General features: G+C 43.1%; 3 protein-coding genes across 4 annotated transcripts; all 3 read left to right on the forward strand.

Annotated features, from left to right (window-relative positions):
• Positions 1-13,314: 13,314 nt before the first annotated feature.
• On the forward strand, positions 13,315-47,056 carry LOC136387006 (olfactory receptor 1M1-like). Its single transcript, XM_066358085.1, is given in 4 exon segments — positions 13,315-13,358; positions 30,339-30,398; positions 41,927-42,044; positions 45,670-47,056. A coding segment is annotated over 1 exon segment (936 nt). The 5' UTR covers positions 13,315-13,358; positions 30,339-30,398; positions 41,927-42,044; positions 45,670-45,676; the 3' UTR covers positions 46,613-47,056.
• Positions 47,057-52,418: 5,362 nt separating this feature from the next.
• Positions 52,419-76,677, forward strand: NFILZ (NFIL3 like basic leucine zipper). Of its 2 annotated transcripts, XM_066358086.1 has the most exons (4): positions 52,425-52,555; positions 74,336-74,430; positions 75,128-75,224; positions 75,537-76,677. In XM_066358086.1, the coding sequence occupies exon 4, from the start codon at positions 75,552-75,554 to the stop codon at positions 76,419-76,421; it is 870 nt and encodes a 289-aa protein (XP_066214183.1). In that variant the 5' UTR covers positions 52,425-52,555; positions 74,336-74,430; positions 75,128-75,224; positions 75,537-75,551; the 3' UTR covers positions 76,422-76,677. The 2 variants fall into 2 exon arrangements, with proteins under 2 accessions (XP_066214184.1, XP_066214183.1); XM_066358087.1 differs by lacking the exon at positions 74,336-74,430 and having other exon boundaries at positions 52,419-52,555.
• A 35,884-nt stretch (positions 76,678-112,561) lies between these two features.
• Positions 112,562-113,695, forward strand: ACTL9 (actin like 9). The gene has a single exon (XM_066358083.1). The coding sequence runs from the start codon at positions 112,562-112,564 to the stop codon at positions 113,693-113,695; it is 1,134 nt and encodes a 377-aa protein (XP_066214180.1).
• Positions 113,696-144,179: the final 30,484 nt, after the last annotated feature.

The following is a 144,179-nucleotide window of genomic DNA, read 5'->3' on the forward strand; positions in this document are numbered from 1 at the left end:
TGCCTGCATTCCTTGGCTTTTGTTCTCTTCCTTCATCTTCAAAACACATTACTGCACCATCTCCCATTGTTACATCGCCATTCTATTAGTCCCCTATCTTCCTGTTATATAGATCACCCTTTTTTTTTTAATTTACAGGAGGGGAGATAGTGCGATAGACTCCCACATACACCCCCACCAGGATCTACCGGGCAACCCTTGTCTGGGGCCAATGTTCGAATCAGCCTGGTGCTGATGCTTAAAGCAATTGAGCCACTGACTGTGGCAAGGGTAAGAGGAAGAGAAGGAAGAGAGAAAATGGGAGAGAAGAAGACGGTTGCTTTTCTGTGTGCCCTGACCAGGGAATGAACCCATGATGTCCATATGCCGGTCCAATGCTCTATGCACTGAGCCAACTAGCCAGGGCTCATGTAGACTCTTATGTTTACACTGGCCCCACATAAAAAACACAAAATTTTTGTTGCATCCACAAAAAACACTTGTTCTTACCTAATTTGAGTGTGCTGATCTCAAAGCTGACATTAGTTTTTCTCTGTAAGCTACCGTTTTTTTGCAATTCAATATTTTATGCTTTCATCTTATTGTCAAATTTTCAACATTTAGTTTAACATAATGAAGTATAATGTCTTCTTGGGTATAATTTTTGTGAAAATGTAATTTATATAATGCAGTAAATATACTAATACACTAAAAGATATAATTGCGTCAGAATTTGTCTACAATTTCAAAATAGAACATATTCAAACACTTTTTTTTTTTTTGTATTTATTCTGAAGCTGGGAACAGGGAGAGACAGACAGACCCTCGCATGCGCCCGACCGGGATCCACCTGGCACGCCCACCAGGGGCGACGCTCTGCCTACCAGGGGGCGATGCTCTGCCCCTCCGGGACATTGCTCTGCCCCTACCAGAGCCACTCCAGTGCCTGAGGCAGAGGCCAAGGAGCCATCCCCAGCGCCTGGGCCATCCTTGCTCCAATGGAGCCTCGCTGCTGGAGGGGAAGAGAAAGACAGAGAGGAAGGAGAGGGGGAAGGGTGGAGAAGCGAATAGGTGCTTCTCCTGTGTGTCCTGGCCGGGAATTGAACCTGGGACCTCTGCACGCCAGGCCGACGCTCTACCACTTAGTCAACCGGCCAGGGCCTCAAACACTTATTTTAATCATAAAATTTTCACAAAACTTATTTAAGTTCTATTCAGCAAAAATTTGCATTTGTAGCTCTTGCGTTTGTGTACTTGTTGAGGACAATCTCGTTTGATGCTCCAGCAGTAGTCTGCTCATCACTGAACAGCTCCAAGATTTTCGGGAAACTTCTCAAGGTGACTGTTCAGAAAGTGAATCTTAACGCTCATGTTTCATCCAGTGTCGCGGAAAGCCAACAGCATCCTTTGAACCAGAAGTTCATAGTTTTTTGCTTTTTTGTTGCCAAGGAAGTTCTTTGTAACTGCCACAAAGGACTGCCATGCTGCTTTCTCCTCCTTATTCATCTTCCAGGCAAATTCTTCGTCAGGAAAAATTTCTCCGGTAACATATATGTTTTTCTTTTAACAGCATTATTAAGATATAATCCATATACCATCCAAAGACAGTTTAAATTGTTTGGTAGTTTTTAGTGCATTCTCTGAGATGGGCAACTATAGCCATATCTAATATCAGAACATTTCCTTTATCCCCAAATGAGACCATGCACCCATTAGCAGTCAGTCTCCATTCTCTTCCCTTGGTCTCTGGCAGCCACTGCCACTGTCCTGCTTTCTGTGTCTATAGATTTGCCTATGCGGGACATTTTATATCAATGGGTTCCTATAATGTGTGGCATTCTGTGACTGGTCTCTTTCACTTAGCACAATGTTTTCGGGTTAGAGCTGTGTGTAGCAGTTTGGATGTTGGCTTTTATCTGTTATTGCCATGTGTTTTTCTTACTGCTGTCTGGGGCACTAGCATGTCACCATGTTGTTGGCTTTCTTAAGACCTCTTGTTAATTTATTCAGGGCTAAGGTTTTCAGTAGCTCTTGCAATCAACAGACCCCCTTTCACCTTTGATTCAGATATTTTATGCACTAGGAGACACGTTTTCTGCAGCTGATATTCTGAATGTTCACACTTAATGTTAACGTACAGTTCTTTAAAGTACCTCCTAGTGGGTTTGAAAGCCAAAAAACCAGTTACTGGCATATGTACACTCTTTGGTGAATAAAAATTTATTTAACAAACAATGAAGATTTTCATTTTTTTAAAGCTTTGCAATGCTTTCCCATTTATCCTTTGTGCTTGGTCATTAGTATCACTGTACAACTCCCCTAACTTGTCTGTCTTTTTCTTTGTCATGTAGATTCTTCACCATATTCTTCAGTAGATGAACCTTAATTAAACTTTTGCAATGACCCTACTTTTGGTACTCTTGGTCATGATGTTACTTGTTTTTCTCACTGTTACCTATTGGTGTATATTTAGTTCTTTCTGATATTTTCTTTTTTTTTTTCATTTTTCTGAAGCTGGAAACGGGGAGAGACAGTCAGACAGACTCCCGCATGCGCCCGACCGGGATCCACCTGGCACGCCCACCAGGGGCTACGCTCTGCCCACCAGGGGGCGATAATCTGCCCATCCTGGGCGTCGCCATGTTGCGACCAGAGCCACTCCAGCGCCTCAGGCAGAGGCCACAAAGCCATCCCCAGCGCCCGGGCCATCTTTGCTCCAATGGAGCCTTGGCTGCGGGAGGGGAAGAGAGAGACAGAGAGGAAAGCGCGACGGAGGGGTGGAGAAGCAAATGGGCGCTTCTCCTGTGTGCCCTGGCCGGGAATCGAACCCGGGTCCTCCGCACGCTAGGCCGACGCTCTACCACTGAGCCAACCGGCCAGGGCCCTGATATTTTCATAGTGTAATTAAAACATAAGTTAGAAAGTGGCAAAGAACAGCAGAGGTGCAGAGGCACTTATGACGGACGGGCAAGGCCACCAATACACACCTGCCATCTCACTTCAGGTCAAGTTGGGTTTTACCATAAGTGAAGTGATTTTGGTGTAAACTTAACAGGACAATTGTTCAGTTTTTAAACTTATTTCAGTTTTTTAAGCAATATGGAAGTATAACTGAAAAAATTGTATTATATATTTAAAATGTATAATGTCACAATTTGATATTTTTGAAATTACCCCAATGTCGTCTTTGAAAAAAATGTCCGTTCAGGTCCTTTGCCCATTTTAAAAATCAGGTTGTGTTTTGCTATTGAGTTGTATGAGTTCTTAATATATTTTGGATGTTAAACTCATATTGGATATATGAATGCAAATATTTTTTTCTGATTTTGTAGTTTGTCTTTCCATGTTGTTGATTGCTTCCTTTGCTATGTAGAAGTTGTTTCAGTTCTTTAAAACCTTTCTGATTTCAGAGTTAAGAATTAGGGATTATGTACTGTATTGCCTGCCTTCAGTGCTCCTTATTTGTGTTCCCATCGCACAAACATTACATATGTCTTTAGCATGGCTCCTGGCACATTGACTGAAAGCTATATGTTCACATGTCTCTTGTCTGTTTATATAATAGAGTTTTAGGAACCATGGCTTAATCATTTTCCCAGTGTCTACTAATTAGAAGACTCTCAGTAAATGCATTTTTGACTAATGAATAAATACATAGTGCAGATGATTTAGCTGTCTAGAAGAGAAGGACTAGAGTGGGCTATAGCAGTTGAAAGAAAACTGAGTATTAGGATCAGATTATATGTTTAGACCAAGTTTCTTCTGCATTACTGACATTTCGGGCCAGGCAGTTCTTCAGTCCTGTACATGGCAGCATGTTTAGCAGCCTCCTTGGCCTCTGCTCACTGGATGGCCGTAGCATCCTTTCCTCATCGCCTGTGTGAATCCAAACTATCTCCATACATTGTCAAGTGTTCTTGGGGGAGAAAAATCACCAGTTTCTTAGAACAGAGAACCAGGCACATTTGGGTTGAAATATTCTGTCTTTTATGAGCTAGGCAAGTGAATCTATAAGAGCCAATAGTATTTAATTTATAACGTGAGGATAAAAATTTTGTGTTTCCTAAGATGATTGAAAAGATTACACTGAGAACATGAGAGCTCAATAAGACAGCTTTGACAATATCAGTAGTGCCTGGACACACACAGCACTCAGGTGTAGGGTGAGTGGGTCAGGGTCTATGGTTATATCTACTTTTCTCAGTGTCTGTGATGTCTCTGCCTCTCTGTCTGCCTCTCTCTGTGTCTCTCTCTATCTATCTGTAAGTCACTTTTTGCATCTATGTCTCTATCTCTGTCAGTGTGTGTCTCTGTATCTGTCTTGCCTTTCTCAATCTCTATCCCCTCTCTCTGTCTCTATCTCATTCTTTCTCTTTATCTCTTTAGCTGTGTCTCTATCTCTGTGTCTCTCTCTCTTTCTATCTCTCCCTTTTCTTTTCTTTTGTTATAAATGAGAGGAAAGGAGATAGTGAGAGACTCCTGCATATACCCCAACTGGAATCCACCCAGCAACCCCCATCTGGGGCTGATGCTCAAATCAACCAAGCTGGTTTTAGCACCTGAGGCTGACAAGCCATCTTCAGTTCCCTGGGGCAAAGCTTGAACCAATTGAGCCACTGTCTGTGGGAGAGAAAGAGGGAGAGATGGGAGAGAGAGAGGGGAAGAGAAGTAGATGATTACTTCTCATGTGTGCCCTGATCAGGGATCAAGCCTGGGACATCCATATGCTGGGCTGATGCTCTGTCCAATGAACCACCAGCCAGGAAGGGTATTTTTAGCTCTGCGTATCTGTGTCTCTGTTTTCTGAGTCTCTCTGTCACGAGGGTGTGAGAGAGTATACTAATATGACAGAGACAGCAAGCGGTGTACTCTGAAGTTGGCAGAGCCGATCACAGAGCTTTGCCTGCCTACAGGTATAGGAGGAACAGAAGTTGCTGTCAAGCTGGCAGACTCCAGCAGAAATGTCTACACTTGTTCTGATAAGACTTTGGGAAAGAATTAGGGTTCTGGAGATAAAGATAATAATATTACAGTAGGTTTTATAGTCAGAAGAGATCGGGATTATGGGTATGAATCAGGATGTGGTTGCAGCGATTTGGACATGAGGTAATGAAGGTTGGAATGAGAATGGGATAGTTGGAATGGTCAACCCAAGAAATATTTGAAGGAAGTAATGGCAGAACTTGCTAACTGGCCAGGTTGGCCATGCGAGAGATTTGAAGATGTTGTGGGCTTTTGAATCAGAGAAATCAGAATTAATGATTGATTCTGCCAAACACCAGTTGTGGGGTGTGGGGAAAACAACTCAATGGTGCTGAGTCGTGGTTTGTCTCTAAAGTGGGGATGATAATGCCATCTCGAGGGACTGTTGTGATAGTCTGAGACATTGTGTGAAGTTTAGCAGGAGATAATAGGCACTCAATAAATGTAGCTACAACTTATAGGGATCAGAGAAGGAAGGGGACTGGAACTGAGTTGACTTGGAGCATGAAGGAACAGCACAGGTGCTTCAGAACCAATCTGATTCTATGTGGAGCAGCTTAATTTAAATGTGGTTGTAAGGATAAGTAAATTTTCTAAACAAGTGTGGCTTCCAGCAGTATTTCCAGCCAACCTTACATTTTATAGCACCACTGGGCATCCATGCGCCCCAAGGCAAGTCATTTATAGGTTTTATGAGCCTAGATAGATTTGGAACACTTCGGTTTCCACTTGAATACAAAATCCACTCCCTTCAAGAAGTGCCATGAAATATGACTGAAGAAATCTCTAATACTGTTTGTCCTATGGTGTGGATGTGGAACATGACAAATGAGAGTAATAGCTGGTAAGCAATATTAGATGATTATGAGATTATGACAAGGAAATTCATTGTTGGGAACTTTCCTCTACAGAACAGTTAGTGCGATCAATCCATTCTCTTATTCAGAAAGGTACTTTTTGAGAAATTATCCTTTCCGCCTCCACTTTGCCTTTTCATAGTACTGTGGTTTGATTTAGCACCTCTCTCTCTCTCTTGACTTCTGCTTTAGCACAAAATGCCATTCACTTTTCCAATGCCCTGTCACTCACTTGATGAGCCTTACTTCAGAATGCTGGGGCTGGTTGTAGTTTTTATTAGGCATTGTGATAAATTTTGTATTTGTGTATTTCTTGCTTATGTGAGTTTGTCTATGAAAGGGGCGTGACTTTGACAGTGGCTTTTGGCTGTGGGCCTTGAATAGTAGTTACACACAGCTTTAAAGTCTGTTCCATCTGTCTCTGAACTCCCCCTACACATTTATTTGCAGGGCTGTGTGTCAGGGATTGGGAGAAATGGGATGTGGTGAGTGGCTCTGGTTTCTGCCTACCCCGACGTTCCTTCCTTCTGATCAGTTGTTCCCTGCTTTTCTGTCGAAGGCCCAGTGCCAATTCACTGTTGTTCTGGTTGTACTATCAATCAGTTTCTCCTTTTTATTGAAGTTATTGGGGTGACACTGGTTAACAAAATTATACAGGTTTCAGGCACACAATTCTACAACACATCTCTGTACACTATATTGTGTGAATCAATCTTGATTACCCTGGGAAGGACATGCCATTCATTTTGGTCATAATACTCCGTTTTCCAGTCACACCAGTCATAGGGATCAGTGTGTACACTGACATTTTTGTTCACCCATTCAACAGTGTTTTTTGAGTGCCTACTATGTATTAGGTGCTGATATTTCTTGTGGATAGACAGTAAGCTAAATAGTGCTATGAACTTCCCTCTCAGGACTGCTTTTGCTGTGTCCCATAAATTTTGAGTTGTTGTATGTTTGTTTTCATTTGTTTCAAGAAAATTTTGGTTTCTTTTTTTATCTCATTGTTTATTTAATAACATGCTATTTAGTTTCCAAGTATTTGAGTGTTTTCCAGTGTTTCTATTGTAGTTGATTTCTAGTTTCATGCCATTGTGGTCAGAGAAGATGTTTGATACGATTTCAGTCTTTTAAAATTTATTGAGACTCATTTTATGTCCTAACATGTGGTCTATCCTAGAGAATGTACCGTGAGCACTTGAAAAGAATGTATATTCTGTTGCTTTAGGGTGAAAGGTTCTGAAGGTATCTATTAAATCCAGTTGATCTAGTTTGTCCTTTAAGTCTGCTATTTCTTTGTTAATTTTCTTTCTTGAGGATCTATCCAGTGATGTTTTTGGGGTATTAAAATCTCCTACTATTATAGTATTGCTGTTGATCTCGCCCTTTATGTCTATCAAAATCTTCGTTATATATTTAGGTGCTCCTATATCAGGTTCATAGATATTTATAATAGTTATATCTTCCTGTTATATTTCTGACATACTCTTTGTTTTAAAGTCTATTTTGTCAGATATAAGTATTGCTACCCCAATATTTTTTCTTTTTCATTTGTATGAAATATTTTTTTTCATCTTTTACTTTCAGTCTATGTGTATCTTTTGTTTTGAGGTGGGTCTTTTGTAGGCAGCATATGTTTGAGTCCTGTTTTCTTATCCAGGCAGTTACCCTATGTCTTTTGATTGAAGCATTTAATCCATTTACATTTAAGGTTATTATTGATATGTATTTGTTTATTGGCATTTTATTCTTTAAATCTACATTCCCTTTTACTTGATTCCCCTCCCCCTTTGTTCAGTTTACAGCAGGCCCATTCACATTTCTTGTAACATTTGTTTGGTTGTAATGAATTCTTTGAGTTGTTTTTTTTTGTTTTGGTTTGGGTTTTTTTTGTCTGGGAAGCTTTATATTTCTCCTTCAAATTTAAATGTTAGCCTTGCTGGCTAAAGAAGTCTTGGTTGTAGGCTCTTGTTTTGCATTACATTGAATATTTTTTGCCATTCCCTTTTGGCCTCTAATGTTTCTGTTGAGAAGTCAGATGTCATCCTTATGGGGGTTCCTCTGTAGGAACTTATTAGGAAACTAAGTGAATTGATGAGGATATCTGCACATCTTAAAAATGAATCTTATGAACAAAATAAAATTGTTAACAGCAATCAGAAATGAGAAGATGTGATTGTAACAATGTACACACATGTATATAGAAAGGTTTTGTATATAAAAAGTTGCATTCCATAGTCGTATTATGGATACATTTTATTCTTTTTATAATTTGTTTTTTCTATGGCTGTTATATTGTATTTTCAATAATAAAAAATCTGGACTTTGAGAAAGTTTGTAAAGTGGGGTAATATTTATATTTCCCAGCGCGGTGGTGAGGAAGTGGCCTGTGCCCATCTGACAACCCAGACCTCCTTGCAGTGGGTGATTTCTCCTTCCTGAAAGGTAGGAGCCATCAGCACACTTTTCCAGACTTCTGCCCTTCTATCCACTCCAAGGCCAGAGAGCCCTGGGACTTCTGGGTTCCCTGCGGTGCGGGGGCTCCCTTCAGGAGGGAACTTTCCAGAGCAGGTAGGGAAGGGTATATTCCACCTGCACCTGAGATCCCTGGGTAAGGAGCAAGCTACGGGAACAACCGCCCCTGGGCACCTCCGGTTTGGGGTCAGTTTAGCCACCTTTGAGCTTCGGTACAGACCCGGACTCTAGGCTGTCCTTCCCAAATTCAGTATCCGTCTTGTGCCCCTCGCTGGGGCTCCAGTGGCAGGAAAAGTTGGATTTACAGGGCGCCTCCTGCGGAAACCTGGAGACATCCAGTGCTCCTGGGTACTGGAATGTGACTTAGCAGAGGGGGCACATGAGTGCCCTTTCAGGTCTCATAGGACGCTCCAGACTCCGGACATGTGCCAAGTGTTGGGACAGAGTCCTCTCCAGCACCCACAGGCACCCATCTGGGATCGGGCCGCCGGTCCTTTTCTTTGCTAATGCTATCTTGGGGGGGGGGGGGCGGTCACATGCGGACCACAGCGCAAGCTTCCTCCCGGCCCATAAGCCAGGATCGACCCAGGGATGCCACTGGGTTTCCTGGGCTCTGTCCACAACCCGAGGTGAGGCGCGGGAGCCCTGCCCTTGTGGGCTGGAGTAGGGACGGGATGGACGCTGGATCCCCAGGGGCGAGTCTCCCCTTCGGGGCTGGTCCGTGTGGGACAGCAGTACTGTCAGGGGTCGGAGAGGCCGCTGTGTGCCCCGTGCCACGGCCTTGGGGGTGTCCACTGCCAGTTGTGGGCTGGTGGCACGAGGGGCGGGGTTGGCTGGCGGCTCTGGACCCCCAGCACATCAGTCCGTGGACGGCTTGCATGCCGCGCACCTCTGACTGGGCAAAACGACTCGTAGGCTGGTTCGGGGAAGCCAGGCTGTGGGGCGCTCAGGGCGCGCGGGGCGCGAGGGGCGCCGGCTGACGGGAGGAGCGTGGATGGGAGTTGGGGGGGGGGGTGCCTGCACCCGTGCCATACTGGAATGAGTCGGAGCGCGGAGCGCTGCTGCCTCCCAGAGCGCGGGTGGAGGGGTTCACAGAGAGCTGCCGGCCGTCACGCTCCACCAAGCCCAGCAGGAAGGAGGGCGCGAGCGAGCCAGCTCGGGCGCTGTGAGCGGAAAAAGTGCCTGTGCTGGGGAATGAAAAGAAAGGAAGAAAGAAAATGAGCGCCAGACGGAAAAAAGTGAGCGATCGAGGAGCTTGCGCGCGAAAACTCCCTACAGGTAAAAAAGAACGGGGTTGCCGGCTGAGCCTTCCCACGGGGCGCCCTTGAATTGTAGCTCAACTTTGCCAATGAAACCGCTGGGAGCCAAAGGGCAGGGGGCGGGCGGGGGGGGGGGGTTGGGGGGGACGGGCGCCCATGCGAGGCCTCGCTGGCCCGCTGGGCTGCAGGAGCGCGCCTGGGCATCTCCCAGCGGCTGTGGATAGCCCCTTGAGGGCAGCCTCATGCGTGGCAGTCCCAGGGGCATGAAAGGAAAGTGTCCCGGTGGTGGCACCAGGAGGCGCTCAAGTTCCCTGCGTGCTGGGCCTGCAAGGCGACCCTCCCCACGCTCCCGCCCCCGTAAGGACTCTTGGATTGAACATAACCACAAGGTAATTAATGTTTTACAAACATCACTTTCACATAATTGTTTTGTTGTTTTTAAATGCAAAAAATTACTATCTGATAAAAACACCCTCTTGTTTTGTTTTAAGATTGAATCATGGCTTCCTCAAGTAGGCATAAATGTAAGAACAGTCCTGACACCTTCTGTTATATATGTGGCTGTTACACACTTCAATGTCAAAGGCATAATATTTCATCATTTGTGACACATGCATATATTGCCTATTTTCAAGTTCCCCTTGGCAATCAAGACAAGAATTGGGCTCCTCATATTGTGTGTCATAATTGTGAGGAAATGCTTCATGACTGGACAAAAGAAAAACTCAAAGGAATGCCTTTTGTTATTCCCATGATTTGGTGTGAACCTAAGGACCACAACAGTGACTGTTATTTCTGTCTGATCCATACAAAGGGCATTGGCAAGAAAAAATGGCATATGATCACATAGCCTAATATTTATTCAGCAATACGACCTATCCCACGCTCTGAGACACTCCAGTTTTCAATAGTTTGATTTCTTCTAAGGACGGAGAAAGTGAACATAGTGATCAAGTGTATTTTGATAAGATGCGTGAGGAAATGGTTGTAGAATCTGAAGGGTCTTCTTCTGATGCCAAGCAGTCAACCCCTTAGCAGTTTAGCCAACCCGAATTGAATGACTTAGTAAGAGATTTGGGCCTATCAAAGAAAGCAGCTGAGTTATTAGCCTCCAGGCTTCAAGAAAAGAATGCACTTCACCAGTCAGCTAAAGTATCCCATTTCAGGAAGTGTGAACAAATTTTTGTTGACTTTTTTCCGAAGACAAACACTTTGTTTACTGTCATGATATCAGTAGTCTTCTCAGCCAGCTAGCTGTTACCACTTACAGTCCAACAGAATGGCGGCTATTTTTTGACAGCTCTAAACGGAGTCTGAAATGTGTTCTCCTACACAACGGTAATGTTTATGCAGCGGTTCCAATTGGTGATTCAACTCATCTGCGAGAAGATTATAATGACATAAAAATTGTCCTCGACTTACTGAAGTATGAGGAGCATAACTGGATCATTTGTGTGGATCTCAAAATGGTAAATTTCCTGCTAGGACAACAGAGAGGTTTCACAAAGTATCCTTGCTTTCTGTGTTTGTGGGACAGCCGAGCTTGGGAGAAACACTGGACACAGAAGGAGTGGCTGAAACGTGAAGCTCTGAAAGTAGGGATGCAAAATATTGTGAATGAACCTATAGTTAATCGAGACAGGATCATCCCCTCCCCCCCCTCACTTCACATCAAACTTGGCTTAATGAGCAGTTTGTCCAGGCTTTGAATAGAGTAAGTGGATGCTTTCAACATATTATTTCTGCTTTTCCTGCCTTATCTTTCGAGAAGATAAAAGCAGGTGTATTCAATGGACCTCAAATTCCAACCCTTATACGTGATGAAAAATTTGCCAGGAAGATGAATAAGGAGGAGAAAGCAGCATGGCAGTCTTTTGTGGCAGTTACAAAAAAAATTCCTTGGCAACAAAAAAGCAGAAAACTATGAACTTCTGGTTCAAAGGATGCTGTTGGCTTTCCGCGACATTGGATGTAACATGAGCGTTAAGATTCACTTCCTGAACAGTCACCTTGAGAAGTTTCCCAAAAATCTTGGAGCTGTTAGTGATGAGCAGACTACTGCTGGAGCATCAAACAAGATTGTCCTCAGCAAGTACACAAATGGAAGAGCTACAAACGCAAATTTTTGCCTGAATAGAATTTAAATAAGTTTTGTGCAAATTTTATGATTAAAATAAGTGTTTTAATATGTTCTATTTTGAAATTGTAGACAAATTCTGATGCAATCATATATTTTATGTATTTGTGTATTTACTGCATGATATAAATTATTATATTTTCACAAAGATGATGCCCAAGAAGACATTCTACTTCATTATGTTAAACGAAATGTTGAAAATTTGACAACAAGATGAAAACCTAAAATCTTGAATTGCAAAAAACTGTAGCTTACAGAGAAAAACTAATGTCAGATTTGAGATCAGCACACTCAAATTAGGTAAGAACAAGTGTTTTTGTGGATGCAACAAAAATTTGGTTCCCCAGTGTTTATTATCAGGATAATCATGATGATTGAATGAGAATATGAGACCTTGTTTTTAGAAATTACCTTCTCCACCACAGATAAATATACACCCGCCATACCAGTGTATGAAATAAAAACATGCTTACTCTTCTGTGTTTAACTGCCAGCCACATTTTTACATGCAAATCGGTAAAAAGACTTTACATAACATTTCAAATTTTAAACTAACAAGAGTCATAATTATCTCCACTAATAAGTAATTCTCTTGCCTGACTAGATGGTGGCACAGTGGATAGAAAGTCAGACTGGGATGCTGAGGACCTAGTTCAAAACCCCAAGGGCACCTGCTTGAGCACAGGCTCACCCAGCTTGAGCACGGGGTTGCTGGCTTGGGAATGGAACAATAGACAGGACCCCATGGTTGCTGGCTTGAGCCCAAAGGTTGCTGGCTTGAGCCCAGGGTTGCTGGCTTGAGCAAAGGGTCACTGGCTTGGCTGGAGCCCCACCCCCTGGTCAAGGCACATAGGAGAAAGCAACCAATGAACAACTAAGGTGCCTCAACTATGGTTCTTATCCCTCTCCTTCCTGTTTGTCTTTACCTTTCTCTCTGTCCCTCTCTCTCTCACTAAAAAAAAGGTAATTTCTTCTAAATTTCTTTTTCTTTTCCTTTTTTCTCTTCCAAGGTAGCTCACTAAGGTCTGTTGCTTTCTTCATTACCCTCTCTTTATGGTAGACATGGAAATAATCCCTTAATACTGAGCAGTTTGATTCTCTATCTTATTTTTTGACACTTCTGTCTCTGTGTATAATAAACAGATCATTTTAGAAAAAGAAACCTTGAAAATCAATCATGGAACTTCAGATCATTGTTCTTCTATGTCTGGTAAACCCCATCAAAGTCTAGGTGAGGTAGCCTTGGCCACTTTCTCTTGAGGGACTCCTTGATTTACATATCATGATCAACTCAAGGATGTCCCTATCAAAGTAGGAGGTTAGCAGAATAAGTGATGAGCCAGTATTGGTACAAAAGTACAATCAAACAGGTCAAGATGATGGACCATTAGGCAGGCTCTTCACAGGTGACCTATTCCATTCATCTTTTACATGGACTTGCCTCACAGCTGCCCCTACATGGGCTGGGAAACAAAGACCTGTCCCTACTTGTAAAACATAAAGTAGGGGACTTCAGATTACCTGGGTACCAACACTAAGGAAAGACATTCTCTTCTTCCTTAGATGTAAAAGAGAAAAACAGATGCTCTGTTCTCAGGAAGTACAGAAGGATGGTGACTCCCTGGACTCCTGTGCAGAAATGAAGGTCTCTGGGATGAGGCTCAGGTGGGCTGCATACTGATCTGGGCATGGCTGTTGAGTGGGATGGTCACAGGCAGTCTATTTGTACTATCTGTGTCCTTGGCAGTTCAGTATCCAAAGCTCTTCATTCATCAAGCTCTTTTACTCTCAAGAGATCACAGGGCAGCACAGATCCTTGAGGAGCAAGACTCAGAGATGAAGAACTTTGCTTTGGTTGCTTCTCTCCCCTAGGAGGTCAATGCACGCCGTCTTCCTCCCTCTGCCTTTTTTGGCTCACATCCATCTCAAATCTCTTGTACACCTCAGCCTGTCTTTTTGTTTTTGTATGCCTATCTTTTTAAAAGGGATATTCAAAGCCAACACTGTCCTAACAATAATATCAGAAAAACTGATACTATACTTAAGCTCATAAATTTAGGGTTCTTTATATTGTAGATGTATATTACCTGTACAAATACATGTAATATTATAGTGAATATGTCCTGAAAGTGCAGATACTATGGGCTAATTCTTTGTTTAGCTCATTAAATGTTGATTCTGTTTCTGCATATTGTATTTAGCATTTCATAATGTACTCTGTGTACTCAAATGTAACAGGTATTTCATTCTCTTTTTAGAATTTCAATAGCAAATCTCTCAGTTTAATGTCAATGGTTTGAATATACTTTTTACATTATGGACCATGGTTTGAAATTCTAGTTATTAATACTGTTATTAATAATAGTTATTTATACTATTGCTTTCTAAATTGAGAAACTCTAATTTTATGGTAAGAGTTCTCATGTGTATATTGGGAACTGTCATAAAACTTCATTGGGTTGATGCAATGATGGGTAGTGAGTAGGCTGAAAGCAGCGAGCACTGTGCTCAGCATATGGGATCCTAATGACATTTTCCTCTGAGAATCTTGGTTATATATAAGGAAAGAAAGAAAATATCAATGACATTAATATCTTTTGGCATTTCTATAAAGCAATTAAAATGAATTGAATAATAACATAAACTGAAAATATGAATCAAAGCAATGAAAATCTACAACAAAGAAATTTGATATCAAGTCTGAAGCATGAAAAATACTAAAATATTTTATTTTTTAATTTATTAATTTTTAGAGAGAGAGGAAGAGAGACAGAGAATGAAAGAGAGAGAGAGACATCAACTTTTGTTCCACTTATTCATGCCATCTGGTCGAATCTTGTATATGCCCTGACTGGAGATCAAACCCACAACCTAGGCATATCAAGGCGAAGCTCTAACCATCTGAGCTACACGGCCAGGGCCTAAAAATATTTTTAAACCTACACAGATATGTTTAATTTCTTTTTAAGTTATTTAAGTATAACAAAAAGTATAGAGAATAATATGAAAGACTGAGTACCTACTACTCAATGTTATCAAATTCACACACTTTACCACCCTTTCTTTAGATATCTGTATTGAAAGTATAATAGGTATTTTACCTGAAGGAACCACTACATTAACTTGAGATACATTATACTTCCTGTACTTTTTCTTATATTTGGTTTTATTTTTTCATAGAAAATGCATGTATTTTTTTTTTTAATTCAAAAAGTTGTAACCAGGTCTTGGCTGGGTAGCTCAGAGCATTGTTCCCACGCACCAGTGTTGCGTGTTCAGTCCCTGGTCAGGGCACACACAAAAATCAACCAATAAATGCATGAATACATAGAACAATGAATCGATATATTTCTCTTTTTTTTCCCCCATACCTCTAAAATTGATAAATAAATAATTTAAAAGAATATTTGTGAAAAAAGCTATAACTAAGTAGAGTACACGCCTTTTTATAATTGGCTATGGTACTTAATATATATGGTTTTATTAAATGTGATACATTCAGTTTTACTTGATATATTTCAATTACCATAGAATGTTTCACTATCTTGTTACATCAAAATTCATATATTCATTTCCTAGTTGAGAGATATTCTGATGTATACTTTAACTAAACACTATAGGTAACTGTTATATACTATGTATATACATATATATACACATATACAATATGAAACCATACCTGGGGATCATCACATTGGCCTTGCTCCTGTGAAAGAAACAGAGAATACTAAAAGGGCGCCACTTCCATGTATATTATTTTGCTCCTTTATTTTAAAAAAGACATGAATATAGCACAATGACAACATTTGTTAATTCTGGAAAGCAGTAAGTAGTTGTATTTTTAAATTATTATTACAATATCAATGCTGTTCCTATAATTTAAGATATTCAGTAGTTTTATAAGGAGGAGCAAGTGGACAAAGGAGTGAGGCTACTCTATCTCTCTGAGCCAACACTTCCTCTTCCAGAGTCCTCTCCACCAAGCAACAGAAATAACAATAAGCTCTTCTGTAAGAAGAGGTATAGGCGGAAAGAGGAGGATAAAACCTCTCTCCCAACACCACCACAAGGATGCAAGTTGATGTCAGAGAATTTTATATCAGTCATCATGTTTGAGAAGTGGAAAATTTAGGCTCAAGAACAAAATGGTTACTGCCATTACACAGAGTGAAAGACTAGCATAATGAGTGTTCTGTGTCATTGTAATGATACAAAAAGAACATGTTATGATGATGACAGACAGGCAAGAGTCACACATGGGACTTGGTGTTGATCATCTTAGGCATGGATTCTCTTCACAGAAGTGCAGGGAAGAAACTGTAGTAAACACTCGCCCTCATGCCCCAAGCCTTGTCTAAGCGACTTTAGGTTACGGGCTGGCATTATTGTGAGATGGCACTTGAAGTTCTGTCTCTGAGAAGGTCAGAGGCACTGAGTAAGGTCCTGGGTTTCTGGAGAAGAGGGATCTTCTCTGGGAAGAAGCTCGGGTGTTACTTTGTGACGGGGCAGGACTATTGAGTGAGGTGGTCACAGAGAGACTATTTGCTGTCTCTGTATCCCAGGGGGAATAATATTTAAAGTTCCTCATTAGACAAACACTTTTACTGTTATTCGCATCCCAGGAGACTGTACATTCCAAAAGACCAAAACTATAAAAGAAAGAAATTCAGAATGGCTGATGCTCTAACCAGAGAGGCCAGGTGTTCCCATCCAGGCTTCTCCATCTGTTTCTTTCACATTTATTTCCTATACATTGTACACATGGATATACCTTCTTTCTCCAATTGAATTTCAATCTTCAGTTTTTTAGGTATAAATCATGGCATCTCTATCTAATTAATGATATCAAGAAACCAGATTCTAATTTCAGGTGTGAAAACATAGTTTATATATGTGGGTATAAAAATGTATTTATAAGTGTAGAAAACTGCTTTTAAAATGGAATCATTCAAAGATGTTTCTCTCTCTGAGTCAAGAATTGTTCCCTGAACCTGATCTTCTCTTTGTATATTTTATACAGCATATTATAATTTATAATCATAAACAATTATGACCATAATCAATATAGGCAGACTTCAGAATTTTATAAACACCTTTTCCAATTTCATCACAATAGTTTCTGTGTATAGTACTAGATTAGTCCACTGCAAGGCAGACATGTAGACAGAGACCAGCATGTAGGGGTTTACTGGGGAGTTCTTGGATTAGTCCCCATGGAAGAAAAGGGACTAATGTAGGACTGGGCAGAGAGAAAGTGAATATAATGGAGTTCCAATGTCAAACTCCCCTAACTCTGCAGAAAGTTCTACAGTGGGAATGTTGCTTCAGAATTGCTGTAAATTGGGGCGAGAAGTCCAGGTCTTACCACTTGCACAGATCAATCATTATTTGCAACTCTGGCAAGAAAGAGTGACCTTAGGTGCACTGGTTCTCTTCTGAGAGGTTGACCCAAAAGGGGACTGGCCTGAGAGGTCTCTGCCAAAAGCACACCTGGAAGCTGGGGCAACAGCTGATTCTCCGTGCAGAGGCCGAAGGTTGTCCCATCACAGAGGCCCACATTTATCTCTCATATATCACCTGTCTCCCTTCTGAGGAACACACCCTCTCTGAGCACTGGCTTTTCTCTTTCTGTGCAGTTTAATCATCAGCACTTACTTAGTACAGGGCCTGGCAACAGTGTGTTCTCAATATGTGCTAAATGAATGAATAAATGCATTAGAATCTTGAATATAATTTGACACATTTATGGAGTAAAGACCTAAACATATGATTATTTTCATGAAGTTAAGTAAAAAGTATTGGAATACAGTGCAACATCCTTCCATGATGATAAAAATAGTGATGTGAGAATAAAGGAATATTTCAGAAAGAATTTACAGTAAATTAAATATTTAATGGTCAAGATACTCAAAATATTCTTTTTGAAATCCGAAACAAATATAACTGATGCTGACTAACACTGTTTTCATACAAACAACATACATTGCTCACAAAAATTAAGGGATGTTTTATCACTTTGTATTTATTTTGAAATGTTCCCTAATTTTTTCGAGCAGTATAGTTCAAATTTGAGTCATTAAGAAGAAATAAATGATTTGACCTTGGGTGATGGGCACACAGCACAACCAACTGTTCAAATGATATAGATTTTTTACCTAAAACCTATGAATGTTTTTGCATCAATGTCACTCCATTAAATTTAATTTTCTAAGTAAAATTATAAATAAACATACAACATAACAAAAATATTAACAACTAGGTAAATAATGCCAAAAAACTATACATAATTTATTAGAAAGAACAAGAGAATGTTTACATTGTTAAAATAAAAAAGGTGAGGTTGCTAAAATCAAAATACTATACAGATATTAATTGCATGACTTTACAAAGCAAAACATATTTAAAAAGGGTAATTTCTAAAAGCCACTATTAATGAAATGATAAATAAATACCTGGAAAGGGGTCTAAGAAAAGATATGAAAACATTTTTGGAAAAATCAGTAAAATTTTACTAAAGGACACAAAAGAAGACCTTAAAAATGGAAAGAACATTTTAATTTTGGATAAATATACACAATATCATAGAGATCTTTATTTTCCCCCAATAGTTTTTTAGATTTAAGACCAATCCTGGAATTTTACTGTCCTTCTCTCTGTCTGTATGTGAGAAGCAGATTTTGAAATTTGTATAAAAGAGCAATGGAGGATGATTATTCACCTTGATGACAAATAACAAAATGAAATATTGGCCTTACCAAATACAAGATAATATGAGCCTGACCAGGTGGTGGCGCAGTGGATAGAGTGTTGGACTGGGTTGCAGAGGACCCAAGTTTAAAACCCTGAGATTGCCAGCTTGAGCACAGGCTCATCTGGTCTGAGCACAGCTCACCAGCTTGAACCCAAGGTTGCTGGCTTAAGCAGGGGTCACTCACTCTGCTGTAACCCCTGATCAAGGTACATATGAGAAAGCAATCAATAAACAACTAACGTGCCACAACAAAGAGTTGATGCTTCTCACCTGTCTGTCCCTATCTGTCCCTCTCTCTGTTTCTGTCACACACAAAAAGAAAAAAAAAAGATAATATGAAGCTATAGTAATTAAAATGTTTGGTTCTGGGACATAAAAAAAGTAGTAACAAAAAAAACTTCTATATGAAATTTTTATTGAAGACAAAGGAAGCATTGGATTTTTTTAATGGTAATGTACCATGTGATCCATCAATCCTACTACTGTGTATATATCTAAAATAATTAAAATTAGGTTCTAATAGAGGCCCAGGCTGGTTGGCTCAGTGGCAGAGTGTCAGCCTGGCATGCAGAAGTCCTGAGTTCTATTCCTGGCCAAGGCACACAGGAGAAGAGCCCATCTGCTTCTCCACCCTTACCCCTCTCCTTTCTCTCTCTCTCTCTTCCCCTCCCGCAGCCAAGGCTCCATTGAAGCAAAGTTGGCCTGGACACTGAGGGTGGCTCAATGGCCTCCACCTCAAGCACTAGAATGGCTCCTTTTGTAATGGAGCAACTCCCCATATGGGCAGAGCATCACCCCCTAGTGGGCTTGCCAGGTGGATCCCGGTTGGGCGCATTTGGAAGTCTGTCTCTCTGCCTCCCCACTTCTCACTTCAGAAAAATACAAAAAAAAATGGGTTCTAACAGAGATCACCCATGTTCATCACAGCATTAGTCACAATAGCCAAGTTAGCTAGGTTATAGAATCAACTGAACTGTCTATGGCCATTAACACATGAATGGATAAAGATTTGAGATACACACACACACACACACACACACACACAATTTAATATTATTCAGCTAGTAGAAAGAAGAAAATCATGTTTGCAACAACTTGGTTGAAACTTAAAGGCATTCTGCTAACGTAAGTCCAACTGTATAAGATCATTTATGAATGAAATCTAAAAAAGCCACTTATAAACAGAGTAGAGTGATGGTTACCAGGGTATGGAAGGTGGGAGAAATGGGGAGATGTTAATCAAAGGGTATAAACTTCCAGTTATAAGATTAATTTCTGAGGATATAATGTACACTAAAATCTTGCCTCAGGCTCTACTTCTAGAGACCCTAAGAGAAGAAATTGAGTTTAGAGAATTAACATTGTATAAAAAAATTATAGAGCTGGAAAACAAGTAATGTTGGGTTCAATCCCAAGTTAAAATAAACTTGATCATTATGTTTTCTAGTCATTTTAGAATACTCTGGTAATAGAAGAACCAAGCATTGTGGCTCAACAAGGATTTGTATCACTTTCACGCATTCTAGAAACCCTAGCCTAAAGTAAATGGCACAGGATCAGAAAAAAAGATATCCGACCAATGAGTCAGTAACTAACTGCAGAAGTAAAGTACACTCCAAAAATAGTTCCATAGAACAAGGAGACAACCAAGAGGTGAGACCTACAAGTGGAAAAGGCTTTAAGCTTTTCTCCTCTTTTTGGCATTCTCAAAACAGAGGAGAGAATTTGAGTGTAAGAGAAAATGATTCCACACAGAGGAATACCAAGCAAATAGGATTATAACAAGATATATAAGGATGTTATTGATGAGGGTATTAGAACACACAAGCTTAATGACCTGAGCAAGCTCACAGAAGAAGTGAAATATTTCTAGATCATTGCAAAAGGACAGCACAACACCTTCAAACTGTGGAGCAGTGCAATTGCAGTGCAAAGGAACAATGAGAGTAGAATGAGTTGAATACAGAGATGGACATGCATGATAACTGTGTATCTCAAGGGGTGACAAATGGCTACGTAGTGGTCATAAGCCATTGCTGCATGAAGAGAATTCTCAAATCCACCCCAAATCATGACAAAGCCAATCTGGGTGAGGCAGCCTATAAAAGTGATGCTCTGATTCTGTGCTTGGATGTTCACCAGCATCTTTGAGATGATGATGTGCTTATACAGATGTCAGTAAATGACAGGTTGAAAAGAAAAAAGTACATGGGGGTGTGCAGGTGGGAGTCAGAGCTGACGACCAGAATGATGAGCAGGTTCCCAGAATGGTGACCGGTTAGATGGACAGGAATAGGTAGAAGAGGAGGGGCTGCAGCTCTGGATCATCTGTCAATCCCAGCAGCAGGAATTCTGAAACATCTGTTTGGTTTCTAAGTTCCTTGTTGTTGATGAATCTGATGGCAAAGATGGGGTGAAAAAATAAAATGAATGGTCCCCAGGCATGTAGCAGTTGCATCAAATGGAAATTTGATAGGCATGTCAATTTCTGGTACCACTTTAGACTTACTGCAATTATCTCTGGGAGTGATGGCCAGCAACCTATATTTTATCAAGCTTTCCAGATGAACCTCACATTTGTAGAGTCTGAGAACCAGCGTTTAAACTAAAAGAGAAAAAACTTTGTTTATATGGTGAACCCAAGAGAATATTCAGATCTTTCCTTCTGATAATTTCTCATGCCATCATCATCTCTCACTCTTTTTCTTTTCTTCCCTCTGTTTATTGGCCCAAATATTTATGGATCACTAATTCTGCTTTTAATCTGTGTCAAATGCTGAGACTGAAACAAGCAAACAAACAAACAAACAAGACATGGCATTTTCTTTTTGAACTATTTCTTTGTCTTCAAACAAACAGAAAGATGCGAATGAAGTTATTCAATCCCTTGTTAGAGTATGGTCCCAAATTTTTTTTTTTTTTTTTTTCTTTTTAGCTGGAAACAGGGAGAGACAGTCAGACAGACTCCCACATGCGCCCGACCGGGATCCACCCGGCACGCCCACCATGGGGCAACGCTCTGCCCACCAGGGGGTGATGGTCTGCCCCTCCGGGGCGTCGCCATGTTGCGACCAGAGCCACTCTAGGGCCTGAGGCAGAGGCCACAGAGCCATCCCCAGCGCCCGGGCCATCTTTGCTCCAATGGAGCCTTGGCTGCGGGAGGGGAAGAGAGAGACAGAGAGGAAAGCGTGGCAGAGGGGTGGAGAAGCCAATGGGCGCTTCTCCTGTGTGCCCTGGCCGGAATCGAACCCGGGTCCTCCGCACGCTAGGCCGACGCTCTACCGCTGAGCCAACCGGCCAGGGCTATGGTCCCAAATTTTGACATGCTCAGAATCATCTGAAGGGTTTATCAACTTACTGATGAGGCAGATGAGCTTGTCACCCATTTACCCATAAGAACTCTTAGGAAAAGTGAAATTGCATCATGAACATAAAGTCGATAGAGGGTGGAAAAGACCAGGGTCAGTACATGTTACCTGACCCTGAGCTGATCAACCATTGTTAATGCTGCTGGATAATAGAGAATTGGCATTCCTAAACCATCACTCAGATTTTATAATATCCCTTAAAATATTCATGGTGATGTAAAGTATAACATAGAAAATATAGTTAATAGTATTGTAATAACTATGTATGGTGCCAGGTGGGAACTTGAAAACCAAGGGGGAATCAGTTTGTAAAGTATTTGATTGTCTAAACACTTGTACTGGACACTGAAACTAATATAAAATAACATTGAATGTAAACTGTAATTGAAAAGTAAAACAATTAAAAAATATATTCATTTTGAACAATGTCCCATATCTTTTTCCTTCCCTACAAGATTTTTCACCTCAAGGTAAGGTTGTTACCCTAGAAACAGTGTATAGCAGATTATAGCATCTATCTAAGTATGCACTTTCCAATAGATTTAAAACTGTTCCCCATAAAGTTGGAACTCATAAACTCTTTAATGCAGTGGTTCTCAAAGTGTGCACCAGGGCACACTGGTGCGCCCTAGAAGATTTCCCGGTGTGCCCTATGGTATTCCAGGGAAATATGTGCCTGTTGGGGACCAAAAAACCAACAGGGTTTTTGGAGTTTAGATTTGTGGGGGACAGAGGTGTGTGGAATTGGCTGTAAGCTGACAGTCTGCCCAAACCCCCACCTCACTTGCCTGGTTATGTTGCTAAAAGCTGTTAAGGTGTGGTGCTGGATTGTTTACACTACCCCTCATGTTCCCCGGAAAGACTGGAGGCAAGTTTCTTCTATCCTTTGGTGTAAAGTTAAGATGATATGTATGGTGGGGGATTTGGATTGATGATTAAACATAAGGAATTGTCTCTTGAAGCCTTTTGAATTTCTATAAAAGAAGAATATATGGCAATATCTTAAAAAGCTTTAAACATTTTACTACAATTTTCAACACCCTATTTATGTGAATTAGGGTTTTCTACTCTCAATACAATTAAGAGTAAAAAGAGAAGAATTCTTCAATGTATTGACGAGGAAATGAGAGTTTGCCTTTCAAATATATGCCCAAACATTGAAGAAATCGCTAGGGCCCTGGCCAGTTGGCTCAGCGGTAGAGCGTCGGCCTGGCATGTGGGGGACCCGGGTTCGATTCCCAGCCAGGGCACATAGGAGAAGCGCCCATTTGCTTCTCCACCCCCTCCCCCTCTTTCCTCTCTGTCTCTCTCTTCCCCTCCAGCAGCCAAGGCTCCATTGGAGCAAAGATGGCCCGGGCGCTGGGGATGGCTCCTTGGCCTCTGCCCCAGGCGCTAGAGTGGCTCTGGTCGCTGCAGAGCAACGCCCCGGAGGGGCAGAGCATCACCCCCTGGTGGGCAGAGCATCGCCCCTGGTGGGCGTGCCGGGTGGATCCCGGTCGGGCGCATGCGGGAGTCTGTCTGACTGTCTCTCCCCGTTTCCAGCTTCAGAAAAATACAAAAAAATACAAAAAAAAAAAAATTGCTAGGACACATCAGGCTCATGTTTCTCATAAACACAAGAATAAAAAAACTTAACACATTCATGCCGGGACCTGCCGAATTTACTAAATCATACAAAAGTGTATTTATATCTATCTATCTATATATATATATGTGTATATATATATATAAAGATAACTTTTTTATCATTTAAAAAAATTTTAACTCCTTTTTATTCTAAAAAGCATAACTCAAAAAATGTAACAAAAATTTTTTAATGTCAGAATAAATTCAATTTTGTTGTATTTATTTTGTTTAATTACCATAAAAGCATGCTTGGACTTTATTTTTTCTTTAATATTTGACTTAATTATTATAACATATTTCTCAGAAATTTGTATATAGTGCGCCTACAATTATTTGTAAGATTTTAAATGCGCCCCGACTTCAAAAAGTTTGAGAACCACTGCCCTAATATAAATGCTACTCATCTGCATTAGTGATTAATTCTAAGAAAGAATGGGCAAACATCAATGACTTTTTATTTTTTCCCCCATTCTCTTTTATTATTAATTTTAATGGGGTGACATTGATAAATCAGGATACATATGTTCAGAGAAAACATCTTCAGGTCATCAATGACTTTTTAAATCTCATTCTACAGGAATTTTTTTTTTTTTAATATTAATTTTTTTATTTTATTTTATTTTTTTATTTATTCATTTTAGAAAGAGAGAGAGAGAGAAGGGGAGGAGCCGGAAGCATCAACTCCCATATGTGCCTTGACCAGGCAAGCCCAGGGTTTCGAACCGGCGACCTCAGCATTTCCAGGTCGACTCTTTATCCACTGCGCCACCACAGGTCAGGCCTCATTCTACAGGAATTTCTTCCCCTAAGGTGATAGGTGCCTTGTTATTTAAAAAATAAACAAACAAAAAAAACCCAGCTAAATAATGTGAAAGAATATGCTCCCCACCAGAAAAAGACAAGAAAATAACTACAACTTTTTTGTCCTTGGGAGACAGATGATTGCAACATTGGACAATCTTAGAAGATAATTAGGCATCCCAACACTGTGTTCTTATAAAAGCAATCATTCTCATTGCCTGGGGAGAGAGAAGTGGTCATGACAGCCTTTTCATCACTTGGTGTATCATGTAAGCTCAAACAATGACTTCAACCCAGACCAGCACTTGCTTTTTGTGAAGGGGGGAAATTGCTCCTATATGAAAAGCCTGGCATTCTCATTTTTTATAATGGAAACTATCATAAAATCTTATGGAAATGTTGTAATGATGAAAAAATAAAGGAAAAGCATCATTGTACAGCACTCAGCACATGATGCCCTCTTGTGAACATTTCCTATTGTGTTATTGTTTCTTTGTCCCAAAAAACATCACCTTGCACATTTCCCTTCTCACAAGGAAGCAATGGGGTCAGCAAGTTGAGGTAAAACCATAGAAAGAGAGAATGTTCCTAGCATGATAACTGCACATTTCAGGGGAAAGATTATGAATTGAAACTCCAGCTGGGAACAGTTATCACATAGAAAAGGAATAAAAGCATCATCTGTTATATCAGTATTCATTTGAAATGGACATATGATGTAGCAATTTAAAATGAATTAAATAATAAAATGGAATATATATACAAATATTGAAAACTCATAAGAAGTATTTTTGAAAGACAAAATGTGCATCATTAGAAAATTTTTAATCTGTTTGGCACCCTCACAAGTAATAATCCATGATATTCAAGCAAAAAAAAAAAAGATAACCATGAAGGACTAGGGACCCACCAGTTAACAGCATGAAATTCACACACTTTATTGTTTTCATGCCAGGTGTTTTTATTGCAACACATAATACAAGTATATATGAAGTCTCACATCATGTATTTACACAATCTTGATTCTTTCCCTTTCCCAGGGAAACCACTATACTAACTTTATATACATTATTCTCCTGCAATTTTTACTATAATCAGTATTACTGCTCCATAAACCATTGCATTATTTTGCATTTTGAAAGCTTTATATAAACAGAACCGTGCAATACATGTCATTTACACTTGGCTTTCCTAGGTAATTTATCTTTTCTTTATTGTCAGTATACTTATCCTGCTTCATTCATTTTAATTATGAGGGAGTATTCCAGTATATAGTTTCATGTTTTATTTCTTCATTCCATAAAAGATAAGCTGTCTGGTTAATATCTTTTATCTTATACATGCTTATGAAGACATATGCAATATAAAGGAACGAGGGAGAGATATTAGCTCTAGGAGAGGGAGAGTGAAAACTGCTAGGGATACCAAAGGGGTGCCTCTGTATGAGTATTATTTTGTTTCTTTCTTTAAAAGACTTGAAGTTTCACTTAGTGTAATAATATTCAGATCCATTCATGCTGCCATAAAATGTAAAATTTCCTTTTACAGCTGAGTGGTATTCCAGCGCAAATGTCCCACAACTTTTTTATCCTCTCATCTGATACTGGATACTTGGGCTGTTTCCACATCATCGCTATTGTACATAACAATGCAATGAAAATAATAAGCCAGTCAGAGAAAGACAAATGACACATGATCTCACTTACATGTGAAATATGATGAACAAAATAAACTGATAAACAAAATAGGAACAGAGACATGGATGCATGGAACAGATTGACAGCTGTCGGGGGGCGGTATTGGGAGGCTGGATGATAGAAGGTGAAGGGATTAAGCAAAAACATACATATATATAACACACAGACACAGACAACAGTGTGATGTTTGCCAGAGGGAAAGGGGGTGGGGTAGATGGAGGTGGCCAAAAGGAGAATAAATGGGATGGAAAGAGACTTTGCTTTGAGTGATAGGTGCACAATGAAGTGTGTAGGTTATATTTTGTTGAGTTGCATACCTGAAACCTGTATGGTTTTGTGAACCAATGTCACCCCAATAAACTCAATAAAAAAAGATCTGGAGTTGTACGAGCCAAATATCAACAAATTTGTTAATTCTGAGTTAAAGGGTGATCATGTTATAGCAGGAATTAGCCACAAACAAAGATAATAAACACCCAGACAACTTGATGGGGGAAGAAGGATTTATTAGTAGCTGGCAGAGCACATGAGATTAGTAGCACCAAAAACACGAGCTCCCCGAAGTAAATTTTTTTTCACCTTATATACCTTTAGAGCTTTAGTTTTTGCATGGCAAGTGCCTGATTTCTTTGTCTTCTTTGTCTGCAGACCTACGTGACTTTTGTGTTTCCAGGAGGGGAGGGGGTAAGAGAGGAGGCCTGGACTGTTGGTCCTTGACTATTCACATAACCCATTCTTCTTGCTGGTGCTACAAGTTTATTTCAGGGAACTGATAACAAGGACCACAGCTCTGGTTTGTTACTTTTCAAACTTTTTCAGTCAGCCCTTCCTCTCCCAGTCCGTAACGCTAAGGTCACTGGCTTGAGCGTAAGATCACAGACATTGCAGTCCTCTCCTGCATTATCCTGATTTCTCCTCTCTCAATATGTTTTTTTTAAATCTATTACACTATGTCTACTGTTCATACATAAATTACTTGGTAATTTTATAAAGAGAAGCAGGTGTATTAGGAAGACAGCCGGATGAGTCTTTCTGTTTCTACTTTCTCCTCTGTGTTTTCACCGCCAAGCTACAGAGATACTATAAACACTCTCTTCTACGTGATGTATCATAAACAAGGAATGGAAATAAGAGGAAAACTATTTTTAAAACCCTTCCCACAACCACCACATGAATTCAGGTCAATATCAGAAAGCTTTGTAACAGCATCACATTTGAGAAGGTGCAGATTCCTGCTCAGGAGGATATGCATTTTTCCATTTTGTAGAGAACAGCAGATAGAGAACTGACTGAGTATTGGTACAAATGCACATGGGGACTTGAAAACAAGAAGATGAGCTGGAATCCCATGGCATACTTAGCTATGACCTTTTCATGCATATCCCCTCCTAAATGCTTATCCCAGATGAAACTGTATTAAAATACCTGTCCTCACTTCCAAAGCATTCACTGAGGGACTTTAATTACCTGGCTGGCATCACTGTGGAATGATACTTGACATAACACTTGGATATTAAGACAGAAGCTTCATCCACAGGAAGGGCAAAGAGACCAAGTGTGGCAATGAGTGCCTAGTCAGTCATGATCATGTCTGGGAGGAGGCTCAGGTGTACTGCTTTCCATCTAGACAAGGACTTTTGAATGAAGTTGTCACAGGCTGACTCTCTGTAGTCTCTGCATCCATAAGGATCAATATCAAAAGCTCCTCATTAGGCCCTGGCCGGTTTGCTCAGTGGTAGAGCGTCGGCCTGGCGTGCAGAAGTCCCGGGTTCGATTCCCCGCCAGGGCACACAGGAGAAGCGCCCATCTGCTTCTCCACCCCTCCCCCTCTCCTTCCTCTCTGTCTCTCTCTTCCCCTCCCGCAGTGAAGCTCCATTAGAGCAAGGATGGCCCAGGCGCTGGGGATGACTCCTTGGCCTCTGCCCCAGGCACTAGAGTGGCTCTGGTCGCGACAGATCGACGCCCCGGAGGGGCAGAGCATCCCCCCTGGTGGGCAGAGCGTCGCCCCCTGGTGGGCATGCCGGGTGGATCCCGGTCGGGCGCATGCGGAGTCTGTCTGACTGTCTATCCCCGTTTCCAGCTTTGGAAAAATACAAAAAAAAAAAAAAAAGCTCCTCATTAGACAAGTATTTTTAGTCTCATTCTGGTCCCTGGGCATTGCAAATCCTTTAAGACCAAGACTACAGAACAAAGAAATTAAGGATGGTTAATCCCTAACCCTATTAGGCCAGGTTTTCATCATCCAGCTCTCCCCACCCATTCACGCTCACCTTTGTCTCACATACCTTCTGACATGTACACACACTCCTTTGCTAATAATTTCTACACCTTTTTTAAAAGTTAAAAGCAAAGGCATCTCTTTCAACTGATGATATCAGGAAGCTTGATTCCAAATTGAAGTATGAAATTCTAGTCTGTGTATTGGGCATAAATAATATATTTATAAATATAAATATTGTAAAACAAATATTTAGGGGTATTTTATCTTTAGAGTCATTGAACATTTCCTGTGCCTTAATTTCTTTGTATATATCTCACACAATAGAACCTGGTCTAGTTCTGATGACTTGTTGATTGTGGTCCATATAGAGTTCCTACTTCTTTTCAGACTTTCATAACTACTTTCTCCAACTTGCACAGATATATTCTATACATATTCTGCTTCACTTTTGGGGTCTTTTGATTGAATTGTGGTTCTTTACTTTAAGTTTTATTATGATAAAATACAATGTCCCTGAATGGCAGTAGTGTCCATAATTCAGAAAAAGACAAGTTTTGTGTAATCTCACCTACATGTGGAATCTAAAAAAGTCAAACTCGTAAACATAGACAGTGGAATGGTGGTGACCAGGGGCTGAGCAATGGGGGAATTGGAGAGGTTTGGCCCAATTTCCAAATGTTCAGTTCTAAGAGAAATAACTTCTGGGGATCTAATTTCTTTATATAATACTTTGCATTTTGGTTATTTGGAAGTTGTACTGTGTCCTTGAAAGTTTCTTACCTGTATCAAATTATCACACTGTATGGCTTAAATTTACACACTGTTATAGGTCATTATATCTCATGTAAGGTGAAAAATAAAAAGAATACTAACACCCTCTAGAATCTGCAACACTTTATCCCAATAATGTCCTGCTTCTCCCCCAAGATGAATCCAATTGTCTTGATTTTTCAACTCAACATTTCCTGGAATTTCTCTGTACTTTGTACACCTTGCTTAAGATGAAAAGAAAATACAGCTTAAGGTTGCAGGGTTTTGACCATTTAAAAATTGAATTAAAAAGTATGTGTTCTCTGTGGTCTTCTTTTATGCAGCAAAATGTTTGCAAATTAAAAAATTTAAAAAGCAGAGGAAAATCTGACCACAGAAAAGAAGATGGTGTGATCATGAAAGCAGAGATTAGTATGATGTACGTCAAATATTGAGCAAGGACCACAAGCCAGAAACACAGGTGGGCCAGTAGCTGCTGAAAAAGACAAAGGCAGAGATTCTCTCCTGGGGAGTCAAGGAGGAGCCAGCCTTGCCAATGCCTTGCCCAGGGAAACTGAGTTCAGATTCCTGATCCACAGCTGTAAGGGATACACTTGTGTTGTTTAAGAAAAGAAAAAAAAAAAAGATGAGGTTATAGTAGACTAAAATGTGCCCTGAATCCAAGTGACTGGCGTTCTGTTATTATTATTATTGTTGTTGTTATTATTATTAGAAAGAGGGGGGACAGATAGGAACAGACAAAAGGGATAGAGATGAGAAGCACCAACTCATAGTTGAGGCACCTTAGCTGTTCATTTATTGCTTTCTTATATGTGCCTTGATCAGGGGCTCTAACCAAGCCTGTGACCTCTTGCTCAAGCCAGCAACCTTGGGCTTCAAGTCAGAAACCATAGGGTCATGTCTATGATCCCATGCTCAAGCCAGTGACCTCGGGGTTTTGAACCTGGGTCCTCAGGATCCCAGGTCAATGCTCTGTCCACTGTGCCACCACCTGGTTAGGCAAGTGACTGGTATTTTAATCCAAGCTCTTGTTTTATGTCTGCGCAGAACAATAAAATTGAGTTAATATGGATGAGCAGTCTAGATCATATGCAAGAACATTTCATTAGAAGTTTATTTGCCCAGTTGTGTTTCATGTTATGCTGAGAGAAAAATTCAAAACTTTATTTCTTGAGTCAGTTGTTTGGTGGCTTATTGATTTATAGATTATTTTTGTTGTTTTAAATTGTGGTAAAATACAAAAACTATACAACCTAGCATTTCAGCCATTTCTGAGTGTACAGTTCAGTGGCATTAAGTACATTCACGTGGTGTGCTTACACTACCATCCATACATAAAATTTCTCATCGCACAAAACTAAAGTCTGTACCTGTTAAAAAAAATAACTCCATATTCCTTCTTGCCCCCAGACTCTGGAAACCTCATTTTAATTTTTATGACTGTGAATTTCACTACTCTAGGAACTTCACGTAAGTAGAATCAAACATTATGTGTCTGTCTTATTTCACTTGCCATATGTCTTCAAAGTTCATTTGTGTTGTAACATTTATCAAAATTTCCTTTCTTTTTAAGGCTGAAAAATGTCCCAATGTATGTATATACCTTTATCTACCTAGCTGTCTATCAACTACCTATCTACTTTCTATCTGTTTATTTGCTTGCTGCTTGGTCAATTAGTTTATTGCTGTCTTTGTCTGAAAACTCCATAGAAAGTTATGGTTTAGTTTATTAGCTCTCAACCGATCATTCCGGAGCTCTGAGGAATCATGCCTTCTTCTAAGCTACCCATTGTCTCTTCTGGGCAAGAGACATATTGGGACAGTTCCCCTTCTTCTGTTTAAATTTTTTTCATAGACTGGGTTCTCTCATATAGGAGCCTGAGCTTTCTCAAACCTCTCCTCCATCATGTCTGGAGTTACATTGTACTGAGAGAATTGTTTTTTGTAAGCATCTTCAGCTTTTTCTATTAGGTAACACATATTACCTGCAATGTTTCGACCTAGGATGTGTTTCCAGTGTTCTTTTGCATTGAATTCCTTGCTTTCTGAATCATAACCGGGGATCGTTTGGTACTGTGGGATTGAGACAAGTCTCCATCTGCAGCTCTTCAAACTTGTTTGATATAAACTACATTTTCCTTTGTTTAAGCATTTATTTTTAAACACTAACAAGCTTTTTGGATATCAATTAAAAGTCAGGCTTTTGTTAAGTCTATTACATTTTAGTAATTTTTGAAGACAATCTAAGTTAAGCAAGAGCAGTGTGCCACTGTTTTTCTCTTATTGGGGGAGTGGCAAGGGGATTCTATAAACATATTCTTTTTTTAAATTCACACTTTCTTTAATAATACTTTGCATTTTGGTTATTTTCAGGAGGATTGAACAAAATATTCAGAGTGAGTAATATTCAGAGTGAATGAGTTAAGTATAAGATTTGGAGTTTTTAGCCATGAAAACAGGAAAAAATATATAACATTTTAATTTGACTGTGGAAAATAATGTTTCATGTTTCTAATTTGTATATGTTTCCATATTTGTGATTTGATACTTTAAAAATCTCTTAAAATTTACTGTTGTCATTCAAAAAATTGCTTATTGATAGGTATGTAGTTATTGCCATTTTATTATTCATATTTATGTTCTTTTATTCTTTCTTCTTTTTAAAAAAGTCCCTTAAACATTTTATGTAATAGTGATTTGGAGGTAATGAACTCCTTTAACATTTTCTTGTCTGGGAAGCTCTTTATATATCCTTCCATTTTAAATTATAGCCTTGTTGGGTAGAGTAGTCTTGGGTGTAGGTCCTTGTCATCATCACTTTGAAAATAATGTGCCAATTGCTTCTGTTCTGCAAAGTTTCTTTTAAGAAATCAGCTGAAAATCTTATGGGAACTTCCTTGTAGGTAACTTTCTCTTGTTGTATTTAAGATTTTCTGTTTGTCTTTAATATTTGGCATTTTAATTTTGATGTATCTTGGTGTGGGCCTCTTTGAGTTTATCCTGTTTGGGACCTGTGCGTTTCTCCAACTTGTATGTCTATTTTCTTTACCAACCTCAGGGAAGTTTTCAGTCATTATTTCTTGAAATAGTGACTTTCTCAATTCCTTGCTTTCTCTCCTCTCCTTCTGGTAATCCTATGATGTAAACGTTATTATGCTTTATGTTATCTGAAAGAGCTTTTAAGTTATTTTCATTTTTTTTCCTTTTGCTATTCTGATTGGATGTTTTCTGGTACCCTGTCTTTCAAATCACGGATTTAATCCTCTGCTTCCTCTAACCTGCTGTTAACTCCTGGTGAGTTCTCATTTCAATTATTATATTCTTATTTCTAACTGTTTTTTATGGTTTCCATTTCATTTTATATGCTTACTAGCTCTTTGTTGAAGTTCTGATTAAGTTCCTTAAGCATTCTTATAACTATTATTTTAAACTAGTAGTTTGTTCTCCTCCATTTCATTTAGTTATTTTTCTGGATATTTCCCCTGTTCTTTCATTTGAGACATGTTTCTTTGTCTCATTATTTTGGTTGTCGCTCTGTGTTTTTTCTATGTGTTAGGTAGATCTGCCTCACCTCCCAGTCTTGGAAAGATAGCCTTATGTAGAAGGTGTCCTGTAGAGCCCAGTGGTGCAGTATCCCTGGTCACCTGAGCCGGGTGCTCTAGTATGTCCCTTGTGTGTGTGTGTTGTGTGTAACTTCCTGTTATACTAGAGCTTTACTTGCTCTCAGCTGGTGGGAAAGATACTCAGACTAACTGGCTATGAGGATTGTCTACTACCACAGAATATGAACATATAAACTGATGTGTGGGCGCTGACCCCACAAAGTAGGATTCATCTCAGTGGGCTCTGGTGACTGCCAAGATCACCCTTTGTGTGTGCTGCTTTTGGAGCTAATTGAGTGGTTCTCTGTGTTGTCTGAAGTCACTCATCCAGGTGTGTTGGTTCTGGGGCCTCTTGGAAAGGGCTCCAGTGCAGGCCAAGGTCAACTCCTGCCTATGATCAGTCTCATGCCACCTGGTAGGTGCTACAAAGCAATCTGTATTTAGTAGTTGCCTGCACTGGCCTTAGAGGCTGTAGGAGAGGCCACTCTGCAAACCAAGGTTGGCTTCCACCAGTACTGTGCCTGGGGCAGCTCACCTGAAGGCAAAGAGCACCCTAGGCCTGCCACCCCTGCCTATAGGCTCAGTCAGGCAGTACATTGATTGGGTGAGGAAGGGCCTCCGGGAGTCACCAGGGTGAGGCAAATACGTAGTGTTCACCAGGTTAATGTAGGTGCAGATTTGGCATCAGTGCTGAGCCTGGCCACTCAGTGAAAGGCACAGCAGGGCACACCAAGGCCAGCAGCCTGAGTGGGGCCTGTGGACTTTTGAGAGATTTAATTTATTGTTTTTGTTATTATTGTTTTGTTTTCCTTTTTATTGAATTTACCGGGGTGACACTGGCTAACAAAATTATACAGATTTCAGGTACACAATTTGACAACACATCATCTTACATTGGATTGTGTGTTCACACCCCGTTAAGTTTCCTTGGTTCTTAATTTCCAATTATGTTGTGATAAAATACAATGGTGGTAATATGCAGTTTTGTTCATAACAGTAGATTTAATTATATTTCCTTCATAACTTAATGCTGTAGATAAGGCTTTATGTTAATAGTCAATTAAATGTTTTTCTTTAAGCATTTAGTATTTTCATGTGTTCAGCAATCTATTTCATATTTTAATTTTTTTAACAGGATGACATTGATCAATAAGAGTACATAGGTTTCAGGTGAACATTTCTATAGCATTTGAACAGTCGATTATGTTGTATACCCATCACCCAAAGTCAAATCATTTTCTGTCACTTTATATTTGTCCCTCTTTGTACCCTTCCCCCAGCCCCTCCCCTATCCCTATCAGCCACATCCCCACCCTCCTGGTAACCACTTGACTCTTATCTATGTCCATGAGTCTCAATTTTGTATCCCATCTATGTGTGAAATTATACACTTTTTAGGTTTTTCTGATTTACTTATTTCACTCAGTATAATGTTCTCAAGGTCCATCCATGTCTTAAATGTCACTATGTTATCATTTCTTATGGCTGAGTAGTATTCCATTGTATATATGTATCACATATTCTTTATCTAATCCTCTAAGGAGGGACACTTTTTTTGTTTACATGTATTGGCCACTATACATAATGCAACAGTGAACATGGGGGTGCAAAAATATACAATGGGATAAAGATTATCTATTCAACAAGTGGTGTTGGGAATATTGGATAGATACATGCAAAAAAGTGAAGCTAGACCACCTTCTTACACCATACACAAGAATAAACTCAAAATGGATCAAAGACTTAAAAATTAGACTTGAAACTATAAAATCCCTAAAATAAAGTATAGGCAATAAAATCTTGGACATTTCTCATAGCAATATTTTTTCTGATATATCTCTTTGGGAAAGAGAAACAAAAGAAAAAATAAATAAATGGTACTACATCAAACTAAAAAAATTTTGCACAGCAAAGAAAACCACCAACAAAATAAAAATACAACCCACTGAATGGGAGAACATATTCACCAATGATATATCTGGTAAGGGGTTGATATATAAAAAAAGAACTTATAAAATTCAACACTAGAAACAAAAAAACAAAGACAATTCAATTAAGAAATGAAGAAAGGACCTGAATAGACTCTTTTCCAAAAGAGGACATCAAATGACCAATAGACATATGAAAAGATGCTCAATATCACTAATCATTAGAGAAAGGTAGATTAAAACCACAGTGAGATATCACCTCACACCTGTCAAAATGGCTGTCATCAATAAATCAACAAGCAACCAAGTATTGGCAAGGATGTGCTCTGCTAGTGGGAATGCAGATTAGTGCATCCACTATGGAAAACAATATGGCATTACGTCAAAAAATTAAAAATGAAGCTGTCGTTAACCCAGTCATTCCACTTCTTGGAATGCATCCAAAGAAACTTGAAACACTAATTTAAAAGAATATATGCACCATAATGTTCACTACAGCATTATTTACAATAGTTGATATCTAAAAGCAGCCCAAGTGCCCTTCAATAGATGAGTGGAGAAATAAAATCTGTGGTACATTTATAGAAAAAAATACTATTCAGCCATAAAAAGAAGGAAATCTTACCTTTTGCAATAATGTGGATGGACCTGGAGATTACAATGCTAAGTGAAATAAGCCAGTCAGAGAAAGACAAGTACCATGTGATTTTATTCCTATGTGGAATCTAATGAAGAAAATGAACTAACAAGCAAAATAGAGACAGACTCATAGAGAGAGAGCAGGCTGACAGCTGTTGCTGGAGGATCTGGGTGAGGGGAGTGGAAGGACTGAGCAAAAGAGGAAAAAAGAGCGGGGCTGGGGGCTCGTGGACACGGACAACAGCGTGGTGATTGTGGGGGGCAAGGAGGTGGAAGTGGGTATACGGGGTACACATAGTGATGGGCGAGACTTGACTTAGAGGGGTGAACACACAATATGGTGTACAGAAGATGTGTTGCAGAACTGTGCACCTGAAACCTATACAGTTTTGTTGATCAGTGTCACCCAATAAATTAAGGAAAATATTGGCTGATGAACCAAAATGGGAAAAGAGATTCATACAGCTGGTTTATATGAATGCAGAAAAGGAAATCACTACTAATGTTTTTAAGCGGTGGTACACTTATACAATATAATACCACTCAGTCCTAAAAAAGAAGGAAATCTTATCTTTTGTTGTAGCACTCCAGCCCGCTGGGAACTACCAGTGTCACATGGAAGAAACCTACTCAAGACACAAACTTATGTCAGGAGGAAGAGGGGGAGGCCTGCCAAGGGAAGCAAAAAAACCTTCTGAATTTCCGTCTCCCTTAGTTTTCATTGATCAGAAGCAGAACAGAGGTAACAGGATTACAAGGGAGGAAAGGCGATAAGGGGAAAGAGTGACTAATGGCCATTTTGCTGACATAGAGAAAGAGCTAATTTGGTTCTGACCTTCTCCATAGCCAGGCCCACCCCTGGGCTCCAGGCCAGTTACCATAAACCCAAATTCCAGGCCACCATAGAAATCCCTGGTGGACACAGGACCCAAGACCACACCTGCAGACCCAGGTCCCAGGCACACCACACCAGACTCAGGCCATACAACTTCATAGAGGCCTACTCCAGTGAACCCGGGCTCCATGCTGCTCTCATGTATCCAAACACCAGACCTGCCCACCTGCTGACCCCCAGGCACCAACCTACCTGCCTGAGAACCTAAGCAGCAAGCACATGAAAAAAGTATCAGTTTTGTTGCTCAAAATGGTAAAACATTGGCAATTTCATAAGAGCAACCAAGTACTATGTTCTCTACTTTTGTCTGTGGTTGAGTATTTTCATAACTTAATGTTTTCAAAGACTGGGACTTAATGTATCAACCAGTTCCCAGGTGTTTACTGAGTTGACATGTGACCGGATAATCTGGCAGTGACCTCACAAAACTGAATTCCTAAAAATGCAAAGGCAGAGACTCCACTGCCGCCCCCTAGGACCAGACAAACCAGTCCTCAGGGGGCAGATCTGGCTGCACACCCATTCAGCCAGCCTCTCTTCTAGTGTGTGCCCAACAGGTCAGTTCTCCCTACTCCATTAGGACTGGAAGTCATGATGCTTCACAGAAGTTGCCCACTTGAGGTTCAGTGGATTGGAAGCAGCCCTGCTACTTGGTGTGATATCACAGGGTGTATGTAGAGCAGGGGTCGGGAACCTTTTTGGCTGAGAGAGCCATGAACGCCACATATTTTAAAATGTAATTCTGTGAGAGCCATACAATGACTCGTATACATTACGCATTATCCAATAAAAATTTGGTGTTGTCCCGGAGGACAGCTGTGATTGGCTCTAGCCACCCGCAACCATGAACATGAGTGGTAGGAAATGAATGGATGAATTAGCTCTTAACATCAATTATTGAGAAACAATTAATGTTTTATATTTTTAATGTTATTTTTTTTTATTAAAGATTTGTCTGTGAGCCAGATGCAGCCATCAAAAGAGCCACATCTGGCTCTCGAGCCATAGGTTCCTGACCCCTGATGTAGAGCATTGTTTCTTGGTTCTTAAGATGATGAGCAACACTGTTTCGAAGAATGGCAACTTTCTCTATGAGAAGCTCTGGATCTTGAGAACACAGAGTTTAGGAGACTAGGAAAGTTTGTCCCTGAGAAAAGGGTGCAGAGCAAGTTGGGAAAAACACAGCTTGCCCAAGTTGCTTCTTGAAGATGCAAATAGTCACCATAGACTTCTAACTGCCATGTCTCTGCTCCCATTGGAAACTGAACTATTCGAGGAATAGAAGTGAAATTGGACAATTTGACTAACAAGAAGCTTTGGGAACTGACTTCAATTAGCCCCAAAATTGTAAATATTCCCTCAGTTTCTACAAAACCTCCATCCCAACTTCTCTTCTTTGAGCCAGGAGAATATCTACCTGTGCCTGAATGAGGCATACTTCTGTCTCCAAGATTAACTTTTTCATCCTAGTCCTTTCCTGGAAGCAGAGTGAGCACCATATATATGTTCATCATCAGGGAAGGAACTGAGCCTGCCTCAGTGATAACATCAGGAAGAGAAAAGATAGCCCAGTAAATCATTTGAAAGAGAGAGAAAGACAAAGAGACAAATGGAAGAAGAGGGGAGAGGGAGAAGAAGGTAGACACACACACACACACACACACACACACACACACACTGGCTGGACAAATGTTGACAAAATGGGTAGATGACAGTCCTCTGTTTACTCAGAGAACTGGGAGATTCTGCTTGGCTCCATTCAGTGCCCAGTTCCCAGGCCATAACCCAATAACCACACTTATCTCTCCAGCTCAACCTAGTCCAGCTGTGATGCCAGCAGGCCTTTTCCAAATCCCGTGACTTGACTTGTAAGCCAGTTCTAGGTCTCTGGAGCTGCTTTCCTCAGTCCACTCGAGTGCCTTGAAGAAGAGCCATGTTCCCACCAAACTTGAGGTTTAGACTATTCCTAACATGAGGTCTCTAAAGCTCTTGGACTGCCTCATCTTCCCAGGCTGAGAGATTCTGGGAACAGTCCAGGGATTCATCTGAGTTGAGCCTCACCAAAAAGGTAAGGGAACACAAGGCTCCCATTTGCAGATACATAAATCTCCCCAAGGGCAGTTGGAGGATGAGGTGTAAGAGTGAGTGGTAGTTCAGAAGTTCAGGGCAGGAGGCTGTTTGAAATGAGCTCACTGGGTCACTTAGTAATTTGATCAATAAGATATTCATGGGCTCCTTTTGAGTTAAGAAATCTAAGTCTTTTAGCCAAAAGATGAAAATATGAGAATGCTGTCAGTGTCAGCCAGAGGCAGAACCTCTAGTCTGATGTTAGGACACAGAATAAGAAACCATCTTGACACAAAGTCTCTGTAGAGGTAAAATTCAGAGCAGGACAAATAAGAGGGCCAAGGACCTTGAGGAGGAGAGAAGGCAGGGAGCAGCGTGGCTGGGTCTCAGGCAAACATGCATTTGGGACCAAGCTCACCATTTAACAGCTGTGGGAGCTACGCATCCGTTCTCCTCTTTGAGCCTCAGTCCCCTCATCTATAAAAAGAAAATCATAACCCCTCTCTCATAGTTTGTTAGGATGCTATGTCGTATATATAAAGAGCCTACTACAGTGTTTGGCACATATTAAGAATTTAGTAAGTAACATGAAATATGAAGAAGCACGGAGACAGAGAATGAGAGGAAAGGATGGGTTGTGAGGTGGGTTGGCATATTGCTCCCCAAATGCTGGTATGAAAACGAATCTCAGGAGGGTAGTAGTAAATAAAGCAAGAAGTGAGGATTTGCACAGGCGTCTGTACCTTTAAGAAATCAGTCACCTCTTTGACTTTAAGGACTAATTTTGGTGAGGGAGGACTTTCACTTGTGAGTGGGGCACTCTGGAGCATGCTGTGACCCCGGCTGTAGTGGCACAGAGCTCCAAGTGTGGGGGCTTGAGAGGGCAGTGGGCCCAGGGAAAGATAATATCTTTTCAGGTCAGTCATCTGGGATCCACAGCATTGAAAACTGCGCAGTCATTGGTCAGCACTTTGGGGGGTCCCCAGTGGCTACAAGGGCTGCTGAGGTAATTAGTGGAGCCCCCAGGTCCACCAGCCGGGGACCAGGGCAGCAGCAGTGGTAGCCAAGCCGGTGTTGTACACACATTAGGCTGTGGGAACAGCTTCAGGTGCCTGTTCAGTGGCAGGGGCTAGCTGCATAGTCACGTCTAGTGGTTGGGGTCAGGGCAGGCAGCAAAGACTGAGGCCAACAGAGACTAACTGGCCACTAGGGGGGCCTGGCCATTGGCGTGCTTTCCTGTGGCTGTATACTCTCTCTCCACCAGCATGTCACTGGAGGCCAGTGACAGTTAGAGGTGCTCAGCTGGAGGGGTTTGATCTGAGCATGTGCATGACTTCGTGGGTCTGTCAGAAAGATCTAGGCTGGTGTCTGCACTCACACAGCTTGGGAGGCCTTACCTTGCTGCCAGTGAGTTTCCCTGGGCTCTTGCTGGAGTGGAGAGGGACTCAGGCAGCTGGCTTCCATGAATGGGCGTACTTCTGGGTCAAAGCTGGTGAGATCTGCGTGTGATCCTGGCAGCTCTGCTGACCACTGGTTTCTTCTTCACGGATGAAACCGGCCAGCTTTGTCTGCAGAGCAAACCACTGGGAACCGTGCTCACTTCTGCTGCGTGGCCACTATATGGCTCTCTTCCTTGCCTTTAGCTGTCTCTATACATTTTAGCCTTGTTGTTCTGGGTGGGATTAAAGCAAACTGGGTCCTTCAGAAAGTGTCCTGAGAAGCCAGATTCACGGGTCAATCCCCCCATTCTTTCTTTCCTGACCAGAGGAACTCTTTCCAGCTGGGAAGTTTCCTTTCACTGGTGAACTGTGCTGGCTCGGGGGTGGGGTAGAGGGGTGTCACGTAATTCTCAGGCTCTCGTTTCACTGTGTTGCTAAAATTTCTGAAGTGGACTCTAGAGGTCTCCCAGAGCTGATTTTGTTTGTGCATAGGTGTCTGATTGTTCATCTTTACGGGGTGAAGTAGAGGTCGGGATCTCCTGCATTGCCATTTTGGCCTCGTGTACTTCTTAGCTGATTTTAATCAACCTTGGGTGGTTTTAAAATGTCCTTTAGCTGTAATAAACCACAACCATGAGTCTAAAAGTTTTCTAGAAAATTATTGAACTTCAGGTGTTTGGGGACCCCCAAAATTTGTCGTCGGTGTTGGAACTGGGGATGCTCTTGTAGACAGTGTCCTTTCTAGTTTTGTAGCGTGGCAGTTCTCCATAGTTGGCCTCAGGAGTGGCTCTCACTAGAACGACCGCAAGTCACCGAAGGATGTGTCTGGGGAAGTGGAAGAATGAGCAAGTGCAGTGGGTGAACCTCTGATTCCTGCTTGGCCTCAGGGTCACCCATGGTATGGAGCTGCAGATTTCACTGGACGTAAAAATTGTCAATCGACTTTAAAATTTTTTTGTTTCAAATAGTGCAGATTGGCATGAGGTAAAGGAAGCAAACAAAAAGCAAGCTTAGTTTTAATGCAACCACTTAGTTATTGTGTTCTGAAACAGCTAAAATGTAGTTGAAGGACAGTATTGGAGCAGATCCTGACACCGGCCCAAGTTTGGATTTGGGCCAGAGAGAAATCTGGACAAACGTGTAAAGAAATAATAAATGGAGAGAAGGAAGAATAGTTATTTGACAGTAGAAACACCTAAGTAGATTAGGCAGTAAAGGAAGGCCAATATTACACAGGTGCCTCAAGAGAGGTTCTGAGCGAAGGATGGTATTGTCTGTTAGCTGAATTATAGCTGATGGCTGAAGGAGTGAAACCATACGCTGCTGAGAATACCCAGCTTTGGAGACCTGACCAGGTCCAATGAAAGCCTTCATTTCTGAGTGACATTTCTCTGGGTGACATTTTGGTCATATGGTATGATAGTGGACTGGTCTAATTGTTAATGACTGCATGGGACTCTGGTAATGTTTATAGTGTCTTTTACGCCTTTTTCAGTTTACATCTACTAACATACTTCAGGGTAGTATAACATTGGTAAGACTATAATACTGAAATCAATAGTCTCATATATTGGGAAATGGAGTTAGAGTGTGAAATACTAATGGAAAATGATGGGCCTTAGAGGAGTTGAATTTAGCTAACCACTGTTGCTCTCTATGCTAAATAATTCTGTTCAAGTTTATCATAATGTATAAGTAAAAGTAGACCAAGGGGAAAATATGAACATAGATATAAATGCATCATTGCTTAGATTTGGTGTTTCTTTGAATCTATCCCTACCCCCACTGGTAGCACCATATAATCACTTTATTATGAGAATCTTAGCCAAGAACAAAGAAGGAGAGAGAGGCTTGCATGGGTATTAATTATCTATACTTTAAAAGATTTAGGAGGTAATCTCTTAGCCCTTGCAATATCACGCCGGATAAGAAAGTTTTGATTCGCCTGAGAGTCTTGGGGCACAGTGGGTGTTATTTTGTTGTGGGTCATTGTCATACCAAATAGTCTTAGGGAGGAAATGGCCACAACAGGTATTAATAATGTGATTTCAGGTTGGGAGTTTGGATCACATGCTATCAGTCGACCTTCAGAGGACTAAAACTTGGAGACTGATATGAGTGATGTGGGCAATGGATCATGCCTATGTGATGGTGCCTCACTAAAAACTGTGAGCACTGAGGTTCAGGATAGCTTCCCTGATTGGCAATTTTCTATGTTTATGAAAAGTAATACTGTCTATGACTTCAGGGAGAGAGGACAATAAAGTCTCCATGTTTGGTATCTTTTTGGGCTCTGTCCTGTGTGCTTCTTATATTGGATGATTTCAATCTGTTCCTTTAGTTGTAATAAACTTTAACCACAAGTATAACAGCTTTAACTGTGAGTATAACAGCTGTTTGTGTCTTTCTAGTGAATTATCAAATCAAGAATCATTACTGGATCTTCCTAAACATGCAGTTGGTGTCACAGTGGACTGTGTTCCTTCTACCTTTGTAGTGTGCTAGCTCTTACACCCCGATTCATAGCAGTCACTGAATTCCCTGGCGTAAGTATTCTCATAACGATCAGCGTTAAGTTATCAACATTTTACCAAAATTTATGAAAGTTTAAGTCTCTGCTTTTATGAGTCAATGTGAGCCAACTTCAACACACTTTTCCTGTTCTTAGTGGCGTGATCAAAATCTCTTTATTTAGAGTGTACCCATAATGCCAACTTAGAAGTTATATATTCTAGGCAAAATACAAAAAGGAAAATCTGAGAAGGAAACAGAAAAAACGGCAATTTTTTTCCTGCCTCAACCAAATGCAAAGTCTTCAATAAGTAATGATCAGTGGTGGTTTCAAATAATTAATCAACTGGTTCTCTGTCATAATGACTGTATTAAGTATAAAAAAAGATATACCAAAATGTAGTTTACTATTTCATGCATTTAACACTTAAATGAGAACAATAATAGAGGTATACAAAACTGGATCGTGTTATAAGAAAGAGTTTTAAAAGATTAATGAAAAAATATTAAATAATACCTGACAAAAACAATAAAACTTATTTAAGATATTTATATTTTCATATTGCTTCTTGATTGACATCCTCACTTGCATTTTTTTTTTTTATCTATGGATGGAATGAACATTACTATGGGTGGTTAGAATGCGCTGTTATGCCTGACGGGGTGGTGGCACAGCAGATAGAGCATTGGACTGGGATGCGGAAGATCCAGGTTCAAGACCTCGAGGTCGCCAGCCTGAGCGAGGGCTCATCTGGTTTGAGCAAAAACTCACCAGCTTGAGCCCAAGGTCGCTGGCTTGAGCAAGGGGTCACTCGGTCTGCTAAAGGGCTGTGGTCAAGGCACGTATGAGAAAGCAATCAATGAACAATTAAGGTGTTGCAGTGCACAATGAAAAACTAATGAATGATGCTTCTCATCTCTCTGTTCCTGTCTGCCTGTCCCTGTCTATCCCTCTGACTCTTTCTCTGTGAAAAAAAAAATTAAAAAAAAAAAAAAAAAAGAATGTGCTGTTATGCAGATGAATGTTAAAAACGAGTAAAGAATGTAAATTTATGATTTCCACATTGGGTGGCTGCCCAGCAGCCCACCTTAGAGAGAACCCTAATTACAAGTGCCATTTGAACAACTGGTTCACTGAACTCAACAAAGAATTAGGTATTTGTTCTGCCAAACTGGTGCAAGCAGTTGAATCCCACCACTGGTAATGACATTTTCTTTTTTTTGTACTAATGTTTAGTATGGACAGACACTGTGCTATGTAATTTTGTAGTCAATATTTTATTTTATTTACCTTGTGATGTTGGATTGTCTATGTTTTATAATATTTTAAAGAGGTCTTCTGAGGGAAAAGACTTAATTGCAGTAACAGTGGAATTTTGAACTCATCTCTAACTAGAACGCTACATTCTTGTGGAGAGACTGTTGGGTATATATGATTGAATAATAAAAAGCCATGTCTGGGCCCTGGCCGGTTGGCTCAGCGGTAGAGCGTCGGCCTGGAATGCGAGGGACCCGGGTTCGATTCCCAGCCAGGGCACATAGGAGAAGTGTCCATTTGCTTCTCCACCCCCCCCCTCCTTCCTCTCTGTCTCTCTCTTCCCCTCCCACAGCCAAGGCTCCATTGGAGCAAAGATGGACCGGGTGCTGGGGATGGCTCCTTGGCCTCTGCCCCAGGCACTAGAGTGGCTCTGTTCGCGGCAGAGCATTGCCCCCTGTTGGGCAGAGCATCGCCCCTGGTGGGCGTGCCAGGTGGATCCCGGTCGGGCGCATGCGGGAGTCTGTCTGACTGTCTCTCCCTGTTTCCAGCTTCAGAAAAATATTGGGTTGGGGAGTAAGTTCGTAGCGTTTTTACCGAAGACTTTTATTTAAACAAAAAACAATAATTATATCAATAAGTTAATCAATTATATATTCGCCGTTGCTGTTTACAACCTCTTCCCACCTCTCGACCAATTTGTTGATGCCGTTCCACCAAAAATCGCCTGATCTGGTGTCAAAGAAGTTGTTGAGCCAGTTTTTAAGGACCTCTTTGTTATCGAAGGTAACGCCCTTCATATGGTTTGACAGGGAGCGGAAAAGATGGTAATCGGTCGGTGCAAGAATAAAGGTCCAGAGAATAAATACGGCGGATGCTGAAGGACCTCCCATTCGAGCTCTTGGAGTGCGGCTTTGATGACTTGTGCAACATGGGGCCTGGCATTGTCGTGAAGGAGTATGGTTTGACCATGTCGATCAGGTCTTTTCAGTCAAATAGCCTCATTCACGCGGTGTAGCTGGGCAATGTAAAGCTCCTTGTTGACCATGGCATTCTTTTCAAGCATTTCCCAGTTCTTCATCGAATTCAGAAGGCCTTCCGCTGCGGCACGTGTCATCGACGTCAAAGTCGCCATTTTTGAACTTTGCAAACCATTTCCGTGCTGTAGACTCGCCTATGACACCTTCTCCATACACGTCACAAATGTCCCTGGCTGCTTCGGCAGCTTTTTGACCTCGATGAAAAGCAAAGAAGAGCAGATGTCGAAAATGTTGATTTTTGCCTCCTGGGTATTCTATTTCTAAGCCTATTTCTAATAACTCAAAAATACAATTAACATAGTTTTGTAGAGCAGAAAGAGTTTTATCAAATGAATACTTACCCTTTGCCAAACAGCAAAGAAATCGTTGTAAAATAAAATATAAAAACGCTACGAACTTATTCTCCAACCCAATACAAAAAAAAAAAAAAAAGCCATGTCTATGTTTTATTTAAAAAGAATCCCCATGTATAAGACACACCATTTTTTTTTTTTGAATAATATGGGGTCTAAAAACTGGGTGCGTCTTACACAGTGGTTGTAGATTATTTTTTACTTGCATTCCCTGCTTTTTCGCGCTTATTTTTGCTCTCATTGTTGAAGACAGTGATTTGTCATCAGACACAGATGAGGACAAGCTAATGGATGGGAGTTTTGACAGTGATGAGGAGTTGTATGAATTTTATGATGAATAAAACTTGAGTTCAATAACATTATATAATAGATTTTTTTTTTCAAATTTTGGGCCCCAAAATTTAGGTGCATCTTATACATGGGGAAATACAGTATATATTCTATGTTCAATATTGCAGTAGTTACACATAATCATTTGTTATATATGCTCAACATAGATGGTCCAAAATATTCAGTATTTCTATTCTGCAAATTCATATAAGATTCTAATATTCTCTACTCTGATTACCTTTTTAATATTCTCTGTTACTGTTGCCTAGTATTTTAATCCACGTTGGTTAGCCACATTTTACAGTTTTATTTTTTACAGTGTTTTGTTCAAAAAATGTCCTGTATATGTATATCAGTTTCTTAGTTAACCATTGCTTCTTGCACAACGCTTACTCTGAATTCTATTTATTTTACTTAAAGCACATCCTTTAGTAGTTCTTTCATCAAAGGTTAGTGCATGATCTACTCTCTCCATCTTTATCTGAAATGGACATATGTAGTCAAGGTCCCTTGAACTGAATCTTGAAATCCGTATTGCTACACTTTATCAGTGGGTCAAGGTGAAAAACAGATACAAGCTAGTGTTGTAATTAGCTCAGGCAAAAAAATTGGATGCAAACTCACCTAAACTTTTTTAAGTCTTCATAGTATTCACATAACTTCTCCATTTCAATACTTCCAGAGGGATCATGCCCATGGAACCGAAGACTAAAACCAGTGAATTCATCCTCCTGGGACTTTCAGAAGATCCAGAGACGGAGACTGTCCTCTTTGCCCTATTTCTCTGCAGGTACATGGTCAGGGTAATGGGGAACCTGCTCATCATCCTGGCCATCAGGACAGACTCCCACCTCCACACTCCTATGTACTTCTTCTTAGCCAACTTGTCTTTGGTTGATTTTGGCCTGGCCACCAACACTGTCCCCAAGATGGTGAACATTTATACCAAAAGCAAATCCATCTCCTATCCCTGCTGCCTGACCCAAATGTACTTTTTCCATTGTTTTGGCATCGTTGACAGTGTCTTAATTGCTGTGATGGCTTATGACAGGTGTGTGGCTATATGTCACCCCTTACACTTTACCACTATCATGAGCCCACGTCTTTGTGCCCTGGTGGCTGGTAGTCTATGGGTGTTTTCCTACTTTATCTCCCTCACACATATCCTCCTAATGGCACGCCTGGCGTTCTGTGATGACAAGATTCCTCACTACTTCTGTGACCTCACTCCCCTTCTCAGACTTGCTTGCACTGACATCTCTGTGACCAAGATTTTTGTGCTCATTGTGGCTGGGATTGTGATCGCCACACCATTTATCTGCATCCTGGCCTCCTATGTTCACATCATTGTGGCCATCATGTAGGTCTCCTCTGTAGGTGACAGGAAGAAAGCCTTTTCCACCCGCAGCTCCCACCTTTCTGTGTTTTCCCTCTTTTATAGGACCACGATTGGGGTCTATTTGTGTCCTTTGTCTGTCCGCACAGCTGTGAAGGAGAAAGCTTCTGCTGTGATGTACACTGCAGTCACCCCCGTGCTGAACCCCTTCATCTACAGCCTGAGAAACAGGCACCTAAACGGGGCCCTGAGGAAGCTCATCGGTAGAAAAATCACCTCATCTTCCTAAAGCCCAGAGCTGCTGGAAGTTTCCAAGGAGTAACATGCAAACATCTGGGTTCTTGGGCAACAATCTGGAATTTTTGCTTGGAAGAGTAACAACTTTGAATTGCAGAAGTTTAAAAGGAAACATCAAGGTGACCCTGTCACTCTTTTCTCAATTACTGGAACCACAAAGACTCCTTTTATGGTGTGTTATGCCATATTCCCAAATGAATATGACTAGTTCTATCAGATTGGATTTACCATGCTTCAGAATCCATTTAGTACTCAGAAAATACTCATTGAGTACTTATTATGAGCTTTATGTAGGTGCTGGTCATGGTGTGGTGAGCAGGAGAGACATAATACCTGTAGTTTGAAAGATCCCTAATTGGTTGTGGAAGAAGACACTAGACATGGAATTATAATAGAATGGAATATACTATACATGAGGGGAAGGAATATAGCGGAACACTTGTAAGAATCTAGAGGGGCCCTGGCCGGTTGGCTCAGCGGTAGAGCGTCGGCCTAGTGTGCGGAGGACCCGGGTTCGATTCCCGGCCAGGGCACACAGGAGAAGCACCCATTTGCTACTCCACCCCTCCGCTGCGCCTTCCTCTCTGTCTCTCTCTTCCCCTCCCGCAACCAAGGCTCCACTGGAGCAAAGATGGCCCGGGTGCTGGGGATGGCTCTGTGGCCTCTGCCCCAGGCACTAGAGTGGCTCTGGTCGCAACATGGCTACGCCCAGGATGGGCAGAGCCTCGCCCCATGGTGGGCGTGCCGGGTGGATCCCGGTCGGGTGCATGCGGGAGTCTGTCTGACTGTCTCTCCCTGTTTCCAGCTTCAGAAAAATGCAAAAAAAAAAAAAAAAAAAAAAAAAAAAAAGAATCTAGAGGGTATGTTCTTATCCTAAAGAATAAGATGGTGCTGTTGAGGCAGATACGAGGACTAAAGCGTGTCTCAGACAAAGAAACGTATGTGAAATGTGAGAGAGGGAGAGAAAGAGAGAGGGAGGGAGGAATAAGGATGCATCTGTGAAGTGGAAACTCCATTTGTGGTGAATGACAGGACATACTAGGTCAAGAGGAATTTAGGATCAACCCAGGGGTTTGGACTTTCTTGTGAGAACCAGGCAGTTAATTTGACTTCCAGAGTCCAAAGTCAAGGAGGAAGTGAATGAGATGCATGCTCCCTTTACCTTCATCCCTAATCCCATCCTCTATGGGGTGGGGGTGAGAAAGAATGTGCCAGGGAAAAGGTGCAGAAGGCATTTAAATAGTAACACTACTTATGATAAAATTGAGAGCTATTCATTATGAGTTGGTCACACTCCATCCTGTTAATCTAAGTGTCCTTTGACAGATGATTGAAATACTAATCAGTCATAAAAGATGATGAAATGTAGCCATTATGACATGGATGGATCTTGAGAATATCATGCTAAGTGAAATAAGTCAAACAGAAAGAAATAAGAACCTTATGATTTCAATCATATGGGACATAAAACAGAAAGCAACAGACAAACAAGCAAAACAAATAAACTCATAGACACAACAGTATGATCACCAGAGGGAAGGCAGAGATGGATTAAGGTCAGTTGAGGCCCCTGATGCAGAAGAAAATATTGGGCCCCTTAAAAAAAGAGAGAGAGACAGGGAAAATAAAAATACATGTTAACCATATTTTTAAATAAATAAAAAAATTATGTACTATTAATGTTAAAATTGCACATAGGAAACCAAATTTGGTGTCATTAGAAAAAAGTGTAAAGTTAGGGCTTTGCAGGACCCTTCAGAAGTCGGGGACCCAGGGCAAGCGCACAGTGTGCCCACCGTTAAATCCGCTTCTGGGGGCAGGGCATGTGGGAAGGATGAACAGGATAATAGGAGTCAAATATAAGCTGACAGAAGAGACCAGACTTTGGATAATAAGCACCCAGTGCAATATACACATGCTGTGTTATAAAATTGTACACCTGAAACTTATATAATGTTATTAACCAATGTTACCCCAATAAATATAATTTTCAAGCCCCAGAAGTCATTATCTCATAGTGTCTGTAGGTCAGAAAAAGTGGGAGTGGCTGAGCTGGGTGACCGGCTCAGGGTCTTCCATAACATTGCAAGTGAGATGTCAGTAGGGACTCTGATCATCCCAAGTCTTGACAAGGACTAGGGGACCTGTTTCCAACCTCACTCTGAGCAGATTCCAGCACTCTGCTGATCAAAGCAGCTCCTGGTTATGAGTATCTTCATGGAAGTGGGGTCAGTGGGGAGAGAAACATAGAGGGAGGGAGAGAGAGAGAGAGAGAGAAGCAGGAAGGAAAGGAAAAAGATCAAGGGAGAGGAAAAAGAAATGAGGAAAAATAAGGAAGAAAGTACAAACAAAAGAATTCACAATCTTTATAATCAAATATCAAATGACTTATCATTTTTGTTGTATTTCATTCATTGGAAGCAAGTCACATGTCCAGGATACATTTAAGGAGACAGAAATACACAGGAGTAGATACTAGTTGGAGGGAATCATTGGGATTTTAGAGGCCATCTGACACACCACCATCCTCTTACAGGTGGATGGACCCATGTTGTCACCTGAGGCTCAGAGCTGCACATCGATGCTGGTCTGAACACGCTCAATTCATTCAGTTCCGAATTGAGACATGCGGGGGCAGCAGAAACATGTAGTTAGGACATCTGGGGACCTCAGATGGTTTGAAGTTTGCAGGGAACCTCTCTGTACCAGGCACAGACCTTCTGCTTTGTGTCCTGGTTGTTTGGCTACAGGGCACGTGATGCTGGCCTTACTGGCCCCCAATTCCTGGTTATGGGCTAGAAGGCTCTGCACTTACTGACCCCAGGGCCTTCCCCCCTATGACCACCATCCCAGCCCCACTGACCCTTCCTTTGCTTTGTGCTCCCTCCCCACCAGCCATCCCTGAACCACTACCCCCTTGAAACTGGTAGGTGTGGGTGCCTTCTCCAGCAAACAGTAACAAACAATGACCCCTCCCGAGCAAGAAGGCAATCCTCATTTCGCAACCTGCAGCCCTGAGGGCAAGCAGCCACAGCCTTCCATAGACTACACACACATGGCACAGCCGTCCATAGATGGCACAGCCTTCCATAGACTACACACACAGCACAGTCTTCCATAGACTACACACACGGCACAGCCTTCCATAGACTACACACACGGCACAGCCTTCCACAGACTGGATTAAGGGTTTGGATTTCTACACTATAAAATGGGGACGGAGCGGGAGCTTGCTCTCTTGGTTCCTGGGATGATTAGAGGAGAGAGCAGAGCAGAGAGCAGAAGGAGGCCACGTGGAGTAGGCCAGGAGAAGCAGCCAAGATGGCGTAGTACTGAGTGAGATGCCAGTTTGTGTAGAGTTTGTATCTGGGATAAGGAAGGAGATGGGGAACTGAGGAGAATAAGGCTGGTGAGCTAGAAACCTTTGATTCTAGGAAACTCGGATAAGTCAGTGGCTTTGTGAGCACTGAATGTGAGTGGGTTTTGGAGCCCAGTGTGTGTTTTTACTTGCCCGCCGGGTGCAAGCTAGGATTAAAGAAAATGGCCTATCAGTTTTTGGCTCCGTTGTTTCTTTACCGACTGTCCGAATCCAATGCAAACCTGCATGGGCTGGGCTGCTGTGATAGTGGCCCTGGCCGTGGCTCCTGGCTTTACATACACACACACACACACACACACACACTCACACTCACACACACACACACTCACACACACACACTCACACTCACACACACACACACACACACACTCACACACACACACACACACACACACACTCAATGCTAAAGTGGCAGCTTTCTGATTTCAAGTGAGGCTGGGACTCCGCTCTCCCACTTCTGTCCCTCTTCCCCTTCCCCCACTGAGCAGTCTCCCTCCCTAACTATCTCCTTGGCTCTTATCCTGACTGCAGTGTCTTTGGGCCTCTCTCCTGCTACCCTAATCCTGGGCCACTTTTCTTCAAGGCTGGGCTCTTCCTCCGAACAAACTTACACTCCCTTGTTCTTCTGGATGGATGGATGGATGGATGGGTGGATGGATGGATGAATGGATGGATGGATTGGATTAGGTCTGGGGGATGGTGAGGCAGAACCGAGCTATAGTTGGGTCGGGGCAGGGGGAGTGGGGAAAAGAAGAGAGGAGTCTGGAAAAGGAGGGTACCCAGGTGTCTGCCAGGGCAAGGCAAGGGACAGGCTGTGGGCTAGTGGCCCAGCCCCGGGGGCATCTAGGATATGTGAACTGCCCAGGACACAGGTGACCAGGAACAGGTCAGCTCAGGGAAGTGCTCCCTCACCAACCTCCTCCCCACACCCACCCAGCCCAGTGGAGCCTAGTCATCAAGAATACGCACCTGCCTGGCCTGTGGTGGCACAGTGAATGGATCATCGACCTGGAAAGTTGAGGTTGCCAGTTCGAGGCCCTGGGCTTGCCTGGTCAAGACACTACAACAAGCAAGCAATGAACAACTGAAGTGAACCAACTATGAGTTGATACTTCTCACTCTTACTGCCGTCTCTGTAAAATCAATAAATAAATCTTTAAAAAAAAAAAAAAAAAAGCACCCTGCCGGCAAGTATAAAAACCAATTCATACATGAACTGAATTTAAATAAAATCTTTAACATGAAACATTTATTTATTTATTTAATTTTTGGCTTTATTGAGCTGTAATTGAGAAATAAAATTGTAGGATATTTAAAGTATGCAAAACTTAGTTTTTTTAAATTGTTCCTTGCTTTAACATTAAAAAATAAATCAGGAAAATGAGATGTTTCATCAATAGTATGACTTACTTGCTCCGCAAATTGTATTATTTGCAAATATTTCAGTTTTATTAAATTTACATAGTTACTGAACAATTATTTACATAAATATTACATAAGGCATTAATCAAAACTTCATTATCTGAGTGTATTTTCTGGCCACTAATACTATTTGTTTGATAATTTATAATTATTCTTGAAGACGAATATAAAAATTTAGAAATATGTTAATGAACTGGGAAGGCCCCTGGAATGGCCATCTCTTTTGAATGAAACCAGGAAGGAGGGTGCAGTTTCATACGAGCCCACTAGGCGCTGCTATCCCCAAACCGAGGACACAACCCCACTGCAGGTGAGTTTTCCTCAAATAGGGACAAGCCTGGGATATGCATGCAGTGGGCCTCAGGGTCTTCCCCACCTCCAGACCCTGTCTATCTCCTGCAGTCTGTTCACCCCAGCACCACATGCGGGATTTTCCTATAAGCTTTGAAAACATCCCTCCACCTTCTTCCAGGGCTCCCCCGACCTATCCATGTTGATCCGTACCTGTGGGCCTTTGTGTGTGCCGTTCCCTCTGCATGGAGTGCCTGTCCTCTGTGTTTACTGATGTCCACTCAGAAAACTCACACTGTAGTTAGTCATTGACCCTACACTCCCCTGTGTGGACGTTACTTAATTCCTCTGTGCCCCAGATTCCTCTGATCAGCAGGCTGGACAGAGCTGTGAGCCAGGGCAAGGTATTAGACAATCTGAGAGGCAGCGCTGAGCCACAGAGGGTTTTGAGCAGAAACATGTCCTGACGTTTACAGAGAGAAAGGGTCCCTTTTCTTCTTCCCCACCCCTGTTCTTTCCAGAAGGGACTTGAGGGTTTGAATGAGAAGCTATAGCTTTGGCTAGCACAGACCCCCTCCTGGGGCTCCCTGTGCCTGGACCAGCCGCCTCTGTGCCCTCCTGGTGGGCTGTTTATCCCCGGTGACTCCCACCCCCTGAGTCTGGGCCAACCCACAGCACCTGCTCCCTGGCCAGACACCAGCCTGGGGGACAGCGCTGCAGGAAAAGCCATAACCAACCACTGTGGGCTGGGGTGTCACCTTTATGAAAGCGTGGTTTCTCCCTCTGCCACAGAGGAGTTGGAGGATGGACGGGCACAGAGGCTGACATGGCTCCCACATGAAGGTAGAGGCCCGGCTTAGCTGGCCAAGGGTCAGGGGTTGGGGACCCTCGGGAACCAGGCACCATACTACCTCCCCTGCCCATCTCAGCTTCTGTTTCTCTGACATGTCCCCTTCCTCTCTGGTACTGGCTTTGACTATTCACTCTCCCCACCTTCCAGCCTTGTCTCTCTGTCTCTCCCTCTCTGGGTCTCCAGTTCTGTCTGGGTTTCTTTCCATGTATCTCCTTTCCTTTGTGTCTCTCTTTGTCTCTGCCTGCTTCTGTCCCTGCTGTCCCATCTCAATTCTACTCTAAGATCAGTGGTTGGGGTGGGAGATACAGACTTCTCCCCCTTGACCTCCATCCCAAGTTTCTCCTCTTAGGTTCTGCTTCCTTTGAGAGAGAGAAGAAGGGGAGGTTGTTGCCCTGAGGGAGGAGTGGGGAAGGCTGGCTGGGCGGAGAGGTCCAGGTTCAGGCTCTATGGAGTCACCTGCGGGAGCATCCGGTTCCAGACCCCAGTGCTGACTTCCACTTTAGAAGCCACCCTCTCTCCAACACCCTCCCCCGTGCGACCCACCTTCTTCTCACTCCTCTCCTTGTTCTTTCCCATCTCCAGGGCTCCATCCTCCCCTCATGTCTGCATTTTCTGTGGGTGTTGTCCTCACAGTGGAACTCTGTTCTTCACATGGTGCAGCCACTGATGGCTGCCTTCTAGCCAGCTATTGTGTTGTCAACATTGATGGAATGAAAAACAAGGGCTTCATGCAACTTCAAAAAAAAAATCTAATAGTGTTGGTCCTTATGGGTGACTACACCCATTAGTGGATGGGTGTATATGGGGGGGACTAGTTGGGGATTGTGGTCTCAGAAGAGGGTGCTTAAGGAACAGGGAGAGTCTGGGTATTGTGTGCTCTTCTTGGGTCAGTCTCTAGGGTTTGTCACTGAGAAGCCACTGTGCTCCGTGACCTGTGCTGGTGAGGGTCCAGCTGCCACGAAGACCTGTGGTCCACCTGTTGTTGTAGGGTCTGACTGTTGTGGGGTCCAGTTATCGCAAAGGTTTGGGAGTGGTTGGGGTTCAGCATAACTGTGGTGAGGTTCAAGTGGCTGTGATGATGGGGGTGCGTGGTTGTTGAAGACAGTCAATGTGGTAGGTGTCCACTGGAGCCTGTCGTGTGTAGGGTTGTGGTTACTGGGTTAGTGGCCATCACTTCTCTCTCTCTCTCTCTCTCTCTCCTTCCTCTCCCTCTCTCCTTCTTTCTCTGTTTTTTTTCCCTGTCCATCTCCTTCTCTTCTCTCTATTTCTATCTCTATCTCTCTTTATGCCTCCATATTGAACTGTCATTCAACTGTTAACTGAGCAATTACTTTGTGCCTATCATCAGCTGCAGCAGGTACCTGAGGCTCTGGCCCTTCCTCAGATAGGAAGAGGAGGTGGAATACCTCCACCTACTCAAGGTAGGCACAATAGATAGGAATCACTGGTTTATGTGAAGCTGACAGGCTGAATGTTTGTCTCAGAGATCACCCCCTAAGCTAGAAAGATTTGTTTCCCAAAGTACAAGTCAAACATGAGGTTGAAGAGTTTGGGTGGGTGTAGAGACCCTCCCTCCAGGAGCAGAGAGGGTTATGGGCATTGAAAGAAGGGGGCCAGTCACTCAGATATTCAAGAGAGAGCCCATATTAGGAAGAGGGAATGGCCTGTGCAAAAGCCCTGGGGTAGGACTGTGCCTGATGTGGTGGGAAACATTGAGGAGGCCGATGTGGCTGGAATGGAATGAGATAGGGGGTGAGAGGCCAGTGGTGAGGGCACGGAAGTGGATGGTGGCAGGTTGTGCAAGGCCTTGTGGGCCATAGAGAAGATTTGGGCGCTTGGAGGAGATGGGAGCCACTGGGGCTGGATGCAGGTGAGGCTTTCTAGACGAGCCAGCCCATGCCCCAGACATGGCTACCAATACCATGCCCCCTCTCTTTTTATCCAATTTTTTACATCACCATAAAATGCACTCAACATAAAATTGCCAGCTTAACCTTTCTTTTCTTTTATTTATTTATTTTTGCCAGCTTAACCATTCTTTTTTCTTCTTTTTAAAAAATTTTAATTTATTAATTTTAATGCGGTGACATTGATAAATCAGGGTACATATTTTCAGAGAAAACATCTCCAGATTATTTTGACATTTGATTATGTTGCATACCCCTCACTCAAAGTCAAATAGTCTTCTGTCACCTTCTATCTGGTTTTCTTTGTGCCCCCCTCCCCTCCCCACACCCATTCCCACTCCTTCCTCCCTCTCGTCCCCCGGTTACCATCACATTCTTGTCCATGTCTCTGAGTCTCATTTTTATGTCCCATCTATGTATGAAATCATATAGTTCTTAGTTTTTTTTTCTGATTTACTTATTTCACTCAGTATAATGTTATCAAGCTCCATCCATGTTGTTGTAAATGATCTGATGTCATCATTTCTTATGGCTGAGTGGTATTCAATAGTATATATGTACCAAAGCTTTTTAATCCACTCGTCCACTGATGAACACTTGGGCTGTTTCCAGATCTTCGCTACTGTGAACAATGCTGCCATAAACATGGGGGTGCATTTCTCCTTTTGGAACAGTTCTACGGTGTTCTTAGGGTATATTCCTAAAAGTGGGATAGCTGGGTCAAAAGACAGTTCGATTTTCAATTTTTTGAGGAATCTCCATACTGTTTTCCACAGAGGCTGCACCAGTCTGCATTCCCACCAGCAGTGCAGGAGGGTTCCCTTTTCTCCACATCCTCGCCAGCACTTATTCTGTATTGTTTCATTGATGATCGCCATTCTGACTGGTGTGAGGTGATATCTCATTGTGGTTTTAATTTGCATTTCTCTAATGATTAGTGATGTTGAGCATTTTTTCATCTGCCTATTGGCCATCTGTATGTCCTCTTTGGAGAAGTGTCTATTTATTTCTTTTGCCCATTTTTTTTTTTCATTTTTCTGAAGCTGGAAACAGGGAGAGACAGTCAGACAGACTCCCGCATGCGCCCGACCGGGATCCACCCGGCACGCCCACCATGGGGCGATGCTCTGCCCACCAGGGGGCGATGCTCTGCCCATCCTGGGCGTCGCCATGTTGCGACCAGAGCCACTCTAGCGCCTGGGGCAGAGGCCAAGGAGCCATCCCCAGCGCCCGGGCCATCTTTGCTCCAATGGAGCCTCAGCTGCGGGAGGGGAAGAGAGAGACAGAGAGGAAAGTGCGGCGGAGGGGTGGAGAAGCAAATGGGCGCTTCTCCTGTGTGCCCTGGCCGGGAATCGAACCCGGGTCCTCCGCACGCTAGGCTGACGCTCTACCGCTGAGCCAACCGGCCAGGGCTCTTTTGCCCATTTTTTGATTGGATTGTTTGTCTTCCTGGTGTTGAGATTTACAAGTTCTTTATAAATTTTGGTTATTAACCCCTTATCAGATGTACTGTCAAATATGTTCTCCCGTTGTTTAGTTTGTCTTTTTATTCTGTTCTTATTGTCTTTAGCTGTGCAAACAGCTTAACCATTTTTAAGTGTCCAGTCCTGTGTCATTATGTACATTCTCATTGTTGTGCAGCCATCCCCACCATCCACCCCGCAAACTATTTTCATCTTCCCAAACTGAAGCTCTGTCCTCATCAAACACTAACTCCCCATCCCCACCCCTAGCCCCTAGCACTCACCATTCAACTTTCTGTTTCTATGACTCGGACTCCTCCATAGAGACCTTCTATAAGAGGAATCACACAGTATTTTTCCTTTTGTGTCTGCTTTATTTTATTTAGCTTAATGTCCTCAAGGTTCATCCATGTTGTAGCAGCTGTCAGAATTTCCTTCCTTATTAAGGCTGAGTAATATCCCGTTGTGCGGATGGGCACATCATGTTTATTCATTTATCGGTCAAAAGTCACTTGTATTGAGTCTGCATTTTAGCTACTGTGAATCATGTTGCTATGAACACAGGTGCACAAATAGGTGTATAAGACCTGCTTTCAGATCTTCGGGACATAACACAGAAGTGGAGTTGCTGGATCATACAGTAGCTCTATTTTTTAATGTTTCTAGTTTTGCCAGACTTTTCCACAGCGGTACACCATTTTATATTCCCACCAGCAATTCATCAGGATTTTAATTTCTCCGTGTCCTCACCAGCACTTGTTATTTTCCAGGTGTGTTTTTGTTTGTTTGTTTGTGTGTTTGTTTTTATAGCAGCCATTACCATGTTGTGGGACTGTATTTCTTTATAATTTTGAGTTGCGTTTCCCTAATGGTTAGTGATGGTGAGCATATTTTTGTGTGCTTACTAGCCAGTCATATATCTTCTGGGCAGAAATGTCTATTCAGGTTGTTTTCCCATTTTTAAATCACACTGATTATTTTTGTTGTTGAGTTTTAGAGGTTCTCAATATATTCTGGATGTTAATTCTTTGCCAGATATAGAATTTGCATATATTTTCTCCCATTCTGTGGGTTGCTTTTTGACTTTCTGGATAGTGTCTTTTGATTGCACCCCTCTTTTTACAGCTAAACAGTGACAGCTGGGTCAGGGTGAGATCTAGCCTGCGGGTCCAAGGTTAACAACCACCACCATTTCTGTCCAAGTGGCTGCTGGGGCCAGGTCTACCTGGGCAGCACATTCTTATAAATCAGACTGGGATGTGGGCACTTCCCCTAGAGCAGGGTGTCTCTACCACACGCTATTAGTACTTGGGGCTGGATAACCCCACATCCTGTGCAAAGGAGGCGCTGAGTGGCATCCCTGGCCTGATCCATGAGATGCCATTAGCATCCTACTATCCTTGTGACAACCAAATATGCCTACAGACATTGACCATTGTTCCCTGAGTTTAGAACCACTGCCCTAAATCTTTGGCGGGAATGGAAGTCTTCCTAAGGATATTGGGGGGCAGGCTCTACAAAGAGGGATCGAGGACCCTGTGTGCCACCTCAGGTGAGCAAGCCTCAGCCTACTCACCTGTATATTGGGGACCTAAAAGTGATGGCAGGGCCCAGTGCCCTCACTCATTGTACAGGGTTTAGGAAGCACCTATTATGAGCCAGCCCTGGGGTGCGGATAACTGGGGAGAAGAAACACAGGCCTGGCCTCATGGGAGAAAGGGAGATATTAGTCAGTTGATTACAGGACTGAACATAAATTACAGGGTCATAAACGCTGAGAAGCAAAAAACCAGGTGCTCAGTCAGCAGAGAGTAGGGCCCCTCATCTCTCCTGGAGGTCAGAGAGGGCCTCTTAGAGAAGTTACAACCGAAAGATGAGAACGAGGGAACTAGGGGAGGTGAGGAAGAGTGGTCCAGGCAGCAGGACTGCACGTGCAAGGGCTCTGTGGTGAGTCTGGGCACTCAGAAGGCAGGAGTGCTTGAGGCATGGAGGAGACCAGCTCCATCTAGATTGTGCAGGGCCTCATGGGTGGGGCGAGGGAACGTGGTCTTGATATGTTAGGGTTTTAAGCTGGAAATTGGCATAATCTGCAGGGCAAAGATCCCTCCAGCAGATAGTGTAGATAAAGTGCTTAGCACAAGCAGAGCCGGGCACCCAGAGACAGTTCTTATGACGCAATGGGTTTTTTGGGGACCCAAAAAATTTACAGGGTCCAGTCTCTGCTTGGTGACATTTTGGGGAACCATGTGTATTCAGGGTTTGGGTTGGGGGCTGGGAAGGTGGGATGTACCCACTCTGAGTGCAGTTTCAGAGGCAGAGGAAGGACAGCCACCCCCGGGGTGGGGGCAGGGCTCCCAGGGCCAGAAGCCGCTTCTCTCAGTGCTCCCCTGGGCCCATTTCACAGGAGGGAGACTGAGGGCCTGGGCTCCATGGCACTGAGAACTGAGCCAGCAGCTGCATCCAGGTTTCCAAATACCTTTGGGACCCGCCGCATTTCTAACCTTATCTCAGGGCTTGAGGGGATGGGCTCTGGGGTCCACAGACCAGGTTTCACACTCACCCATGGCCAGCTGCGTGACCCTGGGCCAGACACTGCACCTCTCTGAGCCTCTGTGGCAGAAAGAGGAGATTCTGCATCTCAGGAAAGTTGTGATAATTTAACAACATTGTTTGTTCACAGTTATCATTCACTAAACCAATAGTTATTAAGCACCTACTGTGTGCCAGGTGCTGTTCTGTGTACTGATGGGGACCTCAGGGGCTGGTGTTCTACAGGCAGGGACAGACACTAAGCCACTCCCTCAGTCAGTAACTAAAGAGTAAGGGAGTGGTAAGTGCCCTGAATAAACACAAAACAGGAGAAGAAGGGCAGAGATAAAATAGGGCTGTGGGTGTGGGTGGTGTTTAGCCTCTGCATCAACAGGCCTGCAGAGGTGAGACCTGACCAAGGTGAGAGCTGGGACACAGTGAGGGCTGGGCCAGGTGAACATCTCGAAGAACAGAATTCCTGGCAGAGGAAAGAGCCTATGCAAAGGTCCTGAGGCAGCACTGTGCCTGGTATGTTATGGGAACATGTGACTGGAAAAGAGTGAGTGAGAGGAAGCACAGCCCTGAGGCTAGATGCAGGACTGAGACAGCATGTAGGGCCCAATGGGCCTGGATGGGGTCTGGGCACCTGTAGGTGGGCGTGAGGACTCAGGTGCTTGGAAGAGAAACCCTCCAGCTAGGGGATGAGCAGGAGCAGGGATTGGTGGGGTCCAGGCCTTATCTGGAAATGGGTCACCTCTGAGCCTCCTTCCCTTAGAAGAGTGTAATGACTGGGGACAGGTGCTTGAATTCCTTCCTGTGACACCACCTCTGAGCTGGGTCAGGGGCCTCACGCTTCTGCCCGGCATCCTGCTTGACCACCGAGAATCAGAGGATCCTCTTATATCAGGGGATTGTTCTGGTTTGGGCTGGAGAGTGGGGGAGGTTGAACAGTAGGAACACGTCTGGCTAGGGGCCAAGGGCTTAAGGTTCCCAAGGTGAATTTTATTCCACATGAGTGTCAGGAGGTGAATTTCCATCGAACTGACACTCATAAATGACGTGGTCCTCCCATCAGATCAGACCCTGTGAACCCCAGGGCTTCCCTCAAGTTCACACAGTTCAGAACAAACCACTTACTACACTTTGGGACCAAGCATGTACGTGGGTTATTTACCAGTAGGCACCAGCCTTGTGGAACCCATTTGACAGTTGAAAAGACTGAGGTTTAGAGAACAGTAGGCACTTGTCAATCACAGAATCTCATTGAAACAGCAGGGATTGACTTGTGGTGGCACAGTGGATAAAGCGTCGACCTGGAAATGCTGAGGTTGCCGGTTCGAAACCCTGGGCTTGCCTGGTCAAGGCACATATGGGAGTTGATGCTTCCAGCTCCTCCCCCCTGTCTCTCTCTCTCTCTCTCTCTCTCTCTCTCTCTCTCTCTGTCTCTCCATCTCTCTCTCCTCTCTAAAATGAATAAATAAAATAAAAATTAAAAAAAAAAAAAAGAGAGAAAGAGAAAATTTTGGCCCTGGCCGGTTGGCTCAGCAGTAGATCGTTGGCCTGGCGTGCGGGAGTCCCAGGTTCAATTCCCGGCCAGGGCACTCAGGAGAAGCGCCCATCTGCTTCTCCACCCCTCCCCCTCTCCTTCCTCTCTGTCTCTCTCTTCCCCTCCTGCAGCCGAGGCTCCATTGGAGCAAAGATGGCCCGGGCGCTGGGGATGGCTCTGTGGCCTCTGCCTCAGCCGCTAGAATGGCTCTGGATGCAACAGAGCGACGCCCCAGATGGGCAGAACATCGCCCTCTGGTGGGAATGCCGGGTGAATCCCGGTCGGACGCATGCAGGAGTCTGTCTGACTGCCTCCCTGTTTCCAGCTTCGGAAAAATGAAAAAAGAAAAAAAAAAAAAAAAAAGAAACAGCAGGGATTGCTAGCACCAAATGCCCTGCTAGCCGGCTCCCACCAGTTCCTCTTATCAGCCTGTTCCTGGCTCTGGGGACTCCGGCAGGGCTTGTGGTCTGGACACCAAAGTACCACTGGCTTCCGGCTGCTCATGGGCCCCAGGAAGAAGCGAAGTTGGGTGGAGGGGGGGGGGGGCTGCCATGGTCCCAGAGTGCTTTGCACTTTCCCCTTGAAATCTGAGTTCTCTCGAGGGTTCTCAGATTCAGAGATTGGTTTCGCTGAGGCTTTTATGAAGCAGGGGCTCACTCAGAGTGAGAGTGCAGGGCCCCGAGGCTCCGCCCGGTTCCCCGAACCTGGTGAGAGTGTAGCCCCTTGAGATTCCGCTGCACTTCCAAGGAAGGGGCTGGGCTGCCTGGGGCCGTGGGAACAGAACCCACTGGTCCCTGTCCTCAGGAGGAAGGCTTCTCAGAGGAGAGCCACTTGTAACAGCCTGGGGACAAGGGGGCCTTCTGCAACTTGGGCCCCTGAGTCTGGGCAGGGAGGGGTGGGGTGTCAGAGAGGGATCTAGGGAAGAAGTTTCTGATCCTTTCAACACCCCACACTTCTCTCCCTCCCCCCATTCACACAACCATGTGATGGTAGCTCATTACCACTCAAGAGAGCCTTGTTAGATTAGTTAGCTGTTAGCTGGAATTCTTAGAAAATCCTTTCAGATGTTGGCCCCAAACTGCACCTCCATTCACTTCTCTGTGATCCTGGCTTAGCCTTCTGGAACCACACAGACCACAACCCCTCTTATAAACATTCCACTCCTCCTGTATTTATTAAGTACCTATTCTAGAAATGTGTGGACATGGAGATGCAGACCTAGAGTGATCACCAAGGTGCAGCACCACAGGGTGCTGGGAGCTCATAAAACACTTCCTGTCTAGGGGAAAGGAGTCAATCTGGTGAGCTTCTTCTAAGGCAGTGGTCCCCAACCCCCCCGGGCCGTGGACCGGTACTGGTACATGGGCCATTTGGTACTGGTCCGCAGAGAAAGAATAAATAACTTACATTATTTCCATTTCATTTATATTTAAGTTTGAATGATGTTTTATTTTTTAAAAATGACCAGATTCCCTCTGTTACATCCGTCTAAGACTCACTCTTGATGCTTGTCTTGGTCACGTGATACATTTATCCATCCCACTCTAAAGGCTGGTCCGTGAAAATATTTTCTGACATTAAACTGGTCCGTGGCCCAAAAAAGGTTGGGGACCACTGGTCTAGGGGATAACATATCTGCTATGTCCTGAAGGAAGAATTGGCCAGAAATGAGATGATGAAAGAGAAGAATGAATGGTTCAGGCAAAAACAGTACCATGAAAAGGTGAGAAAATATCTCTTCAACCAACAGAAGAGGTTCTAATTGGCTTGAATGGTGTTTTTTTGTTGTTGTTATGGGTTTTTTTTTTGTATTTTTCTGAAGTTGGAAACGGGAAGGTAGTCAGACAGACTCCCATATGCGCCTGACCGGGATCCACCCGGCATGCCCACCAGGGGGCGATGCTCTGCCCATCTGGGGCATTGCTCTGTTGCAACCAGAGCCATTCTAGCGCCTGGGGCAGAGGCCACAGAGCCATCCTCAGCGCCCAGGCCAACTTTGCTCCAATGGAGCTTTGGCTGTGGGAAGGGAAGAGAGAGACAGAGAGGAAGGAGAGGGGGAGGGGTGGAGAAGCAAATAGGCGCTTCTCCTGTGTGCCCTGGCCAGGAATCGAACCTGGGACTCCTGCACGCCAGGCCGATGCTCTACCACTGAGCCAACCGGCCAGGGCTTGAATGGTGTGTTTGATGTGGGATATTGGAGCTGCTGAGGTCAGAACAGAGAGGTGCCTGAAGCAGTGATTGAGGTGGGAGGGAACTGACACCTTCATTTCTCAAACAGGTATGAGTCCAACTTTATTTCATGTCGCCTGTCTGCTTTTTCAAGGAAGCAATTTACACCTTCACTTCTAGCTACAAAAGTGCCCGTCTTACCACATCCTTGTCAGCACTAAGTTTTATAATTTTTAAAATCTTTGCCAATTTCATCCAGAAATAAAAACACAGTATCTCATTGTGTATATGACAATAAGTAAGTACAGTGTGTCCGTAAAGTCATGGTGCACTTTTGACCGGTCACAGGAAAGCAACAAAAGACAATAGAAATGTGAAAACTGTACCAAACAAAAGGAAAACCCTCCCAGTTTCTGTAGGATGATGTGGCAGCATGTGCGCATGCGCAGATAATGACATAACACCATGTATACAGCAGAGCAGCCCACAGCCGTGCCAGTCGAGATGTGGACAGTACAGAGGAAAGTTCAATGTGTTCTGTGGCTTGCTAAATTGGAATCCATGACCAAAGTGCAATGTGAATATCGATGCGTTTATAACGACGCACCACCACATAGGAATAACATTACTCGGTGGGATAAGCAGTTGAAGGAAACCGGCAGTTTGGTGGAGAAACCCTGTTCTGGTAGGACATCAGTCAGTGATGAGTCTGTAGAGGCTATATGGATAGCTACCTAAGGAGCCCTAAAAAATCTGTGCGTGAGCCCACATCGAACTGCACTGAATAGGTATGAAACTGGGAGAGTTTTCCTTTTATTTGGTGCAGATTTCACATTTCTATCATCTTTTGTTGCTTTCCTGTGACTGGTCAAAAGTGCACCATGACTTTAGGGACACACTGTATTTCTCTGGTAAGGGATGGGGTGAACAATATTTTCAGATATGCATTGGCCACACAAATGCACCTCTTTCCTGGGAATGTTAGAAAGTCTTGCCAGACCAGGTGGTGGCGCAGTGGATAGAGCGTTGGACTGGGATGTGGAAGACCCAGGTTCGAGACCTCGAGGTTGCCAGCTTGAGCACGGGCTCATCTGACTTGAGCAAAAAGCTCACCAGCCTGGACCCAAGGTCAGTGGCTTGAGCAAGGGGTTACTCGGTCTGCTGAAGGCCCACAGTCAAGGCACATATGAGAAAGCAATCAATGAACAACTAAGGTGTCACAACAAAAAACTGATGATTAATGCTTCTCATCTCTCTTCATTCCTGTCTGTCTGTCCCTATCTATCCCTCTCTCTGTCCCTGTAAAAAAAAAAAAAAGTGTTACACCCAGTAGTGAGTTTATGGTCATTTCTAGTTCCCTTTTTAGCATGAAACAAATAGAAAGATTGTAGGTTGCCCTTTGGCCACATGGGTGGGGAATCTGTGAGGCAACCTATTCACTCTCTTTTTATTAAATTTAAATTTTCATTTTTTTCAATTACACTTGACATTCAATGTTATATTACTATCAAATGTCCAATATAGTGGTTAGACATTTATATAACTTACAAAATATTCCCCTCAATAAGTCTAGTCCCCACCTGGCATCATGCATAGTTACTATAATATTGTTAACTATACTTATTATGCTGTACTTCACATCCTCAAAATTATTTTGTAACTGCCGATTTATACTTCTTAATGCTGTCACTTCTTTTACCCACTCTCCCTCCCCACTCCCACTTTGCAACCATCACTTTGTTCTGTGTATCTGAGTCTGTTTCTGTTTTCTTTGTTTGTTCATTTTGTTTCTTGATTCCATAGATAAGTGAAATTATATATTTGTCTTTTTCTGACTTATTTCACTTAGCGTAATACCCTCTAGGTCCATCCACGTTGTTGGAAATGGTAATATTTCATTACTTTTTGTGACTAAGTTATATTTTATTATATATATGTACTACATCTTCTTTATTCAGTCATCTAGTTTGATAGACATTTAGGTTTCTTCTCTATCTGAGCTGTTGTAAATAATGCTGCCATGGGCCCTGGCCGGTTGGCTCAGCGGTAGAGCGTCGGCCTGGCGTGCGGGGGACCCGGGCTCGATTCCCGGCCAGGGCACATAGGAGAAGTGCCCATTTGCTTCTCCACACACCCCCCCCTTCCTCTCTGTCTCTCTCTTCCCCTCCCGCAGCGAGGCTCCATTGGAGCAAAGCCTGGGCGCTGGGGATGGCTCCTTGGCCTCTGCCCCAGGCGCTAGAGTGGCTCTGGTCGCGGCAAAGCGACGCCCCGGAAGGGCAGAGCATCGCCCCCTGGTGGGCAGAGCATTGCCCCTGGTGGGCGTGCCGGGTGGATCCTGGTCGGGCGCATGCGGGAGTCTGTCTGACTGTCTTCCCGTTTCCAGCTTCAGAAAAATACAAAAAAATAATAATAATAAAATAATGCTGCCATGTACATAGGAATGCTATGTCTTTTTGAATTAGTGTTTTGAATTTCTTAGGATATATACCCAGAAGTGGAAATGCTGGGTCATAAGGCAGTTCCATTTTTAATTTTTTGAGGAAACTCCATACTGCTTTCCACAGTGGCTACACCAATCTGTATACCAACCCGCAGTGGGCAAGGGTCCCCTTTTCTATAAATCCTCACAAACATTTGTTAGTTAATTTACTGATGATAGCCATTCTGACAGATGCGAGGTGATAGTTCATTGTGGGTGTAATTTGCATTTCTCTGATGATTAGTGATGCTGAGCATCTTTTCATATGTCTGTTTGCCATCTGTATGACCTCTTTGGAAAGTCTCTGTTCAAGTCCTCTGCCTGTTTTTAAATTGGATTGTTTGTGGGTTTGTTTTTTGCTTTCCGGAGTCCTGTGGGGGGGGTGTGTTTTAATTTGTATGAGTTCTTTATAAATTTTGAATCCAAACCCCTTATCAAATAAATCATTGGGTATACCTTCTCCCAATTGCTAGGTTGTCTTTTCATTTTGTTGATGGTTTCCTTTACTGTACAGAAACTCTTTAATGTAATCTCATTTGTTTGTTTGTTTTTTGTTGTGTTTTTTTACCTGAGGAAATATATCCAATAAATATTACTAAGATCAATGTCAAATTGTTTTCTTCTAGAAGTTTTATGTTTTAGGGACTTAAATTTAATTCTTTAATGCATTTTGAGTTTATTTTCGTATTTTTTGCATGTATTTGTCCACCTTTCCCAACCTCATTTATTAAAAAGACTATCTTTACCTCATTGTATATTCTTGCCTCCTTTGTCATCGATTAATTGACCATCTAAATGTGGGTTTATTTCTGAGCTCTCAATTGCTTTCCATTTATCTATGTGTCTATTTTTATACCAGCTAGTACCATACTGTTTTGATTACTACAGCCTTGTAGTATAGTTTGATATCAAGTAGTGTGATACCTTCAAATTTGTTCTTCCTTCTCAATATTGCTGTTGCTATTTGGGGTCTTTTGTGGTTCCATGTAAGTTTTAGGATTATTTTTTTCCAAATCTGTGAAAAACGCCATTGGCATATTGATGGGGATTGTAACAAATTTATAGATTGCTTTTGGTACTATGCAATTTTAACAATATTAATTTTTCCTATCCATGAGTATGGTATATGCTTCCATTTATTTGTATTTTCTTTAATTTCTTTCTCCAATGTCTTATAATTTTTGAAATACAGTTCTTTTACCTCCTTGTTTAAATTTATTCCTTGTTATTTTCTTTTTATTTGTTTTTTAAAGCTATTTTATTTCTTTCCCCCCCCAAAGGACAGAGAAAGAGGGAGAGAGAGAAAGAGAGAGGAAGGGAGAGAAATAAAAAGCATCAACTTACAGTTGTGTCACTTTAATTTTTTGCTGATTGCTTCTCATACGTGGCTTGACCAGGGGGCTTACACGAAGCCAGTGACCCCTTGCTCAAGGCAGTGATCTTGGGCTCAAGCCAATGACCTTAAGCTTCAACCTTGAGACTTTGAGCTCAAGCCAGCAACCATGGGATCATTTTGATGATCTCACACACAAGTTGGCAACCCTGCACTCAAACTGGTGAGCCTGTGCTCAAACTGGAGAGCCTCCATTCAAGCTGGCAACCTCAGGGTTTCAAACCTGGGACTTCAGTGTTTTGTCACTGCACCACCAGCAGTCAGGCTTTTTGGTATTTTTTTATTCAATTAAATGGGATTGTTTGCTTTTTAATATTTTTCAATTACAGTTTACATTTAATATTCTTTTGTATTAGTTTCAGGTATACAACATAGTGGTGAGACAATCATACACTTTACAAAGTGTTCCCCTGTAATTTGTAGTAACCACCTGGCATTATACATAGTTATTACAATATTAATGACTATATGTCCTATGCTGCACTATACATTCCCATGACTAGTTTGTAACTGCCAATCTGCACTTCTTAATCTCTTCACCCTCTTCACCCAGTCGTCAATCCTCCTCTCCTATAGCAACCATCAGTCTGTTCTATGCATTTACAAGTCTGTTTCCATTTCGGTTAATTTACATTGATTCCACATTTAAGTGAGATCATGTAGTATTTGTTTTTCTCTGACTGACTTATTTCATTAAGCATAAGTCATCAATGCTGTCATAAATTGTAAAATTTTATTCTTTTTTATGATCTAGTAATATTTCATTGTATGTATGTACCACAGTATTTTATCCATTCATCTATTTTAAGTTGCTTCCATTTATTGGCTTTTGTAAATAATGCTGCAATAAATATAAATGTGCATATATCTTTTCCATTTAGTGTTTTGGATTTCTTCAGGTAAACACTCAGAAATGAAATAACTGTGTCATAAGATGTTTTTTCAAATTTTTTGAGGAACTTCCATTCTGTTTTCCACTGTAGCTACACCAATTTACATTTCCACCAACAGTGCCTGAAGGTTCCCATTTTTTCCACATCTTTGACAACACTTGTAGTTTGTTAATTTATTGATGATAGCTAATCTGATAATGTGAGGTGATATCTCATTGGGGTTTTTAATTTACATTTCTCTGGTGATTAGTGACGCTGAGCATCTTTTCATATGTCGAATGGCCATCTGGGATTTTCTTTCTTTTTTGATAGTTTGTCATTGGTGTATAAAAATGCAACTGAGTTCTGAATATTAATTTTGTATCCTGCTACTTTACTGAATTCTTTGACCATTCTAATAGTTTTATTTGGTGGACTTTTTAGGAATCTCTTTATATAGGATCACATTGTTAACAAACAATGATAATATACTCTTCCTTTGCCATTTAAATGCCTTTAATTTCTTTTTCTTGTCTGGCTGCTGTGGCTAATACTTCCAATTGTATGTTCAATAAAAATGATGAAAATGGACATTCTTGTGCCTGATCTTAAGGAAAATGCGTTTAGCTTTTCTTGGTTAAGAGTGATGTTAGCTGTAGGTCTGCTACATATGGCCTTTATTATTTTGAGGTATGTTCTCTCTATTCCCATTTGCTGAGAATTTTTTATTATAAATTGGTGCTGGATTTTGTCAAAAGTTCTTTCTGCATCTATTGATATGATCATATGATTTTCATTTTTCTTTTTATGTGATGTATTTCATTAATTGATTTGTGGATATTGAACTAACCTTGTATCCCAGGAATAAATCCTACTTGGTCATGGTATATAATATTTTTAATGTATTGCTGAATTCTGTTTGCTCATATTTTGTTGAGAATCTTAGCATCTGTGTTCCTTAGGGATCTTGGCTTTTGTGTAGTGATTTTATCTGGTTTTGGAATTAAAATAACATTGGCCATGTTGGCTTCAAAATATGAGCTTGATGGGCTCTTCCCTCCTCCTGAACCTTTAGGAATAATTTGAGAAGGATAGTTGTTAGTTTTTCTTTGAATATTTGATAAAATTCACCTCTGAAGACATTTCTTTCAGGACTTTTGTTTGTTGGGAGTTTCTTTGATTACTGCTTTGGTTTTGTCAGTTATAATTTGCTCTGATTTTCTGTTTCTTTTTGATTCAGTTTTGAAAGAATGTGTTTCTAGGAATTTCTCTATTCAAAATTGTTCAACTTCTTGGTATATAATTGTTTGTAATATTTTCTTTTTTTTTTTTTTGTATTTTTTTTTTTTCTGAAGCTGGAAACGGGGAGAGACAGTCAGACAGACTCCCGCATGCGCCCGACCGGGATACACCCGGCACGCCCACCAGGGGCAACGCTCTGCCCACCAGGGGGCGATGCTCTGCCCCTCCAGGGCATCGCTCTGCCGCGACCAGAGCCACTCTAGCGCCTGGGGCAGAGGCCACAGAGCCATCCCCAGCGCCCGGGCCATCTTTGCTCCAATGGAGCCTTGGCTGCAGGAGGGGAAGAGAGAGACAGAGAGGAAGGAGGGGGGATGGAGAAGCAAATGGGCGCTTCTCCTATGTGCCCTGGCCGGGAATCGAACCCGGGACCCCCGCACACCAGGCCGACGCTCTACCGCTGAGCCAACCGGCCAGGGCCAATATTTTCTTATAATCTTTTTTTTATTACTGTGGTGTCAGTTGTTACTTTTCATTTCTCATTTTATATATTTGGTTCCTCTCTCTCTCTCTCTCTCTCTCTCTCTTTTTTTTTTTTTTTTTTTTGATGAGTCTGGCTAAGGCTTTATCGATCTTTTTTTTAATCTTTTCAAAGAACCAGCTCTTGGTTTCATTGATTCTTTGTATTTTTTAATTCTATTTTATTTATTTCCACTCTGATCTGTATTATTTTCTTTCTTCTACTCCCTTTGAGCTTTGATTGTTTTTATTTTTCTGGTTTCCTTAGGTGTAAGGTTATATCTCTTGTTTGAGATTTGTTTGTTTCTTGAGGTAGGCCTGTGTTGCTATGAATTTCTCTCTCGTAACTGCTTTCACTGTGTCCTATAGGTCGTTGTGTTTTCATTTTCTTTTATCTCAAGGTAGCTTTTTATTTCTTCCTTGATCTATTGTTAACCCACTAGTTGTTTAACGGCATGTTAGTTAGCCTACATGTGTTTGTGTGTTTTTCAGGTTCTTCATTTTTTGTCATTGATTTCTGGTTTCATACATGTGGTTAGAGAAAATGCTTGACATAATTTAAATCTTCTTAAATTCATTAAGACTTGTTTTGTGGTCTAAAAGGTCATTATTCTTGTAAAATGTTTCATGTGCACTTGTTAAAAATGTATATTCTGCTGCTTCGGGGTGAAATGCTTTAAAAATAACAATTAATGTGTTTGTTCTAATGTGTCACTTATAGCCACTGCTTCTTTGTTGATTTTCTGTCTGGCAGATCTATCCATTGATGTCAATGGGGTGTTAAAATTTTCTACTATGCCTGTATTACCACCAATTTCTCCCTTTATGTCCATCAATATTTGGTTTATATATTTAGATGTTAATGTTGGGTGCATAAATGTTTACAAGAATTATATCCTCCTGTTGGATTGATTTTGTTATCATTATGAAATGTCCTTTTTTGTCTCATTTTATAGCCTTTGTTTTAAAATCTAAGTATTTCCAGCCAGCTTTCCTTTTCTTTTCATTTATATAAAATGTCTTTTTCCATCCCTTTACTTGTAGTCTGTGTGTCTTTTGATCTGAAGTGGGTAGACAACATATGTATGGGTGTTGTTTTTATTATTTATTCAGCTACCCTATGTCTATCTATTAGAGCATTTAATCCATTTTCATTTAAAGTGATTATTGATAGGTACATAGTCACTGCCATTTTATCATTTATATCTGTGTTCTTCCCCCCCTTCTTCCTCTTAAAGAAGTCCCTTTAACATTTTTTATAATACTGATTTGGTGGTGATGAAGTCCTTTAGCTTTTTATTGTCTCAGAAGCTCTTTATTTCTCCTGCAGTTTTAAATGATAGCTTTTATGTGTAGAATAGACTTGGTTGTGGGTCCTTGCTTTTCATTACTTTGAGTGTTTTATGCCAATCCCTTCTGACCTGCAAAGTTTCTGTTGAGAAACCAGTTGATGGTCTTATAGGAGCTTCCTATAGGTAACTAACTGCCTTTCTCTTGCTGCTTTTAAGATTCTCCCGTTGGCCTTTTAATTATTATGTATCCTGATGTGGGCCTCTTTGGGTTCATACTGTTTTACCCACTTTATTTTGATTCATTGTTTTTCTTAACATTTTTTTCTATCCTTTCAAAGTTTTAAATATCTCTCTTTTTCATTTGTGACTGAGTTGCCAAATTATTAGTTTTGTTCCCATCTGGGGGTTCTTTGGCTCAAACTAGAGGATTTGCTGGGCTTCCAGGAAGGTGTTCCATGTGAGACCACCTGGATTTGCCTGATCTGTTGTACACACAATTTAATATTTAATTCTCAAAACATTTGCATGTGATGGGGACCCTTGAGCCTGTTTTATAGATGAGAAATCTGAGCCTTAGAGATGTTAGGTCACCCATTCAGCATCCATGGCTAATATTGGCCATTTCACTCAGTCAACTCTTCTGACATCAAGATTCTGTTTAATATGGAGGAAAAGGCTGGTCATTTTTTCATATCCATTGTCCCAACCTGGCCAGGCAGGAAATGGAAGCTCTATTCCTCATTAGGGAAGATCTTTGAAGTCCAGCTCAGCAGCAACCTTATAACATGAGGAAAGAAAGGGAAATAGGTCAAAGAGAAGAGGAGTCCTCCAGGCTCATCACCTGAGTTAGAAATCAGTTCTTGGCTTTTAAAACCTGGGCTCCGTGTTCTGGGTCTATCTCTGCCATTAAAATCCCATATGACTTTGGTAAGTCCCTTCCCAGATCTGGGTCTTGGTTTCCCCTCTACTAGTCAACCCATCACTTGAGTTTTGTAGCAACTATATTTTTCATATCTTAGTTTTAACTAGTTATCATTTAAATCTAAGTGATTTTGTTTTAGAGCCTCCTGTTTTTATTCTATGGCTATTACTTCATCCTTTATATTTTTGAGTAATCTATTTTTGTACTAGATTTTAAAATTGCATGATACTCTCTATTTCCTCTGATATAAATCTTCAGGTTGGGGAGTTTGTGGGAGTTTCATGAAGAGGTTGTGAATTTTTCATCTCTTCACGATTCTTCTGAGTCTGTGCTCTTGACCTCACATATTAGGTGGCACTGTACTTCCATGGGTGGGGCACCCTTGCCATTGGGCACCTCTGCTTTGGTTTCTGGTTCAAGTTAACATTTTTCTGTCACTTCTTAGTATTTGGGGAGGACTGGGACAGTTTCAATGGGTACTTGGTTTGACATCTTCAAAGGAAATCCAGTTTCATCATCTGTAAACTGATACTGTTGTGTTCGGTGGTCTCTGAGGGTTCTCACAGATATTCTCAACACAGACAACCACAGGAGTCTGGCCACAGATGTCTAGTAGGAGAAGGTTCTAACACCACCACTAATTTAAAAAATAGCTGTGTGGGCCATTTACTATTATTATGCACTGTCTCTTAACACATCTAATCTTATTTATTCTTTATGTATCCAAAAGAGTAGGTGCTACTATTATCCTTATCTTACAGATGAGATCTTGGAAGTTCATTGAGGTGACCTGACTCGTGCTAGGAAGTAAAATTTGAACCCATTTAAAGCAGAATTAAGCTCTTAACTCTGTTCACCTACTGCATCGTCCCAGCGGCTTGGGCGCTCATCTCAGCCCTGATCCAGTATTAGCTGTGCAATTTCTGGAATCCTTTTATCCGCTATGGACACCGAACTCTACCACTCAAAGGTGCTAAACAAACTCAAAATTGTGTCCTCAGTGGAAGAAGTAGAAAAAGTGGGAAGGTTTAACCTGGTGTGTTAGAAAAAGTGTTAGTTCTAGAGCACGTGGAATCTGGCTGCGCTGACTCAGGCAAATTACTTGACTTCTCGGAGCCTCAGTTTATGGTGAGTGCAAAGGATAACATTGCTTGTGCCCACATAGGAGCACCATAAACATCACTACATTCCCTGGAAGAAGCAGACTAGGATAGTGATGGGAGAATATGAACATAAGTACACCAAGTCCCCAAAGGGTTTTCAGGGCAAAAAGGAGGAGATGTCTTCCATGGACACAAAAAGAGAATGAATTCCAACACAGTAAGATTTCGTGAAATTGGATATTAGCTCCATTCCAGGAAAGCTTTCTTGACCTTGACAGCTTACCCCAGCCTCACAGGGGCTCACTTTAGAGTGAATGAGCTCTCTATCACTCAAGGGAACCAAGTAGAGCTTTGATTGCCATTGGTCAGGGAAACTGCAGACACTGGTTGGGCTGATGGGGCTGAGCTTGACTGGGCCTCTCTGGGGGAGACCCTTTATCTGCCTCCTCATCCCCCACTGGCCATTTCACAAGGTGTGCTCTCTGTCTCACCACCCCATTAGCTCTTCCTCTGTGACCACAGGAAGGCCCAGCCCAGCCCTCACTGCATCTTCTTTAAATAAACTCAGGCAACTAAGCTATCTGCTTCCCCATCTCCCCGTGGAGGTGTGGGAGGAGGTGGTTAGGAGGACCTCAGACCAAGCCACAGAGAGGAGGGACTTGCCAGAGAGACTGAGCCTGTCCCTCCTCTATCTGACCATCAACCCATGCCTGGACTTCTCCCTCAAGTATCTGCTTGTTTTGACTTGGCCTTACAATAACCTGTACTGTGTCTCCCTCTCTTTCCAGCCCAGCTGGCCTCAGCTTTAGTTATCTCTGGGTCTGCCTGCCACCCTTACCCTCTCTTCCAGAGCCAGGTTGGTGCCTTCTGCACACAGGCCCCAGGCCCTGGCATGTGCCTTTGACTTTCACGCTGGTGCACATCAACTCCTGGGCTCTGGTCAACACATCTGAAGTTGGGGTGGCAGTCAGTACCTTGTCTGATGGCTCCCAGGACATGGCCAGGCAAGCAGCAAGAACTATTGTAGCTATGGGACAAGGAACCCTGAGTGAGAGCCACCTGGGGACTTGTCTTGGTTGGGGTTCAGATAAGCTGTCTGGGTGGTGGAAGACCCAGCCTCAACATTTTTGGGGAGAGAGAGGACCCATTAAAGTTTATGGTACCCCACTCTCAGGGCCCTACCCCTTGAGCATTATTCATCTGTTCATTCACTCATATTTCACTCATTCTTGATTCAAATACTCATGCATTCATTAGTTTCTTCCAAAAAACATTCATGCACTCACTCACTCACTGGTTTGTCTAAAAAAATATTCATGCAGTATCTTCCTCACTTGTTTAGAGATGGGTGTGAATTGAGCATTGCTTTTAAAAATCTAAGCAATTTACACTTTTATATGCATACTACAGAATGTTGGGGAATGGGTGTTGCCAGGCTTGGGCACTGGATTCCCTTCCATAACTAGGAAGTTTTTTTTGGGGGGGGGGTGCGGTGAGGCATCCCAGGCATGGGTACTGTTTTCCATGTGGCAACGTTATTTATTTTACATTCCCACAGACAGTTCACAAGTGTTCGAACAGGTAGACAAACAGGAATGGAGAGAGATGAGAAGCATCAACTCTTAGCTGCGGCATTTTAGTTGTTCATTGGTTGCTTCTCATATGTGCCTTGACCAAGGGGTTTCAGCCAATTTAGCGACCCCTTGCTCAAGCCAGCGACCTTGGGCTCAAGCCAGCAGCCTTGGACTTCAAGCCAGTGACCTTTGGGCTCCAGTCAGTGACCATGGGGTCATGTCTATGATCCTATCTCAAGCCAGTGACCCTGCACTCATGCTGGCAAACCTGCACTCAAGCCAGATGAGCCCATACTCAAGCCCGTGACCTCAGGGTTTCGAATCTAGGTCCTCAACATCCCAAGTTGAAACTTTACTGTGCCACCACCTGGTCAGACTATCTTCTGATTTTTTTTATAGTAGCCATCAGAATTGGTAAGAGGTAGTATCTCATTGCAGTTTTGAATTACATTTCCCTAATGATTAGTGGTGTTGAACATTTTTTTATTGTGCTTACTGGCCACATGTATATCTTCTTTGGTGAAATGTCTCATCAAATCTTATGCTCACTTTTGATTCAATTTTTTGTTGATGTGGTTGAATTATAGGATTTTTCTATATATTTTAGATGTTAATTCTTTATCAAACATGTGATTTGCAAATATTTTCTCCTATTCTGTAGGTTGCCTTTTTACTTTGTGAATAGTATCTTTGATGTACAAAGTTTTTAAATTTTCATGATGTCAAATGTGTCTGTTTTTCTTTCTTTTTTCCCCCCCTATAGGCACAATATTATTGCTTTAAAAAATGAATCTCTCTCGCCTGACCAGGCGGTGCCGCAGTGGATAGAGCATCGGACTGGGATGCGGAAGGACCCAGGTTTGAGACCCCAGGGTTGCCAGCTTGAGTGCAGGCTCATCTGGCTTGAGCAAAAAAAAAAAAAAAGCAGCTCACTAGCATAAACCCAAAGTCACTGGCTCAAGTAGGGGGTTACTCAGTCTGCTGAGGGCTCGCGGTCATGGCACATATGAGAAAGCAATCAATGAACAACTATGGTGTTGCAACAAAAAACTGATGAGTGATGCTTCTCGTCTCTCTCCATTCCTGTCTGTCTGTCTCTATTTATCCCTCTATCTGACTCTCTCTCTGTCCCTGTAAAAAAATAATAATAATAAAATAAAAAATGAATCTCTCAAGTGAGTGAATAGAAATTTTGATAGATGGATGAATGAGTAGGTGGAAGACAGATAAATCATTCTACCATCAGATGGGGGATGGATGGATATTTGATGAGTGTATGGATAAATAAACAAGATGGTGAATGGGAGGATAAATGGCTTAATGGTGAGTTAGGGAAGTTGGTAGACGGATAGATACAGGTATGGTTGAGTGAGTGGATGGGTAAATGGATGGCCTTATGAACACATGAGTAGGTGGATGGATGGGTAGGGGTAAAACTGGCCACAGATACAGATGTTAATGTACAACTTGAGCATAGTTTTGATGAGTTGGGGATAATTTTCTGATCCCGACTTGACTCAAATGAACCCTATGGATATATATTCTCTCTTTCTAGGTTCAATCTTTCTTCTATTCACTCCTGAGCCTCCAAGAATGTCACCCTGGAGCTCAGATTGAACTGAGCTGTTGGTTGTCCTCTGACCTTCCCAGAGGTAAGAACCTTGGGGAAGGAGCCTGCATCCTCCCAAGGATACAGTGCCCAGCCGGCCCTCCGGGATGACTTTGGTAGCCTTTCCCAGCCGAGTGGCCTCTCTCCGGTGGCCTCTCCCACGTCTCTATCAGGCATCAAATCATCCCAGCAGCTTCCCATTCTTTCCAATACACCCCTTTCTGCCCCCACCCTGGTCTCCGGACCAATTCCCACTCCATCTCTACCCCCTCCCCCACTGGGGAGGGTGGGGGTAAATTAGAGTGAAAGGTCATCCTGGTCAGCCTCCTGCCATGACCTCTTTCCTGTTCCTTAGGTCCCCCAGGCAGCCATGGATGTGGGTCTCTTGGACCTGCCAGATGCACCCCAGGGTCTCAGCAAGACCCGGCAGGGAGTGCAGGGCAGGGGCCCGGTCTTGCGTCGGCAGCGGGAGTTCCTACCGGAAGAGAAGAAAGACACGGTTTACTGGGAGAAACGCAGGAAGAACAACGAGGCCGCCAAGAGATCCCGGGAGAAGCGGCGTCTCAATGACGAGGCCCTGGAGTGCAGGCTGGCTGCCCTGCTCCAGGAGAACACTCTGCTCCGGGCTGAGCTGAGAGCGCTCAGGCATCACTTCGGCCTTCTGCCCCCTACTGGTGGCACGCGGAGCCTGCCCTTGCAGGCTGTACTGTGGACGTCCCCCTGGACTGGAGGCCACCTCCCTGGGGCTGGACAACTCCCTTCTCTGCCTGGCTCCCATGGCTGCCTCTTGAGGCCGTGTATCCTGGACACCGGGGTTCCGGGATGCCAGGGCTGCCAAGCGGCTCACAGGTGGACTGGCCTGGCCACTTCCTCCAGGTTCCCCCAGGACCCTGCTCCCCCTGACTCCAACAGAATGGACATGGCCATGCAAGCTGCCCTCCCAGCCACCTTCTTCAACTGTCACATCCTGGGTGGGCACGGGGGACCCAGGCCTGAGGTCAGGCCCTGCTGGGGGCTATGGTCTTCTGTGCCCACTGGTTGCCAGGCCTCAGGGCCTTCAGATTTGTTGCTGAAGCCCACTGCTGAGCCCATAGGGTTGCCTCCCAGGGTAGCCTGCCCTGTCCCAGGGAACCATCCCAAGAGTCCGGCTCAGTCCTCCCTGCCCCATAAACTGCGCATCAAGTCTCAAACTTCTGGCAGAGTGCTTGGAGGCTGTGAGGCTGACCAGGGACCCCTCTGAGGACTATCCCTGGGCGGGGCTGGGTTTGCAAGGGGCGGTTGGAGCTGAGCATGGGCTTATCTGAGGGGATGAGTAGTTTGGCCTTGACCCAGTTCCCAGTACTGGACAAAGCCTGTGAGAAGTGGGGGAAGAGGGGGCTGACTGGTGAAGGTGGTCCACTTCTCAATAACCAAGCCTCTAGAAGGAGGGTATAGGGTGTCAACTTGCATCATACCATTGTTCTCATCCTGCTTAAAACATGTCCTTTGGGTAGTCACTTTTCCCTCCCTCCCTCCCTCCCTCCCTCCCTCCCTCCCTCCCTCCCTCCCTCCTTTCCTTCCTTCCTTCCTTCCTTCCTTCCTTCCTTCCTTCCTTCCTTCCTTCCTTCCTTCCTTCCTTCCTTCCTTCCTTCCTTCCTTTCGCTTTCTCCTATCCATCATCCATCCATCCATCCATCCATCCATCCATCCATCCATCCATCCATCTCTTCTTCCATTCATTTAATCACTTTCTTGTGCTCATTTGTTTATCATTTATTCATTAACTCATTCTCTTATTCAGTTACAATTCACTTGTACCCATCACCCACCCACTTATGATCTTTGTGCTCTTCCCTCTGTGCTCAGCTTAGTGACAAGTAGGGAGACACCTTCCCGGCTTTGAGGCTTCTTGTTCTGGGAGTGATGATGGTTTGGGGACAGATATACTCAGGGCCATGCTGAAGGAGGTAGGAGCAGCTCAGGATGTCTGAATTCTCTTATCTTGATATTCCCTTGAGGGCTTGATTACCTGACTAGTTTGGGGATCAAACTTACCTAGTCCAGATGGCTTCCTCTGTGTCTTGGGTCAGGACTGTGAATCACTGGAAGAGGTCAGCAATATCTGAGGGGGTCAGTTTCCTTTCTCTCCTCAACTGCTCACTGCCCCTCGACTGCCTAGCACACACACTCTCAGCTGGAGGGGATAACAGACCACTCAGCAGGAAAGGACTCCCAGGGACCCCAGAAACCTAGAGCTCATCAAAGCCTTCTCCCTACTCAGCTTCTCACTAAGGCTCCTCCCAATAAATAAATAAATAAATAAATAAATAAATAAATAAATAAATAAATAAGGGGAGAGCTGTGGGGTGTCCTCTAGCTGATGCAGTTGCTGAACACTGGATACTCCTGGCCAGCTGGGTCACTGGGCCATAGTTGCTCTCCCTACCAAGCTCCAGCCGAGGTAGTTCTCAGCCACCACAGTTTTATCACAGTCACAAATGTATGTAGCCAAATAGCTCTGCTCCTGCGTTCAGGGAGCTCTGCATGTCACTGCCCAGCTTTCCTCTGTTGGCCCACCATTTGTTCTGGTCCTTCAATGGTGCTCAGCCCTGGGCACAGGTGGGTGGGAGGCCCCCTGTGCCCTGCCTTCCCCCCCTCCCTCCACCTTTAGGCTTGGCTTGGAGCCTCACATCTCCCAAGAGTGTCCTGGGGAGGCAGGAAGAAGGGCTGCCTGGAAGAGGTGACTCTGGACTGTCTCTCCCCAGCCAGCCCCCACAGCTGGGAGGGGATAGACTTAGGATGCAGAAGAGCCAACCCTCAACACTAAGATGCCACACAGTCATGGCTGACCCTTCAGGGGCCTTTAGTGCATCTCTGACTCTGACTGAGGGAGGTTAAAACATCCTAAAGGGAGAGAGATGATGTCGTGGGTGCAGCTGTGTAGCATCTTGAGCTGGGAGATGTGGGTGGTTTGGTGCTTTCTTTAGGTGATGTCCCTCAGCCAGTGTGGCCAAGGTGTCCAAGACATTTGGACTGGCACACCCACATGCCATGGACTCAGGGGAGCAAGCACTGACCACCTTTGTGCCACTGAGACCCCCCTTTACACTTCTAGCACTAGTTGGGAAAGCCCAGAGAATCATCTGCCTAGAACAAAGCATAGAATTTCCACATCAGGAGGGGCCCCCAGAGTATACTGACGAGTGGTCATCCAGTCTCTAGTTGAATACTCCTAAGGATGGAGAACTCACTGCCTCCAAAACCCTAACATCACTCCTTTTCTAGAGTCAAAACTTACTTTTTGCAAACTTCTACCTTTAATCCTGCTCTGACCTCAGGGGGCCACTCAGACCTCCTTCCCTCATTCCATCCTCAGCTTGGAGGTAGCTGGTATGGTGGAAGGAGTTTCTGGTATTTCCTCTCCAAAGTAGAGACCACCACATTGACCTCAGATGGTTTGACAAGATTGAATCGCATCCACTGTGTGCATAGCACTTCATATACAGCAAGTGTCCCATAAATGTTAACTCTCCTCTCCCAGCCTCAAAGAAGTGCCCTCTCCAGGGGAAATGTCCTCTCATTCTTGAAAATTTCCTTCACCTGGCTTGGCTCTTCTTCTTATTGCCCATGGCATTGATATGTAATGGTTCTTAAACTGAACATGAATCATTTCTTTATTAAAAAAATAAATATATTTTACCAACAAATATTTTTTCAGCTCCTACTATGTGTCAAACAGGAAATGAATAAAGGAAAAAATGCTCCAGACCGAGAAGTTTGCAAGAGGGAACTTGTATGTATATCTAGCACACCCACCCTAGACATGCTGATTACTCTCACCCAGTGCTGGGCTCTGGGACCACAGATGTGTCCTCTGCCCTCCAAGAGCCAATGCACTACTGGCAACCTTCCATACGGCCACATGAGAGCTGCTACTGTGAGAATTCTAGTGTCATGTCCTCCCCTCCAGTGTCCATGGGCCCCTCAGGTTATGTCTGTAACAATTATATCTGAATTGGGGACTAAATTTTAAGGCAGTGTGTAACCATGTTACATTTCCTCTCCCACCCATCAGTGAAGGCTGATGAGATCTCTTTGGCTGTGAACACATGACATTTTCTTCCTGCTTCAGGTCTGTCTGGCCCACGTAGAGTGTGCAATAAACACTGAATGAAAGTGCCCGATCAGTTGGTGATGCCAGGGATGGGCAGAAAATGAGTTGAAGATGCTGACGAGGTCACATTTCTCTGTCTTGTCTACAAGGATTCACAGACACATCCTGGCTGAACCTTTTGCTCCTTGGGTCCTTGATAGTCAAATCATGGTCCACAGACCAGCAGTGACGGCATCACCTGGGAGCTTGTTAGAAATGCTTGTCAGGCCCCAACTTAATTGGTCAGTCAGAATCTGCATTTTAACCTGAGCCTCAGGAGCTTCCTATGCACACTAGAGTTTGAGAAGCATTGGTCTAGAGCAGGGCTGTCAAGTTTTTCCTGTCCGGGGATCAGAGGGTAAATATGTTTGGGCTTTGTGGGACAGCCAGCTACTGTTGCATCTACTCCGCTCTCTTGTTGCAGCATGAAAGCCATTGACAACAAGGAAACAGGTAGGAAGAGCTGTGTTTTAATAAAATTGTATTTCCCAAAATGGATGTGGCCAGATTTGGCCTCTGGGTCAGTCTACTGATGGTGTATTCACAAGTGGAATAGCAAATCCTAAGGGGTGCCTGTTTTCAACCTTGCTACTGCCAAAGTGTTCCACAGAGCGACATTTCCAACTTCTAGTCCCTTGCACGTAAAGAAAGTTCGTGTTCTGCCAAAGGTTTATTTAGATGGACTGACTTTTGACAATCAGTGTGTAAAATGATTTTAACCTGTGCCGTGACCAGCACAGGGAAGTGAAGACCTGAGTGGAGGCGACGGAGGATTAAGAAAAACACAGAGACATAGATAAAGTTCAGGCCAGGTGGGACATTGTGCTCTGATAGAGACACAAGGACTCCAAGCCTGTTTCCAGGCTGGTGATTTCTTGGGGCTTTGAACCTGTGTCCTTTGTTATCCCAGTCTGACACTCTATCTATTGTGTCATCACTGGCCTGGCTTTTAGTGTCAATACCACAAACAATCTTCAAGTTGTTTTAGTGACTTTGCCTTGCCAGGTCACTCAAGGCCAAGCAGGGTCTCTGCTACACGTAGGCCAGATGCATTCAAATGCATTGGCTCTCTACAAACCTGCATTCCTCTGTTGAACTTCTTTGCCAAAATCTGTTGGCCATTTGGGTTTTTTCATCTGTAATTGCCTGCTCTGCTGGGATATTTACCTTTTTCTTATTGACTTTTCAAAACTTTTTATATATTCTAGATATACATCCTTTGTCACAAATGAACATCATTTTTTTTATTTGTCTTTTAATTTTGTCCCTGTTGCATTTTGTTGTACAAAAGTTGGAAAATCAGGTATAGCCAAATTTATCAATCTTTTATGATTTGTATATTTTTCTCTAGTTTAAGAATCCTCCCATGTCTCAAAGTTATAAAGATAGCCACCTAAATGTTTCTATAAATGTTTGTAAGTTTTGCTTTTCACATTTAGATATTTAGCCCATCCTCTTTCTGTCTCTTTTATTGTTGCAATGAAGTGCCTTTATTCAAACTTCCTCAATCAAAAGTATCACCTAGAGATACTTGTTTAATAACAGACCTCCTGCATTCAGACTTTCTAGGAGACAGACCTTGGTATGTGCACTTTTTACTTGCAATCAGGAGAGTCTTTTAACCAGGCCAGTTTGGGAAAAGTTATCTTAGTGGTTAGCAGATGCGTAGGGGCTGGGCAGGATCAACATCCCTGGCTGGTGGTCTTACACATATCACTATCTCCATTGAGAGACTTCTTATAAAGATTAAATGAAAAGAAGTACAAAAGTAGCTTGCCACCACTCATTTCTCTGGGAACTGGGTTGTTTCATCCTCATGAAGAATGTAACTAATTCTATTTCTCTTTTTGCTTTGGCCACCAGGAGGCTCAGGGCTAATTTTAGGGCTCAAACATAATAACCATTCATTCACTTACTCTAAAATTCCTTTATTTACTCAGAAAATATTTATTGATCATATACCATGTTACAGCACTGAGGAAGGAGCAGTGAACAAAAGAGATGTGGTTACTGCCTCAGTGGTACTTACAGCCTAATGGAGGGAGACAGGTAGAAAATGTATAATAAGTATCATGGAGAATAAAGAAGTAGGGGATTAGGGAGAGGTAATGATGGGTGGGTTATAAGAATTGAAATAAAAAAGTAAGGAAGAGCCTTGCTGAGAACATGGCATTTGAGCAGAGACTGAGAGAGCAACACATGTTGGGACAGAGCATTCCCTAGACCAGGCATGGCCAACATATGGCCCACAGGCCAGATACGGCCCGCAAAATGAGTTTATGTGGCCCGCGATTAAACTCTTAATATTCTCCACATGACGCATTATGGAAATGAAATAAGTGGTACTTTTAAATCATTATACATAAACTACAATATCTAACCATTGTACAACAATGAAAGTCAAAATCTCAGCTACTCAGAAGCAGAAGCATCTTTGAATATTGGAAATCGAGATATTTAAGAAGATAGTGATACGTGGAAAAGAATTCCACATGTGACTAATCTAGGGTTAACTTCCAATAACTGGCCGAATGGATTCACGATACTTTTTTACTTTTTAAAAAAATTCCATTATAAAGATTTACAACTTTTGTACTCGTCTGTGCAAATTTTATAAGCAATTGAATAATGGAAAAGATGGAAATTTAAAAAAACTTGCCAAAGAATATTTAGTAATCTTCAGCTCAACTTATATTTGTGAACAAACTTTTTCTTTAATGAATCTAAATAGAAGTACAAGATCAAGACTGAATGATTTACATTTGGAGGCTGTGTTAAGAATAGCTACTACGCCTGACCAGGTGGTGGCACAGTAAATACAGCGTTGGACTGGGATGCAGAAGGACTCAGGTTCGAGACCCCGAGGTGGCCAGCTTGAGCGTGGGCTCATCTGGCTTGAGCCAAAAAAAGGCTCACCAGCTTGGACCCAAGGTTGCTGGCTCGAGCAAGGGGTTACTCGGTCTGCTGAAGGCCCATGGTCAAGACACATATGAGAAAGCAATCAATGAACAACTAAGGAGTCCCAACAAAAAACTGATGATTGCTGCTTCTCATCTCTCTCTGTTCCTATCTGTCTGTCCCTCTCTCTGTCCCTGTAAAAAAAAATAAAATAAAAATTAAAAAAAAAAAGAATAGCTACTACAAGCATAGAGCCAGATATTAAAAAAATAATAGGCAATGCAAAGCGCCTCAACACGTCACATTAGTTTTTTTGTTAATTTGTTGTACTAAATTACTTACATTTATTCATAAACAAATTACATAATAAAATTTTGTTTACTTAAATGAATCATTTTTGTATTTAACATTTTTTCATTTTAATATTTTGACCGGCCTGTGAAAAAAATTTTCTTTCTAATCTTTCCCGGGGGTAAAAACTTTTGGCCATGGCTGCCCTAGATAGAGAACAGTCTGTGTAAAGGTCCTGAGGCAGGACCTTGACTGGTGAGTTGGAGAAACATGAAAGACACCCCTCTGGCTGGCAACAGAGGGAGGAGGTAAAGACAGGGAGGTGATGGGGGGGCAGGTCATGCAGGACCTATGGGTCAAAATGAGGACTCTGTCTTCCTCTCTGAGGAAGGTGGGGGTGCCGGGAAGTTTCTGAGTATATTTTTCCTGTAATTGTCCCTCCCCCACATCACTCCATCCTGTGGTATGTGAAGCTGAGTGAAAAATAAATAAACCCACCACACAAGCACAGGAGAGCTGTCTCATCACAGAAAGTGGGTGACTGACCACAGTGTTGCTGTAACTCATTTCCCCACAAGCGGCCCACAAGCAGCCCACAAGCCCCTGCACTCTGAGCCAAAACTCTCATCCCATCCTTGCTTCTGACTCTTCTGAGCTATGAGGAATGGGCAGGAAAAACTGCTCCATGAGGCAAAATCATGGAAGGAAAAGGTCGTTTCTTTCTTCTTTATAAAGCTGCCCTCTACTAAAGAGCCATTTTGGATAAATGTAGGAGGGTAGGCTCAGCTAAACAGGAAGAACTAGAGATCAGCTGGAGATAAAGGTGGCTCCAGCCAGTGAAGGTGGGAAAGACAGCCTTGATAGATCATGGGTGAGAAGAATGTAGAGACTAACGCTTGCTGTATAATTCCTGTGATCACCAAGCGTCTGTCACCTAGGACAAGTGGGTTCATTTCCTTGCCATGTGGTCTGGGCCAGTGCTCATGCCTTGAACTTTCTTTCATAAAACCTTTCAAAAGGTTTTACTATTTTTATTCTCATTAATAGATGGGTAAACTGAGGCTCAGAGCATTTACATACCTTGCCTAACATCCCTGAGCCAGCAACAAGTGAACCATTTCCTTCTTCATTACTGCACTGGCATCACGGCCAGCTTTTTCTTCCTTGAATTACTTTTTTGCCTCTGGTCTTCATGGTTGCTATTCCCTCTGCTACAATGCTTTTCTCTCAACCTTTATTTTTTATTTTATTATTTTTAAATGTATTTCTTATTTAAGTATAGTTGGTATACAACATTAAATAAGTTGTATTAATTTCAGGTGCCCAATTAGTGATTAGACATTTTTATACCTGACAATGTGATCACCCCATGAACTCTTGTAATCATCTGTCACCATGCAAACATCCTCTGCCTTTATATGATTCCCCTTTTCCATATTCACGTCTTGGCTCAAATGCTATTTCCTAAAGAAAGGCTTTCCCTAAACATCCACTCCAAAATGTTTCTGGTTATTTCTGTTGATCCTACATATAGTAGTTGTTCAATAAATACTTGTTGAATGAATAAACAAATTGGATATGAAGAGTTGATCTTCCTAGTAACAACTTTAACTGCTGTAAAATTCTGTGCCACCAGGAGTGGCAGTCTGTCTCCTCCTCAAGGATGAAGATGTCATAGGAACAGGGAGCCTGTCCCTCCACTGCAGAAGCCCTGGTTTGGGACAGGACCTGTCACACAGTAGGTGTGTAATAAATATCACTGAATTATATCTGAGGTTCGACAAAACCAAGGGCAGAGGGAGATGGGGGAAAAGAAAGGTATCACATAGGTCCTTCATTCATTCCTCATTCCTTCCTTCATTCATTCATAACTTTCTGCAAGAATGAAACCAATTCCTTGCCCTTCAGAGCCTATGTTATGAGAAGGAAATGGACAACCATCAGGTGGACAAATAGAAGGTTAGGATTATGTCAGATGTGGCTGGGAGACATGAATTTACGAGCCAGAGGCTGAGACGTTCAATGACCGGGGACATCAGGGAAAGTCCCTCAGAGGAGATGACATTTGAACCAAGACCTGGAAAACATGAGTGAAAGAAGCCAGTCACAAAAGGCTACATGTGGTAGGATTCCACATCTGTGAAGTATTCAGAACAGACAAAACTGAAGAAGGAAAGCAGGTGGCTTGTTGTGGGGCTGGGGGGTGGGGCATGACTGCTAAATCAGTCCCAGGTTTCCTTTCAGTGGGAAATGCTTTGGAATTAGATCTAGGTGGTGGATGAACAACTTTGCAAATGCACTAAATGCCACTGAATTGTTCACTTTAAAATGTTAACATTATGTTATGTGCATTTCATGCCAATTTTAAAGAATGCCAGTGAGTTTGCATGCAGAGAGGACAGATGCACATCTGAGAAAGAGAAAGGAAGAGAGGGATCAGGGAACAGGGAACAGGGTGGAGAATGCAGAGGGACTGTGGAAGGGGGGTTCCTGGCAGGTCTCAGCCTGGACACAGGACCTTGAAGGAATGGGGTGGCTAGGGCTGAAGTGTCAGGGCCTGCCTAGGTGGGGATCCCAAATACACACACACACACACACACACACACACACACACACTCCCAACCACATGCATGTGAAATGACACATGCATGTACATACATGCTTGGGTGCAGAGTGGAAACATGAAATACACGCATGCACAAATATGATAGAGTCTGGGCATGCAGTGGTTCCCTCAAATCTACCAATATGTGGACGCCTTGCCCTGTCCTGGGCCCTGTAGGCTCAAAGAGGTTAGGTAATAGAAAAGAGTGGAGTCCCCTCTCATAAGCCTACTGGTGTGGGGGCCAAGGTCTCAACCAGGGCCCCTCATTGCCTCCTCTCTCCCTGCTGCTGAGCAGGCTCTGGGGGCAGCCTCCCCTCCCCCATCATACTGTAAATTCTGAGAAATCCTGTGGTCTGGCCTGGCCCCTCCTCCACTCTCCCCTCTCAGGCTGGGCTGCCCTGGCCATTGTCTTCCTGTCTTGAAGCCTGGTGGGGCCGAGGTGTAGAGAGCAAAGGCTAAAACCTGGCCCCCTCTCTGCCTGGGTCCCCAGATACAGGGGAGAGGGCTCTGCACTACCTCCACGGCCTTCTAACGGCTTCTCTGGGCCTCAGTTTCCCCTCCTGTAGAATGGCGATTAGAGTTCCTGCAAGCAGACAGTGAGAGCAGCGGCTGGCAGGTAAAAAAAAAAAAGCCTGGTCCTGCTGGCCGCTGTGTTTGCCCACTTCCTGCATCTCGCTTTCCCTTGCTTCAGCCTCCGCGTTCTGACCCCCCGCGTGCTCCTCCCAGAGAGACTCTCTCCCCACCCCCATCCAGCTCTGGAATCATTCAAATTCCATTCCAGCCTGACCTGTGGTGGCGCAGTGGATAAAACGTGGACCTGGAAATGCTGAAGTCGCCAGTTCGAAACCCTGGGCTTGCCTGGTCAAGGCACATATGGGAGTTGATGCTTCCAGCTCCTCCCCCCTTCTCTCTCTCTCTCTCTCTCTGTCTCTCCTCTCTCTCTCTCTTTCTCTGTCTCTCCCTCTCCTCTCTAAAATGAATTAAAAAAAAATAAATTAAAAAAAAAATAAATCAAATTCCATTCCATTCCTCAGAAAGCACGGGAGAACAGTGGAACCAGCAGGTATGGAAGGCAGGGAACTTGTGTTTGACGTCCAGCTCTGGCCCGGACTCACTGGACAGCCTCAGACAGGGCACTGCGTGGCTCTGTGCCTCGGTTTCCCCAGGTAGACTGAAGCTGTGTGGTTCTTAGCCTTTCTGATGCACGAGCATCCTGGGCTCTCACCCCACACACTATGCCCCAGGCTTCCTCTCTCCTTCCTCATCTGAGCCCCCATCCTTGGCTGTTCTTGCCACAAACAAACTCTTGGAATTTATTGTACCCAAGGTTGGAGACCTCCAGAGACCTGCCACAACCCACCTCCACATGGGCCGCCATTTCCCCCGCCTGACCGGCCGCCCCCCCCCCGCCCCCGCCCCCGCCCCCGCCCCCGCCCACTGCACTCAGTTGCCCTCACCACGCCCCTCATGCTGTCAGCCCGCCCACTGCTCCCTCTTGCTTCCTGCAAAAAGTTCAAAATACTCCCTGTGGCTGTCAGTGAAATACAAATCTGGACTTAGTCAGGAGAGCCTTTATTCAGAGGGGTTTGCAAGGTGGGAGGAAGGGGCTGTGCGGTAGAGACAGCTCTGACCATGAGCTCCGTGGGCTGCAAGTCAGGACAGAAGCCTTTTATTTATTTTTATTCTTTGTTTTTCAATAGAGAGAGGAGGGGACAAGGTGGGAAAGAACCAGGTGTGGAAGGTGGGATGAAAAGATGGGGTGGGGGGAGGGGGAGCAGATCAGAGGATATTCACCTGGGCTGCCTGTCCTCAGGAGGGGCTGTCTGCTGGCTGTGTGTGTGTGTGTGTGTGTGTGTGTGTGTGTGTGAGTGTGATTGAGGTCAGAAGTCTAGAGGAAGGAGAGAGCCTTAACCAAAGCTCAGTTACCAAGCACTTTGTTCTGATGGTCACTGGGGACAAGCACTTCAGCTCGTCAGTTATTGTAGTAAGGTACCAAAAAGCTGAAAAATTAATATTGATATTCTAGGAGGAAAGGTCAGGCTTTCCTGTCCCGTCCTTCCTTTGGGGAGAGGAAGGAGAAGAATGTCGAAGTTTCTGGCTTGCAAGAACAATGGGTCATTTAGTTTTAACTCTAAAATAAAGATTAACCGAGAAACTTCTTCTCTTTCAATAGGAGACAAAATTTACATACCATCTTACATTGATTGTAGTTCCTCCCCCTTCCTGGAATTTTGAGAGTAACATACCTAGGCAAAGGAGGGAAGATGAACCCTGAAAGACTTGTAAACATCTTTGATTGTACCTTGAGAGTCTTAATGTTTCTGTGTATCCCCAAATGTTGTAAGCTTGTGCCATGATGTCATGCTCTCCCCCACCCATGTGTGATCAAGGGTATATAACCAGCACCTGAGATGTATTTGGGCACATGATTTGGGTTTGCAACTGCCCCATGTCAGCCATATGCAGCAGGCATATTTAATAAATCTCTTCCTTTTAATAAAACCCTTCAAAATTCACCTGGACTTGGTGTCTCTATGTGAACCCACAGAAGTGAGGTACAGTACTTTTCAGCATCTGGGGTACAGTACTTTATAACATTATGAGGCAGAGAATGGGAAATTTGAACTGGCTGTGTCACAGGTAAACTGTTGTAAAGTACCCAAACCTGTGATTCCTTCTCCAGCGTCTGCTTCATTTCCAGGCAAATCTCGCAAACCTGGTCGGCCTCCTCTTCCAGTGCTTCCTCCAGCTCCAGGGTCAGCATCTGTTTCTCCCATGTTTCCTCCAGCTCCTTCTACTGCTCGATTTGCAGGTCCCGGCCAGCCTCTTCCACAGAGCTCTCGGTTTCCTCACACATGGCTGTAAAAGTCAGCCAGCCTACAGCCCCCAAAAAGACAGCCATGGGGAACCATAACATCAGCCAATCCTCTACTCCACCGCTCAAAGGTGGTGGTGGCTCCATACTCATTTGTATGGAATCCTGTCACAGACTATGCCAAATGTAAAGCCAGTAGCCAAGGCCACCATCACAGCCACCTGGCCCATGCAGGTTCGCATTGGATTCGGACAGACAGTAATGAAACAATGGACCTAAAAACTGGTGGGCCATCATCTTTAATCCTAGCTTGTACCTGGTGGGCAAGTAAAAACACACTGGGCTCCGAAACCCATTCAGTGCTCATTCAGTGCTCATAAAGCTACTGACTTATCTGAGTTTTCCTAGGATCAAAGGATTCTAACCTCACCAGTCTCATTCACCTCTGTTCCCCATCTCCTTCCTTCTCCCTGCACAAACTCTGCACAAACTGGCTTCTCACTCAGCATTCCACCATCTTGGCTGCTTAACCTGGCCTCCTCCATGTGGCCTCTCTCTCCTCTCCTCTCTGCTCTCTCTTCTAATGCTAATCTCAGGAACCAAGAGAGAGCAAGCTCCCAGTCTGCCCCACTTTATAGTGTAAAATTCTAGACCTTTAGTCCAATATACAAACAAGGAAGTCTCTGATACAAAGTCACTGATCTGAGGCATAATGGGATTCCTCATGAGAGTGCACCACCTCACATCAAAAAGGGTGGGAAAGGCTTAGTCCTAAAACCAAGCCCCAGGCTACAAGGATCCTGCGTGCCCACAGCCCGCCCCCAACACACATTAATATAATCACACCCATCCCAAGAAGAAGGGCAACTAATAACACCTGGGAGACGGGCTTCCACGTGGGCAGCACCATCTTTAACAAAGTGAGCATAATATATTTTATCTGCCCAACATTCCCTCAGGCAAGAACACTGAGGTCACAGGCTGGAGTGTAAGATCCCAGACATTGCAGGCCCCACTCTCCTTTGCATTCTTCTGGTTTCTCCTTCAATCCAGCTTGAGTCTTTTAGCAAGTTTGATGGTTGTCCATATTCACTATACTGTACATTAGATCTCCAAGGCTTGTAAGTCAATAACATTTCAATGCAGTGATTATGATCAGGATTGTCTCCATACTGTCAATGCAAAAAAATTTCAAACCTGTAAGAATTTTTCTGAGTTTATTTGAGCCAAACTGTCGACAATTGCTGGGAAACAAAGTCTCCATGGATTGAGAAAATGCTCTGGAAAGTGGCAGTTATACCACTTATTTATACATTAGAATCAAAGTGGAAGGTGTAAGGGGGTTACATGAAATTGATTGGTGATAGATTAGGGAGGTGGGAGAAAGCAAAGCAGGAAAGTCTCTGGGATTGGGTAAAAAGTAAAAGTGTATACAGCTAGTGCTTGACTTACGACCACATTGGTTCCGACAGACCAGTCGTAACACGATTTGGTCGTAAGTTGAGTAGGCTATATGAACAGTACTGTGAAATGATGTTATAAAAATCTTTAAATCATATTTTATCATAATTTTCTTTCATTATTATTATATATCAATTTTCTTTGTTCATTTTATGCCATTTGTATCATCTCTACACCATTTTATTTCTTATTTTTACGTTCATCAGGTTTAAGTAAAACACTGCATTACCAGTACAACTGGTTTAATATTTGCAAAGACAATTTCCTCTTGGTAGACATCTCGGGAGGGGTTTGATGAAAAATATCCAAGACACAAAACACAAATTGCTATACCGAGTCTGGGATAACAGTTGAAATGATGCACACGGAGATGGTAGTGCTGCCGGAAGCTGGTCCGCACTGTCGTATGTCCAGCTGGGCAACACTTGTGCTGCCAGATGCAGAGTAGTCGTGGCTAGTGATTGTGGTCATAAAGTCTAATGGTCATAAGTTGCATAGGTCGTAAGTCGATCAATATTTGTATGCTGAAGCTTCTTTTACATAGGCAGAAACAAGAAGGTTAACAGTCACATAACAATAACAACGAGGGGTCTATTTGGCTTCTGCTTCAGCAGGATGTCTGACCTCTTACATTCCAAAGGCATGTTAGTGGGTACATTATCATAGATGCAAAAGACAGCAGCCAGGCTTGGATAAAAGCAAACAAAGAAAACCTTTATTAGAGAAAGTTCTTCCCTAGAACATGAATATCCACCATGAACTGCTTTTAGTTAGAAAGGTTTGATTTAGACCATCCTGTTTACCTTTGTCCCCTGCGTTTGCAAGGCCATTGTGTAGGCTTTCCCTGACTTGTCAGGTTAAGTTGTTGTAAAGTAGCATTCCACAGATTTACATAGAGACACCAAGGCAGGATACAAAATAATTTTTAAGAGGAGATTTATTGATTAAGCTGGCTGCATATGATTAACATGAGATATAGCTGACCCAAATCATGCAGTGTAGAATGTAACTCTGAAGCTTATTATATACCCTTGATCACATACAGGTTGGGGGGAGCATGACACAATTATTAACAAGCTTATAACATTTGTCTAAGGATCTATAAAAAAATTAAAACTTTCAAGGTAATACAATAGTGATGTTGTTTTACATATTAAAGATATTCACAAATCTTTTAGTGTCTATCTTCCCTCCCTTTGCCTAGAGGTGTATGTTAGTCTCAGGATTCCAGGAAGGGAGAGAGAGTTAAAATCAGTGTAGGGCATGCAAACATTGTCTCCTATTGAAAGGGAAAGGAAGTTCTTCAGATAACCTTTATTCTATAGTTAAACTAAATGACCCAGTCATCCTTGCAAGCCAGAAAGCTTCTGCATTCTTCTTCCTCCATTCTCTAAAGAAAGTACGGGCAAGAAGCCTGACTTTTCTTTGGTACCTTACCACAAAGTTAGTGGCCACATCTTGATTTATTTAAAAAATCGTTCTGTTTTTTTTGTTTCTTCATCTACAATACCATACAATTCCCTCTGTTAAGTTCACTATTCAGTGGGAGTAAGGACATTCACAAGGTTGTGCAGCCATCCCCTCTGTCTAATTCCAGGAGTTTTATCACCCCAGAGAGAAACCCTTTACCACTGTCACTCCCCAGTCCTCTCTCCCCCCAGCTCCTGGCATCAATGCAATATTTTTAAAATCAAAATTAATGCAAAAGTATCATGATGAATGTTGGTCAAATAAGTTTGTAAATATGATGTATATGTTTGCTCGCTTTGGGTGTGGAAGAGAGGCTGTAACTTGGCAAAGTCATTATAGCCTAAGGCAGTGGTAGTCAACCTGGTCCCTACCGCCCACTAGTGGGTGTTCCAGCTTTCATGGTGGGCAGTAGCGGAGCAACCAAAGTATAAATAAAAAGATAGATTTAACTATAATAAGTTGTTTTATAAAGATTTATTCTGCCAAACTTAGCGAAAATCCTACATAAAGTACTTGGTAAGTAATTATTATTATATGCTTTAACTTGCTGTAACTCTGCTTTATAAATTTTATAAAATTACTTCCCTACTTTATAAATCACCATTACTGTGGAACTGGTGGGCGGTTAGAAAATTTTACTACTAACAGAGATACAGAAGTGGGCGGTAGGTATAAAAAGGTTGACTACCCCTGGCCTAAGCCTTAGTTTTAAGACTAAGCCTTTCCCTCCCTTCTAATACTAAGGTCTTTTCAAAACTAAGCTTCTCCCCACACCCTTGACTGTTGCATGATAGGGGGTGGTGTACTCTTATGAGAAATCCCATTTATGCCTCAGATAAGTGACTTTATATCAGAGACTTCCTTATTTGTATATTGGATTAAAGGTTTTGATTTCTACACTATAAAATAGGACAGAACAAGGTCTCTCTCCCTCAGTTCCTGAAAGTAGTATTGGATAGGAGGCAGCCAAGGAATGCACAACTGAGTGGAACAACAAATGAGTACTTCCTTTCCCCTTCCCCTCTTTCTCCTTTCCTGTCTCTGTCTCTCTAAAAATCAATAAAAGCCAAGCCCTGACTGGATAGCTAAGTTGGTTGGAGTGTCATCCCACAGCGCAGAGGTTGCCTGTTCAACCCCCAGTCAGGGTACATACAGGCTTGTTCAATGTATGTGTCTCCCTCTCTTCCTGCCTCTTTCTCAAAATAAATAAATAAATAAAATAAAAAGTTTATTTTTGAAATTGTCATTTGTCTTGACTTTGTTCAGGGTGGTATTTACCTTACAGATTTTTTCTTCATGTTTACATGAAGTCAGTTGTTTTAATCATTCCTTTTATAGTATCAAAGGTTTGTATCACACTGAGAATGATAATAAAAAGGAGCATTCTGAGAAGAGGAAATAACAGAGGTAAAGGTCCTGAGATAGGCAGGGAGTGTGGCATGTATATTAATTAGGACTTCTAGAGAAACAGAAACAATAAGATGCATAGAGAAAGAGATATATTTTAAGAAATCGGTCAGTTGATTGTAGAGGCTAACAAGTCCACAATCCACAGGGTAGGCTGCAGTTGGAGTTCAAAGGCAGTCTGTTGGCAGAAGTTCTCCTTTTTTTGGCTGTTGGGCAAATAAGTTTATAAAATGTGATTTTTATGTTTGCTCACTTTGTTAAAAATGGCGCTGCCAGGTGAAACTGCTAATTACCTTCCTGCTTGGGAAGGTCCACTGTTATGCTAATGTTGCTGGAGGAGGGGTCTTGGTGGGTCCAGGTAGTTTTTTAGGAGGAAGAAGGAAGAAGAAGAAACCAAGATGGAGGGGAAGGAGAGAGAAGCCAGTTTTGCAGAGTAAAAAGCCATGTTGGCAGATGGGGAACAAGAGGGGATAAGACTGGTAGGGGCCTTTGATTCTAGGAAAACCTGGATGTGTCCATAGCTTTGTGAGCTCTGAATGACTGAGTTTTGGAGCCCTGTGTGTTTTTACTCACCTGCTAGGTTCAAGGCTAGAATAAAGGAATGGCCTACCACTTTTTGGCTCCACAGTTTCTTTACCATCTGTCCAAATCTAATGGGAACCTGCACTTGCCTGGCAGTTATGGCAGCGACGGCCCCTGGCCTTACATTGGTGAAGTCACTCTTTGGTCTGTTGAGGCCTTCAACTGATTAGGTGAGGCCCACCCACATTGTGAAGAATAATATGTTTTACTTGGAGTCTACTGATTTAAATATTAATTCATCTTTAAAAAAAGACTAGCACTTTATCAAACATCTGGGCAAATAGCCTAGCCAAGGAGACACATAAAATTAACCATCACAAATTCACTTATTATCACCTTGGCACACACACATCCCCTTGAATTCTACTTTTGTGGTACGCAATGTGGAGTCTATGCTTTTCCCATGGCTCCCACATGACTCGGCAGGACATGAAGGCACACAGCAACAGCAGGAGGGATCGCCTATTCCACATGAAGACAGCAGACTCAAGGGATAATGTGTCAGCATGAGGGAAGGAGAGCAGGGTCTCTGGCACTCTCAGTGATGAGGTGAGTGGTCAACAGGCAGAGTTAAGCTCTGAGATTTCTAACATGTTTGAAGTGGTGAGCTCCCCATCCCTGGGAATGTGCAGATATAATGGGCACATGTCCTGAAGGTTGTAGAGGATATTTCTGTGCCATGTAAGGTTTGAAGCTGGGAGAACCATAGTCTTTCTAAATGAGAGTCCACCAAGAAACCTATGGGTGATGGTGGTTTCTGCATCCTCCTCACTTCCTGTAGCATCAGAGACAGCCTGTCCCACATCCCTTCTGTGTAAGTGTGGCTGGCAGTGTCCTGGCAGCGTGGTGTGTGGTGGGTCTCCCTTGAAGTCTGGGATGTGTGGTTTGCGACAGTCACTATGATTCTAAATTGGAGTCCCTCAGGGTCTTAAGCTTGGAAGTGCCTCTCCTTACTGGAAGGAATATGTTTCCCCTTACTACCCTGTAATTTACCCCTGGCCTGGTGGCAGGGGAGGTGATGCAGGGGGTGTCCAATCCTCCATATTTGTGATCTGGAGATTTTGGCTTGACTTGGGGGTTGTTCCTCTAGTTGACCACCCACTGGCAAGGAATGGAACTAGAGTCCCTGTCCAGTCCCCAGGACATGAGACACAGATGGGTGGGAATAACTAGGGTCCCTCACCCACCCCCATTTTCTGATGGTAGTTGTGGGAGATAAGTTGGGTGGCCTCAGGGCTCCTCAAATAAATGAGTTTGCATCCTGGAAAAGTTCTACATAAGAAAGTGCTGGAAGGTGAGTGTGAGAGAGAAACAGAGACAAAGTGAGAACCTGTAAGAGATGCTCAACAAATATTGACTGGTTAAATGGATGAAGGAATAAAAAAATTATTACAATAACTTTAGTTAACATATATCATCACGTAAAGTTGCAGAAAGAGAAATTTTTCTTGTGATGAGAACTCTTAGGACCTAATCTCATTCATATATATATATATATATATATATATATATATATATATATATGTGTGTGTGTGTGTGTGTGTGTAATATACAGCAGTGTTAACTATACTTATCATGTTGTACATTACATGATTCGTACTTATCTACCTTGTAACTGGAAGTCTGTACCTTTGACTACCTTCATCCACTTTTCCCTCTCCCTTGCTTCCTGTCTCTGGAAACCACAAATCTGATCTCTTTTTTAGGCTTCTTTTTGTTCCATTTTGTTTCATATTCCACATGTAGGATCATATAGTATTTCGCTTTCTCTGTCTGACATTTCATTTAGCATAACGCCTTCAAAGTTCATCCATACTGTTGCAAATGGCAGAATCTCCTATTTCTTGTGGCTGAATATTACTCCATTATATAAATGTTTGTCCCTTGAACAACTATTGGAGGCTAGGGGTACTGACCACATGCACAGTTAAAAATCCACATGTAAGTGAAGTTAGCACTCTGCATTGCTAATTCCCAACCACCAGTTGACCCTTGAACAACATGGGTTTTAACTGCATGTCAGTTGAAAAGAATCCTTTTATAAGTGAACCTGCATAGGTCAAACATGTATTGCTCCTGGGTCAACAGTGTGTGTGTGTGTGTGTGTGTGTGTGTGTGTGTGTATGCACACATGCATGCATGTGTGTGCATGTACATATATATGCATGCCACATAGTCTCTATTCATTTTTCTGTCAATGGTTGTTCTGATTGCTTTCTTATCTTGGCTTTGTAAATAATAATGTTATGAACATGGGGGTCCACATATCTCTTCAACATAGTGTTCTTAGTTTCTTCAGATCTATTTCCAGAAGTGGGATTGCTGGGTAGTACATTAGCTCTTTTTTTTTTACTTTAAAGGGATCTTCATATGGTTTTCTCATGTCTGTACCCATAATTACAGTCATTTTAGACTTGCTAAGATATGTTTTATGGCCCGATATATTATCACTCCTGGAGAATTTTCCTTGTGTGCTTGAGATGAATGTATATTTTGCTGCTGTTGGAGAAAATGTTTATATATGACTATTAGGTCCATTTGGTCTGTAGTGCTATTTAAGATTACTATACCTGTATTAACTTTCTGCTTGCATAATTTATTCATTGTCAAATATGGGTTTTTTAAGTCCCTTACTATTATTGTATTACTGTCTATTTCTTCCTATTTTCTGTTACTGTTTGCTTTTAAATGTTATCTTTTGATACATATGTGCACTTATGAATACATAACCACAGTCAAGATAAAAATATATCCGTCATTTCAGTTGTTGCCTTTTTGACACTATAGATGACTTTGCATTTCTATAGTCATATAGCATGCACACCATTTTTGCCCAGATTTTTTCATGTGACACAATTATATTAATACAGGGGGTCCTCAGGTTACAACAGTCTCAACATACCATGTTTCGAGTTTATGACTCTCACTCCCATAAAAAGTAAAAAAAAATTGAGACATGATTTTACCTCGTTAGCATTGTACTGATGAATGTGGGCAAACTAGTTCCAGACTAGCCTGGAACAATACTTTAAGAAGGTAGAGAGGCCTTCCACAGATCCTGTACCCTCTACATCAGCTGCTTCTTGAGACAAAACACCTCTAATATAAGTAAAATCATCGCCAGTCTCTCCTGCATGTTCCTTACGCAATCCTGGCTCACTTGACCCAGTGTCTCCAGCAGCTTCTGCAGGTTCTCCTGCCTCTCCAGCTTCCTCCTCCCAATAGATCACTCTCTCCCACCTTGGAATGCCCCTTCCAGTGTGTAAGCCAACCACAGGAATAAAGGTAAGAAATTTTTTTACACTCAATTCTTGTCATTTTTTCTGTTACTACAGTACAGTATATTTATGTTCTTTTCCTTTTTCTATGGCTTAGTTGTTTTTTTATGTTCTATATTATGATTTTATAACTGTGTTAGCATAGGTGAGTGTAGTGGAATAATCCATTACATGGCCTTGGATGGGAACACAGCCAATAAGAAAAGAATGTTTTGCCAAGAGAATTGTTTTGTGACTTGAAGGCGGGTCACTGAAACAAGTCTATGTGACTGAAGGCAGTTGCTGGGCTTTTTTCTCAGTAAAACATTCTCATAAGATTTCTGTTCCTTTCAAGGTTATGCCTTGAGATAAAGAGAGGCATGTTGTGGGAACCATAAAAGCAATAGCAATTAATGCCTTTTGATATTATATTATTATTAAGCTATCATGCAGGTGTACTCCATGTATCTTTAAGTAAAAGTTATGCTTGATGTTATGCCAATTTCTCAGTAAACAAGCTTTTTGAAGTCTTGTGAATAAAAGTAGGACACAGCGCGAACTCGGGGCCATTTGCCTGAGCGAGCGGTGGTCCTTTGCTAGTCCATGATGATTTCATCTGCTGATCTCTCTCTCTGCGCCCCCGACTCACAACAACAGGTGAGTTAGGCTGAGGTATGTTTTGACTTACACCAAAATTCAGGTTATGTCACTGTCATAAGAATGAAACTGTTGTAACCTGAGGACCCCTGTATACATACATAGTGTGTGTGTCAAGCATTTATATTTTTATGCTGAATAATATTCCATTGCATGGATATTCTACAGTTTGTTCAGCCAACTCACTTGTTGATACATATTTGTTTGATTTACAGACTTTGATTATTACAAATAAAGCTGCTATGCATACTTGGGTATCAGTTTTATGGTGGGCATATGCTTTTATTTCACTTGAACAAATAACCAGGAGGTGAATAGCTTGATCATGTGGTATGTAGATATTTAACTTTTGAAGAAATTGCCACTATGTTTTCCAATTTATGCAAGATGGGGCAAAGGTAGGTCTACAGTTGTCCATATAAAAAGTAATACAATAATTAATAAATAATAAAATAAGAATAAACTCTGGCCTGACCAGGAAGTGATACAGTGGATAGAGAGTCAGCCTGGGACACTGAGGACCCAGGTTCAAAACCCCAATGTCACTGGCTTGAGCATAGTCTCATATGGCTTGAGCACAGGCTCACCAGCTTGAGCTTGGCATCAAAGACATCACTTCATGGTCGCTTGTTTGAGCCCAAAGGTCACTGGCTTGTAACCCAAGGTTGCTGGCTTGAGCCAAAGATATCTGGCATGAGCAAGGGGTCACTGGCTTAGCTGGAGCCTCCCAGTCAAGGCATATATGAGAAAGAAATCAATGAACAACGAAGGTGCCACAACTATGAATTGTTGCTTCTCATCTCTCTCTCTTTTTGTGCTAAAAAATAAAAAGAATAAAGAATAAACTCTGTTTCACATACTCATTACTATGAAGCTACTTTGCCCCATACTATGAGTACCTTTGACATTCCCACTAGAAATATATGAGTTTCAGTTCCCCTACAACCTTGACATTACTTGCTATGGTCTTTATAATTCTAGTAAGTGTATATTGTGTTACACTGTGGTGTTTTCAAAACTATTGAGACATAATTGATAAATAAAAATTGTCTCTATTGAAAGTGTGAAATTCTATGTTTTGATATACATATACATTATAAAATAATCACTACAATCAAGTAAATCTTATTTCTCATCTTACATAGTTACCACTTTGTGTGTGTGTGTGTGTGTGTGTGTGTGTGTGTGGTGAGAACACTTCATATCTACTGTTTATCAAATTTCAAGTATAAAATACAATACCGTTAACCATGGTCATCATACATTAAAACCATAGAATGTCACCTCTATCTAGTTATAAAACACTTTCCTCCATACTTATTAAGTTGTCAACCCCATGACCTTCTCCCAGACCCTGGCAACCACTGATTTTTTGTCATCTCCCCAGATGAACTTATTTTGGAAATTTTGTGTAAGTAAAATTCTGCAATATATGATGTTTTATATCTGAATTATTTCCCTTTACATAATGTTTTAGAGGTTCATCCATGTTGTAGCATTGTTATTGGGTGAAACATATCCCTTTAAATTTTATATTTTGGAACCCTAAGCCCCATTACCTCAGAATAAAGATGATTGTATCTAGAGATAGGGTCTTTAGAGGTAATTAAGTTAGAATGAGGTCATTAGGGTACACTTTAATTCAATGTGACTTGTGTCATTACACAAGAAAGTAATGTCAGCAAGATGCCAGAATAGGAAACTGCAGACTTCTTTCTCCACGTGGACACACCAGTTCAACAAAAATATGTAAATCAAGTCCCTTTATGAAAAATCCAGAGATCAGTTGAGAGGCTTCTGCACCCCAATGGAGCCTGACACCAGCTGCACTGAAGCCAGTAGGAAAATGCAGGGTATCATCTCATCATAATTACTCCCCCTGACAGCAACCCCCCAGTCAGGAGGGAGTGCCTATGTCCTTGAGGAAGGAAGGAGAAGACTGGGCATTCTAACCTGTCAAGGCTCTGCCTGAGGGACTGGATCTAGCAGGCCTGAATCTGAGCACTGATGGGAAAGTGCCCCCGATTGGGAGTCACTGAGAATGAAGGTGATGGTTTGGGCCAGCATGCACTCACTGGCCATTGACCTTTCCCCACTGTAGCACAGAGCAAATGAGCAAAACAAAATCCAACCTTGGCTTCTCCCAGAGCAGAGAAAGAAGTGTCCAACACTCCAACCTTTCAGCGGTTCCACAAGGGCCAGGCTTCTGCATGAGAGACCCCTCTCTGACAATAAGCCAGGTTAAGAAAGAAAAGAAAACAACAAAAACTACCACTAATTTTATATCCAAGGAAACAGCCCAATCTGGTTACCTTGAATAGAAAACCATATAAAAATTGATTATTATTCAGGAATAGTGAGGTTAACAGGGCAGGAGATGAATTGCCATTGAAAAGACAATTTGTGGGCTCTGGCCAGTTGGCTCAGTGGTAGAGCATCGGCCCAGCATGCATATATCCTGGATTCGATTCTCGGTCAGGGCACACAAGAGAAAGGACCATCTGCTTCTCCACCCTTTCCCCTACCCTTCTCTCTCTCTCTCTCTCTCTCTCTCTCTCTCTCTCTATCTCTCTCTCTCTCTCTTCCCCTCCTGCAGCCATGGCTTGATTGGATTGGAGTGCATTGGCCCCAGGCACTGAGGATGGCTCTGTGGAGCCTCCACCTTAGATGCTAATGATAGCTCGGTTATGAGCATGGCCCCAGATGGGGGTCACCGGGTGGATCCCCATTAGAGCACATGCAGGAGTCTCTCTATATATATTTTCTCTCCTCTCACTTGAAAAAAAAGAAGAGAAAAAAAGATAATTTGTTTCTAAAGGGCACACTGTGCTATGGGGCTACATGAGAAGGCATTAGGGTCAGTCAGAAGGGAGAGGGAATGGATGGGAAAGGTGGGCAAGAGACTTGGTTACGGTTTCCACAGGACTGACTTGTCTAAATAATTTCAGTGGGTTATGGAGCTTAGAGACTTGCCTTGAGTATCTGGCACCTGGCCCTGAAGTACTCAGGGTAGGGGGACAGTGGCCTTGAGTGTGACAGTTCTGTATAGGAGGTGGCTGGGGGTGTGGGCTCTGGATTGGCTGGTTTGCACATGGAAGGAGCACTCACAGAATGAGTTGGTTGCTATCTCTAGGCATCAGCTAACTCTGGGAGGGGCGGTCTCTTCCCAAGCAAGACCCCAGTATATCAAACCATCAAAAATAAAGAAAAAAAGGGAGTAGGCAGATATTCCAACTGCCACATCCCAGGACCAAATTAGATTACAACTTAATTTAAGAACAATCATCTTGAAAAACCAACTTTGGACTAAACGAAGAGGAGTCTATAAGCAAGGATCACAGAAGAAGCCACACTGAGACTGGAAGGAAGGACAGAGACACAGAAAGGGCTGCCCTGCTCTCAGGAGTGAGCAGTGGCTGAGGCTCCAGAGGGATTCTCACTGCAGGGAGGGTTGCCCTGAGAGGTGTGGGTCCTCAGCCCCAGGCCGGCACCCCAGCTTAAAGCCCCAGAGCCTAGAAGAAGCACCCACATAACATTTGGCTGTAAAAAGAGCCAAGGTTTCTGTCTGCAAGAAAGAGACAGGAGCTCTTGGAGACACAGGCTCCATCTTAAAGGGCCAGCTCAGAAAATCTCATTCACAGCCACTTACCTGGGGCTCCAGTGCGGTAGGGCTGAGAGGACTAGAGTTGCATGGGGAGAGTGTAAAGTTGGTGGCCCAGGGAGAGACACTGTGGGAGACAGCCACCGAAACCCCTGTGCTGAGTCATTCACCAATACCACAGTTGCCATCTTTCTTGGGTGGAGCAGTCCCTTCTGAGAGGCATCAGACTGGGAAAAAGCAACTGCCCCAACCACATGAGTCTCTCCTGGCCCACCCATGGAGATGAGGCCATTCTGAGAAGCCAAGAAGCAAGGGGCTCATCAGTGACTCAATTTTCTGGATTTGAGGCTAGAGCTTCCCCCACCTCCCTTTCCCATGCTCCCGAGTCTATGACTGGTACTTCTGCCCCACAGGAGCCTCAGTAGAAACTGTCTGGACTGTGGAAAGACCACACCTCTGGGTCTCAGAGGCCACACCCACTGAAATCCTGAGGCCACACCCTACTGAGGCCTATGAAAAAAGTCTGAACAGACTGACACCTGGGGCCAAGCCATATCCACCACCTTCCTTAATCTCTAAATTGCCACAGGCTCTAGACTCTACCAGAGGATTTTTCAGTGGCCAAACCCAACAAGAAGCCAGCAGACAGAGGCTGCAGGAAGTGATACTCAGGGAACCTTGGCCTTTTGCTGACCTTTCTCCAGGCCCAGTGTAGGTAGAAGCCAGGCTAGTTGTGCAGCTAGGTATTTCCATGTGCACCTGGGCCCAGAAGAGGCAGCCACAAATTCTGGATTGCTTTTACCTCCAAGAAGGTTGCTGAAGGCCAGTCACAGGCAGTGTCTCCCATTGTCTGTGCCAGATTGCCTCCAGGGAGGCCCAGGACCAGCACATTCAGTGGCCAGCTGAAAAGAGCATTGATTCCAGACCTAACAACCCTTGCTGGTGGCATGTCCTAAGGGATAGCTCATCCGACACCAAGCCCAGCTGAGGCAAGTTCCACTCTCTGTGATCAGCACCAACACAGCAGCTCATGTGCATTGCAGAGGGTGGCATTTCAGTTAGCCAGCCTGGGTGCTGAATATCCTGCCCTGATGTTCTAAGTTCCATAGGAGGAAGGGAGAGAGGCTTGGAGCATGGACATTTAAAGTGTGGGTCCCAGTGAGCCTCTTGCTGGGTCAGGTCAAGGGGTTTAGTCACTTTCTGGGGGGAAGGGGGTATAGTTAGCCCCAGGAAAGGACTCTCAGTTTTTCTCCTGGAAACCAGGGTCTGACCAGTTATAAGAACTTCTACAGAGGGGACTGTCAGCCCCACTCAATCTGAACCTGTTGCTCACCTTGTTGGGGAGAAATAAAATTTGAGTATCCAGCAGTGGCTGAGGGATTAGGCTCTGGAGTAGGGACCGCTTTTACCATACTGAGCTCCTGATCAAGAGACCCCTAAAGTAGGGAGTCTCACTAACATTGTATTCCCAACCTCAACATCCCTAACCCACTAAGCTTGCAAGCTGTAGAGGGGTTGGTTGGGTCAGGCCAGTCTAAGCCCACACTACAGTCTCTCTAAGGAAGACTCTGTGGGAAGACCAAGCAGCTGCAAGAGGAGGTGGAGCAGCTAAAAAGTGGAGGCGAGTCTCATGGAGCTTGGGGCTTTTACAGAGCTGCTGTCATCTCCAAGCAGGAGAAAGGTAATCCTTATACAAAAGTTGGTGCCTCCTACACTGCCCAGGCACAGGAAACACAGACACAAACAATGAAAAAAGCAGTAGCTCCAGACAGGTAGACCACAGCAGGTTACAAACAAAAGCTGATGCCAATCCAAGAAGATCTAGAACCAACACAACCAGTAATAGGTGACAGACAGTACCAACCCTAGATTCAGCTAACTACACAAAGGAGTAGTCCAGCACACATCAGACACTGTGGAGATAAATCCACCCAACAGGACAGAAACTGCCCAGTGTCTAATACACATGATCAAGATTGACTCTCACAGCCAGCCGGCCTGAAGGGATAACTGCACCCACAAAAGGACAACCTGCAGTCAATATTCACATACAACAGGAGGGAAAATACTACCCTCAAGAAGCATTCCTAGAGCAAGAAAATCAGGTGGCCAGGAGGTCAGTACCACCAAGCCCATCTTCCTCATAAAGACACCACAACAAATTGCAAATTAGACAGCACTACCTTATGCACAAATAAAATGGGCAAAGAAATATGACCCAAATGAATCAACAAGAGAAATCTTCAGAAAAGAACTAAATGAAATGGAAGTAACCAAACTACCAGATGCAGAGTTTAAAATAATGACTTTTAGGATACTCAAGGATCTTAGAACAACAATGGATGGTCATAATAAGTACCTAAATAAAGCATCAAAAAGGACATTGAAATAATACAAATGAACCATTTTGAAATGACAAATACAATATCAGAAATGAAGACTGCACTAGAAGAAATCAACAGCAGACTGGATGAAGCAGAGGATCAAATCATCAATTTAGAGGGAAAGATAAAAAGCACGGAAGCAGAGCAGCAAAACAAAAAGAGCCTCAAAAAGACTGAGGAAACTCAAAGAGACCTCTGTGACAACATAAAGAGAAGCAACATCTGCATCATATGGGGTTCCTGAAGGAGAAGAGAACAAACAAGGGATAGAGAAACTGTTTGAAGAAATCATAGCTGAAAATTTCCCTAAATTGACGAAGGAAAGAGTCACACAAGTTCAAGAAGCACATAGAGTCCCATTAAAGAGGAACTCAAGGAGGTCTACACCAAGACACATCATAATTAAAATGCCAAAGTTAAGAGACAAAGAAAGAATACCAAAAGATGCAAGAAAAAAAGCAGTTAATTACCTACAGAAGAGCCCCCATAAGGATGACATTCAACTTCTCAACAGAAATACTTGAGGCCAGAAGGGATTGACAAGAAATATTCAAAGTGATGCAAAACAAAAACCTACAGCCAAGACTATTTTATCCAGCAAGGCTCTCATTTAAAATTGAAGGAGAAATAAAAAGCTTTCCAGACAAAATAAGACTCAAGGAATTACTTGCAACCAAACCAGTAATGCAAGAAATGTTAAGGGGGCTGCTGTATAAAGAGCAAAAGAAAAGAAATGGAGAAAAAGAGGATTGTAGATTTAAAGAATAAAATAGAAATAAATAAGTACATATCAATAATAACCTTAAATGCAAATGGACTAAATATTCCAATCAAAAGACATAGAGTAGCTTCATGGACAAGAAAACAGGACCCATACATATACTGTCTACAAGAGACGCACCTCAAAACAAAAGATACACATACATTGAAAGTGAAGGGATAGAAAAAAGTATTTCATGCAAATGGAAATGAAAAAAGAAAAGGTAAGGTAGCAATCTGACAAAATAACTTTTAAAACAAAGGTTACAATAAGGGACAAAGAAGGTCAATACATAATGATAAAGGGAGCAATCCAACAGGAAAATATAACCACTGTAAATATTTATGCATCTAATATAGGAGCACCTAAATATATAAAGCAGATTTTTTTTTTATACAGGGACAGAGATAGAGTCAGTGAGAGGGATACATAGGGACAGACACAGGAACAAGAGAGATGAGAAGCAGCAATCATCAGTTTTTCGTTGCAACACCTTAGTTGTTCATTGATTGCTTTCTCATATGTGCCTTGACCACGGGCCTTCAGCAAACTGAGTAACCCCTTGCTCGAGCCAGGGACCTTGGATCCAAGCTGGTGAGCTTTTGCTTAAACCAGTTGAGCCTGCGTTCAAGCTAGTGACCTCAGGGTCTTGAACCTGGGACCTCCGCATCCCACTCCGACGCTCTATCCACTGCGCCACCACCTGGTCAGGCTAAAGCAGATTTTGATGGACATAAAGGGTGAGATGGACAGCGATCCTATAATAGTAGAGGATTTTAATACCCCACTAACATCAATGGATAGATCCTCCAGACAGAAAATTAACAAAGAAATAGCAGCCTTAAATGACCTACTAGATCAGCTGGATTTAATTGATATCTTCAGAAGCTTTCACCCCAAAGCAGAAGAATATACATTCTTTTCAAGTGCTCACGGTACATTCTCTAGGATAGACCATCTGTTAGGACAGAAGACAAGTCTCAATAAATTTAAGAAGATTGAAATCATATCAAGCATCTTCTCTGATCACAATGGCATAAAACTAGAAATCAACTACAATAGAAAAACTGAAAAACATTCAAATACTTGGAAACTAAATAGCATGTTATTAAATAATGAATGGGTTAACAATGAGATGAAGGAAGAAATAAAAAATTTCCTTGAGCCAAATGAAAATAAACATACAAAAGCTCAAAATCTATGAGAAAAAGCATAGCAAAAGCAGTCCTAAATGGGAAGTTCATAGCATTACAGGCATACCTGAAGAATCAAGAAGAAGTTCAAATAAACAGCTTAACCTTGCACCTAAAAGAACTAGAAAAAGAGCAAATAAAGCCCAGAGGAAGTAGAAAAAAGAAAATAATAAAGATCAGGTGGAAATAAATGGCATAGAGGCTAAAAATCAATACAAAGATCAATGAAACCAAGAGCTGGTTCTTTGAAAAGGTAAACAAGATTGATGAACTTTTAATCAGACTCATCAAGAAAAAAAGAGTGAGGACTCAAATAAGTAAAATGCAAAATGAAAGTAGAGAAGTAACAACTGATACCACAGAAATACCATGGATTGTAAGAAAATACTATACTATGAAGATATATATGCCAAAAAATTGGACAACCTAGGCAAAATGGATAAATTTCTAGAAACATGCAATCTTCCAAAACTCAATTGGGAAGAATCAGAAAACTTAAACAGATCGGTTACAACAAATGAAACTGAAACAATTTAAAAAAAACTCCCAGAAAACAAAAATCCCGGTCCGGATGGCTTCACAGGTGAATTTTACCAAACATTCAAAAAAGAACTAACACCTATCTTTCTCAAATTATTTCTAAAAAATTCAAGAGGAGGGAATAATTCCAACCTCCTTTTCTGAGGCAAGCATTATCCTCATTCCAAAACCAAGTAAAGACACTACAAAGAAAGAAAACTATAGGCCAATATCCCTGATGAAAATAGATGCTAAAATTCTCAACAAAATATTAGCAAACCGAATCCAGCAATACATCAAAAAGATCATACCTCATGATCAAGTGGGTTTCATCTTGGGGAGGCAAGGCTGGTACAATATTTGCAAATCAATAAATGTGATTCATCGCATAAACAAAGAAAGGACAATAATCACATGATTATATCAATAGATGCAGAAAAAACATTTGATAAAATTCAGCACCCATTTATGATCAAAACTCTCAGCAAAGTGGGGATACAAAGAACATACCTCAACATGATAAAGGGCATCTATGACAACCGACAACCAACATCATACTCAATTGAAAAAAATTAAAAGCAACCCCTTATGATCAGGAACAAAGCAGGGGTGCCCACTTTTACCACTCTTATTCAACGTAGTTCTAGAAGTCCTAGCCACAGCAATCAGACAAGAAGAAATAAAAGGCATACAAATTGGAAAAGAAGAAATAAAACTATCATTATTTGCTGATGACATGATACTGTATATAGAAAACCCTAAAGTCTCAGTCAAAAAACTATTAGACCTGATAAGTGAACTTGGCAAAATGGCAGGATATGAAATTAGTGGCATTTTTATACACCAACAATAAACTGTCAGAAAGAGAAATTAAGGAAACAATCTTCTTCACTAATATAACAAAAATAATAAAGTACCTAGGAATAAATTTAACCAAAGAGGTAAAAGACTTGTACTCAAAGAATTTTAAGACATTAAAAAAAGAAATCAAGGAAGATACAAACAAGTAGAAGTATATAATGTATTCATGAATAGGAAGAATAAATATCATTAAAATGTCTATACTACCCAAAAAAATCTATAAATTCAATGCAATTCCTATTAAAATACCAATGGCATACTTCAAAGATATAGAACAAATATTCCAAAAATTTATATGGAACCAAAAAAGAACACTAATAGCCTCAGCAATATTGAAAATGAAGAATAAAGTGAGAGGTATCATACTTTTTGATATCAAGTTACACTACAAAAAAACCATTGTAATCGAAACAGCTTGGTACTGGCATAAGAACTGGCATACAGATCAATGGAACAGAACAGAGAACCCAGAAATAAACCCACACCTTTATGGTCAATTGATATTTGACAAAGGAGGTGAACGCATACAGTGGAATAAAGACAGTTTCTTTAATACATGGTGTTGGGAAAATTGGACAGGCACATGCAAAAAATGAAATTAGACCCTAGACCATCAACTTACACCATTCACAAAAATAAGCTCAAAATGGATAAAAGACTTAAATATAAGTCACACAACCATAAACATTTTGGGGGAAAAAAAGGCAGTAAATTCTCTGATCTCTTTCATAGCAATATTTTTGCCAATTTACCTCCATGGACAAGTGAAATAAAAGACAAAATAAACAAATGAGTCTATATCAAACTGAAAAGCTTTTGCATGGCAAAAGACACCATAAACAAAATAAAAAGACAAATCACACAATGGGAGGACATATTTGCCAATACGTATGATAAGGGGTTAATAACCAAAATTTATAAAGAACTTCTAAAACAACACCAGGAAGGTAAACAATCCAATTAAAAAATGAGCAAAAGAACTGAATAGACACTTATTCAAAAAGGACATACAGATGGCCAACAGGCATATGAAAATATGTTCAATGTCACTAATCATCAGAGAAATGAAAATTAAAGCCACAATGAGATACTACCTCCAACCTGTCAGAATGACACTCATTAACAAATCAACACACAATAAGTGCTGGTGAGGGTGTGGAGAAAAGGGAACCTTCCTGCACTGTTGGTGGGAGTGCAGACTTGTACAGCCATTGTGGAAAAAAGTATGATGTTTCCTCAAAAAATTAAAAATAGAATTGCCTGTTGACCCAGCCATCCCACTTTTAGGAATATATCCTAAGAATACCAAAACACTGATTCAAAAGAAGAAACGCACCCCCATGTTTATTGCAACATTGTTTACACTAGCCAAGATCTGAAAACAGGCCAGTGTTTGTCAGTGGATGAGTGGATTAAAAAGCTTTGGTACATATACACAATGGAATAATATGTGGCCATGAAAAACAAGGAAATCTTACCTTTTGCAATGGCATGGATGGATCTGGAGATTATTATGCTAAGTGAAATAAGTCAGTCAAAGAAAGACAAATATCATATGATCTCACTTATATGTGGGATCTAATGAACAAGGTGAACTGAGGAATGGAATAGAGGCAGAGGCAGGGTCACAGGGATCAGAGGGACAGCTGTCAGAGAAAAGGGGGATGAGGGGACGGGCTCTGAGAAGGTGAAAGGATTAGTAAAATGATATATACATAACACAGAGACACAGATAACAAGACAGAGGGAAGGGGGAGGGAGCTAGTGGGAGGAGAGCAAAGAGGGTGTAATAGGGGCACGTGGTTGGGGGTTGAGGGTGTTATATTGGGTGGACAGTTGAATCCATGTTAGCATAATAAATTAAAATTTAAAAAAGTACAGAATAAAAACATGATCAGCCCTGGCCGGTTAGCTCAGTGGTAGAGCGTCAGCCTGGCGTGCAGAAGTCCCAGGTTCGATTCCCGGCCCGGGCACACAGGAGAAGTGCCCATCTGCTTCTCCACCCCTCCCCCTCTCCTTCCTCTCTGTCTCTCTCTTCCCCTCCCACAGCCGAGGCTCCACTGGAGCAAAGATGGCCCGGGCGCTGGGGATGGCTCTATGGCCTCTGCCCCAGGCGCTAGAGTGGCTCTGGTCGCAACAGAGCGACGCCCCGGAGGGGCAGAGCATCGCCCCCCTGGTGGGCAGAGCGTTGCCCCCTGGTGGGCGTGCTGGGTGGATCCAGGTCGGGCGCATGCGGGAGTCTGTCTGACTGTCTCTCCCCGTTTCCGGCTTCAGAAAAATACAGAAAAACAAACAAACAAACAAACAAACAAAAAACATGATCAATACAGCATCCTTATGTAAGCACCAGCTTGTCTAGATTTCACCCCACACAGTATTTATCTTTGACTTACTTCACCATCACACCTGCAAGGTTTCATCCATGCTGTTGCAAATGGCAAGAGCTTCTTTTCCACTGTTGAATAGTAATCCCTGTATGTACACCTCCTCTTTATGGATTCAGTCACTGAGAGATGCTTAGGTTGTTTCCACACCTTGTCTATTCTGTATTTTTGATGCTTTGACTCGATGTGTGTGAGCTCTATATAAGCCTCACATATTTTGTCATTTAAAATTTTGAAATTAAAAAATAATTTAGAAACAAAATAATTTAATCACATAGTTCCAGCTGTCCTGGGTTTTCCCCCTCCATCTCCTGGGTGTCTGCAAAGCGGTAGGAAGTGCTGCTCACGCCGGAGTCTGCTGACCAACAGGCTTGTGAGCAATGCAGATGCTTGGGCCTCCAGCACCTGCTGAATCAGAATCCAGCAAGAACTCGGTGTTTTGACAAACCCTCCTGGAGATTCTCCAGAATGTTTAGATTAAACATGAGAACTTGCTGGTCTGAGCGAACTGCTTCAGAACCCCAATATCATTCTCTGTCCTGTCTGATGATCAGGGAGAATGCAGAATATAAGAATTTTCACAATCAGATCAGTAGGCTCACTTGCTGCACATTCAGACCTCCTGGGAACTGTAAAGAAATCATCAATGCTTGACCTCCATCTGCAGACATTCAAATCCAGTGGATCTGCTGTGCAGCCAGGCTACTGAGATTGTTGGTTAAATTCCCCTGGGCAATTCTAATTTGTAACAGGTGAACTCTTTAGCAAGAGAACTAAGGATTTAACTGAAGGAAGAGAAACTGCTGGTCTTGGATGCCCCCTGCTGACAGGAGGGTGTACATCTGATTTCTCCATGACCTCTCAGATGGAGGTGGAAAGTGCTGACCCACCGTTGGCTGCACATGTCTGACCTCCAGTTGATATTTGCGCAAGAAATGCTCTTTCAGGAGAAATGCTTGTTTAAATCCCTAAGTGCGTGTTAAAGCTGTTGCTTGGCTATTTCCAGTCATCCTGTGTTCGCGCGCGCGCGCACACACACACACACACACACACACACACACACAGAGATCACACTATCTGTAACTTATGTAACAAGCCTTCTTTCTTAGAGTACTTACTTTGTGCCACCCACTGACCTAAACACTTCACAGATAACTCATGCATCCTCATAGCTGCACTTTGAAGCCAGTACTATATTTTTTTTCTTAAGTGAAAAGCAAAGAGGCAGAGAGACAGACTCCTGCATGCACCCTGACCGAGATCCACCCATCATGCCCACTATGGGGCGATGCTCTACCCAACTGGGACTGTTGGAGAGCTATTTTAGCACCTGACCAAGGAGCCATCCTCAGCGTCCAGGGCCAGCTTGCTCCAATCAAGCCATGGCTGCGAGAGAAGAGAGAGATAGAGAGAAGGGAGAGGGGGAGGGGTGGGGAAGCAGATGGGCGCTTCTGCTATATGCCTTGACTGGGAATCAAACCTTGGACATCCACATGCTGGGCTGACGCTCTATCAATGAGCCAACCAACCAAGGCTGAGCCAGTACTATTATTCATTCAAATTAGCAAATGAGGGACCTGCCCTGTGGTGGTGCAGTGGATAAAGCATCGACCTGGAATGTTGAGGTTGCCAATTCAAATCCCTGGGCTTGCCAGGTCTAGGCACATATAGGAACTGTTAAAAGTAGATGCTTCCTAAAAAAAAAAAAAAAAAAAAAAAAGTAGATGCTTCCTGCTTCTCCCTTTTCTTTCTCACTCTTTCTCTCTCTCCCCCCCCCAAAATCAATAAATAAAATCTAAAAAAAAAAAAAATTGCTAATGGGGGAAATAGAAACTCAGAGAATCCCACCCTCCAATTCTACCATTTCAGATGGATTGTAGACCTAACTATTTCCCAGACTCACAGGCACTACAGTACCTCAGGGGTCTGCGTTCATATCCTGATCTAACCTCTGTCCCAGCTATATGACTTTGAGCAAGTCATTTCACATCTCTGAGCCTCTATTTACCCAATTCTAAGTCATCAAGTTGCAGTGAGAATTTACCCAGCCCCCATTCCAAGGTGTCATCTAACACCCTCTGACTTTGCCAGGGTGGCTCTTTAGAGGGAAAAACATGTTTATTATTTTGTCTTACATGGCTGTAACCTAAATCCACCAAAACACTCTTTTCATGGGTCAGGGGTCCATCCCGTAGACGTGCTGAACAAGGTGGAGTGATAGTCCTCTGCTCACAGCTGGGTCACTATCAGTGCCAAAGGCCAGGCCCTGAACAGCTTATCCAATTCTTTGTGGAACTGTTCATTTGAACTAAATGTCTTTCTAATGTACAGCTGATGCTTGAAGCTCCATTACAACCTCACTCTGATTACGATAGTTATAATTTTTTTTAAATACAGAAAATAATAAATATTGGCAAGGATACAGAGAAAGGGGAATCTACATTGCTGGTGGGAATGTAACATGTGTATTGCCAGTATGAAGAAGAGTCCTTCAAAAAATTAAAAATAGAACTACCATATGATCCAGCAATTCCACTTTTGGGTTTATACCCAAGAAAATTGAAAGCAAGGTCTCAAAGAGATATTCATGTACCCATGTTTACAGCAGCGTTATTCACAATAGCCAAGAGGTGAAAGCAGCCCGTGTTCACCTACGAATAGATGGATAAACACCATGTGGTCCATCCGCACAATGGAATATTAATCAGTCTTAAAAAGGAAGGCAATTTTGACAAGTATTACAGCATACATGAACCTTAAAGACATTATAATAGGTGAAATAAGTCAGAGAGAGGAATACAAATACTGTATAATCTCACTTACATGTGGACTCTAAGAAAGCCAAACTCATAGAAACAGAGTAGAATGGTGGTTATCGGGAGTGGGGGCTGGGAGGAATGGGGAGAGGTTTGTCAAAGGGTACAATCTTCTAGTTGTAAGATGAATAATTTCTGGATATCTAATGTACAGTATGGTGATTGTAGTTAATAGCACTGTGTTATATACTTCAAAATTGCTGAGAGTAGATCTTCAATGTTCTCACCACAAAAGGAAATGGTAATGATGTGAGGTGATGTGATGGAGGTATTAGCTAACTAACTCTATAGTGGTAATCATCAACACATTGTACACCTTAAATTCACATAATGTTATATCTCAATAAAGCTAGGGTGGGGGTTGCCTGGAACCTCAATAAATAGTTGAGCAAATGAACATTTCCAAAAATATATACCAGACTACAAACAAAAATAATTAATTTTAATAATTATTTTTGGTCCTGTCTCTAGACATAGGTAGGAAATTTAGTTTCTCTCACTTTGATATTCCTGTGTTACATTCAGCATGGGAGGGAAAGTCACGGAAGGCTTCCAGGAGGAGGTGATGTCCAGCTGAGATTTGAAGACACAAATTCCTGCTCTGCATGAATGGGTCAAGGAGGCTGCTCCAGGAAGTAGGAAGAGCATAAGAGTGAAAAAACTTAGAGTAGAAGTGTCTGTGCCTCTTCTTCCCCTCCATGCCAGGCTGGCTTTTATATCTTCTTGGAAACTAGAAAGCCACACTAACCAACCACCTTCTGATTAATATCCTAAGGATAAATAGTTTCGTATTCTAAGGAGGCCTGTGGCCAGCTCTAAATACCACACTATAAATAACTTCAAGACAAGGCAGCAAAAGGAGAATTCCTGGTTCTTCCCTGCTCCTGAAGAAAGGAGCTGGGTCAAGGGTCCTTTCTCAAGAACTCTCTATCCCCTTCCTTCTCCAAATTTGGTATTTGGAGGGTGGGAGGATGCAGAATAAATGAGTGCCCTGGGAGCTTTCTGGGGCAAAAAGGGCAGGGCAGGGCCCTACCCTTAGGGAGGAACTCCACCCCCAGCCCTGCATTGTGAAGTCTTCTAAAGGGGATAGCAGGCAGGCTGACGTCATAGGCCAGCCTCATCTCCTTGTCTCTGCCTCTCCTTGGCCCAGGCTCAACCTTTTCTCCCCACACACCACACCCAGAGGACAATGATCAGCCTTGCCCAGTTGGCCACCGGCCATCTGCAGTCATGAATGCAAATCACCCAAAATTCTCTGTGTACCAGTGCTCCTCATTCGCCCTCAGCATGGCGGACAACAGGTTGCCACCAAAGACCGGAGCGGTGGTCATCGACATGGGCACAGGAACCTGTAAGGTGGGCTTCGCGGGACAAGCCCAGCCCACCTACACCGTGGCCACCATCTTGGGCTGCCAGCCCAGGAAACTGACCACCACGGGACAGCCAGTGCTGGAGACTTTCATCGGCGAGGCTGCCCGCGCGCGCCCAGAGCTGATGCTGGTGCAGCCAGTGCAGAATGGCATCGTGGTGGACTGGGACGCGGCAGAGCTCATTTGGCGCCACCTGCTGGAGCACGACCTCCGTGTTTCCACGCAGGACCACCCGCTGCTATTCTCTGACCCACCCTTCAGCCCCACCACCAACCGCGAGAAGCTAGTGGAGGTGGCTTTCGAGTCAATGCGCGCCCCCGCCATGTACGTAGCTTCCCAGTCACTGCTGTCTGTCTATTCGCACGGGCGGGTCAACGGGCTGGTGGTGGACATAGGCCACGGAGTCACCTCCACCGTGCCCGTATTCCAAGGCTACCATCTGCCCCACGCCATCGAGCGCCTGGACCTGGCAGGCACCCACCTGACCTCCTTTCTGGCGGAGATGCTTTTGGGTTCCCGTTTGCCGCTGGGGCAGCAGGACCTGGAAACAGTGGAGAACATCAAGCACTGCTATTGTTACATAGCCCCCGACTTCCAGAAGGCACAGGCCCGGCCGGAGCAGGAGTGCCGGCAGTGCCTGAAGCTGTCCAATGGCCGAACGGTCACGCTGGGCAAGGAGTTGTTTCAGTGCCCAGAGCTGCTGTTCAGCCCCCCGGAAATGCCTGGGCTGTCGCCCGTGGGAATCCCCACCATGGCCAAACAGAGTCTTAACAAGGTGCCCACGGAGGTGCGTGCGGACATGGCGCAGAACGTGTTGCTCTGCGGTGGCTCTTCGCTCTTCGTGGGTTTGAAGGATCGCTTCCGCAGGGAGCTTCTGCGCAGTCTGCCCTGCGAGGTGCACCTGGTGGTGGCGGTTGAGCCCATCCGCAACTTTTCGGTGTGGATCGGGGGTTCCATCCTAGCCTCGCTGCGCTCCTTCCAGTCCTGCTGGGTCCTGAGGGCGCAGTACGAGGAGCAGGGTCCCCAAATTGTATACCGCAAATGCTCCTGAGTGGGGCAGGGGCTCGGAGAGGGCAGTAAAGCTTCTGTTCCCAGCCAGGTCTATCCTGCCTTCCCCCAGAGTCAGTCTGGTCCACTCCTGGACCCGTCCTGACACAGGCCCACTAACTCTGGCAAACCGGTCTCCTAAGATCGGAGCCCCATAAGGCACTCTCAGTTTAAGACCCCACCCAAATGCACGCCCAAGGCATTCCCAGACTTGGACCCCTTAATCTCTCACCCTCATGCTCTGTGTCTTTTGATATAACCCCTGACTCTAAGCCCCTCTATTTACCCAATTGATATGCCCGTCAAGAACTCCCAAACCCACTTCCATAACCTGTTCCTCTCCAAGGAACTTGCACCAGAACGTTCGAACCCTTCTCCCAGAATCTTTCCATGTGTGTTCCAGCCCCTATGTACACACCCTTACAATCTATCTCTATTTCTAATGCCTGCAAACATGTCCTCCAGAATCCACTTGCCAAGACATTGCTGGTTCTGAGCACCCAAAATCCACCTGCTGGTGGTTCCCCCTCTCTGATTATCCAAATTTACCCAACACCCTGATGCTCCGAGTACCCCCCAGAATCCCCCTCACAAGTGCCTCCACATATCCACCACAAAGACTGAGTGTTCTGCTCCTCAAGGCTCTGCCTTACGATGGCCACCTGAAGGCCTCCAGTGTCCACAGCCCGTTACCCAAGTTTCTCTCTCCCCTAAAACTCTACCCTCCCCACATTTGTTCTTGCCAACTTTTTCCTTCCATCCAAAGTCTATCCCTCATTTGTACCTTCAAGAACACCATGTTCTGGGACCCCAGAGCCCCAGGTTGGCCCCCACTGTTTTCAGCTCAACCCTTTGCCCTAAGTCTGCCCAAGAAATACTCTCACAGGGCCCATCTCACAGAGTACCTTCTGACCCCATTTCCAGTCCCTCCCAAAGGTTCCAGCTGCCAAGAAGCTCCTGGGTGGTGGCCCTACTGATGCCCTAGGCCATTCCCTCCTACCTTAGGATCACTGCACTTAACTGTTTATCTTGTCAGAATGCTCCTTCCCACCTCCCACCATTTCAAAGGTAGCTCCCCTTCTCAATATGACACAAAACTCAGATGCCATAAAAAGAAATGACTAAAGCAAGTGACTGCAAGTAAACATCAAAAGAAAAATCTACAAGGCAAAAATCACCCTGAACAAAATCAAGACAAATGACAACTTCAAAAATAAACTTAATAATCTTTAAATGACAAATGACAGAGTAGACTATAACTCATAACTGAAGGAGGTAATGACCATAATATATAAAGAGCTCTTGGAAACAGTAAGAAAAATACTACAACGGTCCATAGAAAAGTTAGCAAAGAATACAAGCCTTGAGCTCATGGAGAAAAACAAACGGTTTTTAGTTTAGCACAGGAAAAATTCTCAATCTCATAAAGGAAATGAACATTAAAACTATGCTATGCCTGACCTGTGGTGGTGCCGTGGATAAAGTATTGACCTGGAATGCTGAGGTTGCTGATTCAAAACCTGGTCAATGCACATACAGGAAGCAGCTATTACTACAAGTAGATGCTTCCCACTTCTCTCCCCTCTTTCTCATTCTCTCTCTCTCACCCTTCTCTCCAAAAAACCATATATGATGCTAGCATTCATATATGAAATGACGTAAATGCAGTTATCCAGTGTACACTTGCAGCACACATGTTATGCGTTTCCAATGTTGTGTGTTGATCCATGAGAAAGGGGTAAGTAAATTTTGTACAAACATAAAGGAATACTATGCAGCTGTGAAAAAGAAACCAGCAAACTGTTCACTGACATGTAGTAATTGCCAAGATATATTGCAAGTGAAAAAATAAAGTTTCAGATGGTATGTTATCATTGATGTAAAAATGGGAACAAGTAGATATATAGATATTTACTTGAAAATGCCTAGAATTTGTCTGGAAGTTCTCAAAAGAAACTAAATAGGGGTTGCTTCTAGGATCATTTCTCAACACTTATTTCCTTATTATACCCTAAGAAGCAATTGATTTAGACATTTTTTTCCTCATACACCCATGAAGGTTTAATATCACAGGTGGACTTTTCATATGTTTTATATATTTTAATAATATTATGTATATCCATGCTTTATACTTAAAAACAGATTTTTTGCCCATCTCCAGAATTAGTTTGCACCCCCCTGAGGGTGATATCATCACCACTAAGGACTGATGCTCTTGGGGAGTTATTGAGGCCCAGACGTCGAGGTGGGAAGGAGACTTACTTCTCACTGTTTGCCCTTTGAACTGTTAGACTTTTGAATGACATTGATGTACTTTTAAAAATATGGATGTTTACTTAAGTTTTCCTGGCATCACCTCAGCTGCTTCATTTTCTCCCCTCTCCCGAACTGTGCCCATCTGGCTTCTGTTTGATTACTTGTCAATGGATGGTGTCACCTGTCATGACCATGTGTTGTAGAAGGAAGGACAGGACCCTGGTGTAACATTCACCTGGCACACAGTCAGTCCCGATAAATGTCTGTTGAATGACTGAATGAATCAGCCACAATATTAGCTGAGCTGAGAGGAGTCCTCCCAAGCAGGGATCCCTCTTTGTCTCTTCCTCCTGGCATTGGAATCAAACAGACCTGGGTTTGAGGTACAACTCTTCACAAGCTGTGTGACTTTGGAAAAGTGACCTGACCTCTCTGAGTTCACTCAACACTCATGTAAAGTGAAAGTCATATCAGCGCTCACTTCATGGGATCTTTATAAGGATTAAGTAAGATCACACAGGCACTCGGAGGTATGAAAAGACATATCTTAAATGGTAATACCTTTGGGACTGTGGTGGGATGGGGGGAATTTTATATTTACTCTGTATATTAATTTATTGTTTTAATGGTTCACAATGTGAATGCCTCCATAGAAATAATTTATCAAAACCATTTTAAATAATAAATAAAATGGACTGAAGAATCTCAGTACACAGGAAATGCCAAATCAATGGTGATAAGCTTGCTATTTCACAAGAGTGTGCCAAAGACGATCCCCAAGTTCTCCAGCCAGTTGCTGGCCATTAAGACCCTCTCCGCCCTGGCGGGTTGGCTCAGCAGTAGAGCGTCGGCCTAAAGTGTGGAGGACCCGGGTTCGATTCTCGGCCAGGGCACACAGGAGAAGCGCCCATTTGCTTCTCCACCCCTCCGCCGCGCTTTCCTCTCTGTCTCTCTCTTCCCCTCCCGCAGCCAAGGCTCCATTGGAGCAAAGATGGCCCGGGCGCTGGGGATGGCTCTGTGGCCTCTGCCTCAGGCGCTTGAGTGGCTCTGGTCGCAATATGGCGACGCCCAGGATGGGCAGAGCATTGCCCCCTGGTGGGCAGAGCGTCACCCCATGGTGGGCGTGCCGGATGGATCCCGGTCGGGCGCATGCGGGAGTCTGTCTGACTGTCTCTCCTTGTTTCCAGCTTCAGAAAAATGAAAAAAAAAAAGAAAAAAAAAAAAAGACCCTCTCCTGCCTGACCAGGTGGTGGTGCAGTGGATAGAGCGTTGGACTGAGATGCAGAGGACCCAGGTTCGAGACCCCAAGGTCGCCAGCTTGAGCGCGGGCTCATCTGGTTTGAGCAAAAAGCTCACCAGCTTGGACCCAAGGTTGCTGGCTCGAGCAAGGGGTTCCTCGGTCTGCTGAAGGCCCACGGTCAAGGCACATATGAGAAAGCAATCAATAACAACTAGGGTCTCGCAACGAAAAACTGATGATTGATGCTTCTCATCTCTCTTCGTTCCTGTCTGTCTGTCCCTATCTATCCCTCTCTCTGACTCTCTCTGTCCTAGTAAAAGAAAAAAAAAAAAGACCCTCTCCCAAGGATCTGAGCTGAGATAGGACACACCAAGTTATCACCAGACCTTGTGCAGCTCCAGACCCCCTGTTCTTTAGCGAACCCAGAAGGGGAAATATTTGGAATAGGAGCAATCTTTCTACCAGGCAAATCACAAATTAGGTGGAGATTAGGGTTTGCTGAGTGATACAGGGTCAAAAAGTGCAGTGTGAGAACTTGTCTTCATTTTTAAAACTTGAGAGCTTGTTCATCGTGAAATTTTTTTGCATTAATTTCTTTCATTAGTTTGATTTTTAAAATATTGCATTGATGCCAGAGACTGGGGGAGGGATGACTGGGAAGTGATAGCCAGGGGGTACTGGGTGCTAGGGTAATAAAACTCCTGGAATTAGACGTGATGGTTGCACAACCTTGTGAATGTCATTACTCCCACTGAATTATACTATTGATTTTTAGAGAGAGGAGAGAGAAGGGGTGGGGGAAAAGGAAGCATTAACTCGTAGTAGTTGCTTCCTGTATGTGCCTTGATCAGGCAAGCTTGGGGTTTCGAACTAGTGACCTCAGCACTTGAAGTTGACGTTTTATCCACTGCACCACCACAATTCACGCAAATTGTACTTTCAAAGGGGGAATTGTATAGTATAAAGTCAATCCCAATCAAAATCATTGCATTGAAATAATATTTACTTTATAAGCCCTGGAAATCAGAGACACACTATGGTGATTAAAGACTGCCGCTTCCAGCGCGGGGAAGTGAAAACCTGAGTGGGGGCAACAGAGGACTAAGGAAAACACAGAGACACAGATAAAGTTCGGGCCAGGTGGGACATTGTGTTCTGATGGAGACACAAGGACTCCAAGCCTGTTTTCAGGCTGGCAATGTCTTGGGGCGTTGAACCTGGTCCTTTGTTATCCCAGTCTGACACTCTATCCATTGTGACACCACTGGCCCTGCTTTGGCATCAATGCCACAAACAGCCTTCAAGTTGTTTCAGTGAGTGACCTTGCCTTGCCAGGTCACTCAAGGCTGAGGAGGGCCCTTCCTCTGCTCTCAGCTGCACGTTGGCTGGACGCATTCAAATGCAGTGGCTCTCTACAAAAGACAACATTGCACTATGGTCATCAAACTTGCTAGGAGACTAGAGCTAAATTACTCCAACCACTAAAAAGATAATTATGAAATGTGGTAGAGGTGCTAATTATCACTAATATAACAATCATATTACAATATCTAAATCTATAAAATAAACATGTCATACACTTTACATTTAAACAGATTAGAGATAAAATATATTTCAATTACAAAAAGAAAGAAAACAAATATTTACTTTTATTACAGGGATTTGGGCACCCCCTTAAACTCTGCTCAGCGGAATGCCTGGCTCTGATCTCAGCCCACAAACACAGACAGCTGGGGTGGGAGGAGCTGAGCCTTCTGCAGAGGGCTGGCCAGGAAGAAGACCTGAACACCAGGCTCCTGGAGATCAAGGTCCAGGGGTTTGTCAAGAGGCGGAGCGGCAGGGCTGCTTCCCACGGAAACCAGGAAATCACTGACACCACTGCCCCCAACCGGGGTGGGGAACCTGCAGCTGTTGTGCCCACCCCGCCCAGGCCTCTGCCCCAGGAGCAAGAAGGACTCGACCCACCAACACCTCACCCCAGCAGTGGATTCAACCCAACCTAGGGGAGCACAAGTTTAATCCCCACAAACAGGAAATTCTGGTTTGAGCAGCATTGCTCACACATAACACACACTGATCCCCTCACCTCAGCTGTCACCTGGGGCCTCCTGAAACTCTGCAGGGACATATGTGGCTGACAGACACGAAGAAGAAAAAAGAGGGAGGGTTGGGTCTGGTGACAGGGTTCAAGATCAGGGGCTAATGGATTTTCCCAGGACCCCACTGACAGCTGAGCATGCTACTGGATGCAGTGAAAGGAAAAGCTGTGCCCAGCCCACCTGGTTGGCAGTTATCTGCAGGGGGATCATCCTACCTCCTGGAACTCAGTCCTTCCATCTCTTCTCCCAAGCCTCAAGCCTCCCTCCAGGCTAGGTTACCAGCCCCTCCAACCCATGGGCACCCAGTCTTTTCCCCTTCCAGTCTGCCCCCCACCTTGGCACCCCATGAATTTCTTCTGCAAGAAGCAAACCTGACCATGCCCCTCTCCTGCTCAATATCCTTTGATGACTCCCCGTGCCTGGAGCTAAAGGATATTCCCAGAACCTCACTGACCACTGGCCCAAAGCCCGCTAACCCTCAGGGCTCCCGCTGCAGGCTGCACACCCTTCCCTTGAGCCTCTTTCTTTAACTGGACTCAACTCAGGACCTTTGTGTGAGGGCTTCCCTCCATCTGAATCTGATGCCCCAACTGGGCAGCAGAGGGAGAAATCTTCTTACAGTATTTGTTGGATAAATGTACTATAGAGATAAATGCATTATAAGTCAAATATTCAGGAGCACCCCCTTGTTCTTAGAGGATCCAGGTTCCTACCATGAAAAAAACAAAAGCCCATGGGCTGTTTCCAGTGCCCGGGCTTCCAGTCCCTCCCCGTGGTATTCACATCTGTTTCTTAATGCCCTCCCCTGCGCAACTAAGCCAGGTCAGGTCCTTTCCCCATCTCCTCACAACTGCTTGGGGACCCTGTGTCCTCAGCAAACTCTCACTCATGGGACTTCACATCTCTCTCTCTGCTCAGTCTGGCCTTTCAGAACACAAATAGATAAGTAGACATAGATTAATATCTACATATAAATATTTAATATATAACAAATACAGTATTATAGATATATAATACATAGGTATATGTCAGTATATATCTCTATATATCTAACTATATAAATATTATATAAATATCTATAAATATACATGGATAGATCTATGTCTATCTATCCTCATATATCTATATCAATATTGTTATAGAGTGAGAGAGTTAGAACTATAGGTTTATAATTGGAGAAATAGATAATTGACAAGGGATAGAGGGGATATATAGGTAAGTATAGATAGATAGGTGGTAGATAGATATATAGAAAGACAGATAAAAGATAAATAATCAGATAGTTGGATTCAGCCATCCGTCCATCCTAACGAAACTCTCTGTGGAATCGTAACACAGGTTTGCTTGTTTATCTGTGACACAGCCAGTTCAAATTTCCCATTCTCTGCCTCATAACTGATGAACTGAACTGCTTGTCCCCACTGACCATCGGAATAAAGTGCTTGGTAACAGCTTTGGTTAAGGTCCTCTCCTTCCTCCAGACTTCTGACCTCACTCACACTCACACACTCACACACACTCACACACACACACACCCACACACACATCACACACCGCCAGCAGACAGCCCCTCCTGAGGACAGGCAGCCCAGGTGAACTTCCTCTGATCTGCTCCCCCTCCCCCCACCCCATCCTTTCATCCCACCTTCCACACCTGGTTCTTTCACACCTTGTCCCCTCCTCTCTCTATTGAAAAACAATAAAAAATTTAAAAAGGCTTCTGCCCTGACTTGCAGCCCACGGAGCTCATGGTCAGAGCTGTCTCTACCGCACAGCCCCTTCTTCCCACCTTGCAAACCCCTCTGAATAAAGACTCTCCTGACTAAGTCCAGATTTGTGTTTCACTGACAGCCACAGGGAGTATTTTGAACTTTTTGCAGGAAGCAAGAGGGAGTATTGGGAGGGCTGACAGCATGAGGGGCGTGGTGAGGCAGCTGAGTGCAGTGGGGGAAGGGGAGCGGGCCCTTCCGGGGCAGCTGGCTGCCCACGTGGGAGGTGGGTTGTTCAAGCGCTGTTTTGGAAGGCACAAGCATGAGAGTTAGTGGCAGGTCTCTGGAGGTCTCCAACCTTGGGTGCAATAAATTCCAAGAGTTTCATTGTTTGTGGCAAGAACAGCCAAGGATGGGGGCTCAGATGAGGAAGGAGAGAGGAAGCCTGGGGCATAGTGTGTGGGGTGAGAGCCCAGGATGCTCGTGCATCAGAGAGGCTTAGAACCACACAGCTTCAGAGTCTGCCGGGGGAAACCGAGGCCCAGAGCCACGCAGTGCCCTGTCTGAGGCTGCCCAGTGAGTCCGGGCCAGAGCTGGACGTCAAACACAAGTTTCCTGCCTTCCACACCTGTTGGTTCCACTGTTCTCCCGTGCTTTCTGAGGAATGGAATTTGAATGATTCCAGAGCTGGATGGGGGTGGGGAGAGAGTCTCTCTGGGAGGAGCACGCGGGGGGTGGGGGTGGGGGGTCGGAACGCGGAGGCTGAAGCAGGGGAAAGCAAGATGCAGGAAGTGGGCAAACACAGCGGCCGGCAGGACCAGGCTTTTTTTTTTTTTTTTTTTACCTGCCAGCCTCTGCTCTCAAAGTCTGCCTGCAGGAACTCTAATCGCCATTCTACAGGAGGGGAAACTGAGGCCCGGAGAAGCCGTTAGAAGGCCGTGAAGGTAGTGCAGAGCCCTCTCCCCTGTATCTGGGGACCAGAGGCTGGGAGTTGGCAGGTCCTAGCCTTTTCCCACCCAGACCCCAATAGAAAAGCAATGGCCAGGGCAGCCCACCCAGAAGGCTGGGGAGTGCCAGCCCGACCACAGATAGGATTTCTCAGAATTTACAGTATGATGAGGGAGGGGAGGCTGGGCTTCCCCAGAGCCTGCTCAGCAGCAGGGAGAGAGTGGGAGATGTGGGGCCTGGCTCAGACCTCAGGTCCAACACCCATGAGCTTACAAGAGGGGGCTATGCTCTTTTTCATCCCCCCAGCTACCTCACCTATTGCATCCACAACCCCTATGGCCAGAATGGTGGAGCCACATATGGGGAGACTTGTTGCTCCATGTACACCCAAACTGTAGCACATGTGTTCATGTGTGTGATATAGTATGTCCCTACTCAGGTCCCAAGCCCCTATGGGAGGGATTGTGTGTGTGTGTGTGTGTGTGTGTGTATGTGTGTGTGTAATCCCCACCCAGGCAGGCACAGGCACTTCACCCCCAGTCTCACTTCCACATACCTACAAGGCTTACCTATGGGAGTTCCCTCACCCCCATCCCCTGAGGGGCATGTCTCCAGTCTTGGACACCACCCATTTCTCTGATAATTAGAGACAATGAGCATCTTTTCATATGTCTAGTGCCTATCTGTATGTTCTGTTTGGAGAAGTGTCTATTTAGGTGTTCTGCCCATTTTTTAATTAGATTGTTTTGTTGTTATTAAGTTGTATAAGTTTCTTATATATTATCCTTTGGATGTTATCTCCTTATTGGATGAATGATTGATTGGCAAATATCTTCTTTAATTCAGGAGGTTGTCTTTTTGTTTTGTTAATGGTTTCCTTTGCTGTGCAAAACCTACTGTAGTCCCATAAATTTATTTTTTTCTTCTGTTTCTTTTTCCCATGGAGATATATCTAAAAGTTATATTACTAAGAACAGTGTCAAAGAGTTTGCTGCTTATATTTTCTTCTTCTAGGAATTTTATGGTTTCAGGTTTTACATTTAAGTCTTTAATTCATTTTGAGTTTATTCTATATATGGTATAAAAACAATCTAATTTCATTTTTTTTTGCATGTATCTTTCCAGTTTTCCCAGCACCAATTATTGAAGAGACTGACCCCTTTGAATATTCTTGCCTCCTTGTCATATATTAGTTGACCATATAACCATGGGTTTATTTCTGACCTCTCTATTCCATCTTTTTGATCTATGTGTTTGTTTTTATGCCAGTACCATGCTGTTTTGCTTACTATAGCCTTGTAGTATAACTTGATAGCTTGATATCAGGTAGCACAATACCTTTCACTTTGTTCTTTTTTATCAATATTTCTATTGTTATTCAGAATTTCTTGTGATTCAACATAAATTTTAGGATATTTTTTTCTAGTTCTGTGAAAAATGCATTGCTATTTTGGTAGGGATTACACTGACTCTATAGATTGATTTGGGTAGTACGGACATTTTAACAATGTTCATTCTTCCTATCCATGAACACGGTATATGCTTCCATTTATTTTCAAGTTCTTCCATTTCTTTCTTCAATGTCTTACAGTTTTTCTGAGCACAAATCTTTCCCTTGTTTAAACTTATTCCTAGGTATTTTTATGCAATTGTAAATGTGATTGCTTTCTTACTTTCTCTTTCTGATAGTTTTTTATTGATGTATAAAAATTCAACAAATTTCTGAATATTAATTTTGTATCCTGCTACTATATGGAATTTTTCACTTCTTTTTTTTAAAGATTTTATTTTTTGGTTTTAGAAAGAGGAGATCATGGTATTGGTTTCAGAGAGAGAGAAAAGTGAGAGGAGCAGGATGCATCAACTCCTAGGAGTTGCTTCTCATATGTGCTTTGACCCAGCAAGCCCAGGGTTTCAAACCAGAAACCTCAATGTTACAGGTTGATGCTTTATCCACTGTGTCGCTATTTATCACTTTTAATACATACCTTTTTTTCTCAAGTGGGTCATTAAGGTTTGTTACATATAGTATCATGTCATCTGCAAATAATGACAGCTCTACTTCTCCCTTTCCAGTTGGATACCCTTTATTTCTTTTTCTTTTCTGATTGCTGTGGCTAGTACTCCTAATACTATGTTCAATAAAAGTGGTGAGAGTGGACATCCTTGTGTAGTTGCTGATTTAAGGGAAATGCTTTTAGCTTTTTCACATTGAGTATGATGTTAGCTGTGTGCTTGTCATGTGGTCTTGATTATGTTGAGGTGTGTTCTCTCTATTCTCATTTTACTGAGAGTTTTGATCATAACTAGATGATGGATTTTTAAAATGTTTTTCTACAGCTGTTGATATAATCTATGCTTGTGATTTTATATTTTGTCTATGTGGTGTATCATGTAAATTGATTCATGGATATTGACCTACACTTGCATTCCACTTGGTCATGATATATAATATTAAAAAAAAATTTTTTTTTTGTATTTTCTGAAGTGAGAAACAGGGAGGCAGAGAGACAGACTCCTGCATGTGCCCAACTGGGACCCTCCTGGCATGCCCACCAGGGGGCAATGCTCTGCCCATCTGGGGTATTGCTCTCTGGTGGCTGGAGCCATTCTAGCACCTGAGGCAGAGGCCATGGAGCAGTCCTCAGTGCCCAGGCCAACTTTGCTCCAATGGAGCCTTGGCTGTGGGAGGGGAAGAGAGAGACAAAGAGGAAAGAGAGGGGGAGGGGTGGAGAAGCAAATGGGTGCTTTTCCTGTGTGCCCTGGCCGGGAATCAAACCCGGGACTTCCATACACCAGGCCGAAGCTCTACCACTGAGCTAGCTGGCCAGGGCTAATATTTTTAATGTATTGCTAAATTTAGTTTGTTAATGTATTCAGTGCTGGATTCATGCACTGTTGGTGATATTGCAAATCAGTGCAGCCACTATGGAAAACACCTTAGTAGTTCTTCAAAAAATTAAAAATATAATAACCTTATGACCCAGCATTTCTAGATATTTATCTGAAGAAATCCAAAACATTAATTAAAAAAAACAAATTCATTTCTTGGCTCACTGCAGCATTATTTACAATAGTTAATATATGGAATCAACCTAGATGTCCATCAGTAGATGACTGGCTAAAGATGTAGTAGATACATACAATGAAAGATTACTCAGCTTAAAAAAAAAAATGAAGTTTTACCATTTGTGACAACATGGATAGACCTGAAAGGTAATATATTAAGTTAAATAGGTCATACAAATACCATATTATTTCACTTATTTGTGGAACCTAAAAAACAAAATAAATTAACAAACGAAACTGAAACCGACACATAAATACAGAGAACAAATCGATAGTAGCTAGATGGGAGGGAGGTTGGGGGCTGGGTGAAAAAGGTGAAGGGATGAAGAAGTACAGACTGCTGTGTAGTTGCAAAGTAGCCATAGGGATATAAAGTACGGCACAAGGGATACAGTAAAAAATGTTGTGATAAGTATGTATAGTGCCAGCTGGTACTAAATTTATTGAAGGGATCACTGCATAGGTTATATAAATTTTAACCACTCTGATGTACATTTGAAACTAATATATTATATGTCAACTGTAATTAAAAAAATTTAAATTAAAAAAGAGAGAAAGAGTGGGTAGGCTGCCTTACAAATTCCCTATCCATGTGGGCAAAGAGCAGCCTACAATCTTTCCATTTGTTTCATGCTAAAGGGGAACTAGAAATGACCATAAACTCCCTATTGGGTGTAAGACTTTGTAACATTCACGGGGAAGAGGTGCATTTGTGTGGCCAGTACATATCTGAAATATTGTTCACCCCATCCCTTATCAGAGAAATACTCATTTATTGTCATTTACACAATTAGATGCCAGTTGTTGCTTTTTTTCCAACTGAAAAAGGTAAAGATTTAGAAAATAATAAAACTTAGTGCTAACAAGGCAAGATGGGCACTTGTGTACCTAGAAGGTGAAGGTGTAAATTTCTTTCTGGAAAAGCAGTTAAGTGACATGAAATAAAGTTGGACTCATATCTGTTTAAAAAATGAAGATGTCAGTTCCCTCCCACTCAAATCACTGCTTCAGGCACCTCTCTGTTCTGGCCTCAGCGGCTCCAATATCCCACATCAAACACACCATTCAAGCCAATTAGAACCTCTTGCTGGCTGAAAAGATGTTTTCTCACCTTCTCAAGCTGTTAGTTTTGTCTGAACCATTCTTCTTTCATCCTCTCATTCCTGGACAAATCTTACTCATCCTTCAGGATTTAGAGAGATGCTATCTCCTACAGGAAGCTCATCAGATTGATCCTTTCATCTAGGCCAGGGGTCTGTTCTAGGTTCTCTGTGATCTGTGGGTTTTCACCTGCACCACAGTGATCACTCTAGGTCTGCATCTCCATGTCCACACATTTCTGGGATAAACACTTGATAAATACAGGAGGAGTAAAATATTTGGAGGAGGGGTTGTGGTCACTGTGGTTCCAGAAGGCTGAGCCAGGACCACAGAAAAGTTCATGGAGGTGCAGTTTGGTGCCAGCATCTGAAAGAATTTTCTAGGAATTCCACCTAACAGTTAGCTAATCCAGCAAGGCTCTCTTGAGAGATATGAGCTACCCTCACAAGGGTTGTGCAAACAGAGTGCAGGGGTGGAATCAGAAACTGCTTCCCTAGATCCCTCTCTGACACCCCACCCCTCCCTGCCCAGACTCAGGGGCCCAAGTTGCAGAAGGCCCCCTTCTCCCCAGGCTGTTACAAGTGGCTCTCCTCTGAGAAGCCTTCCTCCTGAGGACAGGGACCAGTGGGTTCTGTTCCCACGGCCCCAGGCAGCCCAGCCCCTTCCTTGGAAGTGCAGCGGAGTCTCAAGGGGCTACACTCTCACCGGGTTCGGGGAACCGGATGGAGCCTCGGGGCCCTGCACTCTCACTCTGAGTGAGCCCCTGCTTCATAAAAGCCTCAGCGAAACCAATCTCTGAATCTGAGAACCCTCGAGAGAACTCAGATTTCAAGGGGAAAGTGCAAAGCACTCTGGGACCATGGCAGACCCCCCCCCCCCCCCTCCACCCAACTTCGCTTCTTCCTGGGGCCCATGAGCAGCCGGAAGCCAGTGGTACTTCGGTGCCCAGACCACAAGCCCTGCCGGAGTCCCCAGAGCCAGGAACAGGCCCATAAGAGGAACTGGTGGGAGCCGGCTAGCAGGCGTTTGGTGCTAGCAATCCCTGCTGTTTCAATGAGATTCTGTGATTGACAAGTGCCTACTGTTCTCTAAACCTCAGTCTTTTCAACTGTCAAATGGGTTCCACAAGGCTGGTGCCTACTGGTAAATAACCCACGTACATGCTTGGTCCCAAAGTGTAGTAAGTGGTTTGTTCTGAACTGTGTGAACTTGAGGGAAGCCCTGGGGTTCACAGGGTCTGATCTGATGGGAGGACCACGTCATTTATGAGTGTCAGTTCGATGGAAATTCACCTCCTGACACTCATGTGGAATAAAATTCACCCTGGGAACCTTAAGCCCTTGGCCCCTAGCCAGACGTGTTCCTACTGTTCAACCTCCCCCACTCTCCAGCCCAATCCAGAACAATCCCTGATATAAGGGGAGCCTCTGATTCTCGGTGATTGGGCAGGATGGGGTCCAGCTGCTGGGACCCAGCTCAGAGGTGGTGTCACAGGAAGGAATGAAAGCACCTGTCCCCAGTCACTGCGCTGATCTAAGGGAAGGAGGTTCAGCGGTCACCCATTTCCAGATAAGGCCTGGACCCCACCAAGCCCTGCTCCTGCTCAGCCCCTAGCTGGAGGGTTTCTCTTCCAAGCACCTGAGTCCTCACGCCCACCTACAGGTGCCTGGACCCCATCCAGGCCCATTGGGCCCTACATGCTGTCTCAGTCCTGCATCTAGCCTCAGGGCTGTGCTTCCTCTCACTCACTCTTTTCCAGCCACATGGGTCTCCTCACTGTTCCCACAACATACCAGGGACAGTGCTGCCTCAGGACCTTTGCATGGGCTCTTCCCTCTGATAGGAATTCTGTTCTTCCAGATCTTCACGTGTCCTAGCTCTCACTTTTGTCAGGTCTTACCTCCTCAGCAGGCCTGCTGACCTGGAGGCTAAACACCACCCACACCCACAGCCCTGTTCATTCTTTGCCCTTCTTCTCCTGCTTCCTGTTTATTTGGGACACTTACCACTCCCTTACTCTTTCATTACTGACTGAGGGAGTAGCTTAATGTCTGTCTCTGCCTCTAGAATACCCACCCCTGCGGTCCCCATCTGTGCCCCCAGTACATAGAACAGCACCTGGCACACAACAGGTGCTTAATAACTATTGGCTGAGTGAACGAATGACTGAACAATGTTGTTAATATTCACAACTTTTTCTTCTTCTTTGTTTATTAATTAATTTTATTTTTTTAAGTGAGAGGAGGGGAGATAGTGAGACAGACTCCCACAAGTGCCTCGATCGGGATCTACCCGGCAACCTTTGTCTGGGGTCCATGCTCAAATCAACCAAGCTATACTCAGCAATCAGAGCCAGTGCTCAAACCAACTGAGCCACTGGCTGTGAGATGGTAAGAGAGAGTAGGGTGAGAGGGAGGTGAAAAAAAGCAGATGGTCGCTTCTCACATGTGCCCTGACCGAGAGTAGAACCCAAGATGTCCACACGCCCTGCAGACACTCTATTCACTGAGCCAACAGGACAGGGCCTCTCACAACTTTTGTGAAAGGCAGATACTGCCTATTTTGCCACAGAGGCTCAGAGAGGTACAGCGTCTGACCCAGGGTTATGCAGCTGGCCATGGGTGGGTGCGAAACCTGGTCTATGGACCCCAGAGCCTGTCCTCTGAAGCCCTGAGATAAGGTTAGAAATGCGGCAGGTCCCAAAGGTATTTGGAAACCTGGATGCAGCTGCTGGCTCAGTTCTCAGTGCCATGGAGCCCAGGCCCTCAGTCTCCCTCCTGTGAAATGGGCCCAGGGGAGCACTGAGAGAAGCGGCTTCTGGCCCTGGGAGCCCTGCCCCCACCCTGGGGGTGGCTGTCCTTCCTCTGCCTCTGAAACTGCACTCAGAGTGGGTACATCCCACCTTCCCAGCCCCCAACCCAAACCCTGAATACACATGGTTCCCGGAAATGTCACCAAGCAGAGACTGTAAATTCTTTGAGTCCCCAAAAAACCCACTGCGTCATAAGAACCGTCTCTGGGTGCCCGGCTCTCCTTGTGCTAAGCACTTTACCTACACTATCTGCTGGAGGGATCTTTGCCCTGCAGATTATGCCAATTTCCAGCTTAAAACCCTAACATATCAAGACCATGTTCTCTTGCCCCACCCATGAGGCCCTGCACAATCTAGACCAGGGGTAGTCAACCTTTTTATACTTACCACCCACTTTTGTATCTCTGTTAGTATTAAAATTTTCTAACCACCCACCGGTTCCACAGTAATGGTGATTTATAAAGTAGGGAAGTAACTTTACTTTATAAAATTTATAAAGCAGAATTATAGCAAGTTAAAGCATATAATAATGATTACTTACCAAGTACTTTATGTCAGATTTTTGCTAAGTTTGGCAGAATAAATCTTTATAAAGCAACTTACTATAGTTAAATCTATCTTTTTATTTATACTTTGGTTGCTCTGCTACTGCCCACCATGAAAGCTGGAACACCCACTAGTGGGCGGTAGGGACCAGGTTAACTACCAGGTGGTCCCCTCCATGCCCCAAGCACTCCTGCCTTCTGAGTGCCCAGACTCACCACAGAGCCCTTGCACGTGCAGTCCTGCTGCCTGGACCACTCTTCCTCCCCTCCCCTAGTTCCCTCGTTCTCATCCTTCGGTTGTAACTTCTCTAAGAGGCCCTCTCTGACCTCCAGGAGAGATGAGAGGCCCTACTCTGTGCTGACTGAGCACCTGGTTTTTTGCTTCTCAGCGTTTATGACCCTGTAATTTACGTTCGGTCCTAACTGACTAATATCTCCCTTTCTCCCATGAGGCCAGGCCTGTGTTTCTTCTCCCCAGGCATCCGCACCCCGGGGCTGGCTCATAATAGGTGCTTCCTAAACCCTGTACAATGAGTGAGGGCACTGGGCCCTGCCATCACTTTTAGGTCCCCAATATACAGGTGAGTAGGCTGAGGCTTGCTCACCTGAGGTGGCACCTGAGCTCCTGGATCTACCTCTGCAAAGCCTGACCCTGGGGATGACTTCCCACTTATTCACCAGACTAGCTGTACCCGGCCATGCGTTGCTGTGGCTCAGTCTGGTTAAATGGAAAAGAAAGAAAAGAGAAAGCGCACTTTGCTAATATGTTTAATTTTACAATGCCTCTGGGTATACAATATTTTTTGTTGTTCCATTGTCTGTGCAGATATAGAGATTGTCTGGTTTGCTGAGTCTATAACACACAACATATAATTGTCCATGTGAGAAGCAATCCGTGTGTAGATCTAAAGCGCACAATTCTAAAGATTGGCCCTGAGCTTTGTTGATGGTGATTACAAACACCAATCAAATTGGGAATTACAATCTCTTAAATTGAAATGGCATATCCATTGGAATCCTAAGAATGTGAGGAATGAGGACATCTTCACCTTTGAAAGGTCCTGTCAAGATTGCTGCTTCTACCCTGGCCGGTTGGCTCAGTGGTAGATCGTCGGCCTGGCGTGTGGGGGACCCGGGTTTGATTCCCGGCCAGGGCACATAGGAGAGGCGCCCATTTGCTTCTCCACCCCCCCCCTCCTTCCTCTCTGTCTCTCTCTTCCCCTCCCGCAGCCAAGGCTCCATTGGAGCAAAGATGGCCCGGGCGCTGGGGATGGCTCCTTGGCCTCTGCCCCAGGCGCTAGAGTGGCTCTGGTCGCGGCAGAGCAACGCCCCAGAGGGGCAGAGCATCGCCCCCTGGTGGGCGTGCCGGGTGGATCCCGGTCGGGCGCATGTGGGAGTCTGTCTGACTGTCTCTCCCCGTTTCCAGCTTCAGAAAAATACAAAAAAAAAAAAAAAAAAAAAAAAAGATTGTTGCTTCTACAATGTTGCTCATTAATTTTTTTACTGCAAGCCGCATGCCATTGCAAAGCTTTGGCTGGTTGATATTTTGTAATAGTACTGTTTTTCAAAAAAAGCATGTTTTTACCTGTTACAGGTGTGACATCTATATAATAGTAGATATAAAAACATGCATGTAGGCCCTGACCGGTTGGCTCAGTGGTAGAGCGTCGGCCTGGCATGCAGGGGTCCCGGGTTCGATTCCCAGCCAGGGCACACAGGAGAAGCGCCCATCTACTTCTCCACCCCTCCCCCTCTCCTTCCTCTTTGTCTCTGTCTTCCCCTCCCGCAGCCGAGGCTCCGTTGGAGCAGGGATGGCCCAGGCGCTGGGGATGACTCCTTGGCCTCTGCCCCAGGCGCTAGAGTGGCTCTGGTCGCAACAAAGCGACGCCCCGGAGGGGCAGAGCATCATCCCTGGTGGGTGTGCCGGGTGGATCCCGGTCAGGCGCATGCGGGAGTCTGTCTGACTGTCACTCCCGGTTTCCAGCTTCAGAAAAATAAAAAAAAACAAAAAACAACAAAAAAAAAAACCATGCATGTATTCGAGTGCAATGTTGTATCAAAATTTCAAAGCAATCGGTGAAGAACTTTAGGAGATTTAAGATTTTGAACAAACAAACATTTACATTTTTATTTATATAGATTGAGGGTAATGATTCCAAACCTAAGGCACATTTGTCAATATTGATTGACATATTTGGTTGCCATGATGAAGGGAGGGTTTATTTGATAACAGGTAGAAACCACCTACTAGGTAGAGACCAGATAAGGTGCTCAACATTCAATAAGTACGGGACACGGGATCATCCAGTCTATATTCTGTGCTGGGGACACCCTGCTTTAGAATTGCCCACATCCCAGCCTGATGCATAAAGAGCTGCCTTCCAGTAGTCCTGGGCCCGGCTGTTACTTGATCAGACATGGTGCTGATTGTAACACTGGATCCTTAGGATCTCATGCAAACCCAGCTACCATCAGAGACTTTCTGCAGAGCTAAAAATCAACCCACAGAATGGGAAAAAATATTTTCAAATTATATATCTGAAAAAACTAGCATCTAGTATACATATATATATATATATATGTATATATATATATATATACATATATATATATTCTATTTGTGTGTGTGTGTGTGTGTGTTTGACAGAGACAGAGAGAAAGACAGAGAGGAACAGATAGGAAGAGACAGACAGGAAGGGAGAGAGATGAGAAGCATCAGTTCTATGTTGCAGCACCTTAGTTGTTCATTGATTGCTTTCTCATATATGCTTTGACCGGGGTGGCGGGGGGGGGGGGGCCCTACAGCACAGCGAGTGACCCCTTGCTCAAACCAACAACCTTGGGTTCAAGCTGGTGAGCTGTGTTCAAACCAAATGAGCCCGCGCTCAAGCCGGTGACCTCAGGTTTTGAACCTGGGTTCTCTGCATCTCAGTCCAACGCTCTATTCACTGTGCCACCACTTAGTCAGGCTATATGTATATTCAAAACTCAAGAATAAAGTAAACAAGATTATTTAAGGACTTGAATAGACATATCTGCAAACAAAATATACAAATGGCCAGTAATCACATGAAGAGATGCTCAACATCACTAATCATGAAAAGAATACAAATGTTTTTAAACGGTGCAGCCACTCAATAATTAAAAATAGAGCTAAAATATGATCCAGTAATTCCACTTCTGTGTATGTCCCCAAAAGAACTGAAAGCAGGGTCTTATACACTTATTTGTGCACCTGTGTTCTTAGCAGTATGATTCACAATAGCTAAAACGCAGAGTTTATTGACAGATAAATTGATACATACAGTAGGGCCCATCCACACAATGGGATATTACTCAGCCTTAGTAAGGAAGGAAATTCTGACAACTGCAACAACATGAATGAATCTTGAAGACATTAAGCTAAGTGAAATAAGCCAGACACAAAAGGAAAGATACTGTATAATTCCACTTATAGAAGTTCTCTAGAAAAGTCAGATTTGTGTAGACAGACAGTAGAAGATGAGAGCCAGGGGCTGAGGGAGGGGGAGGGGGAGTGAATGTTTAATGGGGACAGAGTGTCAGTTTGGGAAGATGAGAGTCCTGCAGATGGACAGTGGGGATGGCTGCACAGCAGTGTAAATGTACGTAATGCCACTGAGCTTTGCACTTAAACATGGTTAAGCTGGCAAATTTTATGTTGCCTGGACTCACTGCTCTGTCCAGCCAGCCTGTCAGAGCTGGGCCACAGAGGAGTAAGTAACATGCCCCCAGGGGAGTGTGGGACCAATTACTAGCTACAGTGTAAACTTTCTGAGTGGACATTAGTAAACGGAGGGGAAAGGCATTCCACGCAGAGTGAATAGCACATGCAAAGTTCCAAAGTGAGGATCAGCGTAGATATATTGGGGGAACCCTGGCAGGGGACGGAGGGACATATTCAGAGCTGGTAGAAAAGATCCCTCACGTGCTGGTGGGGTGAACAGACTGCAGAGGCAGGCTGGGATCGGGAGGGCGGCGGGAAGAGCCTGTGAGCTGTGTTCAAAGCAAATGCACATCCGGTGGTAGGGTCCAGGCATGGCCCTGTTTGAGGAAGATTCACCCTGTGGTATGGTTAGAGGGCCTTGATTTGGAAACAGCGTCCCATGGTGGATCAGTGTAAAACTGCACCCTCCTTCATGACTTTATTCAACAGCAGTCTCCCCAGTGTATTAGTATATTTTACAATTTTATATTCATATTATGAATAATCATGAAATGAAACAAATACCATTAATGACCTTTAAATAAATACAGATAGTAAAATTCTGAGTAATGTCTGATATAGTAATATTTAATACAAATAATTGTTCAGTAACTGTGAATTTTAATTTTTTAAATTAATTTATTGATTTTATTTTTTTCTGATCTTTTTTAAAAATTTATTTTATTGAGGTGACATGGGTTAACATAATGATACAGGCTTCAGGTTCCCCATTCTACAGCATATCTCTGTACACCATTTTGTGTGCTCACCCTGCCAAGTTTCTGTCCCTCACCGTGTAGCCCCCCACCTCCACCACCACCCCTGCCCTGGAGCAATCCCCACACTGCTGTCCATGTCCATGAGTTTTTTCTTTCTCTTTTTTTCCCTCAACCCCTTTACCACTCTCAGCTAGCGCCCCTACAACATATTGATTGATTTTAGAATGATAGAGAGAGAAAGGAAAAGAGGAAGAGAAAGGGAAACATTCAGTTGTTGTTCCACTTACTTATGAGCTCATTGGTTGCTTCCCATGTGTGTCCTGACACAGATCAAACCCACATCTTGAGGTTTCAGGATGGCACTCCAACTGACTGAGCTAACTGGTCAGGGTCAGTAACTATGTGAATTTTAATTAACTAAAATATCTGCAAAGAGTACAGCTAGGGAAACCACTAAGCCATACCACTGATGGAACATGTTGTTTGCTCAATTAATTCTTTAATGTTAAAATGAGGAACGATTTATTTTTTTTAATTTTTATTTTATTTATTTATTTTTAGAAAGGAGAGAGAGAGAGAGAGAGACAGAGAGAGAGAAGGGGGGAGGAGCAGGAAGCATCAACTCCCATATGTGCCTTGACCAGGCATCCCAGGGTTTCGAACCAGCGACCTCAGCATTTCCAGGTCGACGCTTTATCCACTGCGCCACCACAGGTCAGGCAAGGACGATTTATTTTAAAAAAAATAAATTTTGCACACTTTATTTTACCATTTTATTTCTCAGTTATTTTAATAAAGCTGAAAAAGAAAATAAATAAAAGAGTGTTTTCATTTTAAAGATATTTAAATTCAGCACTATAGTTCAAGTATAACCTAATGTTTGTACTTGCTGCTGAAAATAATTATATTTTATGATTTTCAGTGCGTCACTGCTTTTTGGAGGGGAAAAATGTCTGTTTTTATTTTTCAGTTACAGTTGACATTCAACATTAATATTAGTTTCAGGTATACAGATAGTGGTCAGACAATTACACTGAGGAACAAAATTTTTGTTGCATCCACAAAAACACTTGTTCTTACCTAATTCAAGTGTGCCGATCTCAAATCTGACATTAGTTTTTCTCTGTAAGCTACAGTTTTTTTGCAATTCAAGATTTTAGGTTTTCATCTTGTAAAATTTTCAACATTTCGTTTAACATAATGAAGTAGAATGTCTTCTTGGGCATCATCTTTGTGAAAATATAATAATTTATATAATGCAGTAAATACACTAATACACTAAAATATATGATTGCATTAGAATTTGCCTACAATTTCAAAATAGAACATATTAAAATACTTATTTTAATCATAAAAATTGCGCAAAACTTACTTAAATTCTATTCAGGCAAAAATTTGCGTTTGTAGCTCTTGCGTTTGTGTACTTGTTGAGGACAATCTCATTTGATGCTCCAGCAGTAGTCTGCCATCACTAACAGCTCCGAGATTTTCAAGAAACTTATCAAGGTGACTGTTCAGGAAGTGAATCTTAACGCTTATGTTACATCCAATGTTGTGGAAAGCCAACAGCATCCTTTGAACCATAGTTTTCTGCTTTTTTGTTGCCAAGTAAGTTCTTTGTAACTGCCACAAAAGACTGCCATGCTGCTTTCTCCTCCTTATTTATCTTCCTGGCAAATTCTTCGTCATGTATGTGGGTTCGAATTTGAGGTCCATTGAACACGACTGCTTTTATCTTCTTAAAAGACAAGGCAGGAAAAGCAGAAATAATATGTTGAAAGCATTCACTTTCTCTATTCAAAGCCTGGACAAACTGCTTCATTAAGCCAAGTTTGATGTGAAGTGGGGGGAATGATCCTGTCTCGATTAACTATAGGTTCATTCACAATATTTTGCATCCCTACTTCCAGAGCTTCACGTTTTGGCCACTCCTTCTGTGTCCAGTGTTTCTCCCGAGCTCGGCTGTCCCACAAATACAGAAAGCAAGGATACTTTGTGAAACCTTTCTGTTGTCTTACAGGAAATTTACCATTTTGAGATCCACACAAATGATCCAGTTATGCTCCTCATACTTCAGTAAGTCGAGGACAATTTTTATGTCATTATAATCTTCTCGCAGATGAGTTGAATCACCAATTGGAACCACTGCATAAACATTACCGTTGTGTAGGAGAACACATTTCAGACTCCATTTAGAGCTGTCAAGAAATAGCCACCATTCTGTTGGACTATTAATGGTAACAGCTAGCTGGCTGAGAAGACTACTGATATCATGACAGTAAACAAAGTGTTTGTCTTCAGAAAAAAAAAAAATCCACAAAAATTTGTTCACACTTCCTGAAATGGGATACTTTAGCTGACCGGTGAAGCACATTCTTTTCTTGAAGCCTGGAGGCTAATAACTCAGCTGCTTTCTTTGATAGGCCCAAATCTCTTAGTCATTCAATTCGAGTTGGCTAAACTGCTGAGGGGTTAATGACTGCTTAACATCAGAAGACCCTTCAGATTGTACAACCATTTCCTCATGCACCTTATCAAAATACACTTGATCACCATGTTCACTTTCTTCATCTTTAGAAGAAATAAAACCATTGAAAACTGGAACCAGGAGTGTCTCAGAGTGTGGGATAGGTCATATTGCTGAAGGAATATTAGGATATGTGATCATATGCCGTTTTTCCTTGCCGATGCCCTTTGTATGGATCAGACAGAAATAACAGTCACTGCTGTGGTCCTTAGGTTCACGCCAAACCATGGGAACACCAAAAGGCATTCCTTTGCGTTTTCCTTTTGTCCAGTCACAAAGCATTTCCTCACAATTATGACACATAATATGAGGAGCCCAATTCTTGTCTTGATTGCCAAAGGGAACTTGAAAATAGGCAATATATTTACATGTCACAAATGATGAAATATTGTGCCTTTGATGTTGAAGTGTGTAACAGCCACATATATCACAGAAGGTGTCAGGACTATTCTTACATTTACGCCTACTCAAAGAAGCCACGATTCAATCTTAAAACAAAATAAGAGGGTGTTTTTTATCAGATAGTAATTTTTTACATTTAAAAACAACTACAATTATGTGAAAGTGATGTTTGTAAAACATTAATTGCCTTGTGGTTATGTTCAATCCAAGACTTATTGCCCTTTAACTACAATTTAAAAACCAATGCATACCATTAAGTATAACAAAAAGAAATTAAAATTGCATAAAAACTAAAGTATGCATCAAAAAAACCAGATTTCAGATTTGAAATCAGCGATGCAGATATATATAGAAAAAGTTCTAAAACCTCATGCAATGGAAAATGAAAAAAAAAAAATTTGTTCCCCAGTGTAATATAACTTACAAAGTGATTACAGTGATAAATCTAGTACCCATCTAACACCTTCCATAGTTCTGACAGTATTACTAACTATACTGCTCACAAAAATTAGGGGTTATTTCAAAATGAATATGAAGCTATAAAATATTCCCTAATTTTTGTGAGCAGCGTCTATCACCCGGGCTGCACTCTGCATCCGCGGGACTAGTTGTCACTGCCCGTCTGTACTTCTCAAGCCCTTCAGCTTTTCATTCAGCCCCAAACCCCCACCCATCTGCCAACCCTCAGAATGTTTTCTGTATCTATGAGTCTGCTTTGTTCTGTTTGTTTGTTTATTCTGTTCTTTATATTTTTAGAACACCTTGTTTGTTGGGAAAAAATCGTAAGAAAACTGCGACTGCTTATTCTGTAACCTTCAAAATAATAATTTGTTATAGCGAATGAATTGGTTTTCATTATGTTACTATACGTGGTAAAAAAAAAAAAAAAAAAAAAAAAGGATAGTAATAATCCATGTGGTATGTCAAATATTTACCATTCAAGGATCTCACATTCCCCAAATTACTCTGTTGCATGTTTTACACCAGACATTTTAAATGTTTACCAAGGAAAGCCATATTTTAACTCTATTTAAGTTTCTGCTTACAGTTGCAATCTGTCAGATGCTGTGTCTGTTTTATTAGGAGCCTGGTCACTTGAAATAAAAAATTCAAGCCATTTCTTTTGCACAGGTTCTTTTAACATTACTTTGTTTTTGTTTTTGTTTTTGTTTTTGTTTTTTGTTTTTTTGTTTTTTTTTTTATTCATTTTAGAAAGGAGAGAGAGAGAGAGAGAGAAGGGGGGAGGAGCAGGAAGCATCAACTCCCATATGTGCCTTGACCAGGCAAGCCCAGGGTTTCGAAACGGCGACCTCAGCATTTCCAGGTCGACGCTTTATCCACTGCGCCACCACAGGTCAGGCCTTTTAACATTACTTTGGTGATAGGAATAGTATTTCTGATTCTTTACGGCACAACCTAATCATACCTATCAGTTACGATGAACTAGACCCAGTCTATCTTTCAACTCAATCTACTTTAGTTCTGAACACAGAGTCACAAAACAGTACAGATTAATATCATTTTCCCACACCCCAACCCTACCAACCACTTTAAAAGTGGAAATTTCATATTAGCATTTCTCTACATAAGAAGGCCATACTACTGCAACAGGATTTGGCTGTGAAACGTGAGGCTTAGCAAAATATCAATTGCTTGGGATATTAATTAGAAATGATCACAAATGGTACACATCTGTCTGACCTGTGGTGGCGCAGTGGATAAAGCATCAGCCTGGAATACTGAGGCCGGTTCAAAACCCTGGGCTTGCCTGGTCAAGGCACATATGGGAGTTGATGCTTCCTGCTCCTCCCCCCTTCTCTCTTCCTCTTCTCTCTCACTCTGTCTCTCCCCTCTCTAAAATGAATAAATTTTAAAAATCTAAAAAAAAAAAATTGTACACATCTAGAAAACCATTCTGCTTCTTTAAGTACCTGAAGGCTGGGAAAATGTTTATTCTTCATATTTTTTGGTTTTTTTGTGTGTTTGTTTTTGTATTTTTCTGAAGCTGGAAACGGGGAGAGACAGTCAGACAGACTCCCGCATGCACCCGACCGGGATCCACCCGGCATGCCCACCAGGGGCTACGCTCTGCCCACCAGGGGCATCGCTCTGTCGCGACCAGAGCCACTGTAGCGCCCGGGGCAGAGGGCAGGGAGCCATCCCCAGCGCCCGGGCCATCTTTGCTCCAATGGAGCCTCGGCTGCGGGAAGGGAAGAGAGAGACAGAGAGGAAGGAGAGGGGGAGCGGTGGAGAAGCAGATGGGCGCTTCTCCTGTGTGCCCTGGCAGGGAATCGAACCCGGGACTTCTGCAAGCCAGGCCAACGCTCTACCACTGAGCCTACCTGCCAGGGCCTATTCTTCATATTTTGTTTAGAATATTTAGTCGTTGACAATTTTGACCAATACTTTCCTCTTCTCCTTTTTTCTGACTAGAACCAGTCCATTTACTCTAAGCAGAAGAGACATGCTCAGATCACTTACATCTTTGAAGCCTTCTCATTTTTACCTTATAAAATGGTAAGTTTCCTATTCATATTCTTTCACAAATGCAGTGGGGTCTCAGGGAGTCACCAGGATGGTGTGAACAGTGTCAGCCAGGTGAATGGAGAGCACAGGTTTGACACCCACCTGTGCTGGGTCCGCTGGGAAGGAGGTCAGTGCATGAGATGCCTCTGAAGAGGAAGGTCTTGGTCTCCAGTAGCCTTTGTCTCAGTGGGACGCAATCCCTGCTGGCTTTCTGAGCCCAATGTTATGGGGACTACTCTTCCCTGCACGTGGTGTTCTGAGCTGGCCTGGGTGTTGTTGGGGTGGGACCTATCATTCCTCAGGGGGAAACTTTGAAGCCACGATATCCCATTTCATTCTCGATTGCTACACCAGGGTTGTGGAACCTGCCCTTTCCACATCTCCACCCTCCTACCAGTATTGTCTCATTCTTTATATTCTTAGGTGTAGGAATTCTATTTAGCTTATCTTCAGATGGTCCTCAGTGATAGTCTTTTCATAACTTAGTTGTAATTTTTAGAAATTAAGTGTATTGGGGTGACATTGGGCAAAAATCTGGAATTGAGAGAGTAATCACTTTGAAAGGTGAATGGCAAAAGTTTCTAAGGAAACCTCAAGGTGGACCTGTCACTATTTTCTCAATTACTGGGACCAGTAAAAGTTCTTTTTGGACTGTCTCCAGAGGCGGATTAAGGTCAGTTGAGGCCCCGGGCGCAGAAAAAAATATTGGGTCCCTTAAAAAAAAGAGACAGAAAATAAAAATATATGTTAACTATATTTTAAAATAAATAAGAAATATTATGTACTATTAATGCTAAAATTGCACATGTGAAACCAAACTTGGTGTCATTAAAAAAATGTAAAGTTGGAGTTGTGGGGGGGCTTTCAGAAGTCGGGGCCCAGGGCGAGCACCTGGTGCGCCTACGATTAAATCCACCTCTGACTGTCTCATGCTGTATTCTTAAAATAATTTGTACAGACCTACCAGATTGGATTTATCCTAGCTCAGAATCCATTTAGCACTCAACAAATATTACAGGCATACCTCGGAGCCAGGGTGGGTTGAGTTTAAGATCACTGCACTAAAGCGAACATTGCAATAAAGAGAATCATATGAATTTTGGGGTTTCTCAGTACTTGTAAAATTTATGGTTACACAACACTGTGACCTATGAAGTGTGCAATTGCATTGTGTCTAAAAAATATATAAAACAATGTACACCTTAATTTTGAAAATACCATTTTGCTAAAAAAAATGCTAACCATCATCTGAGCCTTCAGCACATCATAAACTCTTTGCTGGTGGTTGCCACAAACCTTCCATTTGTAAAACAACAACAACAAAAATATCTGCAAAGTGCAATAAAGCGAAGCACAACACACGGCAGGACTGCGCTGACCATCTCTGCATCTGTGCTGGTGCTGGTCTCAGCGCGCTGAGCAGAAGAAACGTGGCACCTATACTTTGGAAGATCCCTAGAGTTGAGTGCAGGAGAAGAACTGGACATGTAATTATAATAGGACGAATATGGACATGAGGGAAAAGATAGGATACAGCAGGAACCCCTGGCAGAGTCTGGAGGGTAGAGTCTTATCCCAAAGGATAAGATGGTGCTGTTGAGGCAGATATGAGGACTAAGCATGTCTCAGACAAAGAAACAGTATGTGAAATGTGAGAGAACGAGAGCGAGACAGAGAGAGAGACAGACAGAGAGAGAGAGAGAGAGAGAGAAGGATGCATCTGTGAAGTGGAAACTCCAGTTGTGGTGAATGACAAGAAATACTAGGTCAAGAAGAATTTAGGATCAACCCAGGGGTTTGGGCTTTCTTCTATGAGCCAGGCAGTTCATTTGACTTCCAGAGACCAAAGTCGTGTGTGTGTGTGTGTGTGTGTGTGTGGGGGGTGTTCGTGAGATGCATGCTCCCCCTATCCTCATTTGTATCCTATTTTCTAGGGAGGGGGGAGAAGGAGTGTGCAGGGAAAAGGTGTAGAAGGCACAGGGAGGAAGAGGCTCAGACCACGCACTAAGGAAGTCAGGAGCCACCAGGTGATAGCATGTACCTTCACAGCCAAGGGACATGAAGGGTGATTCCAGTCAATGAAGTCATGACTAACTCAGAAGGAAGCTGAGACGTGTGTCAATCACCATATGTCTGTAGGAGGCCTTTAAGAATTAACACTGCTTATGATAAAAATGAGAGCTATTCAGTATGAGCTGGTGACACATCATTCTGTGTCTTTACACTGCTTCGTTTCCTCAGTCTAAAGTCCACATGAAGGCAATAAAGTATATTTATATCATTGTGAAGTAATCCTCATACTCACAGGGAGAATTACAACTGAAATAGGATGTTCAGTGACTTTCAGCGGGGCCAGAAATGTTCAAATGGGGCTAAGGAGGTGAAATCGTCTTCAGCAGAGAGATTTTGACTAATCATAGACATCTAATTTGCTTACGTTACTTTCCTTCCAGGGGAATTAAGTTAGACTTTCTCAGTTGAATCAACAGACCTACAGACCTGGCCCTGTTGTAAGTTATGGTTTCTGGTAGATATTTCTGATGAATAAAAGCTAGAATTTAAGAATTTGGGAAGTTGCTGCTGGAAACCCGTGATTCTGATCATGGCTTTTTTTTTTTTTTTAAATAACTGAAAATAGTGTGTAAGCTGAACCATAGTGACCCCTCCTATTAAGTTCCCTATTCCCTAGTCGCATGTCAGAGTAGTTCCTGTGCTGATAAGGAAGGCTGAAATATACAGACTTGGGGAGTTATTAGAACTTGGGAGCACACAGAATTTTGCGAAAATCTTTCTCTCTGTATCCAGTCTGAGCGGAGATATGCCCAGCGTCAAAAAAATCTCATAAGAGTCTGTCAGCCAAACTATCTGTCTTGTTTTGTGTTTAGAACTTAAGTCCACAAGTCCAGGATAGGTTTGTCCTAGTAGTCTACAATATCAACTTCCAATATTTGTTGACATCAACATATCATATTTCCTTCACTCCTTCCTTCCTCCCTTCTTTCCTTCCTTCCCTCCACTTAACCTCCCTTTTTTCCTTCCTTTCTTCCTTCAGAAAATATTTACCAAGTGTCTACTCTATGTAGCTTATTCTAAGCACTGACATGACAGCAATAAGGAAGAAAGGAAAAATAGTCCTTTTCTGTTACTAAAAAGTTTTAGTGCAAGGGAGTGTTTTTGTGTGTGTGTGTGTGTAGGAGGGTTGTTGTGTGTATCCTGATATCAGAATAACAACTTTGAGGGTGCCAATTTTTTTTTTTTTTTTTTGTATTTTTCTGAAGCTGGAAATGGGGAGGCAGTCAGACTCCCACATGTGCCCGACCGGGATCCACCTGGCACGCCCACCAGGGGGCGTCACTCTGTCGCGACCAGAGCCACTCTAGCGCCTAGGGCAGAGGCCAAGGAGCCATCCCCAGTGCCCGGGCCATCTTTTGCTCCAATGGAGCCTCGGCTGTGGGAGGGGAAGAGAGAGACAGAGAGGAAGGAGAGAGGGAGGGGTGGAGAAGCAGATGGGCGCCTCTCCTGTGTGCCCTGGCCGGGAATCGAACCCGGGACTTCCGCACGCCAGGCCAACGTTCTACCACTGAGCCAACCGGCCAGGGCCATGAGGGTGCCAAAATTTTAAATAGTGCTCAAACTCCTCAGATTCCACAAATCTATACATGGGATAAAATTCCAAGTACTGTTCACCAGGAAAAAATGTTGATTTCGCTGATATTAATTTCAGAAATAAAATTAAACAATAAAACACAAACCATTTTCAGTCCATTTGGGAAAACAGCAATAAACAAAAAATTAATAATCCAGCTGCCAGATAATTACCAATGGTGAGAAAGATTTCAAAGGCACAGTGAGGCCCTGGCCAGTTTGCTCAGTGGTAGAGCATCAGCCAGGCATGTGGATGTCCCAGGTTCTATTCCTGGTCAGGGAACACAGGAGTAGCACCCATCTGCTTCTCCACCCCTCCTGTTTTCACCCTCCCTTTCCCTCCTGTAGCCATGGCTCAATTGGAGCCAGCTGACCCAGGGCTCTGAGGATGGCTTCATGGCCTCCTCCTCAGGCACTAAGAAGAGCTCAATTGCTGAGCAATGGAGCAATTCTGAGCAGAGTATCACCCCCTAGCAGGCTTGCCAGGTGGATCCCAGTCAGTGCATGCAGGATTCTGTCTCTGCCTCCCTTCCTCTCACTGAATAAATAAAAAAAAAAGCATAATGATGGGTGATGTGACAGAGACAGATGGGAGGTATTTTATCCTGGGGACTTCTGAAGGCAATTGGTCTCGGTTAAGGTAACTTCTGAGTTGAGACCCAAATCACACCAGGAAGGGAGCGCAGAACAGTGAAGGAGGTAAGAACAGTGGGCCATAAGCAAAGTCAGGAGCAAGTCAGTACTCAAATTTAATGAGTGGTTTGTGATTTTTTTAATGTTTGCATTTGTTCCCTTCTCAATCTTGGGACAAAATTCTAGAAGCATTATAAACCCAACATACAACTTGTCTTAAGACAACCAGCAGTTATTATCTCATAGTGTCAATAGGTCAGGAAGCTCAGAGTGTCTGAGTTGGGTGACTGGCTTAGGGTCTCCCTTATGGTAGAAATCGGGATGTCTGTAGGGACTGTGGTTATAGGAGCGTTAGTGCATTTGTTTCCAACCTCACTTTGAGCTGATCAAAGACAACAGTCCTGGACATACAGGCCTCTCCACAGGGTGGGGTGGGTGGGTGGTGAAAATGCGAGAGAAACAGAGATATACAGAGAGAAAGAGAGACAGAGAGAAGCAGGTGGAGGTGAAAGAGAGAGGGGGGACAGAAAGGA

This window comes from Saccopteryx leptura, unplaced genomic scaffold (genome assembly GCF_036850995.1).
Source record: "Saccopteryx leptura isolate mSacLep1 unplaced genomic scaffold, mSacLep1_pri_phased_curated manual_scaffold_41, whole genome shotgun sequence".
NCBI classification, from domain to species: domain Eukaryota; kingdom Metazoa; phylum Chordata; class Mammalia; order Chiroptera; family Emballonuridae; genus Saccopteryx; species Saccopteryx leptura.

Excerpts from the sequence above, each read along its gene's own strand:
- ACTL9 (XM_066358083.1), top strand. The coding sequence starts at position 112,562 with ATGGCGGACAACAGGTTGCCACCAAAGACCGGAGCGGTGGTCATCGAC.
- NFILZ (XM_066358087.1), top strand. The coding sequence starts at position 75,552 with ATGGATGTGGGTCTCTTGGACCTGCCAGATGCACCCCAGGGTCTCAGC.